At 29.5% G+C, this 124,747-nt stretch overlaps 14 protein-coding genes and 2 long non-coding RNA genes across 29 annotated transcripts in view; 6 read left to right on the plus strand and 10 right to left on the minus strand.

The window, feature by feature from the left end:
• LOC126847963 (cytochrome P450 4C1-like) overlaps positions 1 to 13,162 on the minus strand; it is a 15,965-nt gene extending 2,803 nt beyond the window's left edge. The window contains exons 1-5 of the mRNA XM_050588422.1: positions 13,019 to 13,162; positions 11,144 to 11,367; positions 10,837 to 11,031; positions 10,303 to 10,552; positions 9,814 to 10,099 (exon numbers count right to left, since the gene is read on the minus strand). Of these exons, the coding sequence (XP_050444379.1) occupies positions 9,814 to 10,099; positions 10,303 to 10,552; positions 10,837 to 11,031; positions 11,144 to 11,367; positions 13,019 to 13,051 (988 nt within the window). The 5' untranslated portion in view covers positions 13,052 to 13,162. The remainder of the gene's footprint in view (positions 1 to 9,813; positions 10,100 to 10,302; positions 10,553 to 10,836; positions 11,032 to 11,143; positions 11,368 to 13,018) is intronic.
• The window catches only part of LOC126847962 (cytochrome P450 4C1-like), a 41,357-nt gene extending 5,494 nt beyond the window's left edge, over positions 1 to 35,863 (minus strand). The window contains exons 1-9 of one of the 4 annotated variants that reach the window (XM_050588420.1): positions 35,745 to 35,863; positions 34,372 to 34,489; positions 33,870 to 34,093; positions 33,563 to 33,757; positions 33,029 to 33,278; positions 32,540 to 32,825; positions 31,974 to 32,050; positions 31,678 to 31,867; positions 30,904 to 31,589 (exon numbers count right to left, since the gene is read on the minus strand). In XM_050588420.1, the coding sequence (XP_050444377.1) occupies positions 31,261 to 31,589; positions 31,678 to 31,867; positions 31,974 to 32,050; positions 32,540 to 32,825; positions 33,029 to 33,278; positions 33,563 to 33,757; positions 33,870 to 34,093; positions 34,372 to 34,389 (1,569 nt within the window). In that variant the 5' untranslated portion in view covers positions 34,390 to 34,489; positions 35,745 to 35,863 and the 3' untranslated portion in view covers positions 30,904 to 31,260. Of the gene's footprint in view, positions 1 to 30,903; positions 31,590 to 31,677; positions 31,868 to 31,973; positions 32,051 to 32,539; positions 32,826 to 33,028; positions 33,279 to 33,562; positions 33,758 to 33,869; positions 34,094 to 34,371; positions 34,490 to 35,744 lie in introns of those variants that run through there. The other 3 variants (XR_007687172.1, XM_050588421.1, XM_050588419.1) reach the window with 3 other exon arrangements.
• Positions 20,968 to 25,384, plus strand: LOC126847944 (cytochrome P450 4C1-like). The gene is made up of 7 exons (XM_050588387.1): positions 20,968 to 21,101; positions 21,898 to 22,092; positions 22,335 to 22,584; positions 23,999 to 24,284; positions 24,604 to 24,680; positions 24,779 to 24,968; positions 25,056 to 25,384. The coding sequence occupies exons 1-7, from the start codon at positions 21,037 to 21,039 to the stop codon at positions 25,382 to 25,384; spliced, it is 1,392 nt and encodes a 463-aa protein (XP_050444344.1). The 5' UTR covers positions 20,968 to 21,036.
• Positions 35,864 to 44,698: 8,835 nt separating the features above from the next.
• LOC126847980 (cytochrome P450 4C1-like) lies at positions 44,699 to 46,791 on the plus strand. Its single transcript, XM_050588457.1, has 5 exons — positions 44,699 to 44,803; positions 45,145 to 45,430; positions 45,925 to 46,001; positions 46,106 to 46,295; positions 46,383 to 46,791. The coding sequence occupies exons 1-5, from the start codon at positions 44,699 to 44,701 to the stop codon at positions 46,709 to 46,711; spliced, it is 987 nt and encodes a 328-aa protein (XP_050444414.1). The 3' UTR covers positions 46,712 to 46,791.
• A 3,304-nt stretch (positions 46,792 to 50,095) lies between these two features.
• On the minus strand, positions 50,096 to 54,877 carry LOC126847945 (cytochrome P450 4C1-like). The gene is made up of 5 exons (XM_050588388.1): positions 54,521 to 54,877; positions 51,391 to 51,606; positions 50,991 to 51,279; positions 50,416 to 50,492; positions 50,096 to 50,311 (listed from the first exon to the last, which is right to left on the minus strand). The coding sequence occupies exons 1-5, from the start codon at positions 54,875 to 54,877 to the stop codon at positions 50,096 to 50,098; spliced, it is 1,155 nt and encodes a 384-aa protein (XP_050444345.1).
• Positions 54,878 to 57,531: 2,654 nt separating this feature from the next.
• Positions 57,532 to 61,512, minus strand: LOC126847949 (MARVEL domain-containing protein 1-like). Its single transcript, XM_050588393.1, has 5 exons — positions 61,112 to 61,512; positions 59,582 to 59,727; positions 59,319 to 59,492; positions 59,151 to 59,249; positions 57,532 to 59,063 (listed from the first exon to the last, which is right to left on the minus strand). The coding sequence occupies exons 2-5, from the start codon at positions 59,711 to 59,713 to the stop codon at positions 58,932 to 58,934; spliced, it is 537 nt and encodes a 178-aa protein (XP_050444350.1). The 5' UTR covers positions 59,714 to 59,727; positions 61,112 to 61,512; the 3' UTR covers positions 57,532 to 58,931.
• Positions 61,513 to 62,875: 1,363 nt separating this feature from the next.
• Positions 62,876 to 64,441, minus strand: LOC126847954 (signal recognition particle 9 kDa protein). The gene is made up of 3 exons (XM_050588402.1): positions 64,135 to 64,441; positions 63,724 to 63,792; positions 62,876 to 63,145 (listed from the first exon to the last, which is right to left on the minus strand). Exons 1-3 carry the CDS (start codon positions 64,201 to 64,203, stop codon positions 63,050 to 63,052), a joined length of 234 nt encoding a protein of 77 aa, XP_050444359.1. The 5' UTR covers positions 64,204 to 64,441; the 3' UTR covers positions 62,876 to 63,049.
• A 614-nt stretch (positions 64,442 to 65,055) lies between these two features.
• LOC126848002 (uncharacterized) lies at positions 65,056 to 68,066 on the minus strand. Of its 2 annotated transcripts, none has more exons than XR_007687189.1 (3): positions 67,821 to 68,066; positions 65,245 to 65,512; positions 65,056 to 65,174 (listed from the first exon to the last, which is right to left on the minus strand). It is a non-coding gene; the product is annotated as an uncharacterized LOC126848002 (long non-coding RNA). The 2 variants fall into 2 exon arrangements; XR_007687188.1 differs by lacking the exon at positions 67,821 to 68,066 and adding an exon at positions 66,109 to 66,329.
• A 661-nt stretch (positions 68,067 to 68,727) lies between these two features.
• LOC126848001 (phospholipid-transporting ATPase IA-like) lies at positions 68,728 to 75,874 on the plus strand. 4 transcript variants are annotated; one of them, XM_050588495.1, is made up of 21 exons: positions 68,734 to 68,773; positions 68,860 to 68,900; positions 69,296 to 69,492; positions 70,440 to 70,538; positions 70,897 to 71,057; positions 71,142 to 71,342; positions 71,724 to 72,001; positions 72,090 to 72,199; positions 72,287 to 72,382; positions 72,531 to 72,647; positions 72,970 to 73,096; positions 73,174 to 73,370; positions 73,466 to 73,750; positions 73,829 to 73,981; positions 74,082 to 74,282; positions 74,409 to 74,567; positions 74,637 to 74,822; positions 74,920 to 75,177; positions 75,270 to 75,388; positions 75,476 to 75,613; positions 75,707 to 75,874. In XM_050588495.1, exons 3-21 carry the CDS (start codon positions 69,436 to 69,438, stop codon positions 75,798 to 75,800), a joined length of 3,036 nt encoding a protein of 1,011 aa, XP_050444452.1. In that variant the 5' UTR covers positions 68,734 to 68,773; positions 68,860 to 68,900; positions 69,296 to 69,435; the 3' UTR covers positions 75,801 to 75,874. The 4 variants fall into 4 exon arrangements, with proteins under 4 accessions (XP_050444451.1, XP_050444454.1, XP_050444452.1 ...); XM_050588494.1 differs by having other exon boundaries at positions 68,728 to 68,900; XM_050588496.1 differs by lacking the exons at positions 68,734 to 68,773; positions 68,860 to 68,900; positions 69,296 to 69,492 and having other exon boundaries at positions 70,486 to 70,538; positions 70,877 to 71,057.
• Positions 75,875 to 76,521: 647 nt separating this feature from the next.
• On the minus strand, positions 76,522 to 86,444 carry LOC126848004 (single-stranded DNA-binding protein 3-like). Of its 6 annotated transcripts, none has more exons than XM_050588500.1 (15): positions 85,719 to 86,442; positions 84,901 to 84,973; positions 83,657 to 83,718; positions 83,093 to 83,177; positions 82,961 to 83,002; positions 82,808 to 82,894; positions 82,221 to 82,286; positions 82,066 to 82,143; positions 81,930 to 81,975; positions 81,238 to 81,267; positions 79,049 to 79,236; positions 78,941 to 78,982; positions 78,001 to 78,061; positions 77,842 to 77,912; positions 76,552 to 77,740 (listed from the first exon to the last, which is right to left on the minus strand). In XM_050588500.1, exons 1-15 carry the CDS (start codon positions 85,772 to 85,774, stop codon positions 77,522 to 77,524), a joined length of 1,206 nt encoding a protein of 401 aa, XP_050444457.1. In that variant the 5' UTR covers positions 85,775 to 86,442; the 3' UTR covers positions 76,552 to 77,521. The 6 variants fall into 6 exon arrangements, with proteins under 6 accessions (XP_050444461.1, XP_050444457.1, XP_050444456.1 ...); XM_050588499.1 differs by having other exon boundaries at positions 79,049 to 79,242; XM_050588504.1 differs by lacking the exon at positions 82,808 to 82,894 and having other exon boundaries at positions 76,522 to 77,740; positions 79,049 to 79,242; positions 85,719 to 86,444.
• Positions 85,188 to 97,949, plus strand: LOC126848008 (uncharacterized). The gene is made up of 3 exons (XR_007687190.1): positions 85,188 to 85,396; positions 96,890 to 97,055; positions 97,806 to 97,949. It is a non-coding gene; the product is annotated as an uncharacterized LOC126848008 (long non-coding RNA).
• LOC126848006 (uncharacterized) lies at positions 91,565 to 92,481 on the minus strand. The gene is made up of 3 exons (XM_050588508.1): positions 92,162 to 92,481; positions 92,040 to 92,082; positions 91,565 to 91,974 (listed from the first exon to the last, which is right to left on the minus strand). The coding sequence occupies exons 1-3, from the start codon at positions 92,319 to 92,321 to the stop codon at positions 91,830 to 91,832; spliced, it is 348 nt and encodes a 115-aa protein (XP_050444465.1). The 5' UTR covers positions 92,322 to 92,481; the 3' UTR covers positions 91,565 to 91,829.
• LOC126848005 (polycystic kidney disease 2-like 1 protein) lies at positions 92,599 to 99,520 on the minus strand. Of its 2 annotated transcripts, XM_050588506.1 has the most exons (6): positions 99,238 to 99,520; positions 97,586 to 97,699; positions 96,622 to 97,028; positions 93,576 to 93,665; positions 93,346 to 93,498; positions 92,617 to 92,964 (listed from the first exon to the last, which is right to left on the minus strand). In XM_050588506.1, the coding sequence occupies exons 3-6, from the start codon at positions 96,772 to 96,774 to the stop codon at positions 92,773 to 92,775; spliced, it is 588 nt and encodes a 195-aa protein (XP_050444463.1). In that variant the 5' UTR covers positions 96,775 to 97,028; positions 97,586 to 97,699; positions 99,238 to 99,520; the 3' UTR covers positions 92,617 to 92,772. The 2 variants fall into 2 exon arrangements, with proteins under 2 accessions (XP_050444464.1, XP_050444463.1); XM_050588507.1 differs by lacking the exons at positions 96,622 to 97,028; positions 97,586 to 97,699; positions 99,238 to 99,520 and adding an exon at positions 94,050 to 94,228 and having other exon boundaries at positions 92,599 to 92,964.
• A 101-nt stretch (positions 99,521 to 99,621) lies between these two features.
• LOC126848007 (NADH dehydrogenase [ubiquinone] 1 alpha subcomplex subunit 7-like) lies at positions 99,622 to 101,765 on the minus strand. The gene is made up of 3 exons (XM_050588509.1): positions 101,585 to 101,765; positions 100,528 to 100,715; positions 99,622 to 99,839 (listed from the first exon to the last, which is right to left on the minus strand). Exons 1-3 carry the CDS (start codon positions 101,663 to 101,665, stop codon positions 99,770 to 99,772), a joined length of 339 nt encoding a protein of 112 aa, XP_050444466.1. The 5' UTR covers positions 101,666 to 101,765; the 3' UTR covers positions 99,622 to 99,769.
• A 346-nt stretch (positions 101,766 to 102,111) lies between these two features.
• On the plus strand, positions 102,112 to 107,308 carry LOC126848003 (breast carcinoma-amplified sequence 3 homolog). The gene is made up of 13 exons (XM_050588498.1): positions 102,112 to 102,576; positions 102,639 to 102,803; positions 103,283 to 103,501; positions 103,572 to 103,753; positions 103,822 to 104,077; positions 104,160 to 104,374; positions 104,442 to 104,609; positions 104,747 to 105,117; positions 105,220 to 105,446; positions 105,511 to 105,599; positions 105,670 to 105,803; positions 106,567 to 106,704; positions 106,861 to 107,308. The coding sequence occupies exons 1-13, from the start codon at positions 102,451 to 102,453 to the stop codon at positions 106,956 to 106,958; spliced, it is 2,388 nt and encodes a 795-aa protein (XP_050444455.1). The 5' UTR covers positions 102,112 to 102,450; the 3' UTR covers positions 106,959 to 107,308.
• Positions 107,309 to 108,783: 1,475 nt separating this feature from the next.
• Positions 108,784 to 109,645, plus strand: LOC126847946 (Golgi-associated plant pathogenesis-related protein 1-like). Its single transcript, XM_050588389.1, has 3 exons — positions 108,784 to 108,891; positions 109,141 to 109,366; positions 109,488 to 109,645. The coding sequence occupies exons 1-3, from the start codon at positions 108,784 to 108,786 to the stop codon at positions 109,643 to 109,645; spliced, it is 492 nt and encodes a 163-aa protein (XP_050444346.1).
• The last annotated feature ends 15,102 nt before the right edge of the window (positions 109,646 to 124,747 follow it).

Consider the following 124,747-nt stretch of genomic DNA (forward strand, 5'->3'; position numbering starts at 1 on the left):
TTATATTATTGATCACAGGAGATCACACTAAAAAAGCTTACCTGTTATTTTTCCATTCGTCAAACACCCTGTTTGTAAATAATCCATCGCCCATAATTGATTCGCTAGCAACATTATAAAGTTTAGCTTTGTTGAACATACTAGGATTGGTAAGAATCGCTTCTATTTCTTCGGGGTTTCCTGGAAATACGTATAATTGATCCAAAATCCAAGCTTTGAATAAAGTATTCTCAAACCTATACCACAAAGACAACAAAACTAATTACTGTTGCTCTGAAATTACTAGAAATTGAGAATACCAAAAGAGTAATAATATGTAATAGTTAGACATGAACACAGCATAGTTACTTTCTGCCAACTTTTAATATATTCTTCAATAGTTTTTCAGGTCCTCCAAGTAAAACAGGTAGCATTCCCACAAAAAAGAAACCATCTGGACCTGGTATTCGTTTTGCTAATGATATCTTTCTTCGGCTTACTATTTTATAATACACAACTACTAAAAATAATATTACCGCTGTAAGTATAACGATAATGTTATTAAGGCTTGTATCATTTATTATGTCCGACACCTGAAAATATTGTGTCCATTAATTAATATTTTTTTATATCATAGTATTCTTTTTGTTAAATGTAATTTAGTGCTATACTAAACAATTTTATGTTGTAGCTAAAATATTAGTACAAACATTACAATTTTAGATAAAAGACAATTTAGAGGGATCTGAATAAAGGATAGTATAGTGTTATCATTTGACCATTGAAAAGGGTTTTTTTTTTAAATTTACATGGGTTTATTATTACTTGAACCCCTCGCCATAATAATAATTGAAATGTTGAGTTAATGATTTTTTTACCTGATGAGACGAAACCATTTCATTAAATTTCATTTTCTATAAGACGATGATTATCTGAGCAGTTATACACAACGAGTAATTGATTTTTTAATTATTCTTAACATTTATATTCTCATGCCTACGAACATTCAAAACGAATAAATAAACGATTATAAATAATATTATGATTTTAAATAAACGTTATTACAATTTACGTTCACATACATAATCGATGTGAAACTTGCATTTGAATAAAAATATGAATTCTATTGATGTGTTATAACGTATAATAAGTATAATCTACTATTGCATATTCAATAAGGTCATTGTATACAATTTCAATATCTACAATATCACTATTATAGTATTATATTTACGCATTAATAAAATGAATATCGTAACTAAAATGCTTCACATAGCTTAATGTATGTGAACTTGAATATAAATAACACATATTTAACATTTAATATTATTTGTTTGTTCTGAACACTCGCAGGAGTGTGTATGGCATAAGAGTGTAAGTGTTAAGAATATACAAACAAATTGAATTAGTCATTATGTATATCTGCTAAGAAAATTTCAGAAACCACGGGTTTGTTATTCGGTACTCAAAAACCTACAAAAACAAATTTGTTTTACAAAAGGCTGTCATACTAGCTCAAAAATATCTTCGGCATAGAATATTTTAGTTACAAAGTATGCCAGGAATAGTGATAATTTGTTTACACTACAGGTCGTATTAATAGGGACCGAGGAAGGCTAAGGCCCCGGGACCCACATCGAACCACAGCCCTAAAGATGTAACGTGCAAGTGTTTATTTTATTTGTTTATTTATTGTCAATAAAATTCTTTATTAATTGATTTAATTGATTACAGTTATGATGAATTTCCGAAGATACGAGACCTTCTTGTATATAATATTATTTAGGATTAAAAAATTGGTAAGTATGTTTTTACCAAAAAAACGGCCTAAAACACTTATTGGATTTTGATATAAATGTCTTTTGGTTATCGAAATATGTTGTTTAAAAAAATGTGATATTTATGTTATATACAAAAGTGAAAATTTATTTTAAACAATTTTTTTGGATAGAATTGGTGGCATTAGAGTTGGTCTTTGAAAAAGTCTTTGAGAGAATTGGTGGCGTGTGTATTATAGTTGGTCTTTTTAAGATTTAGTTTGTACTTTTATATACTTATAACAGTGTTTAAACGTTTGAAAAAAGTGAAAAATCTAGGGCGGGGATTGAACTCAATTATTTATTTATGTTGTTAATCGTGAATAGAAAACCCGATTATTAATTTGATCCAATGCCGTAAATTCAACTCAAATAAAACACAATTGACCACGTTCAATTCCCTAACAAATAAACAATGTGTACATATTAAAGCATTATGACTATTTTTTTAAATTTGGTTTTAGGGGGTCATGACACGACAGCTTTTACGAATGCATGTGCAATATTTATGTTGGCTCATCATCAGGATGTACAAAATAAAGTAAACTTTAATTCGTATTGTTTTATGAATTTCAAAATTAAATATTATAAATATTCTCGGTAACTAAAAAATGATATATTTTGTATTTCTGCTTATAAATAGGCGTTGGAAGAATTATTGGCAATATTTTCTGCTGGCGACCCAGATCGACAACCTACCTATGAGGATTTACAGAAGATGGATTACTTGGAACGTGTAATCAAAGAAACTCTGAGACTATATACCGTTACTCCCTTGTTGGGCAGAAAAGTCGAAAAGGAAACAATGATTGGAGGCTATTTAATCCCGGAAGGTACGGCCGTAGACAAATTTGTTTGATAGGTTGCCACATTTGGTGCTTAAATTTACTAATGCAATTTATTTTTAAAAATATCTACAGGGTCAACGTTTATAATTTGCACTCAGCTTTTACACTTAAATGCAAATTTATACCCGGAACCAGAAAAGTTTAATCCAGACAACTTCTTGCCCGAAGCATGTCGCAGTCGCCATCCGTATTCGTTCATTGCCTTTAGTGGCGGTTACAGGAATTGCGTTGGTAGCAAATATGCAATGCTTCAAATGAAAACTGTAATCTCAACATTGGTCAGGTCTTATCGTTTTTATCCGTCGGATAAGTGTCCTAAGCCAGAAAATCTTCGTTTAATGTTTGCGATAACACAAAAATTTGTCGACGGGTGTTACGTTAAAATAGAAGCGAGAACATAATCGATTACTGTAGCAGGGTTTTGGACACGAATTATTTACATATTTGGATATGGTTATTTGATTAGTTATGTAATCTTATGGGTTAAGGTTTCGTTCTTTTTATAGGTTTTAGATACATCGGAGCTAATTATATGATTACTTATTATTCAAATAAGGGTTTCATCTGGATAATTGTGTTATCATATTTTTTGGATTTTAGATACATCGGTGTTGGTTAACAAAAATAATATCTATATTTAATAACTAATGACAAATTGTTGGTGATATCGCGTCTCAATATATTTTCTACAAACTGTTTAAGCTGTCTATATAAATGTTTCCTTCGTTTTTAGTCATAATTTATCCGTTCAATTAATAAATTCTTTATATAAACATCTTTATTTAGTATAAGTAGAGTAGTATAAGTGAATAGAAAGTAGTACTCTTTGAAATATTAAAAATATCATGGTACTTTTGTATGACTAATAATAATTATTATTATAAATTATAAGGCATGTGATGTTACGTGTAGATGACTTTATCTGTATTTGTATAAGTACATTAGTAGATGGAAAAACCGTGGTTCTTTTAGCTTCCATGCAAAGCGAGAAGGTATTGGTTTTACTCTGATGTGTGTTTTTTTTTATCTGTATACACTGTAACTTCTTTAATACTGGACCAATTCTTTCGAATAGCAACTCTATAAATCGCAATTTTCATCTAGTTGGTACTTTGGGTGGGTAAAAGTTGAAAAAGTTTAATTCTTCACAGACGAAAGTTGAAAAAAACAAAAAAAAAACCGTACGAGTTTTTAAGTTAGAACTTTTACTGGCTATAATTTCGAGAAAAAGAGTCGGATCGAGTTGAAATGTATAAGAAATAATTATTTGGTATGCCCGCACACGTCAGTTGTGTCAAACTTAAACTATACCCATTTCCCACCCCCCTAGGGGGGGTAAAAATTTTTTGGTTTTTCCGGGTTTTTAGCGGTAATTTTAAAAATTTTGGGTTGAAAATTTGGCAGTAGTTGGAACTCATATGTACCCATAACATATTAAACGGGAAAAAAATTCGGCACTACAGTTTTTTTTTAATTGCCGGGAAACTGTGTTTTCGCAGATTTCGTATATTTTAACAAAAACACCTTAAATCTTTAAAAAAAATTGATCAAATCATTAAAACAATTTTATTTATATCTATGCAGAATGATACTATTAGGTTTTGTGCTCAAGTACCACTTTTGACTTTAAGTCTACACAAATTCAATTTTTTTTTTTTTACCTAAAAACCCTGTGTACCAGATGTGAGAAACGAACAGACACTAAAAACTATCAGTTGGTAACGTCTATCCGTGTTAGATTAGGTTAGGGCCCAATATTCGGTATCATAATATTGTGTTTATTACATGATATCACAGGCGACAAAAATCGTGTAACTGATTATAGTAGACACTTGATTTATTGGGGAAAAAACCTATCCGTGTACTTATTAAGACACTTAATGATTCTGATACGACAAAACCACTGTCGTTATCTCGTTATTTTATAGCCTGCGTTATATAACCTTACCGAAGGCCAACTATGAGTATATAAGGTCCAACTACCTGCAAATTATGAAGAGGACTGTTGTTTTTTGGATTCAAATTAAGTGTTGGTTTTTATGCAGTATACCGCCTCAAAATGTTTTTTTTATTACACAATTTTTTTAAAGGAAAACTAATGTTTTGCATATTGTTATACTGTTATTCATTTAAAGAGATTCACGCTTGATTATTTAAATTGTCTAATATTAGATAATCTGCTTCGTGCTAATTTTAATTTTTTAGTTTATCAACTTGTAGCTCTAATTTTGTCTAAAATATTTCATTATTTTATTACTATGTACAGATTAAGATAAATTTTAATAATAATTAAGTCATAAATGATAATACTTTATTTTATGACTAGATCAAATCTCGTGAACATTTAACATCATGATACTGCTCCTATGATATTATTAAAAAAACACAATTTTTAAAATCTCCATAAAAGGTTATTGTTAAATAACAGGCAACAGCCGACCGCTAGTTGCTATACACGTTAGTAATATTTAACTAATAACTAATATATGTAGGTACAATTTATTGTTTTCTCCATCACAGTACCAGTATACGATTTATTTTAATTTATATGTAAGAAAATCGATTTTTCTTTAGAAAATAACGAGAAATTAATATACAGGATGAGGCAGTAAAACGGCGATTTTCTAATGTATTTAAATGGTAAAACCCGTTTCACTATCCCACCCTTTACATTTTAAAAATCTATGAAAAGGTTATTTTAGTTGCATTTTATTTTGTACATTGTCAATCTAGTAAAATTGAATTATAAAATAGCTTTGAAATAATATAATCTGTGAAGTATAAATAGTTTGTGTGAGATTGCTTTAATGGAAGTATATAATACATAAATATTAATTTTATTGAGAATAAGCGATTATAATTTAAACTATGGAGTACAAACGATTGAAACATGAATCGTCGACCATTCCAACAAAATATAACAAGACATTGTATATGTGTTATTTGGTCCAATAAGTTTTTGCAAAAAAAAAAAAACCAGTACAGTGGGGTCGGTGCATAGTGGGGACGGAGCATAGTTGGGTCGGGGCATATTGGGGACGGGGAGGTCACAGGTTTACAGGAATTTTTAAATCTGAAAGTGATAAAATCACTTTCGAAAAAACGCTTCGATGCAAATCGGTAGTTAGTATTTTCAAGCCAGTACAGTCCAAACCAAGCGCAGTATAAACCAGCAAAGTTAAAAAGTTTTAAATGAAGGTTCTGTATTTACAAATGAGCATCAAAGCGTTAATTTGAAAGTGATTTTATCCGAGAGGACTAGTACAGTAGAGTATAGGCATAATATAATCAAAGCAATGAGGAAACGGAGAGGTCACAGGTCTACAAGAATTATTATAAATAAAAGTGATAAAATTGAATAAAATCGCTTTCAAATTAACGCTTTGATGCTCATTTGTAAATACAGAACCTTCATTTAAAACTTTCTAACTTTGCTGGTTTATACTGCGCTTGGTTTGGACTGTACTGGCTTGAAAATACTAACTACCGATTTGCATCGAAGCGTTTTTTCGAAAGTGATTTTATCACTTTCAGATTTAAAAATTCCTGTAAACCTGTAACCTCCCCGTCCCCAATATGCCCCGACCCAACTATACTCCGTCCCCACTATGCACCGACCCCACTGTACTGGTTTTTTGTTGAAATGATAATTCTGCTATGCATAACCCTAACGTTAAAATGTATTGTGATTGTGTAGTGTGTATTGTGTAGTTTTCGTGGAATAAAACAAACATATTGGTGTACCTCTGTCTGCTCTTTAAAACTGTCCAAGCTCATTTTTAAATATGTTGTATTATTTATTTTCGTTAACTTTCAAGAAAAAAAGTGTATCCTCAAAATATAATTTTTTCAACATTTTGTTGACGTTCAAGTGCCAATTTGGCGTATTTATAAGTATAGTTCTATTGTGGACAAACAATTTTATATTTTCATCTATTTTGATTTTAAAGATATATATTTTTTTCCCATAAAAGCATAAAAAATAACTTTGCCTTCAAAGTTAAAGTATGAAATTAGTTTAGTACTAGTTAAGTAAAATGAAGTTTAGGTTAAAACTATTTAAACCTTAGAGGTGAAATAACTTTGAAAGTGGATAAATCAATAAAAAGGATATCTTTCTATGGATATTTTTTAAAGATGTCAGTACAGCATAAAATATAATATAATAAAAGAAACGAGATTTTAGGTTGTTGGTTTACCTAAATATCAATACAACCAACTGTTTCGAAGCAGAAAATTACTTATTTATTAATGTATATTTAAATACCGTTAAAATTGAACATTACCTGATCTTTTATTGTTTTCATAAAACCTATATGTAAATGCCACAAAAGCTCAAAAATGTTTTGGTATGTAAAATTTACAGTTACATAATTTTCAGCAATGTCCATATAGATTTATTCAATTATACATTATTAAATTATGTATATTTTTGGGATAATAGTTATAATAAATGTAAAATTTAAAAAAACGTTAAAATATCTCACAATCTATTGCTATACCTTAGGAATACTAATAGCTAAGAGACATGTTAATCTAGTTCTAAAGGTATAAATACTATTTAACCCTACACAATTTATCAATAGAACTATTTTTCTTACACAAATACTAGTGCATGCGACTTATGAATAAGTTTCTTGATATCAAATACTTATTCTTGAAAAACGTATTACCTTATATATAAAAATTTCAGTTAATTAATGTCAATATCTGCGAGGAAAAATCAGTGCAACATTAATTTATGCCGTACTTGGAAAGCTCAAAAATGTTTTAGTTATATAGCTTTTAATTATACCACTAAACTTCCATTTGACTACCAATTTATTGGCTTTGTAAGTTGAAATGGGATATTAGGCGGTTTATATATTGATGTGACCGTACAATTTGTAACTTCTACTGTGAGAATTTCTATGTTGTTGATTTCTGTATGACTTGTTGAGAGGATCTTTAGATTATAATTAACAAATATCATACTTCCATACTTCTTAGGTGGTCTCTCAATTGCCAGCTTCATTCCCCTTATCTTCGAACGAATGTTTGATGAAAAAATATATTATAAATATTTACAAGTAAGTTTTAAGTGGTCGGCATTGAAGAACAAGGGCTTAGATTGAGAGTGAAAAAGAGTTTACAAAAATCCAAAAAATGTAGACACCCTCCAAAGTGTTGTTCAAAGTAGGCCACTGAAAATGCATGTATCTTATATACCTATTTTATACTAGTTTTCAGAAATGTTTTGGAATGATACGTCCAACTGGGCCAACGTTTTTTCCATATATACTGTATACTTGTATTTAGTGTTAAAGCCTCCGAAATCTGGAAACTGTTCGATTCTGGAAGTTTATGTATTTTCTTAACCAATATAATAAAGAAACTATGCGTAACAGCAGTATTATGACTACACCGTCGTTTTAGGACAAAAAAATACATAACCTGTTTATCTATAACCATGATTATATGGTATATGTGTAATCAGTAAAAAAAACATTGGTAAAATATAAAGATGAATAAGCCAAAATAAAAACTAAGCCTAATGACAAATAGCGCAAAACACTTCAAGTCCAAGTATGGGTTTTTTGAGATATTTATGTACAATGCAACTGTATACCATATGCTATACCTCCTCAAATCCAATTATGTTAAAAATCGTTTCAAAGAGTGATTTTAAATTATAATTAAGTCCGTTATGTAATATCTCAAAGTTTGTACAATCTTAAAAAGCTCATTCTCAAAACACCCATTTTTGGACATCATGTGTTTTGCGTAAACGGGAACGATATGTGTTATTAGATATAAGTATTACCTCGGTTAACTAAATCAACATAATTACGCGAACAACCTTAACCAAATATGTAAATAATTCTGGTATAAAATCCTAATTCAATAATTGATCACATTCTCTCTTCTATTTTAACGTAACACCCGTCGACAAACGCTTGTGTCCCAGCATACGTTAAACGAAGATTATCTGGTTTTGGACACTTGTCCGACGGACTGAAACGATAAGATCTGACCAATGTTGAGACGACAGATTTCATTTGGAGCATTGCATATTTCATACCAATGCAATTTCTGTAACCACCGCTAAAAGGAAGGAACGAATACGGATGGCGACTGCGACATGCTTTGGGCAAGAAGTGGTCCGGATTGAACTTTTCTGGTTCCGGATAAAGGTTTGCATTAAAGTGTATGCGATCAGAGCAAAATATGACCGATGAACCTGTGGATATTTTTTTATAATTACCTAAATTAGTAATTTCAAACACCGAATGTAGCAATTTACCAAACAAATTTGTCTACGGCCGTACCTGCAGGGATTAAGTAGCCTCCGATAACAGTTTCTTTTTCAACGTTTCTGCCAAACAAGGGAAAAGGGGGAAAATGTCTTAGAGTTTCTTTGATTACACGTTCCAAGTATTCCATCTTTTGTAAATCCTCGTAGGTAGGTGGTCGATCCGGATCGCCAGTAGAAAATATTGTCAATAACTCTTCCAATACCTATTAAGAGTGATAATTAAAATTTATCATGTTTTTGTCACTAAGCATACCTATAATGGGTATTTAATTTAAAAGTTCATAATACTGAATACGTAAAATAGTATACTTTATTTTGTATATCCTGATGATGAGCCAACATAAATATTGAACACGCTATCGCCAAAGCTGTAGTATCTTGACCCCTAAAACCAAATATTAAGGATAGAATTAAAGGAAATACAGCGCTTTAACGATTTGATATGTCATAGGTAACGCATTTTGTATTTGTTAGAGAATTGAATGTTATCAAATTTACAACCTGTTTTGATATTCACGAATAAGAACACAAATATATAGTTGATATTATTTATCAAAATAAAGTATACCGCTAATAAATGTTAAAAAAAAATATATATATATTAGAGTAATTCAACAAATAAGATCATTTTTTTAATTTAAATAATGACGCAATAAAAAATTATGAAATTGTTTTGACCGGTTATTATAACATTTTGTCTAGACCATTCGATCAATTTGAGTAATCATCGATTTTATGATAATTGAAAAGTACCACTTTATCCACTTTATTAGCAAATAACGTACCAACTGTGTCTTAACATTTTTTAAGGTCAACTATAATACACATGCCAACAATTATTTCTTAATATAATGTTTAAAAAAAAAAAATGTACCAATTATAGTAGTTATTATTTCATCCCGTAATTGATTAAATGACATCTGATGTTCATTCTCGAGCAGTATTTCAATAAAAGATTTACATTTAAGGCCCATACACTCTTCGTTATGTTCTCCTTGACTGTTTATCCTATTTCTCAATTCTTTTTTTTTTCTCTGGACTAAATCTTCGATGAAACGGTAAATTATACTTTGGCTAATGTCATGTTTACGTTTATACGTCGACAACTGAAACAGACTCCTGTTCAGAAACCATGGGTGTGTTACTCGGTATTCTACAGCCTACAAAAACAAATTTTTATTACTAACAGCTGACATGCCAGCTCAAAAAAAAACATCAGTCAAGTACGTTTAAGTGTATAAAGTATGGCTAGTGATATTGAAAACTCTTTTACACTGCAGGCCCGGATTAATGGACCCCATTCTAGGGTCTCCATAAACTACCAAAATAAAATAATTTTTGTTTATTAAAAATGCGAACAAACCTTTTGGATGAAATGTAAGTTCTCCAAAAATTCGTGTTTGGCGTTTTTCTGTGTATTAAATTTTACACCTAAAGCGGTTCTTCCGATCATCTCCATTGTCGCCATCTCGATTGCACAGCTTATTTCGCATTCATTTGTATTGCTATCCCGTTTCTCGTACAATACTTGGCTCAGGAATTTGGCTTCCTCGTAAAATATCGGTATGAACGATTTTAGCATCGAAAATTTAAACCCCGCGGCTACCAATTTTCTATAATTATCGAAACAAATTGAAACTGATATTTGATAATCGGTAACTTCGAAAAAGTGACATTGTAATAATTGGTGATAGAAATTAAAAACTAATTACATTCCGTAATCGATTGCAAAGGGATTACAGGTTACACGTAATTCACGATTAATATTAAAATTGGATCAAATTAATTTCCAAAATCCTAAATTTTTGGATTAAGGATTATATTTAATCTTTAGTTTACGGATAACAGTTTATGGTTAATATTATTGATCACAGGAGATCACACTAAAAAAGCTCACCTGTTATTTTTCCATTCGTCAAACACCCTGTTTGTAAATAATCCGTCGCCCATAATTGATTCGCTAGCAACATTATAAAGTTTAGCTTTGTTGAACATATTAGGATTGGTAAGAATCGCTTCTATTTCTTCGGGGTTTCCAGGAAATACGTATAATTGATCCAAAATCCAAGCTTTGAATAAAGTATTCTCGAATCTATACCACAAAGACAACAAAACTAATTACTGTTGCTCTGAAATAACTAGAAATTGAGAATACCAAAAGAGTAATAATATGTAATAGTTAGACATGAACACAGCATAGTTACTTTCTGCCAATTTTTAATATATTCTTCAATAGTTTTTCAGGTCCTCCAAGTAAAACAGGTAGCATTCCCACAAAAAAGAAACCATCTGGACCTGGTATTCGTTTTGCTAATGATATCTTTCTTCGGCTTACAATTTTATAATACACAACTACTAAAAATAATATTACCGCTGTATGTATAACGATAATGTTATTAAGGCTTGTATCATTTATTATGTCCGACACCTGAAAATATTGTGTCCATTAATTAATATTTTTTTATATCATAGTATTCTTTTTGTTTAATTTAGTGCTATACTAAACAATTTTATGTTTGAGCTAAAATATTAGTACAAACTTTACAATTTTAGATAAAAGACAATTTAGAGGGATCTGAATAGAAGATAGTATAGTGTTATCATTTGACCATTGAAAAGGGTTTTTCTTTAATTTAAATGGGTTTATTATTACTTGAACCCCTAGCCATTATAATAATTGAAATGTTGAGTTAATGATTTTTTTACCTGATGAGACGAAACCATTTCATTAAATTTAATTTTCTATAAGACGATGATTATCTGAGCAGTTATACACAACGAGTAATTGATTTTTTAATTATTCTTAACATTTATATTCTCATGCCTACGAACATTCAAAACGAATAAATAAACGATTATAAATAATATTAATGATTTTAAATAAACGTTATTACAATTTACGTTCACATACATAATCGATGTGAAACTTGCATTTGAATAAAAATATGAATTCTATTGATGTGTTATAACGTATAATAAGTATAATCTACTATTGCATATTCAATAAGGTCATTGTATACAATTTCAATATCTACAATATCACTATTATAGTATTATATTTACGCATTAATAAAAAGAATATCGTAACTAAAATGCTTCACATAGCTTAATGTATGTGAACTTGAATATAAATAACACATATTTAACATTTAATATTATTTGTTTGTTCTGAACACTCGCAGGAGTGTGTATGGCATAAGAGTGTAAGTGTTAAGAATGTACAAACAAATTGAATTAGTCATTATGTATATCTGCTAAGAAAATTTCAGAAACCACGGGTTTATTATTCGGTACTCAAAAACCTACAAAAACAAATTTGTTTTACAAAAGGCTGTCATACTAGCTCAAAAATATCTTCGGCATAGAATATTTTAGTTACAAAGTATGCCAGGAATAGTGATAATTTGTTTACACTACAGGTCGTATTAATAGGGACCGAGGAAGGCTATGGCCCCGGGACCCACATCGAACCACAGCCCTAAAGATGTAACGTGCAAGTGTTTATTTTATTTGTTTATTTATTGTCAATAAAATTCTTTATTAATTGATTTAATTGATTACAGTTATGATGAATTTCCGAAGATACGAGACCTCCTTGTATATAATATTATTTAGGATTAAAAAATTGGCAAGTATGTTTTTACCAAAAAAACCGGCCTAAAACACTTATTGGATTTTGATATAAATGTCTTTTGGTTATCGAAATATGTTGTTTAAAAAATGTGATATTTATGTTGTATACAAAAGTGAAAATGATTTAATGATGATAAAAATTATTTTTAGTAATTACTAATGGTAAGGTTAAGTTAGGTTAATAACAATTAATATTGCCTAGTAGAACTTTAACTAGTTTGTAAGGCGAAAAAATGTAATTAAATGTAGAAAGGGTGTGTGGAACCAAATGATAATTAATTTATCTTACACTATACTAAGTAAGCAACTTAAGAAACACCATGGAGCATACACAAAAATAAAAACATTAATGTGAAAACAATACCTTTGCAACTAAGTATTGAAGCTAAAATGTTTAACGATTAGGTTATTAGTAAATTACTAAGAACATTAAAAATTATTTTTACCTGCCAAAACGAAACCATTTCGTTTAATTGCATTTTCTATAGGATGAATATATGAAATACTAATACTACAACCAACTTTTAGTAACTATACAGTACGACTAACTAGGTTTTTCATTATTCTAAAATGTATAATCTCATGCGCACTCTTACTAGTACTTAGAACAAATAAATAGTATGAAGTTTACAAAAGAACATCGTTGTAACTAATAATTACGTTCATAAGCTATGGGAAACTCATATTTTAATTAAAATATAATTTTTTAATATTTATACTTTAAGCTACTATTCAATATTTTTATAGCGTTGAATTAATAATATTTTACCTACTAAAAAGAAACAATTTCATTTAATTAAATTTAAGTAGGAAGTACGATTATTCAGTAATTATTCAATATTTTGCATTATATGAAATGAAGCCCGCATAATTAGGTCGTAATAATAAGGGTGTTACTGCATATATATATATATATATATATATATATATATATATATATATATATATATATATATATACAAATCAATGTAAAGACAATAATGTGGTTAAAATTGCATTATTTGGGGTTATGTAACCTACCCGACATAATTTATTTATTATTTATTTTGGTATAATAATAACCTAGGGATTGCATTACCTTATAATTTAATAAAATTTAGTTTTAGCATCCTATAATTTCTATGGTGGAATACGAGATTTAAAAATATAGCTATATACATGTGAAACATTTTTTTTATAACAATACCGCTTTTTATAAAAGTTAATTATTTTACCAACGTTTCTATGACCCATGCAGATTTTTTTGTAGAAATATAGCATAATACATGTATATTTTTAATATTCTGCAGAATTATTGCTTTTATAATCATTTTCTAGTGAATAAAAAAATAATTGTTCTCGGGTCCATATGAAAAAGCGTTAAATTGGTGTTTTATTTTGCATGATTTCAAGTTCACAGGTGTGTTTTTTTTTATTATTAACTTGCTAATACTTTTATGATATATAGAGGGACCATACGAGTAAATCGGTTAGGGAATTTTTTATTCTAAAATATCACTTTTTCAGGTTGGCCTAAAATTTAAAAAAAAAGTATAGTATTACATTTTTTATATTATATTTTTCAAATGAACTTTCAGTTGATTTATGATTATCTTACTGGATGTAAACTTAACCGAAATTAGCGTAAAATGTAAATAATATTAAATCTTTCTAAATTTTAAGCCGTCTTAGACCCGGCCGGTGAAAATAACGAACGTTTGACCTAAAAGAAATAAAACACCCTGACTTTAAAATCCTAAATTATTGGAATTTGTTTTCAAGTTTTAATAAATGAGTAATCATTAAAAAAAAAACATTTTAAACTTTATTCCTTTATCGTATTCCTATTCATGCTGTGTACTGATATTTTTAATTGTCCATGGAAAGGTATAATATTTAAAGGAAGGCTATGGCCGGGACCCACATAGAACCACAGCCCTAAAGATGTAATGTGCAAGTGTTTCGAAACGTTGGCGAACTAGTCTCTTGACTAGTTCGCCTTTGACTAGATCCCACTTAGATGTCTTCTTCCAAGTTGGAGTAACCTCAAGTCATGTAAATAGAGTAAATATTCTCGAATGTTTCTGAAAGTAAAATTTTTGAACAAAACATCAATATAAGATAATAGTAAGTACCGCAAAGAGATACGAAGAATTTACACAATGTTGTCGTATAGCTATGAAAAATATATTTGAGTCTACCAAAAAAGCTGTTGTTCAGAAAAAAGACACTTCATAATTACCTCACACTAAAAACAAACGTACGTAATCTGGAAAACTTCAAATACTTGATCATATTATTTTTTAGAAATAAAAAAAAATTTTTATTGTATTTAAAATTTAATTTTAAAATAACTCACTCTAAGCATTTGCAAGTAATAAAGCAGAAAAAAAAAAGTAAAAGGATAAATTAAACATATGTAATTTGTAAGTCTACCAAAAAGCAGTTGTCTCGAAAAAAGCCATATCAATGTGATCTCACATATAAAACAAACATAGATAATCTGGAAAATTTCATATACTTGACCATATTATTATTTGAGAAATTAAAATTAAATTTAAAATACAATAAACTGTGATAACTAACTTCAAACATTTGCAAGTTATAAAGCAGGGAAAAGAAAGTAAAAGAGGATACAAAAACATATGTATGTTTTTTAATAAAACATATTTTTTTTAAAATAGTGTACCAAAAAGTGATACCAATTTTAAAAAAAAAATATTTTATTGTTAAAGTTGGTTCCTGGAATTTTGTTTCCTCGTAAAATATTGGTACGAACGATTTAAGCATCGAAGGTTTAAACGCTGCAGCTACCATTTTCTATACATTTTATAATACCAAATTAAAATTATATTTGATATTAGGAAAATTTGAAGGAAATATTATAATTATTGGCGAGAAACTGAAATCCTAGAATTTAAAATTTAAGTATTAATAGTTTACATTATATTTTAAAATGTGTTATACATATTGACGCTATATTATTTTTGTTATAATTATAATGATAAATAAATATAAAATAACTCTGAAAATTTTACCTGTTTTTTTTCTATTCATAAAACTTCTTGTTTAAAAATAATCCATTGCCCAAAATTGATTCGCTAAACACATTATATTCTTTAGACTTGTTAAGCAGATTAGGATTGGTAAGAAATGCTTCTACAACCTCAGGTGTTTTAGAAAAAATGTACAATCGATTAAAAACCCAAGCTTTGAATAAAGTGTTCTCGTAACTGTATTACAAAGACAACGAACAAATTATTGTTGCTCTTAAATAAGTAAAAAATAAGAATATCAAAAAAAATATATAAATATATATTAGATAAACGTGAATATATGTAATTACGTTCTGAAAATATTAATCATATTCAATTATAGTTTTTCAGGTCCTCCGATTAAAACGGGCAACATTCCCACTAAAAAGAATCCATCTGGGCCGGGTATTCGATTTGCCAATGACGTTTTTCTCCGGTTTGCTATTTTATAGTATAGAACTACCAAAAACAATATTACCGCTATAAGTATAACGATAATGTTATTTAGGCTTGTACCATTTATTATGCGTGACACCTGAAAATATTATATCCATAAATTCTTATTTTTGTTAAATATAATCTAGTTCTATCAAGATTATATACTCAAAACATTGTTGAAAAAAAATAATCAATATGAAGTAATATTTAGTTTAAAATAATGACTCTATTCCAAGAATAGACGAAGTTGAAGATGGATTTTGAAAGCCAGGCAAAGTGACTAATTCATCATCAACTACATTATTATTATTACTTATTGTTCATTAAAATATTTGGAAGTTATAACCTATTACGATCATAAAACATTTTGACAAAAAAAGAATTAGTATATTTGACAAAATTTAAATATTTTATCTACTTTAATTAGCCTAATCTTATTCCCCTAGCCATAAATAGTTTTTCAGTTCCCGTCAATACCTAGTAATAAGATGATTAGTGGTTGATCCTTAAAGTTAAAAGGTACAACTAAAACAGCAACGGAGTAGAAGATGAAGTCGTGGCTAAAACAGAAGTAGTGATGAAAATAGAACTTGTAACGACAGAGCTAATGTGATATGAGATACGCATAAAATAAAATATTAATAAGAAAAATAAAGACGGTAATGCATATTGGAGTTAGACTATAACAGGCTTGGAGGGGCTCACCACAATAAAATAACTATATATTTTTTCTTAGTTATCTCATTTTCCAGTTATCTGCAATTTACAAGTACAATGATGATTTGATAATATTGATTATCATATTAGAAACTTAGTTTTGTTTCTTAGGAAAAAAAAAATAAAACAACCTTGTTAGTAGTTCATTGTTATTTTGTTGATAAACTTCTAAAAAACTAAACGTCACTTAAGAAACAGTGTAGTCTTATAACCTTTATTGTCTATAGCGCTGTTACGCAACTAAAGTTTTTTTTATTTTTTCTGTAAACTAACACTTTATAAAATTACGTATAAAATACCAAAACATCAATAGCAATGGAAACTGAAATGTTAATACTTTCCTAGCACAATCAGTCAAATATTAAGCGAGTTAAAATATACTCTTTTTTTATTTTAGATATAATTTTTATTTTTCATAAATATTTATTTCCATAACAATGCACAAGGTTGTTTGGTTTTTTTTCCCAAGAGATAAAATTAATATTCTATTATGTTAATAAATATTATTATTATAGCATTGTTCTTATTTTCGCAAGTGTGTGTATTTTGCATGCCCTATAGTAAACAGTAATGTTAAATAGTGATAATGATAAATAATATATGCATGCCTGATGCCTTTTTAGCTTATTGTTCTGAATTAAACTGTACTGACATTTTAATCGTCCATTGAAATATTAATTTTTCCTGATTTTACTAATCTGAACAGTATGGAATTAGTTCTATAACAGGTATTAGTAAAAGTTGTTTCATTTCTTTTAGGTCTAACGTTCGTTATTTCCACCGGCCGGGTCTAAGACTGCTTAGAATTTAGAAAGATTTAATATTATTTACATTTTACGCTAATTTTGGTTAAGTTTACATCCAGTAAGATAATCATGAATCAACTGAAAGTTTATTTGAAAAATATAATATAAAAAATGTAATACAATACATTTTTCTTTTATTTTAGAGTTAATTCTTCAGTACATATTTAACTTCGAGGCCAATCTGAAAAGGTGATATTTTAGAATGAAAAATTCCCTAACCGATTTACTCGTTTGGTCCCTCTATACATCATAAAAATATGAGCAAGTTAATAATAAAAAAAAACATACCTGTGCACTTGAAATCGGGCAAAATAAAACACCAATTTAACGCTTTTTCGATTTTTAATATTGACCTGAGAACAATTATTTTTTTTATTCGCTAGAAAATGATAATAAAAGCAATAATTCTGCAGAATATTAAAAACATACATGTATTATGCTATATTTCTACAAAAAAATCTGCATGGGTCACAGGAACGTTGGTAAAATAATTATTATTGTTTTAAAAATATTTTTTCATATGTATATAGTTAAATTTTTAAATATCGTTTTCCACCATAGAAATTATAGGTTTGTTAAAACTAAATTTTATTAAATTATAAGGTATGAATTCCCTAGGTTATTATTATACCAAAATAAATAATAAATAAAGTATGTCGGGTAGGTTACACAACCCCGAATAATGCAATTTGAACCACATTATTGTCTTTACATTGATTTGCTTATATATATATATATATGCAGTAACACCCTTATTATTACGACCTAATTATGCGGGCTTTATTTCATATAATGCAAAATATTGAATAATTAAAAAGTATTTTTTTTCTCGTAAAACGTGTAATGACCTTGTTAAGTATTCAACAAATTATGTAAACGTAAATAATTTATAATTAATATAATTTAATTGTTCTTAATTCCCGCGGGAGTGCGTATGACATGAGATTATAAATGTTAAAATTAATTAGAAACCAAAATAGTCATTGTGTATAATTGCTAAAAATTAATTATTCAACTTTTGAACTTCTAGGTTCCATCTTATGGAAAAGTCAATTAAATGAAATGGCTTCGTTTCAGTAGGTAAAATATTATTAACTCAACACTTCAGTTATTATGGCTAGGGATTTAAGTAAAAAAAATCCACATACATTTTTAAAATCATTTATATTGGTTAAATGATAACACTATAATTAATCTATCTTCTTCAGATCTCGCCAAATTGTCTTTTATTTTTTATCTAAAATTTAAGAGTTTAAATTAACATTCGTAAAACTAAAACATTTCTTTAATTTTTCATTAAAAATGGCCATAACTAGTTTAATAAATAAATTACATAGATAAAATTTGAACGAAATCTTTTTTTCTGAAATAAAAATTACCCCTAAACTTAAAAATCGTAGATTTTACCTTTTCTTGTGTACTAACTAATTTTTGTGTGACCCAAAAAAATTGTTATATAACATAAATTTCACATTTCCCAATCGTCCAGTCAACATGATCAGTTGATAATTCCCAAATAGTAGAGTTTAAAAAATACGTCCTTTTACCAATAAAAAAAAAAAGAAAGTATTATTTAGTATTAAAAATTTAATATGATCTTTATAAACGGTAAGCCGAAAATTAAAAGACTCAAAAACGTATTGGATTATAATATAAGTAGCATATTGTTGTTTAAAAAAAATTGTTCACCGAAAAGTAAGTCGACTCATTTTTGTTTATTAAAAAAATTAACGTAATATTTTGCAATTAAAAATATTAAATAGTAGTTTAACATATATATAATAAACATTTTAAAATAATTAGAAACCGAATTAGTCATTGTGTATAATTCCTAAAAGTTTATTATTCAAGTTCCCATCATATGGATAATTTAATTAAGTGAAATGGTTTCGTTTTAGCAGGTAAAATATTATTAATTCAACGCTAAAAAATTATTAAATAGTAGCTTAAAGTATGAGTAGTAAGTAAAATATGAGTTTCCCATAGCATATGAACGTAATTATTAATTACAACGATGTTGTTTTGTAAACTTAATACTATTTATTTGTTCTAAATACTAGTAAGAGTGCGCGTGAGATTATACATTTTAGAATAATGAAAAACCTAGTTAGTCGTACTGTATAGTTACTAAAAGTTGGTTTTAGTATTAGTATTTCATGTATTCATCCTATAGAAAATGCAATTAAACGAAATGGTCTCGTTTTGGCAGGTAAAAATAATTTTTAATGTTCTTAGTAATTTACTAATAACCCAATCGTTAAACATTTTAGCCTCAATACTTAGTTGCAAAGGTATTGTTTTCACATTAATGTTTTTATTTTTGTGTATGCTCCATGGTGTTTCTTAAGTTGCTTACTAAGTATAGTGTAAGATAAATTAATTATCATTTGGTTCCACACACCCTTTCTACATTTAATTACATATTTTCGCCTTACAAACTAGTTAAAGTTCTACTAGGCAATATTAATTGTTATTAACCTAACTTAACCTTACCATTAGTAAATACTAAAAATAATTTTTATCATCATTAAATCATTTTCACTTTTGTATACAACATAAATATCACATTTTTTAAACAACATATTTCGATAACCAAAAGACATTTATATCAAAATCCAATAAGTGTTTTAGGCCGGTTTTTTTGGTAAAAACATACTTGCCAATTTTTTAATCCTAAATAATATTATATACAAGGAGGTCTCGTATCTTCGGAAATTCATCATAACTGTAATCAATTAAATCAATTAATAAAGAATTTTATTGACAATAAATGGGCTGTTAATCGGTTAATTTTATATTTCTTCAAACGAATGGTAAAGGTACGTATTTTATAAACTTTTCTACTTGGGATTAATGAATTAAAAATTTGAAGTGGTCGATTGGGAAATGGGAAATTTATAATGTATACATAATATGTAAAAATTATTTAATAATCAAAAATATACTTTTTTGTAGTATAATTCATAGTCATAATTTGGAGAGGCTAGAGAATAAGATTAGGCTAATTGATGTAGATAAAATCTTAAAACTTTGTCATATATACTAAGCCTTTTTTTTTGCCAAAATGTATTATGACCGTAATAGGTTATAACTTCCAAATATTTTAATGAACAATAAGTAATAATAATAATGTAGTTGATGAATTAGTCACTTTGCCTGGCTTTCAAAATCCATCTTCAACTTCGTCTATTCTTGGAATAGAGTCATTATTTTAAACTAAATATTACTTCATATTGATTATTTTTTTTCAACAATGTTTTGAGTATATAATCTTGATAGAACTAGATTATATTTAACAAAAATAAGAATTTATGGATATAATATTTTCAGGTGTCACGCATAATAAATGGTACAAGCCTAAATAACATTATCGTTATACTTATAGCGGTAATATTGTTTTTGGTAGTTATATATTATAAAATAGCAAACCGGAGAAAGACGTCATTGGCAAATCGAATACCCGGTCCAGATGGATTCTTTTTAGTAGGAATGTTACCCGTTTTACTTGGAGGACCTGAAAAATTATTGATAAATATTTTAAACATGGCCAGAAAGTAATTACATATATATTAACGAATTTCTATTACATTGTGTTACTATATTAACTATTTCATGTCTTAGCTCTGGCACATAACCGAAAAAAGTGTTACCAAAAATTAATAACGAAAAAAGTTTTTCAGCCCAGTCTGCATCCACGAAAGAGCATTTTCATGTCTCGTTGAATTACCAAATAAATTTAGATTAGTGGTGGAATTATAGATAATGAAATAGTATATGAACTAGCTAGTATCTAAGGTGGCTAGTAAACGTATCAAGTTTCTGGCTAATATTTTAGTGTTATCATAATAACTGGTTTTAAACAATTCATAGGAAATATGATGACCTGTTTATTTATTGAATTTGTATTCACTTATAATTTGATCTTTGTGATTACAACATATCTATTATCTCTAATCTCTCTCAGATAATAGCGTTACGTGCCAAGGCAAACGATCCCCATTCCCATCCCCATTACCACTCCCAACCCCATTACCACCCCAACCCCATTTATGCCAGATATTTAACACTACATAATTAGGCAGAAATTGATGTTTTAATATACTAGCTTGTTACTGCTTCTTAATATACTACATCATCATCTATAATTCCACCACTACTCTAAATTTATTCGGTGCTTCAACGAAACATGAAAAAGCTCATTCGTGGTTGCAGACTCGGCTAAAAAACTTTTTCTATTAATTTGAGAGCAACAATAACTACATAGTGTCTTTGTGATATAGATACGAGAATACTTTAATTAAATGGTGATTTTTAGATAGCAATAATTTGTTCTTTGTCTTTGTAATACAGTTATGATCACACTTTATTCAAAGCATGGGTTTTTAATCAATTGTACATATTTTCTAAAACACCTGAAGTCGTAGAAGCAGTTCTTACCAATCCTAACCTGTTCAGCAAATCTAAAGAATATAAGGTGTTAAACGAATCAATTCCGGGCAATGGAATTTTAACTAACAATATGTTCCATGAATGGAAAAAGAACAGGTGAACTTTTTTTGTATTATCTTATATTTATATATTATTATAGAAAAACAATTCTTCAAAATTCGTAAAAAAGAAACAATATAGCGTCAATATGTATACCACATTCTAAAAAATAATGTACACTGTTAATACTTGACTTTTAAATTCTAGGAATACAGTTTTTTTACCAATAATTATAATGTTTTCTTTAAAAGTTACCTAATGTCAAATATAATTTTAATTTGGTATGATAAAATGTATAGAAAAATGGTAGCTGCGGGGTTTAAATTTTCAATGCTTAAATCGTTCGTACCAATATTTTACGAGGAAGCAAAATTCTTGGGCAAAATATTGTACGAAAAAAGAGAAATCAATTCAAATGAATGTGAAATAAGCTCTGCAATCGGTATGGCGACTTTGGAGATGATCGGAAGAACCGCTTTCGGTGTAAAATTAAATGCACAAAAAAACGGAAATCATGAGTTTTCTGAGAATTTACAAGTCGTCCTAAAGGTATGCTTACTACTTTCAGTGTTTCTTAACCATATTATTTTTAAACCAGGTGAGGAACACTAAAATTTAAGATCCAGAGCCAGAAAATTTCTCCGTGCCCCTAGAGAACTTATCAGTAAGAACCAACATTAACACGTTGAGTGCCAATGGTTTTTCTACATAGTGATTAAAATTTGCCATGATACCCAAAATTGAGTCTCACCAAAATACAAAAAAATACGCAGTGAGACCCAAAATTAGGTCTCATCATATATATGTTTTTAAAAGGTGATACCCAGAAACGGGTCTCATTTATCAATATTTTATTGTCGGAATCGAATTCTACAGTGTTGCCACTTCATATTGGTTTTTGTAGAAACTAAATAGCTTATTAACTTTTTTTGCTATGAATTTTTTGATTTAACAAAAGTTTTAAGTACGTTCTCAAACATAACCAACTTAAATGTATGGTATTGTTTTTTCACGTACATAATTCATACATTTTATCAATAATATGTAAAATATATTTTATTAAAAAAAATTACATATGTTTAATTTATCCTTTTACTTTTTTTTTCTGCTTTATTACTTGCAAATGCTTGGAGTGAGTTATTATAAAATTAAATTTTAAATACAATAAAAATTTCTTTTTATTTCTAAAAAATAATATGATCAAGTATTTGAAGTTTTCCAAATTACGTACGTTTGTTTTTAGTGTTAGGTAATTTTGAAGTGGCTTTTTTCTGAACAACAGCTTTTTTGGTAGACTCAAATATATTTTTCATAGCTTAAAGACAACATTGTGTAAAATCTTCATACAACTTTATGGTACTTAGTATCATCTTATATTAGTGTTATGTTCAGGAATTTTACTTTCAGAATCATTCGAAAATATTTACACTATTTACATGACTTGAGGTTACTCCTACTTGGATGTCTTGACTAGTTTGCCAACGTTTCGGAACACTTGCACGTTACATCTTCAGGGCTGTGGTTTGATGTTGCTCGTACCGCGCTTTCCTGCTGGCTGACTGATTCACTTCCGTGGGTGTAGCTTATATACCATACCCCCACCGCATTCTCCGCTTCCTCTTGCCGCTGCCAGCTGTTTTCTACGGCCATGCCCTTTCGCCTTGGCCGGCTACCACATGACTGATTTTCATTACCGTTATCAATAGTTTCTTGCTGTATTTCCGGCTCTCTTTGTCCCGTTTGGTCTCCGGTTTCCATTCGAAAATAGTTTTTCTTTTGGTAGTCCATTGGGATAAAGAAACGGAGAGCCGGGGCCATACCCCTCCTTGGTTCCCATTAATTTGGTCCTGCAGTGTAAACAAATTATCATTATTCCTAACATACTTTGTAACTAAAATATTCTATGCAGAAGATGTTTTTGAGCTGGCATGTCAACCTTTTGTAATAAAAATTTGTTTTTTAGGCTTGGGAACACCGAATCACATACCCTTGGTTTATGAACAAGAGTCTATTTCAGTTGTCGACGTTTAAACGTAAACAAGACATAAGTCAAAGAAAAATTTACAACTACATCGATGATTTAGTTCAGAGAATAAATACTGAATTGAAAAATAATAAAAACAGTCAAGGAGAACATAACGAAGAGTGTATGGGCTTTAAATCTAAATCTTTTATTGAAATACTGCTCGAGAATGAACATCAGATGACATTTAACCAAATACGAGATGAAATAATAACTATTATAAGTGGTACGTTTTTAATGAAAAATTGTATTTGAAGAAAATTGGTGACGTGTGTATTATAGTTGGTCTTTTTAAGATTTAGTTCGTACTTTTATTACTTATAACAGTGTTTAAACGTTTGAAAAAAGTGAAAAATCTAGGGCGGGGATTGAACTCAATTATTTATTTATGTTGTTAATCGTGCATAGAAAACCCGATTATTAATTTGATCCAATGCCGTAAATTCAACTCAAATAAAACACAATTGACCACGTTCAATTCCCTAACAAATAAACAATGTGTACATATTAAAGCATTATGACAATTTTTTTAAATTTGGTTTTAGCGGGTCATGACACGACAGCTACAACGAATGCATGTACAATATTTATGTTGGCTACTCATCAAGATGTACAAAATAAAGTAAATTATAATTCGTATTTAGTTTTATTAATTATGCAAAATAAAACATTTTATATATTCATGGTAATTATATATTTTTTATTTCTGCTTATAAATAGGTGTGGGAAGAATTATTGGCAATATTTTCTTCTGGCGACCCAGATCGACAACCTACCTATGAGGATTTACAAAAGATGGATTACTTGGAACGTGTAATCAAAGAAACTCTGAGACTCTATAGCGTTAGTCCCTTGTTTGGCAGAAAAGTCGAAAAGGAAACAATGATTGGAGGCTATTTAATCCCGGAAGGTACGGCCGTAGACAAACTTGTTTGATAGGTTGCCACATTTGGTGCTTAAATTTACTAATACAATTTATTTTTAAAAATATCTACAGGGTCAACGTTCATGATATGCACTGAGCTTTTACACTTAAATGCAAATTTTTACCCGGAACCAGAAAAGTTTAATCCAGACAACTTCTTGCCCGAAGCATGTCGCAGTCGCCATCCGTATTCGTTCATTGCCTTTAGTGGCGGTTGCAGGAATTGCGTTGGTAGCAAATATGCAATGCTTCAAATAAAAACTGTCATCTCAACACTGGTCAGGTCTTATCGTTTTTACCCGTCGGATAAGTGTCCCAAGCCAGAAAATCTTCGTTTAATGTTTGCGATAACACAGAAATTTGTCGACGGGTGTTACGTTAAAATAGAAGCGAGAACATAATCGATTACTGTAGCAGGGTTTTGGACACGAATTATTTACATATTTGGATATGGTTATTTGATTAGTTATGTAATCTTATGGGTTAAGGTTTCGTTCTTTTTATAGGTTTTAGATACATCGGAGCTAATTATATGATTACTTATTATTCAAATAAGGGTTTCATCTGGATAATTGTGTTATCATATTTTTTGGATTTTAGATACATCGGTGTTGGTTAACAAAAATAATATCTATATTTAATAACTAATGACAAATTGTTGGTGTTATCGCGTCTCAATATATTTTCTACAAACTGTTTAAGCTGTCTATATAAATGTTTCCTTCGTTTTTAGTCATAATTTATCCGTTCAATTAATAAATTCTTTATATAAACATCTTTATTTAGTATAAGTAGAGTAGTATAAGTGAATAGAAAGTAGTACTCTTTGAAATATTAAAAATATCATGGTACTTTTGTATGACTAATAATAATTATTATTATAAATTATAAGGCATGTGATGTTACGTGTAGATGACTTTATCTGTATTTGTATAAGTACATTAGTAGATGGAAAAACCGTGGTTCTTTTAGCTTCCATGCAAAGCGAGAAGGTATTGGTTTTACTCTGATGTGTGTTTTTTTTTATCTGTATACACTGTAACTTCTTTAATACTGGACCAATTCTTTCGAATAGCAACTCTATAAATCGCAATTTTCATCTAGTTGGTACTTTGGGTGGGTAAAAGTTGAAAAAGTTTAATTCTTCACAGACGAAAGTTGAAAAAACAAAAAAAAAAACCGTACGAGTTTTTAAGTTAGAACTTTTACTGGCTATAATTTCGAGAAAAAGAGTCGGATCGAGTTGAAATGTATAAGAAATAATTATTTGGTATGCCCGCACACGTCAGTTGTGTCAAACTTAAACTATACCCATTTCCCACCCCCCTAGGGGGGGTAAAAATTTTTTGGTTTTTCCGGGTTTTTAGCGGTAATTTTAAAAATTTTGGGTTGAAAATTTGGCAGTAGTTGGAACTCATATGTACCCATAACATATTAAACGGGAAAAAAATTCGGCACTACAGTTTTTTTTTAATTGCCGGGAAACTGTGTTTTCGCAGATTTCGTATATTTTAACAAAAACACCTTAAATCTTTAAAAAAAATTGATCAAATCATTAAAACAATTTTATTTATATCTATGCAGAATGATACTATTAGGTTTTGTGCTCAAGTACCACTTTTGACTTTAAGTCTACACAAATTCAATTTTTTTTTTTTTACCTAAAAACCCTGTGTACCAGATGTGAGAAACGAACAGACACTAAAAACTATCAGTTGGTAACGTCTATCCGTGTTAGATTAGGTTAGGGCCCAATATTCGGTATCATAATATTGTGTTTATTACATGATATCACAGGCGACAAAAATCGTGTAACTGATTATAGTAGACACTTGATTTATTGGGGAAAAAACCTATCCGTGTACTTATTAAGACACTTAATGATTCTGATACGACAAAACCACTGTCGTTATCTCGTTATTTTATAGCCTGCGTTATATAACCTTACCGAAGGCCAACTATGAGTATATAAGGTCCAACTACCTGCAAATTATGAAGAGGACTGTTGTTTTTTGGATTCAAATTAAGTGTTGGTTTTTATGCAGTATACCGCCTCAAAATGTTTTTTTTATTACACAATTTTTTTAAAGGAAAACTAATGTTTTGCATATTGTTATACTGTTATTCATTTAAAGAGATTCACGCTTGATTATTTAAATTGTCTAATATTAGATAATCTGCTTCGTGCTAATTTTAATTTTTTAGTTTATCAACTTGTAGCTCTAATTTTGTCTAAAATATTTCATTATTTTATTACTATGTACAGATTAAGATAAATTTTAATAATAATTAAGTCATAAATGATAATACTTTATTTTATGACTAGATCAAATCTCGTGAACATTTAACATCATGATACTGCTCCTATGATATTATTAAAAAAACACAATTTTTAAAATCTCCATAAAAGGTTATTGTTAAATAACAGGCAACAGCCGACCGCTAGTTGCTATACACGTTAGTAATATTTAACTAATAACTAATATATGTAGGTACAATTTATTGTTTTCTCCATCACAGTACCAGTATACGATTTATTTTAATTTATATGTAAGAAAATCGATTTTTCTTTAGAAAATAACGAGAAATTAATATACAGGATGAGGCAGTAAAACGGCGATTTTCTAATGTATTTAAATGGTAAAACCCGTTTCACTATCCCACCCTTTACATTTTAAAAATCTATGAAAAGGTTATTTTAGTTGCATTTTATTTTGTACATTGTCAATCTAGTAAAATAGAATTATAAAATAGCTTTGAAATAATATAATCTGTGAAGTATAAATAGTTTGTGTGAGATTGCTTTAATGGAAGTATATAATACATAAATATTAATTTTATTGAGAATAAGCGATTATAATTTAAACTATGGAGTACAAACGATTGAAACATGAATCGTCGACCATTCCAACAAAATATAACAAGACATTGTATATGTGTTATTTGGTCCAATAAGTTTTTGCAAAAAAAAAAAAACCAGTACAGTGGGGTCGGTGCATAGTGGGGACGGAGCATAGTTGGGTCGGGGCATATTGGGGACGGGGAGGTCACAGGTTTACAGGAATTTTTAAATCTGAAAGTGATAAAATCACTTTCGAAAAAACGCTTCGATGCAAATCGGTAGTTAGTATTTTCAAGCCAGTACAGTCCAAACCAAGCGCAGTATAAACCAGCAAAGTTAAAAAGTTTTAAATGAAGGTTCTGTATTTACAAATGAGCATCAAAGCGTTAATTTGAAAGTGATTTTATCCGAGAGGACTAGTACAGTAGAGTATAGGCATAATATAATCAAAGCAATGAGGAAACGGAGAGGTCACAGGTCTACAAGAATTATTATAAATAAAAGTGATAAAATTGAATAAAATCGCTTTCAAATTAACGCTTTGATGCTCATTTGTAAATACAGAACCTTCATTTAAAACTTTCTAACTTTGCTGGTTTATACTGCGCTTGGTTTGGACTGTACTGGCTTGAAAATACTAACTACCGATTTGCATCGAAGCGTTTTTTCGAAAGTGATTTTATCACTTTCAGATTTAAAAATTCCTGTAAACCTGTAACCTCCCCGTCCCCAATATGCCCCGACCCAACTATACTCCGTCCCCACTATGCACCGACCCCACTGTACTGGTTTTTTGTTGAAATGATAATTCTGCTATGCATAGCCCTAACGTTAAAAAGTGATTGTGTGTGTGATTGTGTAGTTTTCGTGGAATAAAACAAACATATCGGTGTACCTCTGTCTGCTCTTTAAAACTGTCCAAGCTCATTTTTAAATATGTTGTATTATTTATTTTCGTTAACTTTCAAGAAAAAAAGTGTATCCTCAAAATATAATTTTTTCAACATTTTGTTGACGTTCAAGTGCCAATTTGGCGTATTTATAAGTATAGTTCTATTGTGGACAAACAATTTTATATTTTCATCTATTTTGATTTTAAAGATATATATTTTTTTCCCATAAAAGCATAAAAAATAACTTTGCCTTCAAAGTTATAGTATGAAATTAGTTTAGTACTAGTTAAGTAAAATGAAGTTAAGGTTAAAACTATTTAAACCTTAGAGGTGAAATAACTTTGAAAGTGGATAAATCAATAAAAAGGATATCTTTCTATGGATATTTTTTAAAGATGTCAGTACAGCATAAAATATAATATAATAAAAGAAACGAGATTTGAGGTTGTTGGTTTACCTAAATATCAATACAACCAACTGTTTCGAAGCAGAAAATGACTTATTTATTAATGTATATTTAAATACTGTTAAAATTGAACATTACCTGATCTTTTATTGTTTTCATAAAACCTATATGTAAATGCCACAAAAGCTCAAAAATGTTTTGGTATGTAAAATTTACAGTTACATAATTTTCAGCAATGTCCATATAGATTTATTCAATTATACATTATTAAATTATGTATATTTTTGGGATAATAGTTATAATAAATGTAAAATTTAAAAAAACGTTAAAATATCTCACAATCTATTGCTATACCTTAGGAATACTAATAGCTAAGAGACATGTTAATCTAGTTCTAAAGGTATAAATACTATTTAACCCTACACAATTTATCAATAGAACTATTTTTCTTACACAAATACTAGTGCATGCGACTTATGAATAAGTTTCTTGATATCAAATACTTATTCTTGAAAAACGTATTACCTTATATATACAAATTTCAGTTAATTAATGTCAATATCTGCGAGGAAAAATCAGTGCAACATTAATTTATGCCGTACTTGGAAAGCTCAAAAATGTTTTAGTTATATAGCTTTTAATTATACCACTAAACTTCCATTTGACTACCAATTTATTGGCTTTGTAAGTTGAAATGGGATATTAGGCGGTTTATATATTGATGTGACCGTACAATTTGTAACTTCTACTGTGAGAATTTCTATGTTGTTGATTTCTGTATGACTTGTTGAGAGGATCTTTAGATTATAACTAACAAATATCATACTTCCATACTTCTTATGTGGTCTCTCAATTGCCAGCTTCATTCCCCTTATCTTCGGACGAATGTTTGATGAAAAATTATATTATAAATATTTACAAGTAAGTTTAAGTGGTCGGCATTGAAGAACAAGGGCTTAGATTGAGAGTGAAAAAGAGTTTACAAAAATCCAAAAAATGTAGACACCCTCCAAAGTGTTGTTCAAAGTAGGCCACTGAAAGTGCATGTATCTTATATACCTATTTTATACTAGTTTTCAGAAATGTTTTGGAATGATACGTCCAACTGGGCCAACGTTTTTCCATATATACTGTATACTTGTATTCAGTGTTAAAGCCTCCGAAATCTGGAAACTGTTCGATTCTGGAAGTTTATGTATTTTCTTAACCAATATAATAAAGAAACTATGCGTAACAGCAGTATTATGACTACACCGTCGTTTTAGGACAAAAAAATACATAACCTGTTTATCTATAACCATGACTGTAGGTATATGTGTAATCAGTAAAAAAAACATTGGTAAAATATTAAGATGAATAATTGTAATTTAATAACATGTTTAAATGGCCGACACAATAAACGCGGAGAGAAATTTTCAAATTTTCATCAATTTCAAGTGAGTATAACTTTTTAATGTAAGAATAAAAATACAAATTTTTTCACCAATTCTTTTTTAAAAACTCTTCTAAATAAATAGGCTATTTTGAAAAAAAAAATATATATATATAAAATTAAAACAAGTAAGTGCAACAAGAAACATGGTACTTATAGCGCGAATGAGTATAATTTAATTAAACAAAAAAAAACCTTAAAAATATTCACTAAAACAAAAGTTATCTCATTTGTCGAATCATTGTGGAACACCCTGTACAGACAGCTTAAATAGTTTATAGAAGATATATTTGGAAAGAAATGATAACACCAACAAATTGGTAAGCTAAAATAATAACTAAGCCTAATGACAAATAGCGCAAAACACTTCAAGTCCAAGTATGGGTTTTTTGAGATATTTATGTACAATGCAACTGTATACCATATGCTATACCTCCTCAAATCCAATTATGTTAAAAATCGTTTTAAAGAGTGATTTTAAATTATATTTAAGTCCGTTATGTAATATCTCAAAGTTTGTACAATTTTAAAAAGCTCATTCTTAAAACACCCATTTTTGGACTTCATGTGTTTTGCGTGAACGGGAACGATATGTGTTATTAGATATAAGTATTACCTCGGTTAACTAAATCAACATAATTACGCGAACAACCTTAACCAAATATGTAAATAATTCTGGTTTAAAATCCTAATTCAATAATTGATCACACTCTCTCTTCTATTTTAACGTAACACCCGTCGACAAACGCTTGTGTCCCAGCATACGTTAAACGAAGATTTTCTGGTTTTGGACACTTGTCCGACGGACTGAAACGATAAGATCTGACCAATGTTGAGACGACAGATTTCATTTGGAGCATTGCATATTTCATACCAATGCAATTTCTGTAACCACCGCTAAAGGGAAGGAACGAATACGGATGGCGACTGCGACATGCTTCGGGCAAGAAGTGGTCCGGATTGAATTTTTCTGGTTCCGGATAAAGGTTTGCATTAAAGTGTATGCGACCAGAGCAAAATATGACCGATGAACCTGTGGATATTTTTTTATAATTACCTAAATTAGTAGTTTCAAACACCGAATGTAGCAATTTATCAAACAAATTTGTCTACGGCCGTACCTGCAGGGATTAAGTAGCCTCCGATAACAGTTTCTTTTTCAACGTTTCTGCCAAACAAGGGAAAAGGGGGAAAATGTCTTAGAGTTTCTTTGATTACACGTTCCAAGTAATCCATCTTTTGTAAATCCTCGTAGGTAGGTGGTCGATCCGGATCGCCAGTAGAAAATATTGTCAATAACTCTTCCAATACCTATTAAGAGTGATAATTAAAATTTATCATGTTTTTGTCACTAAGCATACCTATAATGGGTATTTAATTTAAAAGTTCATAATACTGAATACGTAAAATAGTATACTTTATTTTGTATATCCTGATGATGAGCCAACATAAATATTGAACACGCTATCGCCAAAGCTGTAGTATCTTGACCCCCTAAAACCAAATATTAAGGATAGAATTAAAGGAAATACAGCGCTTTAACGATTTGATATGTCATAGGTAACGCATTGTGTATTTGTTAGAGAATTGAATGTTATCAAATTTACAACCTGTTTTGATATTCACGAATAAGAACACAAATATATAGTTGATATTATTTATCAAAATAAAGTATACCGCTAATAAATGTTAAAAAAAATATATATATATATTAGAGTAATTCAACAAATAAGATCATTTTTTTAATTTAAATAATGACGCAATAAAAAATTATGAAATTGTTTTGACCGGTTATTATAACATTTTGTCTAGACCATTCGATCAATTTGAGTAATCATAGATTTTATGATAATTGAAAAGTACCACTTTAACCACTTTATTAGCATATAACGTACCAACTGTGTCTTAACATTTTTTAAGGTCAACTATAATACACATGCCAACAATTATTTCATAATATAATGTTTAAAAAAAAAAATGTACCAATTATAGTAGTTATTATTTCATCCCGTAATTGATTAAATGACATCTGATGTTCATTCTCGAGCAGTATTTCAATAAAAGATTTACATTTAAGGCCCATACACTCTTCGTTATGTTCTCCTTGACTGTTTATCCTATTTTTCAATTCTGTTTTTTTTCTCTGGACTAAATCTTCGATGAAACGGTAAATTATACTTTGGCTAATGTCATGTTTACGTTTATACGTCGACAACTGAAACAGACTCCTGTTCAGAAACCATGGGTGTGTTACTCGGTATTCTACAGCCTACAAAAACAAATTTTTATTACTAACAGCTGACATGCCAGCTCAAAAAAAAACATCAGTCAAGTACGTTTAAGTGTATAAAGTATGGCTAGTGATATTGAAAACTCTTTTACACTGCAGGCCCGGATTAATGGACCCCATTCTAGGGTCTCCATAAACTACCAAAATAAAATAATTTTTGTTTATTAAAAATGCGAACAAACCTTTTGGATGAAATGTAAGTTCTCCAAAAATTCGTGTTTGGCGTTTTTCTGTGTATTAAATTTTACACCCAAAGCGGTTCTTCCGATCATCTCCATTGTCGCCATCCCGATTGCACAGCTTATTTCGCATTCATTTGTATTGCTATCCCGTTTCTCGTACAATACTTGGCTCAGGAATTTGGCTTCCTCGTAAAATATCGGTATGAACGATTTTAGCATCGAAAATTTAAACCCCGCGGCTACCAATTTTCTATAATTATCGAAACAAATTGAAACTGATATTTGATAATCGGTAACTTCGAAAAAGTGACATTGTAATAATTGGTGATAGAAATTAAAAACTAATTACATTCCGTAATCGATTGCAAAGGGATTACAGGTTACACGTAATTCACGATTAATATTAAAATTGGATCAAATTAATTTCCAAAATCCTAAATTTTTGGATTAAGGATTATATTTAATCTTTAGTTTACGGATAACAGTTTATGGTTTATATTATTGATCACAGGAGATCACACTAAAAAAGCTCACCTGTTATTTTTCCATTCGTCAAACACCCTGTTTGTAAATAATCCGTCGCCCATAATTGATTCGCTAGCAACATTATAAAGTTTAGCTTTGTTGAACATATTAGGATTGGTAAGAATCGCTTCTATTTCTTCGGGGTTTCCAGGAAATACGTATAATTGATCCAAAATCCAAGCTTTGAATAAAGTATTCTCGAATCTATACCACAAAGACAACAAAACTAATTACTGTTGCTCTGAAATTACTAGAAATTGAGAATACCAAAAGAGTAATAATATGTAATAGTTAGACATGAACACAGCATAGTTACTTTCTGCCAATTTTTAATATATTCTTCAATAGTTTTTCAGGTCCTCCAAGTAAAACAGGTAGCATTCCCACAAAAAAGAAACCATCTGGACCTGGTATTCGTTTTGCTAATGATATCTTTCTTCGGCTTACTATTTTATAATACACAACTACTAAAAATAATATTACCGCTGTATGTATAACGATAATGTTATTAAGGCTTGTATCATTTATTATGTCCGACACCTGAAAATATTGTGTCCATTAATTAATATTTTTTTATATCATAGTATTCTTTTTGTTTAATTTAGTGCTATACTAAACAATTTTATGTTTGAGCTAAAATATTAGTACAAACTTTACAATTTTAGATAAAAGACAATTTAGAGGGATCTGAATAGAAGATAGTATAGTGTTATCATTTGACCATTGAAAAGGGTTTTTCTTTAATTTAAATGGGTTTATTATTACTTGAACCCCTAGCCATTATAATAATTGAAATGTTGAGTTAATGATTTTTTTACCTGATGAGACGAAACCATTTCATTAAATTTAATTTTCTATAAGACGATGATTATCTGAGCAGTTATACACAACGAGTAATTGATTTTTTAATTATTCTTAACATTTATATTCTCATGCCTACGAACATTCAAAACGAATAAATAAACGATTATAAATAATATTAATGATTTTAAATAAACGTTATTACAATTTACGTTCACATACATAATCGATGTGAAACTTGCATTTGAATAAAAATATGAATTCTATTGATGTGTTATAACGTATAATAAGTATAATCTACTATTGCATATTCAATAAGGTCATTGTATACAATTTCAATATCTACAATATCACTATTATAGTATTATATTTACGCATTAATAAAATGAATATCGTAACTAAAATGCTTCACATAGCTTAATGTATGTGAACTTGAATATAAATAACACATATTTAACATTTAATATTATTTGTTTGTTCTGAACACTCGCAGGAGTGTGTATGGCATAAGAGTGTAAGTGTTAAGAATATACAAACAAATTGAATTAGTCATTATGTATATCTGCTAAGAAAATTTCAGAAACCACGGGTTTGTTATTCGGTACTCAAAAACCTACAAAAACAAATTTGTTTTACAAAAGGCTGTCATACTAGCTCAAAAATATCTTCGGCATAGAATATTTTAGTTACAAAGTATGCCAGGAATAGTGATAATTTGTTTACACTACAGGTCGTATTAATAGGGACCGAGGAAGGCTATGGCCCCGGGACCCACATCGAACCACAGCCCTAAAGATGTAACGTGCAAGTGTTTATTTTATTTGTTTATTTATTGTCAATAAAATTCTTTATTAATTGATTTAATTGATTACAGTTATGATGAATTTCCGAAGATACGAGACCTTCTTGTATATAATATTATTTAGGATTAAAAAATTGGTAAGTATGTTTTTACCAAAAAAACGGGCCTAAAACACTTAATGGATTTTGATATAAATGTCTTTTGGTTATCGAAATATGTTGTTTAAAAAATGTGATATTTATGTTATATACAAAAGTGAAAATGATTTAATGATGATAAAAATTATTTTTAGTAATTACTAATGGTAAGGTTAAGTTAGGTTAATAACAATTAATATTGCCTAGTAGAACTTTAACTAGTTTGTAAGGCGAAAATATGTAATTAAATGTAGAAAGGGTGTGTGGAACCAAATGATAATTAATTTATCTTACACTATACTAAGTAAGCAACTTAAGAAACACCATGGAGCATACACAAAAATAAAAACATTAATGTGAAAACAATACCTTTGCAACTAAGTATTGAAGCTAAAATGTTTAACGATTAGGTTATTAGTAAATTACTAAGAACATTAAAAATTATTTTTACCTGCCAAAACGAAACCATTTCGTTTAATTGCATTTTCTATAGGATGAATACATGAAATACTAATACTACAACCAACTTTTAGTAACTATACAGTACGACTAACTAGGTTTTTCATTATTCTAAAATTTATAATCTCACGCGCACTCTTACTAGTACTTAGAACAAATAAATAGTATGAAGTTTACAAAAGAACATCGTTGTAATTCATAATTACGTTCTTAAGCTATGGGAAACTCATATTTTAATTAAAATATAATTTTTTAATATATATACTTTAAGCTACTATTTAATATTTTTATAGCGTTGAATTAATAATATTTTACCTACTAAAAAGAAACAATTTCATTTAATTAAATTTAATTAGGAAGTACGATTATTCAATAATTATTCAATATTTTGCATTATATGAAATAAAGCCCGCTTAATTAGGTCGTAATAATAAGGGTGTTACTGCATATCTATATATATATATACAAATCAATGTAAAGACAATAATGTGGTTAAAATTGCAATATTCGGGGTTATGTAACCTACTCGACATAATTTATTTATTATTTATTTTGGTATAATAATAACCTAGGGATTGCATACCTTATAATTTAATAAAATTTAGTTTTAACAAACCTATAATTTCTATGGTGGAATACGAGATTTAAAAATATAGCTATATACATATGAAACATTTTTTTTATAACAATATCGCTTTTTATAAAAGTTAATTATTTTACCAACGTTTCTATGACCCATGCAGATTTTTTTGTAGAAATATAGCATAATACATGTATATTTTTAATATTCTGCAGAATTGTTGCTTTTATAATCATTTTCTAGTGAATAAAAAAATAATTGTTCTCGGGTCCATATGAAAAAGCGTTAAATTGGTGTTTTATTTTGCATGATTTCAAGTGCACAGGTGAGTTTTTTTTTATTATTAACTTGCTAATATTTTTATGATATAAAGAGGGACCATACGAGTAAATCGGTTAGGGAATTTTTTATTCTAAAATATCACTTTTTCAGGTTGGCCTAAAATTAAAAAAAAAAGTATAGTATTACATTTTTTATATTATATTTTTCAAATGAACTTTCAGTTGATTTATGATTATCTTACTGGATGTAAACTTAACCGAAATTAGCGTAAAATGTAAATAATATTAAATCTTTCTAAATTTTAAGCCGTCTTAGACCCGGCCGGTGAAAATAACGAACGTTTGACCTAAAAGAAATAAAACACCCTGACTTTAAAATCCTAAATTATTGGAATTTGTTTTCAAGTTTTAATAAATGAGTAATCATTAAAAAAAAAACATTTTAAACTTTATTCCTTTATCGTATTCCTATTCATGCTGTGTACTGATATTTTTAATTGTCCATGGAAAGGTATAATATTTAAAGGAAGGCTATGGCCCCGGGACCCACATCGAACCACAGCCCTAAAGATGTAATGTGCAAGTGTTTCGAAACGTTGGCGAACTAGTCTCTTGACTAGTTCGCCTTTGACTAGATCCCACTTAGATGTCTTCATCCAAGTGGGAGTAACCTCAAGTCATGTAAATAGAGTAAATATTCTCGAATGTTTCTGAAAGTAAAATTTTTGAACAAAACATCAATATAAGATAATAGTAAGTACCACAAAGAGATATGAAGAATTTACACAATGTTGTCGTATAGCTATGAAAAATATATTTGAGTCTACCAAAAAAGCTGTTGTTCAGAAAAAAGACACTTCATAATTACCTCACACTAAAAACCAACGTACGTAATCTGGAAAACTTCAAATACTTGATCATATTATTTTTTAGAAATAAAAAGAAATTTTTATTGTATTTAAAATTTAATTTTAAAATAACTCACTCCAAGCATTTGCAAGTAATAAAGCAGAAAAAAAAAGTAAAAGGATAAATTAAATATATGTAATTTGTAAGTCTACCAAAAAGCAGTTGTCTCGAAAAAAGCCATATCAATGTGATCTCACATATAAAACAAACATAGATAATCTGGAAAATTTCATATACTTGACCATATTATTATTTGAGAAATTAAAATTAAATTTAAAATACAATAAACTGTGATAACTAACTTCAAACATTTGCAAGTTATAAAGCAGGGAAAAGAAAGTAAAAGAGGATACAAAAACATTTGTATGTTTTTTAATAAAACATATGTTTTTTTTTTAAAATGATGTACCAAAAAGTGATTTTAAAAAAAATATTTTATTATTAAAGTTGGTTCTTATTAATAAGTCCTCTAGGGACACCGATATATTATCTGGCTCTGGATCTTAAATTTAAGTGTTCCGCACCTGGTTTAAAAATAATATGGTTAAGAAACACTGAAAGTAGTAAGTATACCTTTAGGACAACTTGTAAATTCTCCAAAAACTCATGATATTCGCTTTTCTGTGCATTCAACTTTACACTGAAAGCAGTTCTTCCAAACATCTCCAAAGTCGCCATACCGACAGCAAAGCTTATTTCATATTCATTTTTATTGATTTCCCTTTTTTTGTACAATATTTTACCGAAGAATTTTGTTTCCTCGTAAAATATTGGTACGAACGATTTAAGCATCGAAGGTTTAAACGCTGCAGCTACCATTTTTCTATACATTTTATCATACCAAATTAAAATTATATTTGATATTAGGAAAATTTGAAGGAAATATTATAATTATTGGCGAGAAACTGAAATCCTAGAATTTAAAATTTAAGTATTAATAGCTTACATTATATTTTAAAATGTGTTATACATATTGACGCTATATTATTTTTGTTATAATTATAATGATAAATAAATATAAAATAACTCTGAAAATTTTACCTGTTTTTTTTCCATTCATGAAACTTCTTGTTTAAAAATAATCCATTGCCCATAATTGATTCGCTAAACACATTATATTCTTTAAATTTGTTAAACAGATTAGGATTGGTAAGAGCTGCTTCTACAACCTCAGGTGTTTTAGAAATTATGTACAATCGATTAAAAACCCACGCTTTGAATAAAGTGTTCTCGTAACTGTATTACAAAGACAACGAACAAATTATTGTTGCTCTTAAATAAGTAAAAAATTAGAATATCAAAAAAAATATATAAATATGTATTAGATAAACGTGAATATATGTAATTACGTTCTGAAAATATTAATCATATTCAATTATAGTTTTTCAGGTCCTCCGATTAAAACGGGCAACATTCCCACTAAAAAGAATCCATCTGGGCCGGGTATTCGATTTGCCAATGACGTTTTTCTCCGGTTTGCTATTTTATAATATATAACTACCAAAAACAATATTACCGCTATAAGTATAACGACAATGTTATTTAGGCTTGTACCATTTATTATGCGTGACACCTGAAAATATTATATCCATAAATTCTTATTTTTGTTAAATATAATCTAGTTCTATCAAGATTATATACTCAAAACATTGTTGAAAAAAAATAATCAATATGAAGTAATATTTAGTTTAAAATAATGACTCTATTCCAAGAATAGACGAAGTTAAAGATGGATTTTGAAAGCCAGGCAAAGTGACTAAATCATCAACTACATTATTATTATTACTTATTGTTCATTAAAATATTTGGAAGTTATAACCTATTACGGTCATAAAACATTTTGACAAAAAAAAGAATTAGTATATTTGACAAAATTTAAATATTTTATCTACATTAATTAGCCTAATCTTATTCCCCTAGCCATTAATAGTTTTTCAGTTCCCGTCAATACCTAGTAATAAGATGATTAGTGGTTGATCCTTAAAGTTAAAAGGTACAACTAAAACAGCAACGGAGTAGAAGATGAAGTCGTGTAGTTTTGTTTCTTAGAAAAAAAAAATTTAACAACCTTGTTAGTAGTTCATTGTTATTTTGTTGATAAACTTCTAAAAAACTAAACGTCACTTAAGAAACAGTGTAGTCTTATAACCTTTATTGTCTATAGCGCTGTTACGCAACTAAAGTTTTTTTTATTTTTTCTGTAAACTAACACTTTATAAAATTACGTATAAAATACCAAAACATCAATAGCAATGGAAACTGAAATGTTAATACTTTCCAACACCTAGCACAATCAGTCAAATATTAAGCGAGTTAAAATATACTCTTTTTTTATTTTAGATATAATTTTTATTTTTCATAAATATTTAGTACCATAACAATGCACAAGGTTGTTTGATTTTTTTTCCCAAGAGATAAAATTAATATTCTATTATGTTAATAAATACTATTATTATAGCATTGTTCTTATTTTCGCAAGTGTGTGTATTTTGCATGCCCTATAGTTAACAGTAATGTTAAATAGTGATAATGATAAATAATATATGCATACCTGATGCCTTTTTAGCTTATTGTTCTGAATTAAACTGTACTGACAATTTTAATCGTCCATTGTAATATTAATTTTTGCTGATTTTACTAATCTGAACAGTATGCAATTAGTTCTATAACAGGTATTAGTAAAAGTTATAACTAATTTAAACTTTGAAGGTCTAATAATTTTGAAGTGGTAAAATCAGTAAATATTATACCTTTCTATGGACAATTAAAAATGTCAGTACAGCATGAATACCATAAAGGAATAAAGTTAAAAAAAATTTTTTTAAATTGATTACTCATTTATTAAAACTTGAAAACAAATTCCAATAATTTAGGATTTTAAAGTCAGGGTGTTTTATTTCTTTTAGGTCTAACGTTCGTTATTTCCACCGGCCGGGTCTAAGACTGCTTAGAATTTAGAAAGATTTAATATTATTTACATTTTACGCTAATTTTGGTTAAGTTTACATCCAGTAAGATAATCATGAATCAACTGAAAGTTCATTTGAAAAATCACACCTATGCACTTGAAATCGGGCAAAATAAAACACCAATTTAACGCTTTTTCGATTTTTAATATTGACCTGTGAATAATTATTTTTTTATTCACTAGAAAATGATAATAAAAGCAATAATTCTGCAGAATATTAAAAATATACATGTATTATGCTATATTTCTACAAAAAAATCTGCATGGGTCATAGAAACGTTGGTAAAATAATTAACTTTTATAAAAAGCGGTATTGTTATAAAAAAAATGTTTCATATGTATATAGCTATATTTTAAATCTCGTAATCCACCATAGAAATTATAGGTTTGTTAAAACTAAAATTTATTAAATTATAAGGTATGCAATCCCTAGGTTATTATTATACCAAAATAAATAATAAATAAATTATGTCGGGTAGGTTACATAACCCCGAATAATGCAATTTTAACCACATTATTGTCTTTACATTGATTGTATATATGTATATATATATATATATATATATGCAGTAACACCCTTATTATTACGACCTTATTATGCGGGCTTTATTTCATATAATGCAAAATATTGAATAATTAAAAAGTATTTTTTTTTTCGAAAAACGTGTAATGACCGATCTACTAATACTGATCAACAAATTATGTAAACGTAAATAATTTATAATTAATATAATTTAATTGTTCTTAATTCCCGCGGGAGTGCGTATGACATGAGATTATAAATGTTAAAAACAATTAGAAACCAAAATAGTCATTGTGTATAATTGCTAAAAGTTGATTATTCAACTTTTGAACTTCAAGTTTCCATCTTATGGAAAATTCAATTAAATGAAATGGTTTCGTTTCAGCAAGTAAAATATTATTAACTCAACACTTCAGTATTTATGGCTAGGGATTTAAGTAAAAAAATTCACATACATTTTTAAAATCATTTATATTGGTTAAATGATAACACTATAATTAATCTATCTTCTTCAGATCTCGCCAAATTGTCTTTTATTTTATATCTAAAATTTAAGAGTTATTATTAACATTCGTAAAACATGAGAATGTCTTTTATTTTTCATTAAAAATGGTCATAACTAGTTTAATAAATAAATTACATTGAAAAAATTTAAACGAAATATTTTTTTCTGAAATTAAAAACCCCTAAACTTAAAAATCGTAGATTTTACCTTTTCTTGTGTACTAACTAATTTTTGTGTGACCCAAAAAAATTGTTATGTAACATAAATTTCACATTTCCCAATCGTCCAGTCAACATGATCAGTTGATAATTCCCAAATAGTAGAGTTTAAAAAATACGTCCTTTTACCAATAAAAAAAAAAAGAAAGTATTATTTAGTATTAAAAATTTAATATGATCTTTATAAACGGAAAGCCGAAAATTAAAAGACTCAAAAACGTATTGGATTATAATATAAGTAGCATATTGTTGTTTAAAAAAAATTGTTCACCGAAAAGTAAGTCGACTCATTTTTTTTAGTATTACGTTATTATGTAATTAATGTGGGTAAAAACTGGGTTAGTAATTATTTGTTCATATAATTTGTTTATTAAAAAAATTAACGTAATATTTTGTAATTAAAAATATTAAATAGTAGTTTAACGTATATAAAATAAAAATTTTAAAATAATTAGAAACTAAATTAGTCATTGTGTATAATTGCTAAAAGTTTATTATTCAAGTTCCCATTTTATTGATAATTTAATTAAATGAAATGGTTTTGTTTTTTTAGGTAAAATATTATTAATTCAACGCTATAAAAATACTAAATAGTAGCTTAAAGTATATATATATTAAAAATTATATTTTAATTAACATATGAGTTTCCCATAGCTTATGAACGTAATTATTAGTTACAAGATGTTCTTTTGTAAAGTACTATTTATTTGTTTTCAATACTAGTAAGAGTGCGCGTGAGATAATAAATTTTAGAATAATGAAAAACCTAGTTAGTCGTTCTGTATAGTTTCTAAAAGTTGGTTGTAGTATGAGTATGTCAAGTATTCGTCCCATAGAAAATGCAATTAAACGAAATGGTTTCGTTTTGGCAGGTAAAAATAATTTTTAATGTTCTTAGTAATTTACTAATAACCCAATCGTTAAACATTTTAGCTTCAATACTTAGTTGCAAAGGTATTGTTTTCACATTAATGTTTTTATTTTTGTGTATGCTCCATGGTGTTTCTTAAGTTGCTTACTTAGTATAGTGTAAGATAAATTAATTATCATTTGGTTCCACACACCCTTTTTACATTTAATTACATATTTTCGCCTTACAAACTAGTTAAAGTTCTACTAGGCAATATTAATTGTTATTAACCTAACTTAACCTTACCATTAGTAAATACTAAAAATAATTTTTATCATCATTAAATCATTTTCACTTTTGTATACAACATAAATATCACATTTTTTAAACAACATATTTCGATAACCAAAAGTCATTTATATCAAAATTCAATAAGTGTTTTAGCCTGTTTTTTTGGTAAAAACATACTTACCAATTTTTTAATACTAAATAATATTATATACAAGGAGGTCTCGTATCTTCGGAAATTCATCATAACTGTAATCAATTAAATCAATTAATAAAGAATTTTATTGACAATAAATGGGCTGATAATCGGATAATTTATTTTTTGTTCTAAAGAATAGTAAAGGTACGTATTTTATGAACTTTTCTACTTGGGATTAATGAATTAAAAATTTGAAGTGGTCGATTGAGAAATGGGAAATTTATAATGTATACATAATATGTAAAAATGATTTAATAATCAAAAAAAATATTTTTTTTAGTAGAATAATACATAGGCATAATTTAAAGATGCTAGGGGAACAAGATTGGACCAATTAATGTAGATAAAATCTTAAAATTTTGTCAAATATACTAAGCCTTTTTTTTTTTGCCAAAATGTATAATGACCGTAATAGGTTATAATTTCCAAATATTTTAATGAACAATAAGTAATATTAATAATGTAGTTGATGAATTAGTCACTCTGTCTGGCTTTCAAAATCCATCTTCAACTTCGTCTATTCTTGGAATAGAGTCATTATTTTAAACTATATATTAGTACATATTGATTATTCATACACAAAGGTATACATGTGATACTTTCATAAAGATGACCTATTTTTTTCAACAATGTTATGAGTATATAATATTTATAGAACTAGATTATATTTAACAAAAATAAGAATTTATGGACATAATATTTTCAGGTGTCACGCATAATAAATGGTACAAGCCTAAATAACATTATCGTTATACTTATAGCGGTAATATTGTTTTTGGTAGTTCTATACTATAAAACAGTAAACCGAAGAAAAACGTCATTGGCAAATCGAATACCCGGCCCAGATGGATTCTTTTTAGTGGGAATGTTGCCCGTTTTACTTGGAGGACCTGAAAAACTATTAATGAATATTTTTAATATTTTAAGAACGTAATTATATATATTCACGTTTATCTACTACATATTATTATTTTTTTTTTATATTCTAATTTTTTACCTATATAAGAGCAACAATAATTTGTTCGTTGTCTTTGTAATACAGTTACGAGAACACTTTATTCAAAGCATGGGTTTTTAATCGATTGTACATTTTTTCTAAAACACCTGAGGTTGTAGAAGCATTTCTTACCAATCCTAATCTGTTCAAGAAGTCTAAAGAATATAATGTGTTTAGCGAATCAATTATAGGCAATGGAATATTTTCAAACAATAAGTTTCATGGATGGAAAAAGAACAGGTGAACTTTTTTAGTTTACTCTCATATTTTTATATTATTATAATTATAGAAAAAACAAAACTTTAAAATTTGTAAATAAAAATAATATAGCGTCAATATGTATAACACATTCTAAAATATATTGTCAACTATTAATACTTGACTTTTAAATTCTAGGAATTTAGTTATTCACTAATATTTATAATATTTCCTTCAAAGCTACCTACTATCAAATATCATTGTAATATGTTTTTATGCTTATAGAAAATTGGTAGCTGCGGGTTTTAAGTTTTCGATGCTTAAATCGTTCGTACCAATATTTTACGAGGAAGCAAAATTCTTGTGCAAAGTATTGTACAAAACAAGGGAAATAAATTCAAATGAATGTGAAATAAGCCCTGCAATCGGTATGGCGACTATGGAGATGATCGGAAGAACCGCTTTCGGTGTAAAATTAAATGCACAGAAAAACGACAAACACGTATTTGTGGAGAATTCACGTATCATCTTGAAGGTTTTAATATTTAATAATGTCATTACTGCAAACCAGACCCAGAATAATACAATTTAAGACTCAGGGCCAGATATTTTTTGGGGGTCAATAGATAGTCAACAAAAAAAAAGTGCCACACCTTTTTAATTATAATCTAAACTTAATTTATAAAAAATCTAAAAATAATAGGAATCGCTTTTTCGTAAATTACTTAAAAGAAAAAATTACATATTTTATTGAATACAATTGCATAAGTAAATTGTTTAACTTCCGTTCCTCTTTTTTTCCCTGCTCTATTTTCCAAACATGCAAGTGTTGTGACATGGCATGTCAGCCTTTTGTAATAAAAATTTGTTTTTTAGATTTATGAATACCGAGTATCACACCCGTGGTTTCTGAACAGGAGTCTGTTTCAGTTGTCGACGTATAAACGTAAACATGACATTAGCCAAAGTATAATTTACCGTTTCATCGAAGATTTAGTCCAGAGAAAAAAAACAGAATTGAAAAATAAGATAAACAGTCAAGGAGAACATAACGAAGAGTGTATGGGATTTAAATCTAAATCTTTTATTGAAATACTGCTCGAGAATGAACATCAGATGTCATTTAACCAAATACGGGATGAAATAACAACTATTATAAGTGGTACGTTTTTATTGAAAAATTTTATTTGGAGAGAATTGGTGTAAGCTATTAAAAATATTCAGACTAGGTTCGTACTTTTATACACTTATAACAAGGCTAAAGGGTTTTTTTTTTTTTAATTTTTCATTATCATAAAATGTATGATAAGTCAAACTGATTGAATGGTCTAGATAAAATTTGATAATATTCGGTCGAAAAAAGTGCAAAAATTGAAAATTAAGGGCCGGGGATTGAAATTAATTATTTATTTATGTTGAGAATCGCCATTCGTGAATATTAAAACATGTTGTTAATTTGAACCAGTGCCATAAATTCAACTCAAAATTAAGTTTCAAAACAAAATTGACAACATTCAATTCCCTAACAGTTAAACAATGTGCACTTGTGACATATAAAAGCATTATGACGCCTAAATCATTAAATAATTCCAAAAAAAACAAGCGTATAAAAATGGCTGTATGTTTTTAATTCTATGTTTTAAAATCTGATTTTAGCGGGTCAAGACACGACAGCTTTTACGAATGCATGTGCAATATTTATGTTGGCTCATCATCAGGATGTACAAAATAAAGTAAACTTTAATTCGTATTCAGTTTTATGAATTCCAAAATTAAATATTATAAATATTCTCGGTAACTAAAAAATGATATATTTTGTATTTCTGCTTATAAATAGGTATTGGAAGAGTTATCAACAATATTTTCTTCTGGCGATCCAGATCGACAACCTACCTATGAGGATTTACAAAAGATGCAATACTTGGAACGTGTAATCAAAGAAACTCTGAGACTATATACCGTTACTCCCTTGTTTGCCAGAAAAGTCGAAAAGGAAACAATGATTGAAGGCTATTTAATCCCTGAAGGTACGGCCGTAGACAAATTCGTTTGATAGATTGCCACATTTGGTGCTTAAATTTACTAATAAAATTTATTTTTAAAAATATCTACAGGGTCAACGTTCGTAATTTGCACTCAGCTTTTACACTTAAATGCAAAATTTTACCCGGAACCAGAAAAGTTTAATCCAGACAACTTCTTGCCCGAAGCATGTCGCAGTCGCCATCCGTATTCGTTCATTCCTTTTAGTGGCGGTTACAGGAATTGCATTGGTATGAAATATGCAATGCTTCAAATAAAAACTGTAATCTCAACATTGGTCAGGTCTTATCGTTTTTATCCGTCGGATAAGTGTCCTAAGCCAGAAAATCTTCGTTTAATGTTTGCGATAACACAAAAATTTGTCGACGGGTGTTACGTTAAAATAGAAGCGAGAACATAATCAATTATTGTAGCATGGTTTTGGACACGAATTATTTACATATTTGGATATGGTTATTTGATTAGATATGTAATCTTATGGGTTAAGGTTTCGTTCTTTTTATAGGTTTTAGATACATCGGAGCTAGTTATATGATTACTTATTATTCAAATAAGGGTTTCATCTGGATAATTGTGTTATCATATTTTTTGGATTTTAGATACATCGGTGTTGGTTAACAAAAATAATATCTATATTTAATAACTAATGACAAATTGTTGGTGTTACCAGAAAATCTTCGTTTAATGTTTGCGATAACACAAAAATTTGTCGACGGGTGTTACGTTAAAATAGAAGCGAGAACATAATCGATTACTGTAGCAGGGTTTTAAATCAATATGGTTACATAAATTTAGGGCAAACCCTTATTTGGTTATTTTTTGGATTTTAGGTTCATCGGTTTTGGTTAACAACAAATTATGCCAATTTGATTGTACTGTCTCATCTTTCAATATATTTTCTAAAAACTGTTTAAGCTGTCTATATACATTTTTTTTAGTTCACTAAATAACCGGGCTTTACTTGTTTGGAAAATGATATCAAGTGTTTTAAATAATTATTTAAAAAATTGTATTATTAATTATAAATGATAATTTATGTTTTTAAAAATACATTTTTCTTACTTATGTATAGAATTTTGCAAGGCATTTTTTATTAATTAACAAAGTATAGAATTGTTGTTCTTTGTACCACAAGTATTAACTGTGCTCATTGACTTTTTGTACGTCAATTTATAAAATAAAATAAAACGATTTGTTCACTATTACTAACAGATTTAACTTGCCATTACTATTACTGCACCATCATGACTATAGTCGTTAAATTCAAACATTTTTTAAAAACCAAAAAAAGTGAAATTTATCGGTCAAGAAATTGTATTGCTTGTTTTGTTGTGCAAATAACATTGTTGGATTACAATACTTAGTGGTTAGAGTAGCAGAAGTCAGCAATCGATATGGCTCGACTCTAAATACAATAATAGTTGGTAGTATCAAATAATCATAACTTAGAAGGGCATTTAATAATTAAAAATCAACGTATAGACAGGTGTAACAATTAAGTTACCTCGGAACAACAACAAATGAAGATTCACTACATTAATTAGATATAAAATGCAATTTGAAAAGGGCTTCGAAATAATGTTGAAAGACTTCAAGTGTGACGGTCTGTCTTTTAGTATAGAAATTATACTATTATGATGTTATTTGTTTTCTGTATTACTCTATGAAGTTGAATCCTGTACACTAACAGAGTTAACGTGTAAAAAAAAATTGAATTTCAATGAAAAGTCACACAACAATTCCTTAATAAATAAATATATGTATGTATATTTTTAAGTAAAGAAATTTAAAAAAATACATGAAAATATTGACTGTTTATTGGCAATGTATCCTTGGAGATACAGCAACTATAATATCAGTTCTTGTCAAACACAAAACAATTCATAACTTTGAACTTTAAAGTCCAGTATTTATTTTTTTTATCGCATTTTTTGGGTTCAGTGACCTCAAATTAGTCATTACATTTTGTACAGTTCTATTTAAGCTGATTAAGAATGATAAATTGGAATCACTCAACTTTTATTACCAATCGAAACAACAGGGATTAATATATACATTTTTTTTAGAGGTTTATACTTTATACCTTGATATAGGTATTTTGTTTTAATCTAATGGTTAGCTAAACAGTTTCTCAGTACACACATTTACGATATAAAGAACAAACAGAGGTAAGAAAAATGTGGTTAACAATAAAATATATAACAGTAAGATCATATTATGAGAACTTATCTTATATATGATGTTGGTTACTAATATTATCAATACTAGGTCTCAAGCGAAAAAAGTGTAAAAATAAAAACAAATACTGGACTGTCAGTATGCTGTTTAATAATAATAGGTACCTACAATGAAACAAACCTACTTGGCTGATAGCATTTCTTGTAGACAGTAGTCTGTCTACCTCTACAATTACATTTTCAGACGCTGTCGACATCACCAAACTTGACGTTTATCTAAATTTTGATTTGTAATGACCAATGTATAACATTTATTTTTTACTAAAATTAAATACATATACCACGCTCTCTAAACTCTAATCTCATGTCTCCAATATATTATCTCTTATTCATAATCTCTCATCTCGTGTCTCTAATGTCTTATGTCTTATCTCTAACAGAAAGTGAATGTGTAACGCAAAAATGGGGACAATATGAAATTTCTCGTTAAAATGTTTAGTATTAAGAATGATGGGGAAATAAAATAGTTGGGCTAAAGGGCTAGTCTTGTTTAAACGCCTATAAAAAGTTGAAAAAATTACAATTTGGACATATTTTATAGTAGTACATATTATATAATAGATAGACCCAAAAACATTTTTTTTTTATTTTCTTATTTGGATTTATTTAACCAGGCTTCAAAAACTAGGTCATTAGTCTATGTATAAGATACAATGTGCAATGTGATTGATTATTACTACGAATTCTATGTTATATTAATATTCAGTTTTATACATATCAAAAACTGTATAAATTTGTGTACATTATTTTCTTCGAGTGCATCTTTTAGTCAGTTTGGGATGTTATGTTGAATACTGGCAGACGTGTATTCTAGGCAGTCTCGTATGAGGGTATGATGATGCTTAGGGTGGCATTGCAAGTCTGGTAGAAAGGGTGGAGAAGGAGGATAGCTGAAGATTTTGATTTAGGAATGGGGCTAAGACCCCATAAGAAATTAAAAAATAATGAAACCTTTAACTAAAAAACAAATATGTTTTTGAGCTTCTATACTATACCTATGTAGTACATGCAATTTTAGAGAATAGTTTTAATTTTTTCCTAACATGTGTTTTTATGCGTTTAGCAGTTATTTATATCAAAAGATTTACTTGCCATGTTTTTGGCAAAAAAATAAAATCCGTTCAATTCACTTTTACACAATATCCCTATTTGGCTCTAAAAAACATTTTTAAACAATGCCATTGATATAAAGAACTTATATAAAACTAACAAATAAACAATGTTTTAAAAATGGTGGAATATATATTTAATTTGACAGCTTAAACATATTATGGAAAATATATTGAAAGACATGACAGCACCAACTAATTGGTATATGTTATTAGGTATAGTTATTATTTTGGTGAAACCTATACAACTAAAATCTAAAAAACAACGAAACCCTAACCAATGTGTGATTACACAGTTATCCATAAAACCCCTATCCAAATGTGTAAATAATTCTGGTTCAAAACCCTGTTTCAATAATTGATTACGTTCTCGCTTCTATTTTAACGTAACACCCATAAATTTTATTAGTAAATTTAAGCACCAAATGTGGCAATCTATCAAACGAATTTGTCTACGGCCGTACCTTCAGGGATTAAATAGCCTTCAATCATTGTTTCCTTTTCGACTTTTCTGGCAAACAAGGGAGTAACGGTATATAGTCTCAGAGTTTCTTTGATTACACGTTCCAAGTATTGCATCTTCTGTAAATCCTCATAGGTAGGTTGTCGATCTGGGTCGCCAGCAGAAAATATTGCCAATAATTCTTCCAACACCTATTTATAAGCAGAAATACAAAATATATCATTTTTTAGTTACCGAGAATATTTATAATATTTAATTTTGGAATTCATAAAACTGAATACGAATTAAAGTTTACTTTATTTTGTACATCCTGATGATGAGCCAACATAAATATTGCACATGCATTCGTAAAAGCTGTCGTGTCTTGACCCGCTAAAATCAAATTTTAAAAGACAGAATTTAAAAAATACAGCCCTTGTTTTTTTGGAATTATTTAATGATATTGGCGTTATAATGCTTTTATATGTCACAGGTACATATTGTTTAATTATTTTGTTGTCAATTTTGTTTTGAAACTTAATTTTGAATTGAATTTATGGCAATGGACCAAATTAACAATCGTGTTCTCTATTCTCGAACAACAACATAAAAGAATAATTGAGTTAACTACCGTTAATTAATGTTAAAATGCATATTTACATATAGTCATTCAACAAATTGTTTCGACCGATTATTATCAAATTTTATCTTGACCATTTAATCAATTTGACTAATCATAGAATTTATGTTAGTTAAAAAATATTTTTAAAAAAACACTTTAACCTTGTTATAAGTATATGAAAGTACAAACTGAGTCTTAACATTTTCAAAGACCAACTCTAATGCCACCAATTCTATCCCAAAAAAATTGTTTAAAACAAAAATGTGTACCAAATATAACAGTTATTATTTCATCCCGTAGTTGCTTAAATGTCATCTGATGTCCATTTTCGAGCAGTATCTCAATAAACGATTTAGATTTAAGGTCAATACACTCTTCGTCATGTTCTCCTTGGTTGTGTGTATTATTGTTTATCCATTCTGTATTTAATCTCTCGGCTAAATCTTCGATAAAATTGTAGATTTTACTTTGACTAATGTCATGTTTGCGTTTAAACGTCGACAACTGAAACAGACTGTTATTCAGAAACCACGGGTGTGTTACACGGTATTCACAAATCTAAAAAACACAATGTTTATTACAAAGAGCTGTCATGTCGGCTCAAAATATCGTCGGTAAAGTACTTTTAAGTTATTAAGTATACCTAGTAATATTGATAATTGCGGATACCTTTTGGATGACATGTAAATTCTCCGCAAATACGTGTTTGGCGTTTTTTTGTGCATTAAATTTTACACCCAAAGCGGTTCTTCCGATCATCTCCATAGTCGCCATATCTATTGCACAGCTTATTTCACAATCATTTGATTTGATTTCCCTTTTCTCGTACAATTCACCTGTTCTTTTTCCATTAATGAAACATCCTGTTTGAAAATATTCCATTGCCTATAATTGATTCGTTTAACACATTATATTCTTTAGATTTGTTAAACAGATTAGGGTTGGTAAGAACTGCTTCTACAACTTCAGGTTTTTTCGAAAATATGTACAAGCGATTAAAAACCCAAGCTTTGAATAAAGTGTTCTCGTAACTGTATTACAAAGACAACGAACAAATTACTGTTGCTCTTAAATGACTAGAAAATTAGAATTAAAAAATAATAATAATATGTAACAGATAGACGTGAATATATGTAATTACTCTCTGGAAATGTTTAGAATATTCATCAATAATTTTTCAGGTCCTTCAAGTAAAACGGGTAACATTCCCACTAAAAATAATCCATCTGGACCTGGTATTCGATTTGCCAATGCTATGTTTCTACGGTTTACTATTTTACAATACACAACTACTAAAAATAATATCACAGCTGTAAGTATAACAATAATGTTATTTAGACTTGTATCATTTATTGTGCCGAGCACCTGAAAATATTGAGTCCATAAATTATTATTTTTATTTATCATGGTGTTAGTTTTGTTTAATATAATTTAGTGCTATAACTAAAATCGATTTAGGAATAATAAGGTGAACATTTCGAGTGTTCGATTGGGCACATTCGTAATAATATGTAAAAATGATTTAATGATCATAAAAAACGATTTTTTTTTTTAGTGATATAATACATAGGCATAATCTGGAGGGGCGAGGGGAATAAGTTTAGGTTAGGTTAAGTTGTAGAAGATAGTATAATTGTAGTGCAATCGTTTAACCAATACAAACTATTTTAAAAATATAAGTTGATTTTTTTTTTACTTAAATCCCTAGTCATAATAATTGAAATGTTGAGTTATTAATTTTTTACCTGCTGAGACGAAACCATTTCAATTAATTGAATTAAAAACTTGAAATTCTCTTTGCAGTTATACACAAGGACTAAATCGGTTTTTTGATCATTCTTTACATTTATACTCTTATGCCATACACACTCCTACAAGTATTCAGCACAAACATAATAATAATAATAATACATTTCGAATAGGTGTTATTTATACTTACGTCCACATACATTAACTCATATTTGAATTAAAATATGCATAATATTAACGTGTTAATGTAATTAGGTGCTATTTGTTACTATTGAATATTCAACAATGTCAACAAAAAAGCCAGCATAATTGGGTCGAGGTCTATTTAGGGATACAAATAATTGTACCTAAAGACAATGCCGTAGTTAAAATTGTATTATTCGACTAAGTGTGCCCGATAATCTTCATTTATTATTTATTGTGTTAGTCCAGATAAACTTTATTTAAATGTCGATTAGTAATGATTCATTTTTAGTTTATATTAATTAGCGAATTAAAATTAATATTTGCTACTATCTTCTTCTTCTTCTATCGAAGGTTGGAAATTATCATGGCTATATGGTATTTGTCCTTGGCTGCACTGAACAGTGCCTTAGTGTTGTATTGTAACCACTCTCTTAGATTTTGCAGCCAGCTCGTTCTAGGTCTTCTCCTGCTCCTCTTCCTGCAAATTTTTCCTTGTATTATGAAATACAAGAGCTGATATTTTTAATCCCTCTGGTTCTGTGCCTATAATTCTTAAAACATAAAATGGATTGGTCGAGCAAGTGAATAACGACAAGAACTGTGACAAGGTCAGGACCACAACAGCTGTGTAGCTAAAGTTCTTCAATGAATTCTTAGAGCGAACAAGAAACTGCAGAAAACGAGTTAGTAGAGAATGCCGGGAAAAGATTGATAACAGAGACGAGTTGAGTGAAATATAAGTTTGTATAAAATTGTAAAAATGGACATAAACATTAAGTGTAGACTTTAATTGTCGTTTGTTTTCAGGTAAGAGTTTTTACATAGTAAAAAATAATAAAATAAATAATTTGTTTTCAGAGCAACACAGTTTGTTTATCTTTTTGACAATTTTCCTTTATAAAATTGAATATAGTATAACGACCCATTATAAATATAATTATAAACAAATAAGGAATATATATTTTTTATCTGTTAATTTCTTTGAACAATATATCTTGTAAAAAAAAATAATATACAACATTACATTGGGACTACTGTGCTACGTTATTTTTTTGCCAGCAGCTGTGATTCTTTGCAGTATTTGGCGACACAATTGCAACTATTTGAAAACATCGCCGTTGTGTGTTCACAATCGTCGTTCTTGCACATTGATCGGCCACGACAACAGTAAGGATAAATAATCAAGATCGTCGCCACCAGAAGTAGAGGAAGGTAGCTTATCCACGTGCTTGTTCGGCTGGTGTCACATTCGTCGGGCTTTCCATCGCAACTGTAACACATGGACATGAAGAAGTACTTAAAAACAAAAAAATACAAAAGAAACTTTTCGAAAAACGTCTAAGCACGTGACAATGGTTTTTTTTTAAATTTAAATGAGTGCAAACCCACGTCATGACCAAGAAACGAGATGGTCTCAAAATGATCAATCCAGTGTTATCCATACATCTAACTTAGTTAGAATAAAATATACTGATCGCCGGTCCCTTATAACCTCGCTTATCACTAATCCTTTATCAGCAGCCCCTTATCAGTGATAACAGACATGAGCGTTACCAGCCAAGGTGGATTAATCCATCTTAAAATCACACACCACCACCACCTAACCTAAACACGTCAGGCAATGTCGATTGTTGGAACCACTGGCTGGTTTTATTTTAGTGAAACGATATCTGATTCTGATATATATTACACATGACATATTATAAATTTAACGATATGATTTCATCGTTAAATAGTCAAAAAAGAGATGCAATTTTTTCCTGACCATTGTGAGGACTGTCAACTTCACCTAAGACATTGACGACGACATTGCCTATTTGTCAACATTGTCGGTAATATATATATATATATATAAATCAAGAACTCGTGTTTCATACTTGTCTTGGTTTCGGCAACTATCATAATAGTCCAATGCCTCTGTGGAGACTTGTGAGCAGCTGATCTTGCAGTGATCGTCACAGCGATGAGGTTTTCTGGTGGTGGCACGACCGGTTGACAGTATTTTGTTCATGAGTTTTTTGGACAACGAATTATCAGTTGTCGCTGGTGGAGAAGAATGTTCTTTTTGCAGAGGTAAAGCGGTGCTCTGTACAGGTACTTCTGGCATGAGAGTTGTAATTACTTCTGGTAACAGACTGCTTGTGGTATCCGATTCGTCGTGGGATTGTTCAGCAGCACTAAGGTGGTAACCCACAGGCCGCGCTGATATGAAACAAATCATCAATTGCAGCTGTACTAGAAAGGCACACAGAAATCGCCAAGGCGGCATTTTGTATAGTTTGCCAGTACAATGGCATGTACACTTGGATGCAAATGTTTCGAAAATGATAATAACAATCATTTCCCGCGACAAGTTTGATTGCAAAACCGTTACTATAGCGCAGCACAGTTATTCTTCGACCAGCGACAAAAAAAATATAAATTGAAAATGGATAACTATTGACTATGTCAATACGTTTTTATAGACAGACGATCAACCCTAGTCGTATCCATCCTAATATTAAAAATACGATTTTAATCACATGTCACTGTACTCGTTCGGTAAATACCTAACCTAACCTAACCTAACCTAACAAAAACTTGGTATAACCAAGATAACCATAAATTTAGTCTATTCTGTGGTATCGCAAAGCTAAACCTAACCTAACCTAACCTATTCAACAGTTGTTCATTTTATGTTTCAATAACCATAACAAGTAATTCTACAAATTGAATGTATATGGTACATAGAGGTTAGGTTAATGGTGACTGTTTCAACAATTTTCAACATTAAAGTCTAAGAAGAATACCTAGGCTTTTTTTTAGGAATTAAAAAATTTGTTTATAATTATAGTAATTTCCTCAGAGAGAACAATATTCGCATGTCTAATTATTGGGTTTTGCCTCTTGGATTAACCATTCGTATGAATGTGTAGGTTAGATGTTAATGATTAACTTATCCATGGACTAAAAGACCAAAGTAGATAGATAGATAATTAACTTTTAGGTTCCTTGAACGCTTTAGCATTAATGACCATAGAGAGATCTCTACTAAACGAAATAAATACAGATGATATTATTGTAGAGTTCCAAAAAGAGAAGAGAAAATAATATAATTAGGTTAGTTTTAAAATATTATATTTTTATTTTGTCATTTAAATAACAATATTGTATATTTGTATGTAACGAAAATTGACTAATTTTTAAGATTTGATCATACGAAAGCGATATGACTTCTTCGTTGATGTCAAACGTCTAAAAATTGAGTAAAAATTACAGCTGGGTTTGAACAAGCAAGAATTAATTAGTAAAAAATCGTATTGCCTTCTTGATTTTTAAAAAATCAAGTAAGTATGGTAATTAAATTGAAAAAAATGGAGACTGTAACATTAAGAGCTTGCTGTGAATAGGAATAAAAAAACAAAATGCTACACACAAAAAATGAGATGATTTATATTTAAATTACCCAAAACGACCAATTAATAATGCTGGCCAATAATAATACAAGCTTACTTAGCAAAGATTCTCGTTTCACAGGTAACAACATAACAACAACTGTTTTTTGTGCATTTACTCTTGTTTAATATTTTAAAAGTCATAAATCATAAATCGATGCGATAAGTTTTGACCGACAAGTTCAGGGTTAATGACAGGTCAATGGAAGACGAGCAATGGACATATCAGTTCTCTCTCCAACCAACCAATGGAAGTCGAGGAATACACGATTTGACGTTAATATAAATTTCGCTTCATTGTCTATTTTAATGATCAATGTGTAACATGTATATGCTTTATTTTATTAAAATTATGTACAGATGTATAATTTAAATATAATATATGACATCTAAAACTTGCCTAGCTGTAATGAGTTGTCTTTATGGATCGGATCAATGTAATTTTTATTAATAAATATTCAAACGAATAAAATCACTTTCAAGTAAACGCTTTGATTCAATGCTTATTTGTATATTTATATTTATACAGATACAGTAAGGTGCAAAAGTGAGTTAACAGTATGGGTTCTTTTTATTTTTATGCCCGTCAAACAAAAAATGTGTATTTAATAAAAAAATGTAAATTTAGAAATTAAATTAATTAACAATTAAATGAATATAAATAAAACATATATTTTTGCAGGAGATATCATTCATATTATAATAATTTGTTCAGTTTTGCTCCATATTTTTGAAAAATGTTTACCTTTTTCACCGCCCAGATAAACGTGAATAATATACTTAATTTTTTTATTATTGCTATTTAAACATAATAACTGGGCTAAATTCCAGAATGTGGTGTCTGAGGCGTAGCTGCTGCAGTTATTTTGGTACCTCAATATATAGGCCACCAGTATAATGTTCAAAAGCGATGCATTACCTACCGTACTTTTAAATGGAATGTTTATATTAAATCTAGTATATATAGAAGGGGAGTCGATATTTGAGAACTTACATCTGCAATTCTTCACCAAAAATTGGATTTTAATTTTCACCAACATATTTGTTTGTACACGGAGAAGACTTACACACATTTAAGATTTATACAGCAATAAAATATCTTCTAGGTATTACGCATCGAAGCTAAAATTAGTACAGAGCATTAGGCTTGTTGATTACTAAACTGCAACTATAAAAATTAAAATACAAGTAGAACACTTGAGACTATTTAAAGCCCTTATCGAGAAGTATGCCAATTTTTTTAAACTAAATTTTACTGCGTTTAACGATACAGTTTACTTAAAGTGAATTCCATGCATTACACATCTTCGGTTTAAATAATTAACAAAATTGTATTATGTTTTTATTTTGTACCGTGTATTATTTATTACAAGTAAAATATGATAATATGATATAGCTGCGTGAATAAATAAACAATAATTAAACAATAATAATATTATAACATTACTTTTTCAAATTTAAATTGACACATCGTAATCGGATACATAACACAAATTGTTAAAAATTATATAATAAATAATAATATATACTTTTGATTATCATTCATATATTATATATGTAATAATTATTAACCAACAATAAAATATATAGGAGTTTAAAAAAATTAAATAATTTAATCAGAGTTAAAAACGCGTGCACCGTGTTACCATTAGAATATAATATTATCGTTATATTGATTTGTTATAAAAAAAATAGTATATTAAATTATAAAAACACAAAGTTATTACTATTAAATATATATTAAGTAGGTTCATGCTTAAAATTTAACGTTAAAATGATGATCAAATCAACAAATTGTACAAATCCAATAATAAACCGTGACAACAATCGGCGATAAACTTAATTGCATGAAATAACCTTTCGGTTTCTAAAATATATGAATTTCTTTAATTCCATAGATATAATTATACTATAATTTCATGAAACAACTTTTTATTTGTGTGAATAAAAATGAATATTAAATAATACTCAATTTCTTTGGTTTGAATAAAATCGGTGGAAAAACTGGTCGAAAACAAAATTACATTTCAGCGATCTTTTAAAATGACTAGTAAAGAGTAATAACATAATATACCTTAAAAAATTAAAATATTTATAACCATAATCAATTGTATGAAACGTTAAGTAACAGCGAACATTTGCACTAAAAGTATTGAATTTTAAGTACTTATTTCATGACATTTGCAAGTTCACATTGTGTGATTAGTATTTATCGAATTGAAATAATATAGTCCGGTAAATACTAGACACATAAATACTAAGCAAATTGAAGTAAGTAATATTTAAGTCCGTCAACGTTTAAATCTTAAGCAGTAATTTGTGGTTCGATATACAACGATCGTTATCATAAATATTAAATAATTCTATTACAATATAATAACAAGTTATAAAATATTTAAAAAAAAAAAAACATAATTCGATTCAATGTGTAAAAATATGGTGTTAGCTTGTTAAATAGGTAACTATTACTCTTAATGATTGTGTACATAATTGTTTTGACAATTAAGTGCGAATGATCGAAACAGAGCAAGTATTTTTATTTATTTAGAAACCTATTCACCTCATGGTGGCAGCGTTGGATCTTCAAGACCCGTTAAGCTCACACGATGACGATGAAGATTTCTACTTATTTTCATATTAAATTTATACCATAATTAGTACTAAAATTTACGTGATCAAAACATTGAAAAATATTAATTATTGTGATGCTTCAACAATAATGAATTAAATATAAATAATTATTAATATAAAAATTCAGTGTTGTTAGTGATGCGTTAAAAAAACTTTGGTGCATTATTTACGTAGAAGTACGTCAATTATTATTGACGACTACGTTTTGGTTTAGTACGTGGCTGTTGTCGATGTTTGTTTGTGCACAACGTTATTGCCCTGCGCTAATTCTCCGCGTTGTAAAGCCTGATACTTCAAAAGTGCGTCATATCCGTAAGCAAACATAGCGGCAAATCCAAAGAACTAAACAGATAATAATACAACAATTGTATCATTTAACATTAAATAGTCTATTCGATTTTGTATTAATAAAATACCGTTTTTACTTACCAAACTCAAGGTATAGCTAAAATTTAAACCCGTTTGTCCAGCAGCTACTGCAGCAGATATTATATACAATATTGGCCAACAGGCGTTAAAGATCATTTCCTAAAATTTCAAAATAAATGTAACGTAACGTTTCTTTTGAATCGACAACACAACAAGATTGCGACTTACGATTTTCAGCCATGGTATTTTATAGAAGCTTTCGACCACATGGAACAAGTAGAATACCAACATGAACAACGAAAACCAGAAACCAAACATGGATATTGACGTCACAGCACTATTTTGGTACCACATGTTGTAAGTGGAAAATGAAATGGCTATAAGACTGAGAATTACACAAGCCTAAAAAAAAAAAACATTAAGTAATAAATACTTTAATTGTAAATAAAAATGTTCATCATCAAGCCAAATTACATCAATGTTACACTTACGATTTGGGCAATTTTCAATTTTCCCTCAAGCGTGTATAAGTACGTATTATCATATCTAAGATTTGTAATAACTTCCGTATTTGTAACCGTTGTAGTGGTTGTGTGTTGATTTGGAAAACCTGGATCGGCCATTCTGTCGATTCGTACTAAACATAAATGTTAAAATTAAGAAATACACAAGAAGAATCATAAACAATTAAAATAGTATAAATATTATTTTTCAAAATCAATCAAAAATGTGTTGTACATTTTTTGGTTTTTTGATAAAAGAATAAAGTACAAAATTTGACTTAGTTTTTTTTAAATATACAATACTATTTCCAGATCATAAATATAAAAATTAAGTCTTAAAGAAAATCAAAGGAAAGCTCATTATAAAGTAAAGAATTATTATTTCCACATTGTCCAACTAAAGTTTAATACATTTATATTCAAAGAATACCTCAAAACAAATAATTGACTTATTTAAATATATATCTGAAAGTTAGTATGCTTTTTTTTTTAATTGAAAATAATATACATTTAAAGTGTGTTTTTTTTTGTTTTTAATTTTGAATTGGAAGGTGTGTACTTATTTAACTTATAGTCGTCAGTATTTTTTACCTAAGGTATTCGATGGCAAGTATATATTTGTAGAAACAAGAATTTGTTTGTTCTACATGAAATATTCATCAAACAATACTGTTTAATGTTGTTAGCATACAAATTGTATAAAATAATTTAAAAAATAATATTTTATTATTTTAAACGAATGTAAAACAATATTTTTATTTAAAGGAAATGTTGATTAAATCTTTAAAAGAGCATAATAAAAATAAATATAAATTGAAAACACCTGTACGTTATAATAAAATATAATATTCTGTTATTTAATAAATACATAAAGTGTATGGCTCATTCATAAAAATCTGCTTTAGAGTTTAAGTACGATTCAATAAGTACTAATTAGTGAAATCTTGTAACAAATTTGGTGTATTTAAAATAACAAATAGAAAATACATCTCCGATGACTATTAAAAATGTATTATGTAAAATAGTTAGGTTACACTATTTAAACATGAAATAGAAAATAATTGTTGAAATAGTTGTACCACCTTATCAATGGATATAAATTACAATTATTGGTAAAATAAAATTATAAGTAAAAAAAACTAAATAATTAACGTTACTTTTATTAAAAAATTGTTTAGTTAGTTTTAAAAGGTCGTATGCACCCGAATTTCTGACGTACAAAACTGACTACGCAGAATGTTTAATAATTGCTCCACGGTGGATTTAAAGCAAAAACGCCTACCAATAAATCAAAATTTCTAGTATACATAAGTATTAAAAATATCAAAAACTAGCTTTGATTTGTGTGTATAAGATACAAAATAGATATAAAAAAAAAACATTTTATACCTTATTAAATACTTAATTAAAATTTGTCCATTACTGGTCATTAGGTACCATCAATTACTCATCTGCGCTCCCAACATATTTTGTTACCAAATATGGCAAAACGCGATAACGTAATAATTTGCTACTTACTTATACTTGCTTAGATTTTTGTTATAATTCCGAAAACAACAATACGACGTTGAACGTAAAAAGAGGCAACAAGTGAACTTTTAAACACTACAAAAAAAACACTTTTATCACTGGATTGCAGTTAAGACCCTATGTATTATAATATTATTACACGAACACGTCTGGACGGTGTACACAGCTATAATATTAATATAATATACTGTTGGTTTTTTTTTTTTCTATACGTTTGTTGTTGCCACTATCAATATTATTTCGATTTTCCACCGACGAGCTGGATCACTATCAAAACAGTATGATAGCTTGGTTTTTTTTTTTTGCTTAAGTACATACTGGGCAATGGCCTTTGTCGCCTGGTTATTGGTCAGTCGACACAGTAGCAACTATAGCAACAGTATAATATTATTATTGTGTAATCTCAAGAGTGGGTGTACAACAAAACAGCTCCCTTCCACCACAACAAGGCAATACAGTTTTACATAGTAACTAAAATACAAAACAGCAACAGCTGCCTGCTGCACTATCTAGTGTCTACAATCTATACAGTACACATCTTGGCGGCGTATACACTGTAATAACAGCTAATACACTACTCAAAATTCAAAACATACAGTACACCTATTTAATTAACGCATAACTAAACCACGACAGTACCAGCACAATCACTGTGTAATATAATAATTAGCAGCTGTGCCTGAGACTTCCAAATTAAAGGGGCCTCAGTTCGATTACACACACTCTTTTATACGAATATAATCTATATATTTTACTTATCTCTGAAAACTGTGGCGCTTCATTTGTAGGTGTACACAATTTTCAATGAAAATTACACATTGGTTTTTGTATTAGTAAGAGCAAACACAAATGAGTGAGCAATGTTGCTCATCGGTTATTGTTTTTAATGACTAACAAAAAGTATAGTATTTATTCTTTATCTGAAAAAAATATTTTATTTTAATGTAGGTAGGCATTAGGTTCTAGCTTTCCTACCGAATGTCTATACACATATTATGTTGTATTTAATTTTAGTATAAAAATGAATGTGTTTACCACGAGTTTAGAATAATTGTAATTTTTGTATACGTACTAGTACAGTTTTGTGGTAGAATTGCAAAAGTTGATATTATATCACTTTGCCTAACTTTTGAGAAAATACAAGTTACTTCACACTTAAGTTCTAAAATGATTTAGTTAATTCTATAAATATTAAAATATATTTCATTACGATACCAGCAATTATATTTTGTAGTATGCTTAAAGTGTCGCATGTGCCGCGTGAAAGCCTGACAAATTTTTATAATAGTAGTTCCGTTGTACCGACACAAAACATAACAACCACTGGACTGTAATTGTTTCTAAGGAATAACAAATTTAACAAATTTCTTCATTTGGTCGTATTTGGTCACACTTTACTGTCCTCTCGTTTATTTAAGCTGTCTTTAACGATTCTTCGCTTTGCACACAACACATCGGTCCAACCATTTGTGACTTTAACCATAAATTCTATAACTGATCTATTTCATAAAATTCTATTTCCATGTCTTTAAACATCCCCTTGAACATTCAATCAATACTCTTTTTCAAAATTGTCCTGATAATATTACATTAACGTTGAGACTAATTGTATCGACAAAAACAAAAAATGAACTAAAGTTAATCGAAAAAGAAAACAAATCAAGTTAAATATTATTAAATAAGGGTCATTTGCTAAAACTGAAATTATTATTTAGCACAATAAACATTCTATTAAAAAACAAGAAGAGCAAATCAGTTAGATATCTGAAATTTATATTACATAAATATTTGGAATGTGTTCAAATTGCAATATTTAAAAAACCGTATATTACATTGACTTACATTAGTTTTATATTAAATACATAATATTTAACATGATCAAAAATAAACATACATCATATTGCTTAGATACTGTCGGTTGTATTTTCATAGCTCAGATGATGTTATTTGTCGCATAATAGTCGAATAGAACACTTCAATTTTTTTAACGTATTGAATGTCCGATGTTTTAAACTGCAAACACTGGAAAAAAATTGAGAAAAAAATGTAGTAAATAAACAAAAATAAATATTGAGCTTTTATTATTTTGAATCTAAATTTTTTATGTGTAAAAAAAATCTAAACACAAGCAGTCTAAATAAACACAGCCTCAACTCTGTTAAGTTAGAGAGCAAGCACAGTTTAAGACACAAATCATTTTGTGATTTAGTTATTAGTTAAAATTTATTAGAAAACTTATAATCAAGTAAAAATACAAATGCGCATATGCACACAAATTAAAATAATAATAAATAAAAATCAGCCTTTTAATATTCAACACTTAACAGGAGATGTTAAGACATCAATTAAAACATATTTTGTTTTTTTAAATGTGTTTAGTACGCATATTGGGAAGTGACTTTGCATTTTAACCTCAATTTTTATGAAATTTGACTCTTTGTATATTTCTTATGATGTTAAACGAGTTTAATTAATACATACTATAATGTTAGGGCAATGTTACATAATTGAGGCAAAATAAGACCCTCGTTTTTTTAGTAACAATTACTTTATTATCCATTTAAAATAAGTAGTTTTCATATGACAAAGTTGTATATTACCGTAATATCGTCTGTTACTTTAAGCGATACAGTCGATTCTTTGTGACCATACTTCATAGTGCATCTAACCTAAAATATTAAAATGTATCGATTAACTTCCTTAATATACTAATGTAAAAGTAAATTGTACACAGTTGTAAGCTTAAATAAATTAAACGATATGTGATAACAAAACAATTAATAATAATGTGTGTGAAAAAGTAAACGTATTTACAGTAATACATTCTCTACTGAGTGATCAAATTAAACATAAGACATTAATTTTCTTTGAAATCACTGGCAATTTCGTAGTATATATTTTCAAATAAATGTTAGTATTTAAATGTTAGATTTGACTACCTTGTATATATAAATAGATTTATTTAAGCAATTTCAGGTCTAATATATTAAACTTGAATTATTTAAAATTACCCTTGTCGGATCTCTGAGAATTAAGTTGTACGATGCACTCTCAAATTCCTTCCACGTCTTAAGATACATCTTTTAACAGATGAATTCTACTTTAAACTTTAACTATCACTGGGGATTAATCAAAAATAATAATATGCCTATAAAACTTGGGTTTTATGACGATTTAATAAATAAATAGAAAAAGTCAGTTTAAACACAATAATAAATAACAACTATAGTTTGTTATTGTTAATCCCGAATCCGTTAATTTATATGTAAAAATGTAAGTCACGTCACTCCACACAACAATTATTTAGAAGACATGTCGGCTATCACCTTTTAGGCTGATGATTGATAACAGAACCGACAACCAGATAACTGATAACAGCACTTATCACAACCTCCAAATAAACATACAATAATATTGTCACTATAGTCATGACCTAACTGACTGTAAAAATTGTTTTTCAAAATATTTTAACAATAAATTATAATAAATGTGAATTTATTAACAAAGTACTAAGAATTAATATTAATGAATAAAACAATTTAAATACAATAATTCTGTTGTTAAATTTTATTATTACGTAGGTTTTATATTAAAAAAAATTATAATATTACTCTATAAAGTAATAATAATTATTAACATTATAGTACATGCTAACTATTTTGCATACATTTCTTGATCTCTTTATCGTAATAAATAAGCCCTTTTTTCATTGATTAATAAACATTACAATCTCGATTTTATTCAGCGATCAAAAAATGGTTACCAAGCTAAAATTTATATTGTTATAACTACAACAAATGCTGTTATAGACTATTATTATTATTATGATATTCTGAGAGCTTAACTCAGTTTGAACTTGTAGAAAAAAGAAAACACAACTAACGTTTTAATGTTATACCTTTTAAAACAATGTTTTAAAGAAGAAGAAGAATGGAAGTAATAGTAAATTTGTATTAATCATTCAGGCCAGCTTTTTTTCACAGTGTTAGTGTCAAATGTTTTTAGACAAATGCAACTGTTATTGCTTAGTGCTTAAGTATTGATGATGATTCTAAAAACAAACAACAAGAAAAAATATTACTAATAATTCTCAATTATATTATTACTACTAATAATCATACATTTGAAGGTGTGCAAATAATTATGGTTAACCCTTCTGCTGTGCTAAATACGTTGCTGACCAGGTGTTCCATATCTGGTCAATGCAGCCGATTCTCGGCAAGGCCAAATACTATATGCCCAGGTCAACAACTAAATATTTCTAAAAGCTCCTTCCATTGCCTCTAGTGTTGGCTTTTGGAAGCTTCTGGCTTTAGTTACTAGGTAGAAGATGTGTTGGCCAGTAACTAAACGTTGGTCCAACAAAGAACGACACACCCATATCTTCTTCTGTAAAATATTTAAAATAAACAAACCAATTTAATTTTAATAGGATTTAAAATCGTATACACATAATTTTAATAAATTAGACATAATTTGTAAGGCCTATCTGTAAGGTCTACCTGTTATCATCCTATGACAGAATCAATTTAACTTACGACACACATTTAATATGTTTTAGGATATAATATGTTTAATATGGTAGTTTACAAAAATATTAAATAATAGTTTTTCCCAGAGCTTTAAAGTTTTATTTATTTACGTTTTAAAAGCCGATAAAAGCTCTAGAGAATATTAAAAAGACTTAAATATTTAGTAGCTTAATGTTATTGTAGAAAAACATATACAATTTTTCAAAAGAAAATCAACAATATTACAAAAAAAAGGTACAAAAAATGATCTAATTAAATAAAAACTAAATGCCACAGCCACTGCCAAAAGAAAATCCATTGTCTCATTTACCACTATTGTCGGGACAAAATGCGTTTTGTATTATCTTTGTAGGTAATTGTGCGATTTTATTGTTTGATGCACGAAAAGGTAAATCATTTTTCCATGAACATTATACCATAAAAAAACAATTTTTTTATAAAAAGTGGAGATACCTGGTTCTTGCTCTGGACCCATAAATTTTTCGGGATGGCCAAATGTCGAAAATTAGTCAACTTCAAAAAGATTTAATTATCCATCGCATTGTAATATGATCTCTTCAGCCCGGAAAAGTCCCCCAAAAAAAGCTGCCGGTAAAAGACACGGGTGAGAAAAATGTTCAATAATTACACATTTTTTAGGACAATTTTTATTAATTTAAATTGTCATAATTTCCCATCACTACATTCCAAACAGAAAATACCATTACTAATTTATAAAAAAAAAATTTGCTGTTGTTTACTCATAGAGATGATGAGATGATCAACGGGATTAACGTTAAACATGAATTTGATGAAATGAAAGATTATTGCTTTGAATCGTTGATACAAGTTGATAAAACGACGCCTATCAACATGCAAGTAACAAACAACTTGGTAGTCAAAAAATGTGAATTGTGTTTAGAATCGTTTACATCAGAAAAGCAATTGAAACATCACATCACTTCATCGCACAATGGTGTTTCTAAGATCGATGAAATTCCAATTAAAAAAAAGTCGATAATGGTTTCGAGTAAGTCAATTTTAAATCTCAAAATACCAAAATAGTCTTTTTCTAACAAATCAAACAAATAGCAACTTACACGTATAATTCTGTTCCTTAGAGGTCAGATAATAAACTCATTGATTTTACTACTACAAAATAAATCTTTATTAATACTTACATAACACAAAATGTATAACTAATGACAAATAGACTAACACATACCTACAAAATAAAATCAATTTCTTATAGCGTATTATCTAATATTGAAGGTATAAAAATTACACAAAAGTCTACAAATAATAACATAGTTTTCATAAATTGTAATGCATAATATATATATATATATATACAGGGTGTTCCAGCATGAAAGGTAAGTAATAGGTGATTGAACATCTGGGGGACCCTTAAATAAGCCCTCCAATTTTATTTTTTCGATAAGTAAAAAATTGAAGATTTCGAAAGATAAGTAAAAAAATAATGACTTAAAAATAAAAAAAATTATTCTCTGTTATTCAGTGCAAAAAGCTCACCTTAAAAGAGGGGTCACATCATTTTTAGTCTTTTTCAGCCCCTAACTCTTTTCTTATCACGCATCTTATCATTTTTTTCTTACCTCTAGTCTCTAATCATTTATCTCTTATCACTAATATCTTATTATTTATTTCTTATCTCTTGTTTCTTATTATTTATCTCTAATCTCTTATCATTTAGCACGTACCTCTTACCATTTATCTCTAATCTCTCATAATTTATCTCTTACCAATTATCTCTTTTCTTTTATCTCATATCAATTATGTCTTAGCATTTATCTTTTATCACTTATTATTTATTTTTGGTCTCTAATCATTTTTCTCTTATCATTTTTTGAGTTAGGGGCCGAAAGGGACTGAAAATGATGTGACCCCTCTTTTAAGGTGAGCTTTTTGCACTGAATAACAGGGAATAATTTTTTTTATTTTTAAGTCATTATTTTTTTTAAATAAAATAAAAACGGAGGGCTTATTTGGGGGTCCCCCAGATGTTCAATCACCTATTACTTACCTTTCATGCTGGAACACCCTGTATAACTATATGCATTAAGAATTTAAAAAAAAGAAAACTTAAATTAATTCTAGGCAATAATAAAGTGTTGACTGTTGAATGTAATTATAAGTGTAAATTCACGAGGTAGTGCAAGAAATACCTGAAAAGGAGGACATTGTGACCGGTGGTGATATGAATGAACATTTAAGGAGTGATTGGACTGGCTATGAAAGAGTACACGGAGGTTATGATTTTGGAGAGAGACACATTATATGGGAGAGAGTGTACTTGATTCTGCGCAGGCGTGTAAGTTGGAAGTTGTAAATACATTTTATAGGAACAGGGAAGAGCATTATATGACTTTCAAGAGTGGAGGAAATAGATCATGAAATTATTGTTTAAGGCGGAGAAGAGAGAGTGTAATGATTGTACAGTGTACATTCCAGGTCAGTCTCAGATTTCTGGTATGAAGGAAAGAGCTTATCAATAAAGTGCTAAAAATTAAGTGGTGGAAGTTAACGAGTATACTCACGGGTATCTTCTAAAATTATTCAGTTTTTGTTATTGTGTCCATTTAAAATATGAACGTTATATCTCTTTGTTTGTTTATTCATTTGAGTTAATTTTCTTTTACTTAATTTAAAAGTGTTACCTTTTCTCACGTCTCCTTTAAGATAATAACAACTAAGTGTCTTTAAACCGGATTAATAAATTAACAATAATGTTGGCCAACACAATTATTTATTGATTAAAGCTTAAAACCCGTTTAAGGGCAAAAAAGAACATTTCAAAGCTTTAATTAAAATACTTAAAAATAAAGTATTAAAAATGCCCATAAAAAATATATACCTACTTAATTTTGTTCGCTTTTATCTGGAAAGGACAATGTGAAGTTTTAGTTTGATAAATTATGGTGACACTTACTATTCAAACAATACCTAGTATTTAAACAATTTCAAGTGTTTTCTAATTTTTTTGACACAAATATTAAATATATTAAGATAAGATAAGGTTCAGCACTTAAATTGTATTGTAATCGTACGAGACGCACAATATTTTTTCCACTATTGAAACACTTTTCTTTTTGTATTAATTATTATGAAGCTAACATAAGTATTTATTTATTTTTGTCACTTAAATAAATGAAATTAGTGTTTAATATTTAATGTGAATAATATCTAGTCGATAATGTTTTTCAGAAAAAAGAAAATATCATCAAACTTGCAACAAAAATATAACGGTAAAAATATTTTATCTGCCCTAGATTATTAAAATGTCACTTTTAAAACAATTTCTGTGATTTACATTTAATAACAGTGATTAAGTAGATTTTTTGGTGTCATATACCTTTAATACAATAATATTTTCTTTTCCTATGTATTGTATTGTATTTTTTGTTTTTGTGTATAATAATTAAAAGAATGACTGAGCCAACCGAATTAACATAATATATATATATATGATTTAAAAATTATAATTACAAGTTCACTGTTGAGATATCAATAAATTAAATAATATGACATAAAATATAAGAGTAATGCATTTTGTATAAGATAATTAAGTTGTTTAAAAGAAAATTTAAGATCCTAACGTCCTAACCTAAGTAAAATACCTGTTGTATATAAATAATTTCAGATTATTACACAACAGATATCAACGGAGTAAAAAACTGCAGAGTTATTCGTTTTAACGATAAAGAACAACCCAAAGATAATAATTCAAACCGTATTATTACTGCCAAGTATGGAATATTAACGTTTGTTCCTTTAATATTTATGGAACAAATGCAGCAATTTTCTAATCGATTTTTTTTATTCATGTCTTTACTGCAGGTTAGTAATTTATAAATTATATATTATTTATTTAATAAGAGTACCTACGTTACTGTATGTGCATCTAAAGGGTTGTAGGTTAGTGCTCTGTCCAGTGACTAATCAATCTACCTATATGCAAACTCTAACCAAAGTTTTTTTTTACACATATAAATTACTCATCGTTTAATGTATAATGTACCTAATTGTTTGTGTATATTAGGAAACGAGATAATCTTTAGGCACAACCTATACAAGTAATTTAGTCGTTTAATTAAGGTGCTACCAAAAATTCGGTGACCACAGCAATGTAATATTTACAAAATATATGATTTCATATAGGAACAAATATTGGATAAACATACACACTATGATACAAATTAATTACACGCCAATAAAGGCTTTTTATTGATATAATAAATATTAAATGTGTTACTAATTTTAAGATTGGTTGAAAAGTTTTCACCATCTACCTATTCCCTTAGATTGATTTGTGCAGGTTGTACCTAAAGATTTTTATTTAAAAAAACATTACCAAATAACCCTAACGTATATAGGTTCTAAAAATTAGTATGTATTCATTGTAATTACTATTTCTTCGGTGCTTATTCAAAAAAAGGTTTAAGTCAATGCAAATTAATTTTTTTTTCAAGTTCAACGAGTTTGAAATTCCAATATTTGAAGTACTTTTATGATTTTAGTGTATTTGACTCATTCCGATTTGCTAAACAGTGACTTAAACTTTTTTTGTATTGACTTAAGTCCTTATTATTTTAAAATCAATCTGTCCGGATCAAAGTGAGTTGAAATTTCATTTTTGGAAAAAGCCTGACAACTGATCATTCAGACCAAGAGCCGAAGATTTGTTTTTAAAAAATACTCCATTTAATTTAATTAGTTAAACATATATATATATATATAAATATGTATAGAAATTATAATAAATACATGTCAAAAATATGTTTTAGCAATTTCCTGGCGTTTCTCCGTTGGGCCGTTATACAACAATAATACCCTTAAGCTTTATCATGACTTTGTCTGGAATTAAATCGATTTATGACGATAAGGTAGGAATTAAGAAAAAATTCTTGTAGTTTTAATTACCACCAGGCAATAATAATATAAGGTATTAACAATAAAAACGTGTTGAATAATATTATTACCTAATAATAGCCAACAGTTTTTTTTATCTTACGGCTTATACACTGTAAACAAAATTTCAAACCAATGTAATAATTAAATGCACTTGACTTCGCGCTAAACTTTTCAAGTTTATTAACTGATTATCGATTCTGTAATTTTGATGTTTAATGTTTACACAAGAAATTATATCCCCAAACAAATCTAATATGTTGCCAAAATTAAAAACGTATGTACCCCAAAACTTCTACTTAAAATTAAATAGGTATACTTACCATTAAATAGAAAAGATGCGCCGATGACAATGAAATAAACCATAGATGTGTAGAAGTATTGAGAAACGGTTTACTGGTTCGGGAAAAATGGGATGCGATAGGAGTTGGGGACATTTTAAAAATAAATAACGACTCCATATTCCCAGCAGATATGATACTGATTTCTTCCAGGTAAATGCAAAAAAAAAAAAAGCTAATAATAATTTGCCGTTTTATGCAACGGAAACGGAAAATAAGTGCCTATGATAATTTTAGTGAGCTCCACGGTATATGTTACATTGAAACAATGGATTTGGACGGCGAAACCAATTTCAAAACAAGACAAAGTCTCGACGAGACGGCACAGCGCAAAGAATTGAACGAATTAAGACGTTTCAACGGTGTGATCGAATGCGAACTCCCAAACAAACAGCTGTACGAATTCGTGGGAAGCATCAAGATACAATCGAATCAAGAGTGAGACACCTATAATAACTCTTAAAAAAAAAATATCTTGTAAAATTACCCATATTTAACCAACTAACCTAACCTAACCTAACTTTTTTTTTTTTGTATCTAAATTTTCTGCAAAACCAGAGAAGACAATGTTGTTCAAACCTAACCTAACCTTTTTGTTCCCTTCGCATGCACCCTTTGCGTTCCGGGGGAAAACTTGCCTGATGGGGGCCATTATTACTTTCCCCCAACCTAACCTAACCTAACCTCACCTAACCTAACCTAACCTAACCTAACCTAACCTAACCTAACCTAACCTAACCTAACCTAACCTAACCTATTAATTATAGTATTAGTACATTATCCATCATCTACATGTGTTGTAATCTAAGTCGTTTGAAGTGCTTTACCTCTAGGTCCCAAACAGTTGTTACTAAGAGGAGCTGTTTTGCGCAATGTAAAATGGATATACGGTGTAGTGATATATACAGGCCACGAAACGAAAACTATGCTCAACCAGATTAAAACAACTGTGAAACAATCGAAGGTGGACGCATTTTTGAATTGTCAAATGAAAATCATGTTTCAATGCATTTTCTTAGCATGTTTACTGTGCACTGTATGTTGCGCACTGTGGTCGAAAAAAATGAGTGGCCAACACTGGTACTTGAATCTCTCTGGTAATGATTATAGAACTTAGATTGAACGATTTTTTATTATAATATTTATCAATAGTGTAATTGTCAATTTATTTTTTTTATAAAAAAGGATTTTCATTTAGTGGATTTCTACTACAAATTGTAACATTTTTCATTCTCTTCCACAACGCGATTCCTATATCTTTACAAGTGTACGTTGAAAGTGTTCGCTGGATCGAGGTAATTTAAACATTGTTATTTTAATATAGATAAAAAGTGGTCGTTATTTGGGCAAATGTTGCAAAAATACTTTTGGTTTTTTTTTAGGCATGGTTTATTAACAATGACATTGATATGTACCACAAAGAAAGTAATACACCTGCTGTAGCTAAATCGCCAAATTTAAATGAAGAATTAGGACAGGTATACAATATCAAAGAACATATAAAAAAATTATTTAACAGTTGAAATATTTAAGTGTATGACTTAATATTTGTCACCTTTTCCATTGACACTAATTTCTAACAATCGGTTAAAACCCTAAAATAATTAAATTCAATCGTGTTTACAGGTTAAGTTTATTTTTTCTGATAAAACTGGCACTTTAACCAGGAATATAATGGAATTAAAACATTGTTCCATTGCCGGCGAACTTTATTTAGAAGGATCCCAAGACATTCTAAAAAAGGTAATCAGGTAATTATATTATTTCAATAATGAATAAACTTTTACAAGACTTGTAGTCGGATGATGTCCAACTTTGTCTACAACATAGAGATATCTTATTAGGTTTTATTAATTGTATTTAACAAATATACTGTGTTTTAATGGTAACTCGAAAATTGGGTAACATACATTTATTGTGTGTATAATTAATAAAAAATAACGGTTGTTCTCTCTTTGAGCTATTTTTCATTTCCCCCCGTATTGCATGTCTGTGCCAAAATCTGCCAATGCAGTATCTAACGGGTATTGGGATTACTAATAATTTATTGATACTGAAATTTCAGAACACAACAGGCCATTCGACCAGAGTGTATATTAGGGAATTTTTAAGAACATTAACGGTTTGTCACACTGCGATTCCCGAACAGACAGGAAACGACGGCACAATCGTGTATAAAGCTTCATCTCCCGGTAATCGAATAATAATTGACTGAGAAAATTGTATTATACTATACATAACCAATAACAGCTGTACTCTATTGGAATAGACGAGTTGGCGTTATTAAACGGGTCGCAGAAACTTGGTTTCGTGTTTCACACTCGATTGCCAAAGTCGGTTTCAATAGCAGCGTTGGGCGTGGACGAAAATTATGAAATTTTAAATATATTGGAATTTACCAGCGCCAGAAAGAGAATGTCGGTGATCGTCCGTACCCCTGACTCGAAAATAAGACTTTATTGCAAGGTCGGTGCTTAGAGAACTATTTATATAAATATATAACCGAGATCCGGTCAGTACACTTGGTCATCCCAAATTGTACCCATTGTTTTATTTTCCAGGGAGCCGACACTGCAATTTTTCAACGTTTGTCCAAAACGGGCAAAAAATATGCGAAACAAACGACGGTCCATTTGAATACATTCGCCAATGAAGGATTACGGACGTTATGTTATGCATATGTGGATGTATCCGAAAGTTTCTACGCGTCTTGGAAATCCAACTATCTGAAAGCGTCCACTGTCTTACAAAATCGAGACGCGGCCAAAGACAGAGTGGCGGGAGAAATTGAAAAAGACATGATATTAACGGGAGCTACGGCTATTGAAGATAAACTACAAAACAATGTTGGTGAAATTTTGTGTCTCAAAAATAATGGCGGGCTTTCACAAACGGCTGATTTTGTCTGTGGCTTTTTTTTTAAGGTACCCGAAACCATCCGAGCACTGCTAAACGCAAATATAAACATATGGATGCTGACCGGAGACAAACAAGAGACTGCCGTTAACATTGGAACGTCTACGAACTTAATAAAAAAAGGAACACCTTTGATAATTATAAATGAACCAGAATACACAGTAAGTGTCCCCACATATGTAGAACGAATATATTACCACTAAACGACGAGTGTGTCGTTAAAGTATATACCTATAATTAGCAATTAACCAATGCCGTTAGGACTGCAAGAAAACCATTTACAAACACATAAGACAGTTGGGCCGAGATATGGAAAACCCTAGTAATTCTCGTACGTTAGTCATCGACGGCCAATCGTTAAAACATGCTTTGTCGTATGACATAAAAAAGGATTTTCTCGAGTTATGCATTAGCTTCAAGACGTTGATTTGCTGTAGACTGACGCCGTTGCAAAAAGCCGAGGTGGGCATTTGAATTATTATAACAGCTAATTATGTGTGTGGTGTGTGTCTATTAATAGATAGTTGTGTATTCAACATATGTTTGGCAAATTAAAAACAATTTAAATAACTCTGTTGTCCTCGGCAGGTGGTCGAATTGGTAACTAAGCATACGAATGACGTTACTCTGGCCATAGGAGACGGCGCCAACGATGTACCTATGATAAAAAAAGCAAATATTGGTATAGGAATATCCGGTTTGGAAGGACTACAAGCAGCCTGCGCTGCTGATTACTCAATAGCTCAAGTGAATCGACTAAAGATAACTGGATAAAAATTACAATAACTAACCGCACGTATAATATGCATTTTCCAGTTTGAATATTTATCAAAGTTATTGTTCGTGCACGGAGCGTGGAATCACGATAGAGTTTCGAAAATGATTTATTACTGTTATTACAAAAACATATGTTTCTACATATTACAACTTTGGTTTGCAATGTATTCCGGATGGTCCGGTAAAATATTGTTTGACAGATGGATTATTTGCTCTTATAACGTGGTAAGTGCGGCGCACACCTGTATAATATCGTTAATAAATAATGGTAATTTTTTAAAAAAAAAAACTATATAGTGTTGATTTATTTCACGTTTCTTAGTTCTTTACAGCTGCACCGCCACTGGCGTTGGGCATATTCTCTACAAAGTGTTCAGCCAAAACCCGAATGAAGTACCCGGACATGTATTCACAGTCTGTCAGCAAATTAAACGCCAAAACATTTTGGACGTGGGTGTTCAACGGAATGGCCCATTCGTTTTTAATATTTTGGTCTTGCGTTTTTATGATGGGACATGAAACTGTTTGGATTAACGGGAAAATCGGCGATTATTCTGTACTGGGAAACACTGTGTACACGGTAGGTAGTGCAAGAAAAAAAAATTCACTTTGACAATTCCAACACTCTTTGTGTAGCAGACGATATTATAAATAACATAAACTACATTTTAGTGTGTTCTGGTAGTTGCATGCTTAAAGGCCGGACTTCACGTTCAGTCTTGGACTTACATTGTGCACTTGACTATATGGCCGTCAATTTTGTCTTGGTTCGTTTTTATAATAATTTACAGGCGAGTTGTGCATTGAAATTTGTCAATAATCACATTATACGTTATCCTAATATTTTAATTTTTATTCAACATAATATGTTTATATAGTCGGTTGGCACCAACGTTGTATCACTTTGGTGTAACTACACATTTGAATGATGCCATAATTCTGAGAGCACCCACGTTTTGGACCACTTTAGTATTTTTCACAGTTTTTCCTTTACTGTTCGATGCGACCGTCATCATGTGAGTATCTATTCGAGTGTATTCGTTAAAGACTTCATTTTTTTAGTACTTAGTTTGAAAACAACAGGTACAAAATTTGTATAATGCTTTCAGAATAACTCGTGTCGTTTATAAGTCAATCACTCAGAGTTTGGGAGAAACAGATGTAAAAATTCACAAGTTGAAAAAAAATAACACTCTGTGCTAGAACGCTGTAACAAGGCTTATTCTTGTGAAATATTAAAAAAAAAATACAATGCAAATTGAAAATAAACAAATATCCAGTCGTTATTGTTTTGTATTTTTCTCATTTAATAAGGCCTCGACTATTAGGTATAGTGGTGCCGTGACCTTCTCTCCCCTTAAGTAAGAATCAACACCCAAAAGAGTGTCATCAATAGGTGCTTCTCATTCTCATATATATATATAACTTATTGTACTAAACTTGTACAGGTTGTAAATTTCAATTGAAGGACAAAAAAAAACTTGGTACACAACTTCTAAATGTTTTCCGGAGTTGTTTTTGTGGTAATACAAATATGTAATGTTTTTAAGACAACATTTTTTAAATAAAACTTGTGTCATTTTATAAGCTACTATTATGATGGTTAAATTTAAAACTCTAAGTATTGCCAATCAAACATGAGACAAAATGTTTGCTTTCAATATCAAATACATATAGAAACAATTAAATGAGAATTGGTAATTCAATTTTCGTTTTTACCAAAGGCACATAATAATGGATGTGAATTAGACATTCTCAAAACAAGATATAATAATAAACATCAATATAGTTGAATCACAATCCAGAGTACAAAATAATGTTTTGATGCCATGCAGAGTCCATTGAATAAATAAACAAAAAATTATGTTCCTATATATTTTAACGATTTTTAAACATATTACATATAATCGTGCGACCTCATAAAAATCATTTAAACAAATTATGTATACATAATATATATATATATATATTATAACGATACTCAACAGATTACATTTTTGTGTGGCCTTATAAAAATAATTGTAACTAGAGACGCAAAACAATAATACATAAACATTGGTGTATTTAATGGTAATTTCTTCTAAAATCGAAATTAAAAACCAACGACAGTCGGATGTAATTACCTTGTCTGAAAATGAAAACACTTTTACATAAAATGTTTAATACAAATTTGTGGATGGCTTTGAAATTCCTTTGGGTGTTTTAGAGAAGTTAACATATTGTTTTTAACACAAGAGGGGGTTGGTGACCCCTGGTACTTAAAGTTTCATATTAAATTACAGGTTTTTTTTTTATATTACTCAAATAAATGGAAAGTAAAATGGACCTACCAATTTATAGGATCCCAGCAGCACAACTAAGCCCTGCACTATTTTTGCCATTGAATGAGAACCAAATAGTTTAGGTTAATCGGTTAATGCCGTTTATCAGATATACAACAAAAATACCATCTCTAGTTTTATCGTTAATAGACCATAAACATCAAATGTATAGGGTTATTTATTATGACAAAGAAAAAACGATAATGGTTTGCGTTCGGCTTTCGCAGTTGTGAAACGGCAAAAGTTTAAGGAATATTCGATAAATATAACAACGACACACTTGGAACAAACAAAATTACATAAATATATATTTGTATTATTTGTTTTAAATTTTGAAGAAAAAAAAAACTGGAATATGATGCGCCGTTAGATCATATGAAAACTATTAAGAGTAATTTTTGAATAACCGTTTTTTTAATTGTAACTGAATTTTTTTTTTTAACACTACAAACAGTAAAAAAAAAAAAATAGACTAAATTTAAAATATATGAATGGGAATTTTTTGTATGCATCAATTATGTGCACGAACGGTCTTTTACAAAAAAACAATGTGTCGTAGTCAAACCATAATTGCTATGTTTAAAAATTGTTGGTCTTGCACGCCTAATACAGGTCCAGGCCGATGACGTTTTCTCCAGTTCCACCGAAACCCCCGAGATTGTAGTCACCCATGCCGCTGCCACTGTCCTCCCTCGGCGTTCCAGGCGGCGCAGGAGAATTCTTCATGCCGTCAAGTCCATCGCCGTTCAAAACAGAATTCATTGTGTTCGGACCCATCGGTCCCAGCGGTCCATTGTCGGGAGCGTTGTTCATTGGAAAATCCTTAGAATACCCCAACAAATTAATATAAGTACATTTTTGTCACACCCAAAATAAGCCTACACCACAGAGGAAGTCACAAAATAAAAACCGTAAGAACTTACACCAGGCATGCTCCCTCCGGTAACTGGTTTCATCATAGTGTACATATTCTCACCTCCAGAGTTGGAAGAATCTTGAACAGTGGTATACATGTCCCAAATTAATTAACCACGCCAACAATAAAATAGCTATAGAATTTTTTTTTTTTTTTTTTAGTTTACCTTGAGGACTTTGCATTATGGGGGTGCCAGGTCCGGGAGGGCCGCCTGATCCAGAAGGTCCCTAAATAACATTTGATAGTTGTGCAATATCTACTGTCTGATGTACTATTTAAATTAATTTGATTTTTTTGTTTTTTTAAAGTCCCTTTCTATTTGTGTTATAGAATTTTTTTTTTTTATTAACAACTTTTGTCAGTGTAATACCCTCAGAAGAAAAAATGATTTCAACAATGAAAATGTATACAACCTAATTCACGTACCTACTCTATGAATAATAATACTAAGGACCATTCTCACGATGTACCCAAAGTGTCAGTAAAAGTGGTTACGTTTAGTCGGTTTTAGCAATCTGTTCTTACAACCATCGTATAACTAACGCTCAGTTCTATTGAACTATTTATTACGCAGTTTTATTTACTATACAATTAGCTATATAGCTTTATAGTTATATAAAAATGTACACATATTTTAAATACAATTAATCGTAACATTGTTTTAGCTTTGTACTCTATTTTTGTGAAAAAAAAATGTAAATATATATTATATATATATAAAAAACTGTCATTTCGCTTTCAAAATCCGAGAAATCACTTTCTTTGCAGAAAAAAAAAATTGTGCACACCTTAAGACACCATTTGAAAAAAACAATATTTTGTTCAAAAAACAAAAAATTATAAAGTACTGATAAGCTTATGCAAATAACCGAAAGACTGTAGTTAAACGGTATAATTATGAATAGTTTCATTATCCAGTTTAAAAAAAATTTTTACTTAACCGATGTATGTAAGAAAAGACTGTCCGTAAATATTGTAACTAACACTTTACGGGACATTATAAGAACGGTCTTAATATATAATATATAAATAACTTCATTTTGACCACGAATCAAAATAAATTTAACTAAATAAAAAGTTTTTATAATTGGCTAATACAAACTCACCCCGTATGCACCAGGAGACGACGATGACGAATAACCCATAGGCTAAACAACAAAACATTTTTTTTTTTTTTTAATTGTCTTTCCACAGTAAGCGCAATATTAACTTACAGTATTTACATTCGGCTGCCAGTGTGGTGGTCTTCCACTAGGTCCACCTCCCATAGATAATGGCGGTATGCTGCTCGGCCCCAAAGTAGCGTTAGGCGGAGGACCGCGCATGCTGGGGCCTCCGTACGATCCCAACGGACCCATACTTCGAGGAGGATTCATCCGTGGATTCATTGGGCCCATGCCACCTGCTCCTTGATAACACATTAGCCATTTTCAGAATTGTCAAATTGCATTTATTAAAACAATGATACTGTTATTAAAACACCGCATTCACATACAAAGCAACAATAATCAGCAAATAGACACAAAATATATGATAGGGTTTAAAATGGATTGTATTATGTGTGCATTATAGGTTGGAAGTAAATTAGTAAAAGGAAAAAGGCGGAATGATTATTAATGACATATCGTGTATTTCAATGATTTTTTTTTCAACAAATATATTATGAATGAAGTAAATAGTTATATTTAAGATAGAAGTCCTTTGATAGTTTTAACAAAATGAAATCCAAAAATGTGGGTAAAATAGTATAGCCAGTTGTCACATTAGCGTTACTTACTATAGTTTTTGGTTTCATTATTAGGTCTCTAGAGTATTAAAAGTATCGTAGAGTAAGTAATTATAAAATGCCTAACACTTTAGAAACTCTATGATTAAAAGTCTTTTCAAAACATGTAGGTGGAACTACGGAGCGGCCGACTTGTTTAAACTACTGAACTGATGAATAACCAATCGTGCACTGCATCTGACAAATTTTATCGAGCCAATGTTGTTTGTAACTTTATTTTATCCATTTAACGATGACATTCAACGGTAGATTAAATCGGCTATACTGTAGCTTCATGTCCGTGTCCACTTTTGTGATAGTAGTCTGATTTTAAACAGTGTTGCCTTCCACAAAGTATTCTAATTATTAGGTATTTTAATCGTACCTTATAGTCTAACATTGCAACACAAGTGGTTATGTTATTACTAACTGGGTCAAAAAAAAAAAAAAAAATTAAATTAATACACACTTCATCGACACTGATGACTGTACGAATAAACTCTATTTAAATTTACTATTGTCGTTATTTAATTTTCATTTAACTCGACGCAGAAAAACATGTTATCTACATTACAATGCTTCCGAAATTCGCACAAAAGCAATTAACCCATTTAGTTTTAAAATACTATTACAAATGAATGTGTTTAAGTTGCAACAACCGCGTACACTTAAGCCATTTGCTTTGATTTATAAAATAGTAAAAAAATATAAATAATGAAAAGGGGCTCCGCTACTATGAGGTAGGAATTTGAAATCTGTAGAAATACTCCCTAAAATGATCTTTTTTTTAATTCAGTACTCCAATTGTAACTATTAAATTCATTGTTTAAAACTATACAAATCACCAATGCAATATAAAATACATTTCAAATGAGTTTCATAAAAAATTCATATAATCAATAAATAGATTTCGTTTTTTTGCTCTCCAAAAGTAAATTTAAACATACTTTTTTAATACTGATAAAATTGTTAAATATTATGTTCAGTGATTCGGTTTTAACTTATTAAACATACGTAGGATATGCTTTTGAATGATAAACTAATAAAAACGGTTAAAAAGAATTTTTAAAAACAATCAGCAAAATAACTTAAAACGAAATTTAGTTACAGAGCACAAATTAAAAATATACCTTATGGGTGAACAGTTAAAAAAAAACACCACTGTTACTAAATTACATCATAACTAAATTATGTATATTTTCTTAGGTTTACGTCTCGTGAAATTTCAGAAATAAATACAAAATTACATATTATATAACTGCATAATATTTTTTTTGTCAATGTTATGCTTAAGACCTTAAAATGTTCTTATGAAATATTAAGAGTTTTGCACATATAAATTAAGGTATTTCAAGCTTAATAATGACATTCAAAAGTCAACATGCTCCGTAAACTACAAGTTATGATAAGCCCGAATGACATTTTCTCATACGACGATTCCAAATGAAAAAAGTGAACCAATATGTGCATAAATAAAATTGCAAGGTGCGATATATAAAACAATGTGGGTAATACGCATGTTGGGATATGTTAGTAAAATAATAATTGTTTTCAGTCATAGGAAAAAAAAATAGAAATATGTTCAGGCAAACCACCATAGGTGTATAATGTGCATAAGAAAATAATAATGTCATATACCTTGCCAACCTAAAAAATCTCCGGCTTCACCTACACGATAGACAAAAATTATTAAGTAAATAAAAAAACATAGATTTCAATAATATAAATATCATTGCATATCTCTCTTAACATGTAACAAACTCCTAACAGTAAATATATATATGCATTTATAATAAATCGTTTTACGGTAAAAAAAAAAAAACACGCTGCTGTAATTATCAAATATTAATTTAAGCAGAGCCCAAAGTAAGTATATGGGACGATATCTAACTATATAAAGTGATTACTTCAGACGAACCCTTAACAGTATACAGGTTTTCACTTATTAAACTAACTAGTCAAGGCTAATATTAAGTTCACTATTCTATATCACTTTTACCTTGCCAATTTTTTTTTTATTTTCAAATGATAATCTTGATATTTTTTCCAAAACGGTGATTAAATGATTAAACTAAAAATAATAACTAGTCAATAACCAGTTTTGAATATGATATTCTAATAGTATAATACATTAGAGAAGAAGCGATTTCTCTAGCGCTTCAATCGAACTACACTACAAGTACCAAGATATAACACAAAGTGAAATTCATGTTAAAAGTTCAATACTGTTACGATTGTTTTAGAAATACAACTGATGGTGAACAATTCAAATTTTTCTGAAATAACCACTGTAACTTAATGGAAAACGGATAACAGTATAACAATCTCACCTTGTCGTAATGGATCCATACCGGGCATCATTGGTTGGCCAGTCGGCTGAAAATGAAATATGTTAACTTAATAAATATTACATCATAGGTGAAATCATTGTAGAAAAAAGTAATTAATGTTATTTTGACCACTCACTGAAGAAAACTCATTTCCAAGAGGGGACATACGAATTCCTGGTCTTGGGCCCCCAGGATAACGAGGACCCATGAAGGGCTGTCGAAAAAAAAAATATTAATTTTAATCAAGATAAATTATATTTAAGAATATCTTTAAATTACTAATCTAAATACCTGGTTAGATAAAATCTGCGAGGGAGCTTGAGATTGTTGAGGAGGAGATGGTCTCATGGAGGCGTTCTAAAAATAAAATAAATTTATAACGATCTTTCTTAAATCAACGCTCATAATACATATTTTAAAGTTTTTTAATAAAAATAGTTCTAACAATTAACATGTAACTGTCGAAACTTAATATATTTCTACCTCTATAAAAAATAATAATTTTTTCTCCAAATAAATGCTATACATAAAAAATTGTAAATGAATAAGTATTTTATAAATGTGTCGTTTTAATGTAACTCAATATTTAACTTTTTTATTATGAAATAAGTAAACTCAATAAGTTATGTTGTTTAAAATATGTTATTTGTAAAAAAAAAAAACTTAATTTAGCTATTTATATTTGTCAAAAATAAATTTTAAATTAATATGAACATTTAAAATTTGTTTTAAAATATGTTCACAGTCATCCACAGAATTCAACTAAAGAATTTGTTTTATTTTACACATATTTAATTCCTAAACATCTAAAGTTATTGGCTTGTCTATCATTTTATATTAATCATAATTATTTTATATCAAACATCAAAAATAGGTACCGGGAAAAATCCACCTGGTAGTGGTCCACCAGGCATTCCATCATTAGGTGGAATTTGTCCAAGAGGACTAGGCGAAGGTCCAGAGTTCTAAAAAAATAATCAGTTATAAAGTTTCCCTACGTTTAAACAAAATCGTAAAAATGCAATACTTACATGAGCTATACCATTCACTCCATAACCTGAATTCACAAAGCCCTATAAAAAAAAAAAAAATAGTAAATTTATTCTAAAATCATTACACAAGCATTACACAGTGTAACTATGAGTACATGAATAATTTCTTACATAATCGTGGAAAGCTTTAGCCTCACTTGAATGTTCACAAGTATCACGTCGTTCCGGAGCAGCACAGTATAAATCCCAGAACACACTAAAATAAAATTTAATTATGAATAAACAAATAATAGAAAACAACAATTCCAGCACAGTGGGTCGGAGCAGTCACAGGTTAATAGGGCTTATTGTTACTGAGCTCTGTGAAAAATATTTAGATGCAATTGATTTTCATTTTTTTTTTTTTTATCAACTTTTATACTTTCTTTTAGGTTTTTCTTTTTAAATGACATTTGAACTATCGACAAATAAGATGGAACAAAGTCTGTGTATGCTTAAGACAATTGTTTGCAATAAAATCGAAAACCACAATAAAATGTCGATATAATTGTGTTTTTTTATGACAACTCTTTAATGAATTAAATAACCTTAAATTCATTATCATTTGTCTATAGATTTTTAAAGGATCAGCATTTTGAAATATCTTTGAGATTCGGTAGTCCATCTGCTCCGAAGAAATTTGATGCCAGTGGCGCCATGCCATAGGTAATGTATTAATAATATTATAATACTCACCACCACCAAGAATGCAAAAATCCTGGAGGTTCGCCTAATGTAATGTTTTTTTCCCATCTAATCTAAAACACAATGATTAAAAACCAATTATATAACGTTTTCCTAAAATATTGTGTTACATAACATATAGTTGTACATACTATTTTGTGCTAGTTAATTAATTTATTCTACACAGAATTTTCTCTAAAACCATAAATTGTATTTTTAATATTTTTTTAATTCATCACGTCATGTCATTGTCTATTGCGTTGTTGTCTTGATTAAATGTATTAAGAAAAACTCATTAATAAATTATATCAATGCATAAACCAAATATTACTTTATACTCAAATTGGTTACTAGTTTCTATACAGAGACAGAGCTACGAGGTGTGCTAGATGTGCAATTGAACTAAATTTTAAATTCTAAATTTTGTTAAATTAGTTTTATAACAAATAATAATTAAAAATATTTATATTACTTCAAACAAATGATATTATCTATTGAAATTTTGAAAAATTATAGATTACTATAATTTTTGAGAACTTATTACAAAAATTAAAATATATATCTATAACCCATTATTATTAACCAATAATTAGTTAAAACAATTTTGTATTTAATTAAAAACAGTAAATGATGTGTAGACAAAATTTTGGGATCAAACACTTATTTCACTTATGGTCGAGTAGTGTGCTCAGAAAAATATAACAATACACTACGACATAACCATTTTCTTTAACGTTTTAGTGCTAAGAAAGTTATATACAACTGCTATTTTTCAAATAATACTTACAATAGATGAACTTCATTTAAATACAGTTAACAAATATTATATGTGTAGTCATACACAATTCAAATATTGATGATTATTAGTTTAAAAAGGGTTAGTTAATATTAAGCAAATTATTAAAACACTACAATCACTTATTTTTAGTTAGTAGTTCGTATTTTAACTAAAAACAAACGAAACCATTTTGTAAAAAATTGATTTTGGATACTTGTTAATTTTTATAAGATAATTAGCTATTATTAATACTAAGTTTTTTTAAAATATTTATTACCTTCTATCTTTAATTAAAACTATAATTATTAGCAGTGAGAAATTGATTGTACAAATTAAACATTTGTAATAAACTAGAAAAACCAAGCATTGATTAAACTTTTTCAAATTTAAAAAAGCTTTAAAAAGTGAACAATTGATAGTGTTATAGAAAACTATGTAGAACATATAATATAATAGGCACATTTTACATACTGCTTACTTCATTTAAAAACGTCTGAGCTGCTTTTTGGGCGCCGATATGTAGTAAGTATTCATAAACATACAATGCTAATCTGAAAATAAAAATACCAACATTACTACCGTGTAATAATATGCATAGCATAAGCACATAACGCTTATTTGTTATTTATTATTGTCATTGAATACAAGTTAAGATTAAATATAAAGTATGTAATTAGTAAAACGAGATAACATAAAGCCCCGTCCACACTAAGTGACAACATTTAGCAACTGTGCACAGTTACTAAGTTGCAACACTTACTGTGTTGCAACATGTTGCTTTTTACTTGTTTCCATCTTTTGATTAAAAGTGAAACATGTGGCAACTAACGATTGTTGCCTTATCGTTATTTCGGCTAAAAGTTTTGATATTTGTAATAAATACAACAACGTTCGAAAATCGATATAATAATAATAACTTGCAATAAAGAAATACTGGTGAAATAACAATTAAAATCTATGCAAAATAACGTTAAGTAAGTAAATAATGAAATATAACAAACTGAGAACATTCATTGATACTACCAAATTGCGCTAATATCGAAAAGTGTACCATTTTTTGTGGGGAATGGAATACTTTGTTACTGAACTATAATAATATAGTATTACAGGTACTTTACAAGTTTTGCTTGGATTATTTCTGGAAGACAAATACTTAATTTTTATGTATTCGTAATTGACAGTCGAGTAGTGAAATTATAAACGTTATAACTGTACGAACTATAGCTAGGGTCTGTCTGTCGCCGAGTCACTACCGATTGTCGCTAAACAAACACCGCCGACGACAGGGTTACTCACTTTTCTCTAGCCTGAGCATCGGAGGGCACGGTCGCGCCCTTTCCTTTAGTGTACATTACTTTGATTGTGCACTCGACCCGGAGACGTGGGGTAAACTTGAATAATATGACACTGCTAGAATGTTATGATATGACACTGCAATCACGTCGTTTAATTAATTCGACGTTGTCGGAGTCATCGTTTTTTCTTTAAAAAGGGCGCGGGCGGGCTCGGGGTGATCCGTCTTTGTCGGCGGGATAATTGAAAATTATTGTTCCAATAAAAACCGAGATAATACACGTTTACTGTGGCGAAACGCACGGTCGACTACGCTTTGGCTGAGCAAAACCCGTCGGACGGACATGTGAAAAAAAAACCACTGGCAACCGGGTCGGTCCGGTCTATGTCCTTCGCCGTGTGTGTGTGTGTGTGTGTTGCGCCTTGCTAATATCGCGCGTCGTAGCTACGTTAAACACTGAGGATAATCGACTGCGGCGGCGGCGGCGGCGGCTACGACAGGTAGTCGGCAGTGTTGTTAATGATAATAATATTCGAGTGGAACGCGCGGTTTGGCCGGCGCGAGGTTGAATCTCCAACCGAACACTAAACGACAATTATTCACGTTTTTTTTTTTTCTCTACGACAATTTCGAAGGCGTAAAATCTCGCGAACGGCGTACTCGTGGAAATCGATGAAAACTGGAAAGCAATGATGATTACATTACACACATACACGACGGTCGTCGTATATAGAGAGAGGAGAGGTACGTTGTGTTATAACAACAACGGATGCGCGGCGAAACGGTGCGCAGCGTTGCGCGGTGCGGAGTCGTCTTGCCGAAAACGACGGCTGATAACAACAGCTGATAACAGCACAATATACGCACAACATATTATTAAACGACCCACGTACCCAGCTAATCGACCACCGCGGTCGTTCGTTTTGAGCGATCCAATCGCAGCTGCTGTAGGTACGACGCTATCATATTATTATACCTACCGCACAAACGAAAATTCGGTTTGTTGTGTGGCCGGCATCGCATATTATTAAGGAGTAAATAGTAATGACCCATCTCATTTGACCATATTGATTTTTAAAAATTAATCATCAAATTTAATGACGATAGTAGATACTGCCTACTAATGTAAACTCAACATTGTAAAAACGAATTATAATATTGTATTTATTCAATTATAATATTACATTTTTTAGATACCTAAATTTAAAAAACAAAAATGATAGAATTATTTGTTTTATGTAGAGAACGATTTTTTTTATTATGAACCACTTAACATCTCGATGGGTTTAATTAATCATTGGACTTTTTTTTTTCTCAATGTTTTAATATAATCACAGAATAAATAATGATCAAATATTTTTCAAATATATTTGTTTTCTGATATAATGTTATCTCAATTTTCCACAAATTTACATGTAGATTTCCTTTATCTAAAGACTAAAACATAAACTTGGTTGATTTTCAATAATTTGAGAATAAACATTAAACTAATCGAACTGATAATTAGTACCTTTAAACAATTGCATGCCAATTCGGAATTCCTGATACAGATTTCTTGTCAGCAGTCCAGCAAAGAAATGTAATTAGGGTTCCATTCGAATTCCCTATACCGGTAGTCCCTCAAAAATTGCATTAGGGGTTGCATTATAGTAGATTCCACCTATTATATGTCCTATAGGTATATTATATTAATCAAGAGTCATAAGTATTTTTTGGGAGTCACCAGTCCCCCAAAAAATTTGGGCTATTTGCACCTATGTATAATGTCAAAATTCCATATTATGTATATATGTATATATATATATATATATATATATATATATATAACGACGGAAGTACAGAGATGGAATGGATTGTTCGTTATGTGAGATATATGTGTGTGTATTATTAATTTATCCTGACTTCTCCTAATTCTATTATCGCTCTAAAGTTATTAATATATAATATTTCCGCGTACCTACCTTGTTCTGGTTCAGCGACGATGTAGAAGTTGTAGCTGACGTCAAGGATGTTGATTTAATTTAAAACCTTTTACTACTCGTTTAAGAATAATATGTTGTTGTACGATTCTACACTTATCGTCTATTTAATGTAACGGTATATTTCACCAATAGATATGATTTATCTGTACTTATGCAAATTGATCTAACTTAATTGTGATCATATCGATCAGTATTATTAAATTGACAATTTTTATTTGCTATAGTATCTAGGACTTAACGGCCCACACAGTCCATAGTGGTCAAGACTGTACAGTCATCACTCATCAGGTAAAATCTATATAATCTATATAATCTAAAAAAAAAATGTTTCAAAATATTCATATTTCGGGAGAAAATAGGTGTTTTACATCAATTGGATGGCCCTGTATAAAAATTAGTAAAAAACGTTAAATAAAAAAAATGTTTAAAATGTTTTATTGTTTTGCAACATAGTAGAAACAGCGCAGGATAAAAATTTATTAAAATACCGTGAACAATTGTTCGCTATTATTTCAAATTAAGAACTATATGTATATAAACTATAAATCAATTTGTTGTCCTTTAAATTATGTGTTTTCTATTATTGATAGTGTGTAAGGTTTTCTAATTTATATAGTCTACTAAATATTTATAGCTAATCGATTGCGTGGCATAAACAGTAACATCTAAACTTCCCATGGACGTAAGACATCTAAAAAAAAAATGCTACAACCAAGTTGTTCGCCAGTACTGCTAATGATGCCGATTTTCATTTTATACTCACCGTAGAAAAATACTTTTGGAAAATTTAACTTTTCATTTAACGTTTCCATGGGGATATCAGACGACACATAAACTCCCTGTGTATGGAAAAGTATAAAATAATATTAATAACTATAGGTACACCACGTTTAAATTCCACTTGAAATTTATACTATTTCAATTATAATTTCAATTATCTGTAGAGTGTTGAACATTACCGGTTTTATTGGGCAACTAGTCCAATTAAATTGTTTGCTTAATATAGCAAATGTATTTCCCATTATCCAATTAAATTTCGTACAAGCTTGAGGCGTCGAGTAAACGTAATAATTTTCAGCCCAACCTCCAATAGAACCTCTTTTAGCAAAATAAAAGAAAAGCTGTAAAGTATAAACAGCTTTAAAATATATATTTTAGAAAAAACTAGTATATTTAGGTAGGACAGGAAGTTTACAGGTCTGAATGTTATATAAAATCACTTTCAAAAAACGCTTAGAGGCGAATTTATAGTGTAAAATATAAACTCTTTAAATTTCAATTAAAATGATAGCAATAGTGTTATTATTTACAGTCACTTTTTAGAATGGACGTAATGAATTACTACATTTATTATGTGTCAAAAGTATTGAGCATTATAAAAGAACTTGTAATTTTAGATAGAAAAAGGAACAAAAACGATACCCATCGAAGCCAAAAAGTTTGGTTATACAAAATATAAATTTAAAAAAATATAATTAATAATTTTAAGTAAAAAATAAATGTACTTACGGACATCGAATCGTCAAATGGAATCAAATATGTAAAATTGCCCTTTAAGACATATGAAGTAGCACTTGCCTTACGTACGCAGAAGTTTATCTGCAACTTACCATGTTCAAAGTGCTCACATTGACTGGTAGCCTTTATTTTAAATTTAAATTCTCCCTAAAACGATTTCGGACATGGTTATTTTCCATTGGTGTTTTACAGGATGATCCATTAAGGAGAATGCATTAATTTACTCTTAAAAAATTGCAATTGTGAAGTTTTTCGTTTTGGAGACGATTTAGTTTATGTTATTTTACAATATTAGGCAGTATTCAAAATTTACCTCTTTTATTTTCTTTTAGAGCTTTATCAACTTTTTAAATTAAAAATCACTCTGTATTTCGTCCATTCATCTTTTCTTTGGTCTTCCTCTTCCTCTTTTTCCCTCTACATTCATCTTCATAACACCTCTCACCACCTCTGCCTCATCTCTTCTCATAGCATGACCGAACTATCTCAGCCTATTATCCACAATTGATACAGCTCCTCATATTTTTATAATATTGAAAACTAACATATACAAAAATGTTTCAAAAAAAGACACTGGAAAATTGTAATTTATTTTAGACATACTGATTGTGAGTGTCTTATCCTAAATGAATTACCCTGTCAATCATAAAACGGAATTACCATTGGGAGAGTTGGATAGTACGTTGGTGGTTTTTTCGCTGGTGCCGTTACCATTTCAATACAAATCAATATTATGATACTGTGTCGAAGCATCTTGCTGGTTGTATGTATTACTCACAGTGTTAAGCTAATCGGGTCGATCGGCGGTATATCGAACGTGGAATTCCAACGTTGGAACTTGGACAAAACCAATTGCCATTTACAAATTTTTAATAAGCCACAGCCAATTGACCATCAGCTACCTCTAATAGTTTTATAGTCGATCACTTCAAGATCAATATCTACAGTACCAAATTGCTGGTACCAAATTTCGTATAACTGTGATCATATCTTACGTGCTAGTCATCAAATCAAGGATTTCGGAAACATAAATGCAAATAAAACACATAACCGTGACTGCGGTAGCAATGACAATAGGAATATCAGTTAGCGTTTGTTTTCGTGTCGTTCAGTTTTATAGATCTTCCCGTAATAATGCCCGCTAAACGGAGTAATAATATGAAGGTTAATTGAAGGGGTCAGTGGATAAAGATTTTAACTGACATTTTTGAAATTGTTCAGGAACGCCACTTTAGTAACTAAATATTACACGAAAGCTATGGAACTTTTGTATATTCAATAGATGAAATAACTTATAAGAGGAAAAATATCGGTCTAGAGATCCTCTATACCATACTATAACACTATAACCCTTTTATTCATGTAATAAAATGCATGTTCGAAAAAATATTAGTTAACACCTTTATCCATTGACCCCTTCAATTGTAGGTTATTGTAGGATATTATACAGCTAAGGTGTAAGTGATTCAAAACGTGTTGTCGCCATTTTTGAAAATAAAAAAAATTGTATAGTAAAACAATGTACGGTCACAAAACTGCTTAAAACAGACAGCAATCCCTTAAAATCAATAGTAAGTATAAAAACCCTCTAATGCTATCGTAATTTTTACAAAATGTCACTATAATTTTAAAACTAAATTACTACTGTAATATTTTTAAAAGTTTCAAAAATGTTGTTACCTACTGTGTAGTCGTTAAAGTCATAAATGTATATGTTAACTCTTAAACTAAAACTAAAAACAAGAAGATTTTTATATAGTATTTACTATTTAATAATTATTATATAATATTTATATATTATTACATAGATGTGACAAATCGAATTAACAAAGTTTTAGACCCGTTTGCAGAACAAAATAGGCGCATCTATAACTCTTGTATAAAATACCTGTAAATTGCAATATTGTATTAATTTTTGTTATAAAATTAAAATAATAAACTAAAGTGTTAGACGTTAAATTATTATGCAATATTCTTGTTAAAAAAAACTATTAACTTCATTAATTAAAATTAAAATTTAAATACCTACCTGTAAAATTCAGAGTTTAAGCATCTTCAGCATTTTTTTCAACCGTTACAAAAGTAATTTTTAACTTTTACGATCTCAGCTGACCAATAACAGCACATACGTTTAAATTTCAACTCGAAACATTTTTTTTTTAAAAAACACAAAATCCATAAAATAGTTTTGTTAAATGTGAATAGCCTACCTGTCTGAAAGAAGGCAAATTTGTAATTAAACTAAAGATCTTCCAAACAACTTACGACAAAAATTGAAATCGAGCCTTATTCAATTATAATATAATAAATATTGAGTCAACTACACAACTAGTTTCTTCTTTCGCCTCAAAATAAATCCTGATTTACATAGAGTAATAATTTGTAAAACGAGCATTCGATAGTTAGAAGTTTGAGTGTTTATTGGCTTTTCATAAAACGTTTTTCTATTCATCGCAGGTGTTTATTGTTATCGTTGCATACTAAATATTATACTAATAAATGTCAATATAGTTGATAAATTTGTCGAATAAAGGACCAGCAAAGAAAACAATAATTAAACAAGAAACGTTTGCTGAACAAACGGTTAAACACAATGTTCATTCAATGATTTCATCAGGTTGAACGATTATCTTGATATTTCGAAGAAGAGTCTGTTCGCAAAACGCTACGCAACAAGTATAAACGCGATATGACGACAGTGATGTTTTCGATTGCTTTGTCCAGCTGTTTTTCTAACGAACCCATTCGTTGGACTATCCTGTAAAGCATAGTGCAATGTATGATAATGTTGACCCGACCGTCATATTTAAATACTATCTTTACTTATCGGTGTCTACGGTGGTTTTGTTCGCTCCAACATACACTTCTTTATTGAAAAAAAAAAAAAAAAAGAACAGGTTTAGGATTCAAGTCGACTCTGTAATTAGAGAGGATTGTGTTCCTACCTGACGGGCTGGGTTTCGTTAACAAGTCGTCGAATAGCTGTTTGACTTGGTTTTCGTGGACGACCCCGTGAGGTTCGATGTTATTCCTCCCTAAAGTATTTTCCGTTTCCTCTTTCGTAAGATTACAACTGAATATCATAGGATAAACATCAATCGACATTATCGTTTACCAATGAAATACAACGTAGTAATAACATTCAGACCGGGGTTTTCAACCCAACTTATTCATTTGGGTTCTTAGGTGGACTTGATTATTGGGGGGTGGCCTATAACTATTGATATAATATTCATATTCACAAATTAAGGATACTGGATACTATAGAAAAAGGTAAAGGAATTTGTCATAAGTATTAAACATTAATTTAGTTTTTAATATTTAAAGAGTACCTGCGTTTTTCATACTTTTACTTTTTTTTTTTTTTTTGAAGGAGGGCTATAGTCTCTGTAATATCAAAATGTTATGGCTGAGAAGGAGATTTCACACAACTCAAGCTCATATTCGTGGGCTTATGTTTCGTATGCTTCACCTTAAGTCCACCTGGCACTTATGATTTGGGTTTGGGTTATTCGGATGATAAATGAAAAGTAGAAATCATTCATTTCTGAGCTAGTTACCGCCTCAATAGTTTATAGACGTCTTCATAGCTCATATATTCTAGTTCGGTTTTTGCCATGTCTCTGCGTTTGAATAACCTATTGAAAAACGCTACAACCTTGTCCCAAACATAATGTTTCCGGTCGCCAATCAGTTCTTCAATGTCCACGTCAAAGTATGCGTGAAACGCTATTGCCACTAGCATGGTCTGAAACGGTAACATACTTTCAATTATCTATTTAATTACGCTTTAAGTTGAGAAATAATTATCGAATACAGATGAGAAAAGAAGAGTGCAAGAAATGTCAAGGAGAAACTTAGAAAATCATGAATATTTTTTTTGGCAATGACATCCACTTGCTCCTAATTTTTACTGAACATTACATAATGTAAATGACGATTCATCTGATGGTCTATAATAAAAACGAGTGATAAGAGACACGTTATAGGTCAACAATGCCCAATGGGGAAGATTTGATCTTGTTAAAAAGTGTTACCTACGCAAATGTCTAACTGTCTCTCTGCCGTAAAACATATTAACGAATGTCGACTACATGGTTGGATAAATTTTAAAAAAATTTATACTTACCAAAAAAACGAAAACTACTACACACGTGTACATGTTGAAAAATATCGTGGTCAGCGTTTGATCGACGTGCTCGATGGAACGGTAATCGAAATCCCTCACCAGTATTCTCATGGCGGACATCAACGAATTTCCAACAGTGGAAAACCCTTCGACCTAAGCGAGTAAATTGTTTTTGTTACATGTCGGCCATTAGGTAAATTTCAATGTCAATTACACATAAGTGTAATTACCTGTGTGCCGAAAGCGCAATATCCGAGCACGGCGAACGAAAACACAACAATCATAATAACCACCAAGTATTTTGTCACAGCGCTGAAACACTGTTTAAAAAAAAAAAACACTTAAAGTTGATCGCGTCCACTAATTCTTCAATTTTTGTTTGCTATTTATGAACTTTTAGTTGGCCATTATGTAATATGTTTCATAAGAATGTAAGTAACTCGTATGGTACGACTAAATAAATCGTTAAAAATAAGACTGATTTAATCTATACAAATATTGTACTTTAATAGTTAAATTATTGATGTTTACGTCTAAAAAATTTGGTTTGATTTATTGAGTTTGTTTTTGTGGATAAAAACATAATATGTTATGGTTTTTTTTAAGTAGATGCCTGAATCACCTAACCTAACCATTTCGTTCTCTCTACAAATTGTTTTGTTTTATCGGTTATAAAAACCAAAGAATTCTTGACTGTTACATACCCTATCAATGCTTAAGTATATGATCGTCATGGTTTTGGTCACGTCGAAATACTTTATGGTCTTGATGCAAGCCACGAACAGCAAGACCGCAGCCATTAAATTCAGACTCTCGTGCCTGGACACCAAGCTGTCAAAGAACTTGTGACCCTGGCCGGATTCCAGAGAGTCTTCAATTTCTGATGGTGGTTCCGCTTTTACCATCAACGCTATCATTGTGGCACAAGCCCAAACGAGCTTTAAATATTACAAAATAATATTAGGCGATAGTCAAGGGCCATTACTCTGCCCCTTTATCAGTTATTGTAGACTGTACAATATGCATACAGGGTATTTCGTGGCAAACCCGATTTTTTGACGATACGTTAAAATTATGAAAAATTTACATACCTATGTAAACCTTTTTGGTTTTTTTATCAAACAATAGTTTAAAAGTATTATAAATTTAAAAGTACAATTTTATCAATCGGACCACAGCTTACAATCACTATGCAGAAGTCGATCATGTTCCAAAAAATGGTAAAGTAACGAAGCTTGAAGTATGATGCTTCAAACAACTCCTCGATTGTGTAGTAGAACATCACAATTGCGAAAACGGTTATGCCGCAGATCAAACCTAGCTTCGAGTCGGTCACGAAGTACTCGTGTATTTGTGCTGTTCGAATATTATAAGAAGGTATGATTCCACCTGATTCCGGGAACTCAAACACTAGTCTGTGAAAAATAATTAGTGAAAAAGAGGGAACACTGCTTGTTAGAAACATTTGGCGAATAAAACAAAGATTTGTTTCGTGCGTCGAAATCAACAATATTGGAGAATTTCGGATAAATTTTGTATTTTTTAATACTATGCATATATTTTTGCTAACATACTGAAATCATAATCCTATATTTCTCACTTCACAACGCAGATTGTATTGGCATTGCCATTATAAATAGCGAAATCCACAAAAACCGCCCGGGTGCCTCGATTAAGCCACGTGTCGTGTTCGAGTTCTTTTATTTGTGTTAAACACTCGGCACTGGTTTTTGGAAAATCAAAAAAATACCCGCCGGCTCCATAATAGGCTAGTCTGCCGCTGTAGTACAATCCCTGAGTTTTATCCGCATTGGAATAAATCCACCTGTAATGAAACCAACGGTTTCTTTATAATGTATTTATATTGGAGTATCTAGTGTAAAACAAAAAGGGGAGGACATTGGTTATCAACTGGAAGTACCGAAGACATATTCATATTGAAAAATATGAATATATTACAGACTATTTTCATAATGTCTATGGTCATATATTTGATAAATCATAGACAAAACAATAAATATCATAGACAAAACAATAACTGTTCACAAAATGGTAGAATAAAATTATCGATTAAATTATTAAATAAGTATTATTATACATTTTTTTTGTTAAAAAATTGGTATATTTCATTGAGTGTTTTCAACAAGTACCTAAAATGTACGATTTCTGGTCTATATAGTTAAAAGAACATTGTATTTTATATAAAGTACTTATTTTACACTAAAAATTTCAGCAAGATTGGTTTTATAATTTTATCGCAAAACATTTCCAAAATTAACTTCACTTTAAGCTTGTCACATCAGGTACCGCTCTTAAATGCATTATCATTTTCAAAAAACACTTACTTATTTCTAACAATTCATATACCACTATTACAAAATAACGAAGTAGACAAAACCGTTTTACAAGTTTAGAGATCAGAATTGAGTATGGATGAAACTACTTATGAGTATTAATTTTATATGCATTAACTTTTTCGTTGTGCTAAATGGTTAATATATTATACTGACGAAGCATACAATGTGCCTAGTATTATATTAGGTGCCCAAATAATACTAGACTAACTAAATATGTTAATAATATTATTTATCCGAGTAATAAAAATACCGTTTCTTAACTGTTAGATTAAACTTACTGCGTTCCGTTTCCAGGTCCAAAAGGTCTTTTATCTTCATATTTAAGTTTATAAGGTACATAACATTCTTTGAACAACCCTTTAAACTGATTTCTTATATTGCAATGCCCTTCTTCGACTCTAACCTAATTGACAAATTTAAACCTGTCGAATGACGGAGTCTAAGGGACCGTTAGGTTAGGTTACATTTAAGTTATTCATAACCTATATTTTTCTTAGATAGTAAAATATCAATGAGGTTACAAAGTTATTACTCGATAGTTATAAGAAAAAATGTGTATACAGGATGATCCATCTGATGTAAGACATTAATTTTCTCGGTAAATATGAATATACCTACCTAAAAAGGTTATAGACTAAAAAAAAAGTATAATAAATAATTTTTTTTTGTTGCATTATGTCCAGTAAGTCGTCTGGAGAAATAGGTATATTTGTCATTTTATAGGTAATATTATGGCATGTCCAAAACTAATCTTGTCATAAACTTTCTATTGCCAATTTTGGGTGCTTTTGCCAGTTTTCAGCCGCTCATTTTCTAAGTAGGAGCACTTATGCCGGTTCTCTGGGAAATATATACTTTCCCAGACGACGTATTGGGCATAATGATTCCAAAAAAAAATCCACTATAAGAACAAACGTACCTGTCTGGATCTGGGTCGATACAACAGTTTATTCTCGTAATTAATAACGTCCGATTCATTGGTGCTGAAAAGGGTGGTAGGAGTGATGGTGTTGTTGTTTGTTTTGGTGGTGTTTGTGCTGTTGATGTTATTGGGGATCATTTCTTTGGCCATTGGATGTTCGTTGATACCGTACAGTTTTTCGCAAAGGACGTCCTTGCAATACTAAAACGAGTACACTGCATCAAGTAGTAGTATGGGATTGAAAACTGCATTACTTGCTTTCCAGAAGTGTTCCATGGTGTATATGTTGCGGTACTTGATGAAAAATGTGTAGGCAAAAGTGTCCTCGAAACTAGCGTCCAAGAACAACGAGGCCATTTTTTGGTTGACTTCATACATGTCGTACGAATAAATGTCTGAACAAGCTTTGGCAAACGATAATATAAAAAACGGTTAGTGCATAATATAGTAAATCATTTTTTTTCACAAGGAACAAGTATTTTATAATTTTAACTTATGTAGATAGGTAAATTTTTTTTTATATATTTCACATTCACCATGAATATTTAATACATTTTTTAACGTTTAAATTTAAATCATAAGTTGAAATTTAGCATTGGTGCGTATTGTTTTGGCAATGATGTGTGCATCAATTTAAATTTTTTCGTTTGGACCCACAATATTTTTCAAACCGCTAAACCGATAACTTCGTGTAGCAAGTATATAAATACCAGATTTATACAGTACTTTATTGGATCAATAATTTTAAAAAATGCACGCCTTTAAAACGAAAACAGTAAGTTTTTTCGGTTGGTATTATCGTTTTCCCAAACGCCATAGTGTTTATTTTTTAAAGGGTGTTTTTTTAAAAATACATTTACAAATAGAAAATACAATTTTAAATTATCCATGATGAAAAAAAGCTGTTAACTTTTATTTAGAAAATTATTTATTATTCGATTTAGGTTAAATTGTGACTTACATATCACGAGCAACGCGAAGAAAACAGCGTACAGTAGCATTTCTCGAATGGAACATTTAACGTACAGATCTCTGTCGCCAAGGTCGACGGCAATTTGACGGGTGGCCAATATCACTGAAAATTGTAAAAATTATGTAAATTGTGAAATTATTTAGGTGTTCATTTATTGGGCAAATAACATAATAGCATAATACATCTTTGGGCGGTAGGCCTGTTGCAGATATGTACCAATGTACAATGTAAAACTGATTTTACTTATGCAAGACAACTTAAGAGTCGAAGGAGATAGTAGACGTGGTAAGCAGAATTTAACATGTCGTTGGATTAAGTGGAAAAAGTAGTAGAGTAATGGTGTTTTTTAGATAGAAGGGATTTTCTACATTTTAAGATCAAAAATAAGTGTAGGAAATATTTAGAATTATAATATTAGTGTATTATCTATATAAATTTTATGACTAACAAAATAATTTTTTCAGTAAGTAATCAAGTATACAAATATAATAGTTTACTAGCAAATAATAATTTAAATATCATAAAATAAATTTCTAGGTACTCATTTAATTAGCTGGACAAATTTTCTTGACCCGAGTATCTATACTAGCTATATTAAATTATAATTAAATAACTATTTAGCTATTCATAAATCATCCAATTATTACATTTTTGAATTGTTAAAACAAAAAACAGATTTTGACATAGTAAATATTAATACAAAAGTATAAAACAATTAAAATTTGTTGAACAATAATATGTAGGCTTATTAAATTGGTAGATTTTTAGTTAATGTTATTTTATAATTTATAGTACCTACCTATTAAACAACATTGAAATTTGGTAAAATCTATTTAAAATATATATCTAGGTGTCTTATTTAATGAAAAATAATTTACTGAAAATATTAGCTAGTTGATAACCAGTTTTTAATAATTGTTTGTTAAAGTTTAAAACTTAAGACGTGAGACTTAGTTAAAAAATAAGTATTCAAAAGTATGCCAACCAGTGAAAATTTGCAGCAAATTATTCTTAATTTAAAAAGTTAATTAAAATATATATATATATGTAACCATTTAAGTTTCAAACCGACAGAGCTTTAAAAAAATACTATCTTTTACTTTTATAATACCTACTGTAAAATATTTATAACATAATAAAACATTTTTTTGTTTCAAAATAAAACTACAAAATTACAATTATTTTAAGAGATAATAATAGTGTCCCACGTTGAATTGATCACCCTATATATAGCTCGGCTTATTAAGGATAAGATACCCATTTTCTCTTAAAATACAGACAGTTTAGTTTATGTTATTCTGCAACAATTATTGTTTTTCATTCAGAGCTCTTAGACGACTTAGAGAATTTAGATGGCGGTAACGTATATTATTCAAATTCTATAAGGTTTTTGAGTTACTTAAGAATAATCTGTAAAGTACAAAGTTTAATACCCTTAGGACGGAAATTGATTCATGTAAGTTTTCAAAAGGAAAAACTACAAAATTGTCATTTTTTTTTTAGGAAAAAATTAGTGTCTTCTCCTTTATGAATCCCCTTGTAATGCCTATTATTATTATTATTAAAAATAGGGTTATTATCGAGGTTGCGAATAACAATTGGAAAAATCCAATATATTATTATTGTCTTAGCGTAGGTACCTTTCGGCTTTTCGGTGGTTACGTCATTATTCAAAGGTGGATCTTGGCGGTGATGACGACGATGATGTCGATGGTGGTGGCGACGGTGTTTAATTTCATAGGCCATACCAATATTTTATCCTACTCTCTACCCCCACAAAAAAAAAACAAAAAGCACAATCGAATAAATTATTGCGATCATGTTTAAATATGACACACAACTTGCGAGGCAACGTTTGTTATTAACCGCCAAACTGTTGCCACACGACCTTCTATCAGATGTTAATTTTGTACAATAAACATTATACCAGTGAGCATTTTTTTAACTGCAATGTGTAGATGAGAAGATATTGGTTTTTTTTTTTTTACAACGATGTGTTTTAAAAGGCAATTAGTTAAAACACATTGTACATTACAATAATTGTATACACATTTTATTAGTGAGTAGGTAATTCATCACATTAAACATATCTATACTTCTACATCTTTACAAGATCAAAACAAATTGAAAACACTTTTAATTATGTACGTTAATTGAACTAAAACGTCATGTTCAATCCCAGTGGTATACTTTTCCCGGGAGAGGCAGTTGAGTCGTTTTGACGGATTCTCCAGCTGGTATCCTAAAAAAAATTAACAATATGTCATAAACTTACATCATAAGTTATATACACGGTATGTTATATCAAGAATATACTGTATATATATTTTTCTTTTGTAAAATACAGTTAAGATAGATGGATAGATTTATTATATTTTAATTTTATAAGATCAATATACTAATATTACATTATACTATGCAAAATATAATATAAACAATATACTATAATGATTGTCTCTGTAAGTGAAGCTTGTTATGGAGACAAGTGTTCTTTCTTTTACTAAAATGTATATATATATATATTAGTTTGAAAACAATATAATAATAATTTTGTAAAAAAGGAATTTTGAAAAAAAAATAAGCTTTAGCACTTTTTAGTAGGAACCATTTTGTAAATCATTCCAAAATATTTTATATAGTCCAATCAGTCATAATAATAGTCACTGCTTTAAAAATAGTGACATAACTCAACATTTTGTAACTTCACTTAAACTGGTCTAAAACCTACAATATGTCATTATTCTTGTTTGAGGTCTTTACTATTTTCGAACACAAATCAAAAGTAAATTCAATTTATAGGATACATTTATAACTTTAAAACGTTGATTACTGAAATTAGAGATTTTTGAGTTGTGTCACTATTCTTAATGCAGTGTGAATTATTGAACACAATACATTCAGTATTTTTAAAAATATTATTCTATAGTTACTTTGCATTTTCAATATATTGAGTAGATTGCTCCACAACAACTATTGGCGGAGTTACTTCATGGCGTGCGTCCCGAACACAATAATAATTGTTGTTTACTTTATGATGGGGTCCGCCCGGAACGTTTGGAGGTGGTTGAGTAGCAGCAGACACTTCATTGGCCATTCTCACATTGGGTTTGAATTTACGCTACAAATATGTTAATATACATTTTAAATATTACTTAATAATATTATTGTATAAAATCACTTTCAAATAAACACATTAATGCGTATCTGTAGATATATGAGCATTGTTAATAATGTGTTTAAAACTGTATTTTTAGTATTAGAGTGGATATGATTAGCGTTGGTTGTCTGTCTATATTAATTTGTTGCTGTTGTTATCCATATATCGTAATTAATAATATAATAAAAATATTTTTTTAGAAATCTATTGACTGTTGATTCAATTTATTCATAAATTATAGGTGTTATTTTAAGTTGGGGACTAAACCTATCCAATCCCACCAAGCAAGGTGGGTTGTTATAAGTGAAGCAACACATATAACAAGTGCCTATAGCCATAAAAATGATAAATCCGCCTCCGACCTTATTATATAATTAGATCCGCATGTATAACAAAATAATGCTAACGGTTGATGTACGTAGTTTTTTACAGTTATCAGTCCAAAATGTGTAGAATGATAACTGATCACGAGTCGGAATTTATAGGGAAAATAATCTGTAATAACATCTTCAAATGGTGAACAGACGGGTACTTTGATGGTAATAATCCAACTATATTATTTTTGAATATATTAGTAAATAAAGATGGAAGCTCACATGGAATTATACTCAAATCAATATAACAAACATTCAACATATTTGCGTTTATTTTATATTTACTTTTTAGTTTGGGTTAGTTAATAATTTTAAGAGTGTTGTGTTTTTAGTACTTTTTTTTTTTTAAATCAAATATGTATAATTCGGATAACGATGCAGTCGTTGATACGACCGTTTCCAATGTCAAGATAAAAGTGATTAGTTACAATATTTATATTTTATTTAGTCACTTACTCCGCCTAAGAACGTTCTCAGAGCCGATATGAAACCGGATGGTTGAAACTGTGAAGGAATTTTATAGACCCAATTTGCCATTTTTCAGTATTTTAAATAAGTTTACTGCCAATTAACAAAAAAAAAAAAAAGAGTTTGAAAATCTACCTAGAGAATTTCTTTTAAATTAATTTCTTATCGGATTTATCAAATATGCAGCTGCTGTTATCAATTAAAATATATTCTATTGAAAAATATTATAATCAGATTACCAGCAGCTGTTGCCAAGGTTTATACCTACCGTTCTAGTGTATTATATAATAACAGCTGCTCAGTAATAATTTTTAATTGGACAACTAACCATTAAACAATTATGGTATGCCTTATGCAGCTATTTAATACAAAGCAAGTAGCAACGTTTATTTTATTATTCATATTATATAATATCACGTCTTCAATAAGACAATATTGTCAATAATTATGAAATGCTGTAAAGGAACAGCTGACGTCCTTGATAACAACAACAATAACATTGATAATATAATATAAACGTCGTAGTAGAATTACATTATACTATAATATTAAAATGTCAAGTATAACATAAATTCTACTGCAGTAGTTGTCTGTGTAGATTGTTGTTATTGTTTTGCTACTATGTTTAGTCAAAACAACGACAATGGTATTTTTTTCACATTTATTTTGCCGAAGTCTTAAAAATGACCCCTTATTCCGATTTATGATGCGCGTTATATTATAACAGCTATCGTGTCGACTAAATTCAAAAAATTTTTTGTTGACAAATCAAAAAAAAAAAAAAAATGCCATTGCCCTGTATTGGACACTCATAAAGTTACCTACATTAAATCGGGCGTTTGAATAATTGTACAATGTCTGCCGATTCTCCTTGTAAAGCGTCCAAACATGTTATTGGAAAAACCGTTTTGCCAGGACCCATCGTTGACCGATCGATCATTAACAGTGTCACCGGCTTCATTCAAGACGTAGTTCCTCATGTGAGTATAAATGCATCTCTTTCATATGGGTGATGTGTATTTATGTAAATTTCCACTTTCAGGGTTATTCTACCGTGGTCAATGTCGATAACAGAGAAAAAATACTTTGGACACAATTCGAGACTTTAGATCCCAATGAATTTGCCTTCAACTATGAAAACGATGAGACGCTCATGTCTGGCGTCTCGCCTATACTTCTTGTCTTGGGTTATGGATTTGGTGTCCAGGTAAATAACCATAATATAGTGTATTGAGAACATAATTTAATTATTAATAATATTTTAGCAATATTATGTAAAAACTAAAAAACAAAAAAGTATCGTTAAAAAAAATATTGGTCAGTGGCCAGTTGCAGAAGATAAAATATAAATGCTTATAGATTATTTGGAACTTTTTTATTTTATTTATTTAAAATTGTAAATAGACTAATTAATATATATTTGAGAATCTGTTTGATTTAAATTTTTGCTGTAGACAATAAGTAGGGTTATCATAATATTATCTTTAATATACGCTATTTAGGGTAGGTTAGGTTAGGTAGCCGTATATACTCTAATTGTGTACTTATTTAAACTTGTATAACCTATGACTGCTATGTACATAGGTTTCTGTAAATGAAAAAAAAAGAAATAATTAATTGAATTTTCAAATACAGAACTTAATAATTTTGTTTAATATTTTTATTACAATGCATATTATGTTATAGGTATGGTATATTGGTGCCAACGGTGAAGCTTATGAAGTTTTATCATGGTCCCAGGGTATCGTTAGAGTCTTAAGATTTATGCCTTCCCATCATCCAGATTTAAAGTTCCGACAAGATCCGTTTGCTCATAAACGACCTTTGATTGCTTTATGCGATAGCTCAGGTGCTGGACCACAATTTTGTTCCGTTAGTTTTATATCGTTGACTTGCGGAGATGTGGTATGTGAAACGTTTAAATCATTTGTATTACAGGATAGTGCCCACTTTATCTCGATTATTATTTGTTTAGGTGAAAACAATCAAATTTAAAAACCCTGTAGTAGACATAATTGTGAATCGATTTGCTGTAGCAGTTGTATTCCTGGAAAGAATTGCTGTATTTGACGCATTAACAGTTGAAGACATAACGACGATCACTACATGTTATCCGAGTCCTGGTATTAAACAAAATCCTATAGCGCTAGGAACCAGGTATTTTATTTGAAATAAAAAACAACATTATTAGAATTCATCTAACCAATCTGTATACTACCCCACAGATGGTTGGCTTATGCAGATCAGAAGTTGGTTTCGTGGAGTCGATCCATCGGAGGTTACGAAGGCGAAAACGGACATTCATATACGGCTACGGTTCTACATGCAGCGAAAACATTAAGTCAAAGTTTGCGTGACTTGAGTGGATCTGTGGCTAATAGCATAACTGGGGTTCATAATTCAAATTCGACACATAATATGTCAGTCATAAATGATGCCAATCAAATGAATCCGGGCATAATCACAATTGTTGACATTAAAGTATGTACATACACAATTGTTGTGTTCCCATATTAACTCTTTTTTTTTTTTTTTAATTTATTTTTATTATTATTTATTTTAGAATAAAGTATTAAAAGAAACCACTTCCCATGGGCCTGACATCGTGGCTCATTTTGCTGCTCATTGTGAAGCTATTGTAGCACTAAATTTCGATCAGTCGGGATTGATGTTGATCACTGCCGATAAGAATGGCCATAGGTTTAACGTGTTCAAAATACATCCAAACGTGTTGGGTTCATCATTTGCATCAGTACACCATTTATATACATTACACCGGTATAGTTTTCTTTTTATTTATTTACTTAAGACAGTTTTCTTTTTTAATCAATTTTTATTACTGTAGGGGTGATACAACTGCCAAAATTCAAGACATACAGTTCTCGAGCGATTCAAGATGGGTAGCTGTAAGTTCATTGAGAGGGACAACTCATTTATTTCCAATCACACCCTACGGAGGACCCATTGGCCTGCGAACTCACTCAACTCCACATATTGTAAATAAATTATCCAGGTAAATAAAAAATATGAATAATTATATTAACTTATTAAAGTGTTAACTTTAGTTATTAACTAAAGCTTAATACTTTAGTTTCCATGTGGTAATAATTTAACTAAACATTGTAATTAATATGATTATTTTTGCACTAGATTTCACCGCAGTGCAGGATTAATATCGGATGGCAGAAATAGTCCAGTGATGACAGAGTCATTTCAAGGGTCTCAAATTATTTTACCATATTCTAATCCGTGTGTAATTCCAGTTCCACATCCAATAGTTGTACATTCATTGTGTCAAATACGATCGCAGCATAATAAAATAACGCCAGACGAAGTTGGTATATCTACTAGTATACGACTGTCCACTTGTTTCGGTCATGGCCGAGTTCTAGATACGATTATGATTAGAGATCTGTCAAAAGTGTCGTATAATCCCAAGAAAAACGTTGCCGATTCTTTATATATCATGACGAGTAATGGTATCTTAACTCAATACGATATGTTCCCAGTACATTCAAACTGTAAGTAAAATAATTCACTTTTGTATAGTGCCCTAATTAAAATATCCAATTAGTTTGCTTAACACCATTATTGACAATTGTCTTGTTGATAACATATTTTAGCTATATCCAAAGAAAAATTATTCGATGACGCAATGATTGAATTAAATATTGATCCGAAAACTGAATGGAACTTATACAAACCTCCTCTTCACGCATCAACAGTCAACCCTCCGCTAAATAGGGGCAACCCGCTATTGGATCTGTTTGTGCATTTTCCGGTTTCGAATATGACAAATAGTACTGAAAAAAAATCTTTGGAAAATATAGACGAACGTTGGTTGTCTCAAGTAATGATAAAATTTGTCATAACAAATTACATATTTTGTTAACGTGTGTTATTTTGTATTACAGGTTGAAATCAGCACGCATGCTGGTCCACATCGCCGTCTTTGGATGGGACCACAATTTGTGTTTAAAACTTGTAATTCTACAATAATAAGGTAACGCTTAATACAACGCTCAAAAATTAATTGTGAGTTTATGCATAATGACAATTTTATTCTTTCAAAGGTCTGAATCTGATACTCAGTTAAATGATAACGAAAATGGTCCTCGGCTATTAAAATCAAACCCAGTCAGTGTTCCCCAAACGGGTAGTAATTACAGGCAAAGCACTCCAGTATTTATTGAATGTGGCTCAAATAGTAAGTATAAACATTAAACAATTGTTATGATTATATTTGATATTACTTTTTCATCATGTTTTAACATTTTCAAAAGTGACATGAGTCTATTGAACCTACTTTACTGCTAAAAAGGCCAATAGGATATTGTTTAAAATATTATGCTTAAGCGACAATATTTATTCATTCGCTAATCACTAATAAGCTAAATATGTGTATTTTACTAGATTAAAAACAAATGGGTAAAAAGTTTTAGATTTATAGATTTTATTTATTGTTTTGTAGTACATTAATTGAATTTCCCCGTAAGGACTTGCTAGTCTTAAGTAATATTTAAAAAATAAATAACTAATGTAATTTTTTGCTGAGATATTGTTTGAAAACATACAAAAATTTGTTGTTACTAATTTAAAAGATACACATTAATTTATATATAACCGCTAAATAGACTAAATTATTAAAATTAAAAATACATTAATTGAGTATAATTTATTTCCAATAGGTAGATACAAAAAATATCCATAATTTTTGTTCACTTTTAAAATTATGTAATTTCCTGTTGCACGTTGTCTCATTATAAAAGAAAGCAGTTCCAAGCGTCGTTACTTTTTGAATTAGTTTCTTTCCAACACTGCTAAATTTATTACTACCGTTTGGTAAAATGTCTTTTTTTTCAATTAAGCTAAAATAAATAAATGTTGTATATTATAGTAGTTATGTAAATTTATCAGTCAAACAAAATTGGACGCGTTATTAATTTGTATTACATTTATTTTGTTTTCAGGTAGTTTCGATTATTCGCCAAAGTTTCTAGACATCAACCAAGGAGACTCATCAGATGTATCGTCAGATCAAGGCGATAGCAAGATACTCGAAGACTTGGCAGAAGCCATGAACGATAACCTTCAAATCGAAAAAACTGGTAATAACAGTATGATCAATTAATTAATAATAATTATAAAAAAAAAAAAAAAAATAGAAACGAATGGTTCATATCGTTTACGCTCGTATCAATAACATGATTAAACCTTTGAAACAACTAACATTTCAGTATAAAGTAATTGGGTTTTTCTTTCAGACCTTTCAGAAACGGAGATGGCCGACGAAAGCCCGTATACCATACAAACTGTTACGACCAAACGGTGTAAAAAAGCGAAAAAAAGAAAAAATAAGTAAACGTAGGTGTTTAATCAAAATTGTATTAGGTAATTTATATTGTTAGTCAATAATATTATATTTATTATAATTATCGCAAAAGAAACCATTGTTGTGCACAATTTCGATTTAATTGTTCCAAGTGAAATTTGAATGTAAATTTTTTTTTTTTTTTTTTGTTATTATTATTTAAAAATTGCATGTAAATAGATACCAAACATCAAGTGGATACAACAGTACGTCGTCGTGTTTATTCTAACCGAATCCATTAGTTTTAGAATATTTATAAAATCTATATTTATTCATTGACTCTGTTTAATTGTTGTTAGATTTAACGGTGTAATATAAACGATCAATTAGTATGCATTTTATTAAGCTTTGTAAAACTTGTTGTCATTTGGTTATCGTCGTGGTTTGTATGTGCTCGATTATTTGTAAAGTATCGTTTGAATACCATTGGGCGTGTGCCGCGCAAAATCAGGTTGGCTGCGGCGGTTCGGTGAGTATTGTCTTGGGATTTACCTACAATAATAATAATAATAATATGCCGAGCTAAATATTACAAAGGTTCACACGTCATGTGTGTGTGTGTGTGTGTTGTTGGTAAGCTATCGCGATATTTCATTTATAGCCAAATGCTGCTACGAAAACAGACGAGGCGCCTCGTTTGAAGTCGCCAATCGATTTTGTCGTACAGTACGGCTACTGTTATGTCATGTTCATGGTAGCCATTTATTTACATTGCTTGTATACGTCGTTTGACCGATCCGCTGTGGTCGTTGTTGGAGAAAATAGCGACACGGAAGACAGTGTTAGTGTGCCAACTGTACTATCTGTCAACGAGGACCTCGACGCATTAGCCGACGACGACGGTGGCCCTTCGATTGTTTTGTTCAGCACCCAATCATTCGAACGCCGGACATGGAGCGGTGATTGGAATAAACATTTCAACGACAAGGATGATTATTGAATTTACACGGTGAAAACATTAAAAACGACGTAAGGACACAACGAAAAGTTTTAAGTAACGTTTTTTTTCTAGTTGAATTTCTAGTGTTGTTTGTTGAGAATCCAGTGAACGTTTTTTTTTTTGGGGGAGGGGGGGCTACTAATTTTCACATAAACTCGAGTCACGTGGAACTAACGATTGTTCTCTAAACTTAGTGAAGGAAACTAAATAAAAAAAAAAAAAATTACAATTTGTACATTTTTTTTTGTTGCATTTATTACACTAATAACAAATAATCTGTTGAGCACACTCCATTCTTTTGTTAAATATTATCCAAATGTCTAATAAGCAATGCTACTATAAAATGTGTAAAAAATAAAACATTAAATAACACTTTCTTGCACGAAAAACCTTCCAAAGCATAACCTTAACAACTCGTTGTTCATTTTGAATGGCCAAGAGAGGTGACACAGTCAATTTACACAAAAACGTTAAGTTCAGAAATACACAATATACTACTCTTCAAGTCTTGACTAGGAAAATTCACCTGCATGGTAGTTACTATACGAAAAACTACAATGGTAACCTAACCTAATCGTTTTGAAAATAATTTAGTAACCTAACCTAACACCAATAACATTATAACTAATTGTTTATCAGAGGTGCTGCTAGTTAGGCTACAACTTTATCAGAACACCAAAAACTTTACAAATAATTTTTTCATTAAACTTATACTATTTCTATAGATTATATTCTTAGGTTTAATAGTTGGCTTGAATGTCGTTGCTCGTGACATTTATACTATTTTACAAGTAAACTAATTGAGCATACATTTAAGTAACAAAATTATAAAAAAGGCTTTCAACAACGAACACAAAAAATTAACTCAATATTAGCATGACATCGCAGGACGATGAAATAAAGAAATGTATAAATGTCTCTTTGACCAGGCACAACTTTTATAGGAAAAAACACCAAGTACCGCCATTACAAATCAGCGATAAGGTACCTATAGACATGTAAAGCTGCTTAAAACCATGACGAAAATTTTGTATTTATTTTTAACATAATTAACGATAAATTTAGGTCGTTATTTACAATTTCTATAAAATACACACAAGGACTTACAACAAATTCAGTGCCTACAAAATTCATAAAATTCACTGAATTATGTTATGATATTCTAAAGAAAATGATAAAAATCCATTCGGAACTTTTTTGATATTTAAATAATTTATTTTCCATTGGCCACAGCTTAACGCCATTAGTCAAGAGTGGGCCAACCATTTGGCCAAGGAAGACAAATGTTATCACAGACCCAACAGCTCATATGGCGAAAATATATTCTGTTATTTTAATTCAGAAGGCAGCGATACTTTACAAGACCTCAGTCAAACAGCGGTTGATAGTTGGTACGATGAAATAAAATATTTTAAGTTTGACTGGAAAGAAAAAGATATGGGCGATGCTAACAAATCTCGTAAGTAAATACAAATATTCATGTTCACTTGTTTAACCTAAAATTCACATAAAAATATTTGGTGATGCTACCGCACAATCTACCTGCCTAAATATTTTAATCCGTAATTGTATTTATCTAGATCATTTCACTCAGACAATTTGGAAAGCCAGTAAAGAATTAGGAACAGGAGCAGCTAAGAGTGAAAAAGGAGTTGTGTATTTTGTGTGCAATTATAACCCAGCAGGAAATGTTTTAGGACAGTTTGCAGAGAATATCAACAATTCATCTGAAAAATAACAGACATATTTAAGCTAATTAGTTTATCAAATAGTTAATAAATAGTTGTATGTCCTTATTACTGAAGCAAGAACTCAAATGTTCCAGGGCCGAATGTCTTAATATATAAGAACAACATAATTTGTATGGATAGCGTTGTGTACAAATAACTAGATAATTAGTGCTCACACTATAGACCTTCAGACAACGCATAGAAGGAGTTTTAAACCAACTGAAAACCCGTAATAAAATTATATAATCAAAGCTAGAGACGTCACGCAAGAGTAATACTTATGGTTGTCAGCTTTAACAGCATTTTTACACCAGAATAATTTGGTTTTCATTTCATCAAAATCGGTACAGTAGTTAAAAGCGGAAAAAGGGAATGAACAAACATACAGCGTATCACACTTCTTTTTGGCGCAGCCGGGTAACTATTTGGGTAACACCGTTGTTATATTATACTGCTAATAAATTCTCGCCAAGGGATCTTAAAAACTCTTTTAATTGTGTCGAAGTGATTTTGGAAAACAATTTTAGAATAATAGATATTTTTGATGTAGGGCGATAGTTGGTAATTAAGTTCTTATTATCTTTTTAAAGGCAGGGTTAATAAATGTAAATTTCCATAATGTGGAAAAATAACCATTATTTAGTGAAAAAATAAAAAGATATTGAATTGGGCGAGAGATCTACAGCTATACAAAAAAGTCGAGGATAAGCCGTCGGGCCCAACTGCAATTATATTATTACAGAGGAAAAATATAGACTAAAAAAGTCAACTATGCTTTGAGGATTGTCGGCTACATTGCCAATGAATGAAAAAGAGTTAGGGAAACTTGGAGATGACCTAATATTTTTTTATAAAATACCAAAATCTATTTGGGTTGGATTTTAAGAAGTGTTGAGTGAAATTTATATAATTTGAATAATTGATTTTACTTTAATTTTTGCATTGTGTACGAAGTGATAAAAATTAAAAATAACCATAATGATCGTTAGATTTTTTATAGAGTGCGTGTGCAATATTTTTGTTTTTAATTAAAAGTTTTAATTTGTTTGAGAACCAATTGGGAAATTTGTTACTGAATATTTTTCTTTTTGAAACGTACGAGTTGATGGTAAAGAATAGAATAGAGTAAAATTGTTCAACATTTACATCAATATCATTACTTGAATGAAATATATCTGTCCAATCTACGGAGCCGAGAAACAAATAAATAGAATTATAATCGCCATTTCAATCAAATGAAGCCTCTGGAACTGGGAAATGTAAATTGTTAGTGAGTAATGTATAAGTTAATTTTAATGGAGGATGATAATTATCAATAGGAACTATGGAATCGGAAAGACAACTAATATGATCTGAAAAAGAATGTGTTAAAAACGAGATCAGTCATTGTATTTTTTATGATTTGAAATGGAATTTATTTGAAGTAGATTTAATAAACATAATTTTTCAAGAAAAATATTTACAGAGAAGGTAAAATTAAAATCTAATGAATTCTTATTTAGAGTTAGTAAGTTAAAATCACCAAATAGTAATACATCTATATCAGGATAGGTTGAAATAAAATGTTTAACAACATTGAAATATTCTATATATAAATTTGAATTAGAGCCCGGGGGGAAGTAGACAGAACCTATTGTAAGTTTTTTTGAGTTATTTAATTTAACTAGAATAAAACATTATTCTAAAGAATTAATAAAAATATCTAATTTAGAAGATACATATTTACCACTCGTAGAAATTAGAACACCACCACCCCTAGAAAATGAACTAGTTAAGTGGAGATTTGTCGCATTTAAAGATAGAGAAATTGTGAAATCCGAGTTCAGAAGAATTAACATTATTATTATAGACTCCATATAACAGAGGTTGATCTATTAGATAATCTATAATGTAGGGCCATGTTTTAGTAAAAATAAATGCATCAACACGTGGTATATGAGTTTTCGTATATCAATTTTTGTATTAAGGCCTCTGACATTCTGATAGTAACATTTAAAAGAAGAAGAACAAATAGAGTTAGTCAGTTTTTTGGATTAGATATTATAGGAGTACCATTATAATATTTTATAATTAAATCAGGTTCACCATTCGATCTTCGACGAACATTGAACATATGATCTCGCTGAATTTTTGTGCGGTTGGAGGAAAATCGCAAGTGTTTCCATTCGGCACTGGATTTTAGTTTGATTTGAAATGAAAAAATAGAGTAGATAAGGCGGCTTTGATTAGAAAAAAACATAATTTAATTGTTCTCGGTTTACTGGAGGTCTTTGGTACAAGACCTGGGCGGGAAATATGTGTAGGTTGAGCTTGGAGTCCCAGATGGTCAAGAATGTCTTGAACAGATGTATTATCGTCGGAAGGGTTGGTAATAGATTCGGGTGGATTAAATAGCAAAACATTTTTTAATCTGGATTGTCGATCCATCATTTCTTCACTAACGTTATTTACCGCCTTGTTTTGATCTAATGATTTTAAATTAGTTTCAGTGTCAGTAACACGTACCTACAAACACTCGTTATCAACTGATTATCACTGTCGAGGCGAATTATAAGGTCGTCCACACGAGTTGTGAGTTTAGATCATTTTTCGGACTGGGAATTAACCAGAGCAATGAGTTTATTTTGCGACAATTTTATTTCATTGACACTTTTGATTAGATCATTTAATTTACATAGTGAAATATGTGTGTAAGATTACAGAGAAAAGTAACAAGTAACTATTTTCCATCGAGGTGACGGGTAAATCTATCACACTATTGCAATAACTGGTTTAGCGCACAATGTTGCATGTATTAATAGTTAAATAATAAAATATTGACTGACGAATGTGTACCGAATAAATTTGTTTAAATTTTAAAAGTTATGTATACCATCTTTATGTGCATTGTTTACTATTGAATTTCGTGTTGAACGGTGTGTTTTCGTATCGGTTTCCATTAGACCTTTTCATAAGCCAATTGCTTTAGCTTTCTTATGGTTATACGCGAACAAGAGCCATACTGTCATTTGAAAATAAATAACTAAAATATTATAAAACAAAATTAGTACAATACATAATGGGTCTGAGAAAATCACAGGGTTATATATACATAAAATCGGGTATAGTTACTATAACTATTTTTTTTTGTTACCTAGCACTTCGCAATTTTTTATTATTTTAAAAAACGTGAGTACGCCAAGTTAAGCTGGAAACACTAATCATAAAGTCCAAATGGCTATACAAATTTTGTCGGATCATTTTATTGGAATCTATATAAAAAATCAAAATAATATTTTGTTTAGTTCATGGTTTAAACGAAAAATATTGAGGTTCAAGGGACATCAAAAATATGAAATGTCTATTTTTATAATTCATAAAAATGGAAAAATAAAAAAAAATAACTTAATTAGCCTAAAGTATTAAATAGAAATTATTCACACGCCTATTCCTGGGAATTGACAATTTATGTTTTTAACACAAATTACCAAAAAAATTGCTTACTTACAAATTGCTACTTTAGAATAAAAGAGGAAATTTTGAGGGGAAACCCGACTATAAATAAAAATGTTTGCGTGTAATCGATTATTTTATAATAAATCCTATTATTTTAATTAAAAATTAAGTGATATCAAGTTGGGCAAAAAAAAAAGTTAAAATAAGGACAACTCTGACGTAGAGTATACAAAAAATTGCTTTTATAAAGTAGTAATTTTAAAATGGTGGTTAACGTACGCAATCCGATAATAAATGCATAGATCGATCTCCAATATTTGTCGGTTTGAATAACTACTATGATGATAGTCGCCAGATATAATGCTGCGAAGATGTACTGAAATATTATGTATTCTACAAGGCAAACCTTAATTACACCTGTGTCTATGTTCGTTCCTAATATATTTGCACCCTATAAAAAAAATACACTTGATTAGGCCAATTAAAAAGGGTATTAGTAAATTTTACACTGTTTTACAAGAGAGCTATATGAAATTTGTTTTTCCCTGCCATTGAAGTCCATTTATCCTTCAATATTATGTATTTTGAAACATTTTTGTATTATGTTAAAATCAACACAGATAATTAACACATTGCCAAATATTGTATAAATATGAACATATACCCTTTTGGATCTAATTATTTCATTAAATTTTTTATACATACGTGAGTTAAATTTAAAATTTAAATTCTTATGAGTGTACTTACTTCGAGAAAATAATTTTTTGTTACAAAGCATAGAGAGAAGATGAGGATACAAATATTTATGCATATGGCATACGTATACGGCGTTTCCTCTGTTGTATCTGTAATATAGTATGTTAAAATAAATATTAAAATTGTGAAGAAAATTGCTGAACTTAAGTTCAACTTACTATGTTGTAAATATGAGTAAGCTGACATCAATTGTATTAAGTCAAATAACGTGTAAATCTAAAAAACTTGATTGTATTTTGGTTACAGTGTTTGTTAAAGGGTTTCCATTAAAAATAATAGGCTTACCCAAAAAAAAAGCATGGTATAGTAGACCCATTTTTTATTTGCCATTCCACAGTGTGAGTCATCTCTACAACAAGGAACACAATTATATAGGTTGGCGTATATAAATATATCTAAGCATATAACACCGGTGCACATTTTAATTATTAAGCGGTAGTCGTTTCTATAATAAAATAAGAGTTTCACTATATAGATCAAATTAAACTGTCAAACGGCAACAACACGTTGCTACCGTGTAAATCGTAGATTCATTTTCATGTTATGGCCAGCATAGCATAATATGATAATATTGAAACGGTAACAATATAAAATATATGATTAAATGTAATTGTTACTTTATTTTGTATGGTGGTAACAGGTAACACTGTACCACACCATTTAGTTGTAATATTGTACACCTATCTGTTAATAAAACCTGTTCGGTTAGTCCACGCTAAACAGTCATACGCGTTGCTTCTTTTGCTCCCTCGCTTATTTTCTCTCTAGCACTAAACACCTTTAGTAATTTATTTTTCGACTATAAGTGTGGTAACGAAACGTCGCCCCTTTTAGTCGAATTTTCACGGTTCAATATTGTTATCATATAAAGTAATAGAGATGATTATGCGATTTAATAGTTAAATGTTACATATACTTTGAAATATCTGTAGTCTGTAGCAAACATGGACTTTTCCAAAAACCGACACAAAGAAATTTCGTATTTTTAAATCAAAAACATTGCCTTAAGTTAGGTTCTTATCTTGTACATTTTTAGAATTTGTATGACCCCCAGTCATGGGACATATCCATGTCAATATAAAGCATTACAAAAATCGGCAAAAAAAAATAATAAGTTGTGTACTAGTCAAGAACATATTTATGTTAAAATTAGTAAAGCTAAATTTAACGTAATCTTTGCCATTTGCCAAGGTCCTCAGTTGTGAACATGATGTGACATCTATGAGTTTCTTCAGATCTTGAAAGTATAAAGTTCTTGTTACTTCTTCTCCTCAGGATCTTCCCTCCAAGATGTTTCTAATGAAAGTGTTATGTCTAATCAAATGTCCTGTAAGTTTCGTTTTCTTCTTCAGTATGTGTGTTATTACATTCCTTTGTCGTATGACTTATGGCAAAAGATGCATGAGCCCATATTGTCGATTGGAAAACACCGTTGATATACAGGGTGTATCAAAAAGAATGGCGGGGTTTCAAACGGCTGTAGGTTGTGAAGTATTGGGCGTACAGCGCCTCCGGTAGGGCTTGAATGAAAGAGGGAGTTGTCAAGTTTTGAATGACTGTCACTAGATGTCTCTCCACGTTCCCGTTTGTGTCGCCAGCCTTCATTGTTCAGTTTGCCAAGATGACGTCCTCACAAGAGAAGTGATCGAGTTCACGAAGCGTAATTCAGTTACCACTATGAAACATCTAGTGACAGTCATTCGAAACTAGACAACTCCCTCTTTCATTCAAGTCCTACCAGAGCGCCGTAGGTCCAATAATTCACAACCTACAGCCATTTGAAATCCCACCATTCTTTTTGATACACCCTGTATTATACTGCAAACAAGTTCTCGCCAAACTCTCGCTAAAAACGATTTTGATTTTGCTGAAGTGATAGTATAGAGCTAACGAAAGTGGTGTACTTGAAAATATTACTTTTTAGCGAGATGTAATAACAGCGCACAATGTTGCATGTATATCAATACGCTATTTAACTATTAAGTTAAACAATAAAATAATCACTGACGAATGTGTACCGAATAAATTTGTTTATTTTTAAAAATTATACATAGCATCATTATGTGCATTGTTTACTATTGAATTTTGTGTTGAACCGTGCGTATTCGTATCCGGTTGATTCCTTTAAACCTAATTGGTTAGGATTGAGATAGTTGATAGTTCAACGCGTAATAGAGCCATGTTAACATATGCAAACTATGAACTAAAATATTATAAAACATAAAGTTAGTGCAAGACATAACGGGTTTGAGAAGATCAAAGGTATATAGAGGAGAATCGTGAGTCGGGTATTTTAACTTTTTTTTTCTTAGCACGCTCTCAATTTTTTTATTATTTTTAAAAACGTGAGTATGCTATGTTTAAACTGAGTTGAACGACAAAACCACGTGTTGCAAAGCTTTCGAAATACTAATCATAATGCCCAAATGACTTTTAATACAAATATGAAAATCAATAATTTTAATTAAAAAGTTGTTGGTTTGTATCATTAGAATATGTATAAAAGGTCAAAATAATATTTTCTATAGTTCATGGTTGGAACTAAAAATAATGATGTTTATAAGACATCAAAAATATGAAAAAACTATTTTTGTAATAAATTATATTTTTATAAATAAAAATAAAAATTGAGTAATTCTAAAAAATAAATCTTAATACCTCAAAGTACTAAACAGAAATTATTCACATATCTATAACTGGAACTTGACATTAAAATATGTTTTTGACACAAATTACTATAGAATCCATCAACTGACATTTTGAGGGATAACCCTAATATAAATAAAATATTTGCTTGTAATCGAGTATTATAATAAATCCAACCAGTAGTTCTTAATTGGGCAAAAAAAATTAAGTTATAGAAGGACTACACTAGTATAGAGAGTACACAACATATTGAATTATTTACTAATAAAACTGTAATCGTGTAGACATTTTAAAATAGTTGTTAACGTACTGATTCCGAAAATAAAAAGATCCAATCCCCAATAAGTGTGAAACTCAAAAATTAGACCCTTGACCATCACTACATATATTATCATGAAGATGTAATGAAATATGATGTATGCTATAAGGCAAGACTGAATTGCATCTGTCCCTATGTTCGCTCCTGTTATACTTGTACCCTATAAAAAAATTACACATGATTAGTCATGTTATACCTCTTCAAGTGAGAATCAAAAGGGTATTAGTAACTTAAAATTTAATTTTTATACTTACTTTAGTTAAATTAAAAATTGTAATTCTTATGAGTGTACTTACTTTAAGATAGTAATTCTTTGCCAAGAAGCATGAAGTGAAGATGATGTTAAACACATTTAAGCATATAGGCAAGATAATCATTCCTTTTATGTCGGGTTCTGTTACCGAAGACATGAACATTAGCAATGATTCCAACAAGTCAAATATCATGTAAATCTAAAAACCTTTATTTTAATTACTCAAATTGGTTACAACGTTTGTTAAAGTGTTTCCATTAAAAATAATAGGCTTACTAAAAAAATAAGCATGGTATAGTAGACCCACTTTTTAACCGACATTCCACAGTGTGAGTGTTCTTTACAAGAAGGAAAAAGCTTATATAGGTTACCTATTATAAGTAAATCTAAGCAACAACAACCGGTTAGGCACATCTTATTTATTAAGTAGTAGCTTTTTTTATAATAAAATAAGAGTTTGATAAAATATATAGATAAAATTATATAAAATTCAACTGTTAAATGTCAACAACACGTTGCTACTGTGTAAATCGTAGATTCATTTTCATGTTATGGCCAACATAACATATTATCATATAAAATAAAAGAGATGATTATGCATTATAACAATTAAATGTTACATATACTTTGAAATATCTGTAGTCTGTAGCCAACATGGACTTTACCAAAAACCGCCAAAAAGAAATTTTGTATTTTAAAACCAAAAACATTACCTTAAGTTAGGTTCATATCTTTCTTTTTGAAGTTTATGAAGTTTATCTAGAAAAAACCTATGGTTATATTTACAATAAATGAATATTAAAAAACCCTTTACCATAAAATAATACACTCTTCCGCATGTACGACGTATTTCGGCGAAAATGTTGTCAACACGTTTTATACATTTTAATAAAATATTTTGTAATGGATTAAGTCTCAGTTTTACAAATTGTTTTTATTTTTCAACATTTCTATTGCCTTCCTAATATTAGGTTTTTTACATTTTGTAGTAATTTTGCAGATTTGATACTATTATTAGTATTCAATAAATGTTCCAGAACAGGAGATTTGTGTACTTCTTGGTTTTTAATGTTCCTTATGTGTTCTTTAAACCTATCCTCAATATTTCGTTTTCTCTGACCTACATAGCATTTATCATATTCTTCACATTATATATTATAAATCCCGGATTTTTCCTCTTCCCTTATTTTATCTTTGATCCTATCTAACAGAGATTTTAAGTTCTTACTTTTTGATGCGACTAGAGTTATACCGTGATTTTTTATAAATGTTTGTTACCTATTATGTGGATTACCCCTTGAAATACCTGAAAAATAAACTATACCTGATTTTTTTATTTTTTCATTGTCCCTCCTAAGCGTGCTGGCTATTCCAACTTCTCTTGACCATTTACGTTTATTAACTAATCTAAAAATTGTGTTATGTGTAAAGAGTTTTTTCATTTCAATCGTGCTGGTCTTAGAGAAGTAAATTTTAGAAAATTGACTAAAGCTTCGAAGGAAAATAGGTCTTGTTCAAATTGCAAAACGAAGAAAAAAACATGTCTATTTTTTTTAATACTGCTACTTTTAAATTACCTTAGTAAAATTTACCCGTTATAATAGTTTAATAGTATGATCAATACTTCAATTTTTATCATTAATCAAGAAAGGATTAAACAACGTTTTTCTTTTACAAGATTAGTCTTATTATTTTAGAATCGTTTATGCTATTAATTTTCCAGATATTAAATATAAAATAATTAGGGAATAAAATTAAAAAAATAACAATGAGAAATTACTGATAATGAGATAAAAATAAATAGATTCAGCTGTTCCTAATTAACTTCCTAAATTAAAAAGTTTGAATTTTAATTTTTTTATTATAAAGGCTTTATAATCACCCTTATTTTAACATCATAATATGTCTTATAAGCTATAACAATAGTGAATAAGTGCTAATAAAATGTTTAGAAATATATAAATTATTTATATTTAATAGTTATTAATAAAATAAAACATTCATCTTCTGATATTTCAATTTTTGTGAGACACAAGCTGTCATTTTATTTCCGAGTACAAAACGCAAGTAAGATTGAGTAACAATGTGTGATTTAGAGTAATTGAGTAACAAATGATTGGTCCATGTTCTTATGAACAGAATCTCAATGATAAGAAATAACTATTTAAAATAAAGATAAATTGCCAACGTTGTTGAAAAATTTACCGTTACAGAAACATCAAGTATTTTTTGTAAGCAGGATATTAGATGAGAGACCAGAAAACAACGTAAATTTCTACGAACCACCTATCGGAGCTACCGACTAAAATTAAGTTGATAATTACTAAAAGTTCTGGTATCCATTATAACTAACAAGATTACCAAATTTAACTGTGATGAATTTTTTCTGAGATTCTTTATAATGTAGTTTACAAATATCTATAGTCTTTAGGTAACTCAATCGTATGCGCAAACTACATAACGTCAAACTTTAGTTTTGGGCTTAAAATTTGCATTAAGTTTCACTTAATAACATTCAAATGTCAAAATTTACAAAAAATCAAAAGCGGCTCTGAAAATCAAAGGGTTCCAAAGTTTTTGAACAACCTGAATATATGTATAGATATGTTATGCTGGCCATAACAAGGAAAAATTTGTACGATTTACACGGTAGCAACGTGTGTTGAATTTTACAGTTAAATTTAGCATTTTAGTATTTTTGTACTAATTAAGTCAGACATTTATTTTAAAACAACTGCTACTCAATAAATAACCATGTGCTATCCATTTTGTGAGTGTTGTAACCTCAGCTCACATTTAGGAATACCGGTTCAGAGATGGGTTTACTACAGTGTGTTACTCTACTTTGTGAGTCTTCTATTTGGAATGGAAACACTTAACCAATATTTTAAACCAAATCGATTAAAATGTTTTTTTTAGATATACATAATATTTAACCTGACGGCGGCGTCGTCATGCTATATGAAAAAAGGTAAGTTGTAATTAAGTCTATTCAAATTCTTCAAAATTTCACTGCCTACTTGTTTTTACATGTCATTTTATAGAAAGTAATTACACAAAAGCTTATGAACAAAAAGAATTTTTAATAGCAGCAGTAAAAAAAGAATTCGAAAGAATAACAAAACCAAGAAATCCTAGCGAAGAAATAATATTAGATGTCACAGGAATACAGAGTGAAATAGATAAAAAAAAAGAGGAAGCATGTAAAATAATAGAAGCTCCATATAAGTCTTCCCCGAATAAAAACAAAGAGTATACGATTACCATGCTAGGGTTAAACCTTGTTAACGTGGTCTTAACCCTATGCTTTTTGTGTGGAAATTACTATGTTAAAGTAACTATGCTCATAATGATTATAATTTTGAATTTAAGTCACGTATTTATATAAATAAAATAAAATTATATGTCCCAATAATGTATTGATTTTACCACCGTTCAGTCATTTTTCGAAGGACAAACAAATTGTACTAGTTAAATAGTAAAAAGTTTGAATTAATACCAATTTTAACTTTGCTCTCTTGTAAAACTTTATAATAGTATTAAACTGTATTTTTTTTTTGAATGAGGTTACATGCATCTTTATAGCCCTGTTTGCGGTTTGAAAGTCTTTTACGTCACATTTGATTGGTCATTCGTAAATTGGCCAACTCCTGTACGTAAGCGATTTAGTGTTCTCCAGACCATCTATTTGTTGCTACGTCCCAGGGTAACTTCTCTTCGATTTGTTGCTCGCTCCCTACCTCTCATAATTTTAATCTTGCTGTCTGTGGGTTTTCTTCTAATTTCTTCATGCATTTTAGGAAGCTCTTTCTTGATTTTAGTTGGAAAGCAATTTTTCTACGTATATGTGGTGGCCTTATTTCTGCTAGAGGATATAGTTTGTCTACTGGTGTTGGCTCAGTCATTTAACGCAGTATCAATTTGTTTAGTATATGTTAATCTACCCCACACCGGACATGCATATTAAGCCACCGAGAACCATAGATCTAGTTCAGAGATTCTAACGGTTTCAGGGTGGGTTCCTCACTTTGAACTGACCAATTTTCGCAATAGAGTGTTTCTAGCGCATATTTTCCTTAAAAAACCGGACCGGACACGATAAGAAAGAAGACTACAGTGATATATTTTTTTTTGAAACCGTTTTCAATAAACTGGGTCATATTTAGTACCTGCCTTGTGCATGATTTCCTTTTCCTGAAGCCTGCTTGCTCTTGTATCAGTTTTTGTCAGTATATATTACTCTACGGTTATGAACCATTCGTTCAAAGGCTTTATATAAAGGCCCTAATACTGTATACAATTAACACCCTTTTGATTCTCGCTAGAAGTCGTACTGCCTATTCATTGTATTTTTTTTACAGGGTGCAGATATATTTGGAACGACCATAGGCACGAACTTTGCATTTAACACTTGCTTTGATTTATTTATGATATTTCAACACATATTCGACCCGATAAAAGTGATATTAGGTTTCATAATGATGGACAATGAATTGACCTATGCCGATATGTTAAGCACGTCCGGATGTTGCGATTGGACTAGTTATTATTACCATATCGGAAACGGTAGATTTCCTCCATTTTAAAACTACAACTTTAATAGGATTTCAATTGTAAGCACTACAAAATTTATTTCGTTTCAGTAATTCAAATGTTTATGATCATATGGCTCTGGTTTGGGCTTAACAAGAGGCTTCAAACAGCATATTAAGCATAATCATGAAACTGCTTAATATAATACTAAGCAAAAACACAACAACACGCGGAAATAAATTGTAATTGATGTACAATAAATACATTTTAAAAGTCTCAATTTTCTATGATTTATTTATAGTTTGTCATTTTATGTAGCAGCCATATTTGTTGTAAGTGAAAAATGCAAAATTGGGCGTGAACAATTTTAGCTTCAATGTAGAGCGGCGAAGGTATTGGTTTTACTCTGATGTGGGCTTTTTTTTTTATCTGTATACAATGAGGGGGTGGGGTAAAAGTTGTAAAAGTTTACTTCTTCACAGTCGAAATTTGAAAAAACAAAAAAAAATCGTACGAGTTTTTAAGATAGAACTTTTACTGGCTATAGTTTTGAGAAAAAGAGTCGGATCGAGTTGAAATCTATTAGGAATATTTATTTGGTATGCCCACACATGTCAGTTGTATTAAATTTAAATTATACCCATTTCCCACCCCCAAGGAGGGGGGGGGTAAATTTTTTGGGGTTTTAGCTGTAATTTTAAGACCTTTATGTTGAAGATTTGTCAGTAGTTAGAACTGATATGTATTCATAACATATAAAACGGAAAAAAAATTCGGCACAACTTTTTGCTTTCAACATAACAAGAGCAATATCAATTTTCTCTTCAGTCAGAGTAATTCTCTCCTCTTCCGTTGTCACCTATTACCAGATCATCTGGTGGGGCGGTTGCAGCCACCACCCAACGACACAGTGACTATCAGCTAAGGGAAGCAGCCGTCAGACAGCACCGTTATCACATAGACGGGTATTTACTAATTAGTATTCCTGCTTCATGCACTGTAATTCGTGATATGTAAATATATTATTTTTATTTGATTACATTTTTTTGGGGTATTTCAAATGTCTGCTTTCAGTTAAAATCGTTATAAGAAATGACTATTTCTTATAACGATTTTAACCAAATTATGTGTATTTAACATACATTACGGAAATTCGAACATAAAGTTTTAGCTATAACTGAACACAATTATTGGATATCATGGATATATTTATTAACAATACAATTATTTTGTCTTTAAAACGTTGTAATGATATTAATTTGTATTTAATGAATTCAACAAATCAAGTAAATAATTTTTTTTGAACTGTTCGTATTTGAAATTTATTGATACAATTATTATTATTCTATGTGTTATAAATATATAAATTGTGTAAAGTACAAACTGTTAAATATTAATGAAAATAGTTTTTGTTCTCTCTTTAAATGTAGGAAATTGTACGCCTTTCAGCAAATTTCTATTTACCATCTAGTATAATTTTCAAATATGTAAACTACTTATTTTATCTTCGATGCGGAGCTAAGAAGGTATTGTTTTTACAATGATGTGTTTTCATTTATTTATTTTTTTTTTTTGTGTCTGGACCCACGATATCTAGTATACCGCTGAACCGATTTCTTCGTGTAGCAACTCTATAGATCAGAAACCATACCTGAAAGGTACCTCATCTGGCCAAAAATTTTAAAAAGTCACCCCTTCCCCATCAAAATTGCGAAAAACAGTTTAAAATTACAATGCTTTATAACTTTTTGTAAAAATAGTCGAAAAAGTTCCAAATTTATATGAATTGTTCTTCAAACATAGTACTATCGATAAACATTAACAAAACAAAAAATATCATAAGCCCTTTCCCCTAAAAGGGATTTATTTATTTTATTTATTTATTAAAGTTTAAACAGGCCAAGCCCAATTACATAAAAAGAATAAAATACAGTATTTCGTGGTTCATAAACAAATAGTATGATACAATAAGAATACGCTAAGTGTGATACAATATAATGAGAATTATTAACTAGAATTGTTAAGTATTAAATTACATAAGTTTTAAACGAGTGAAAGTTGGGTGAGATGAACATACCAATTTTTTAAATTTATGGTTTTCATTAATCTATTGCTTGGGGTATTACTTGCATAATTATTTACTTTTATGTTTAGATAAAATATATTTTTAGACCGAGTACTTAGAGTAGCAACGAGGAAAGAATAACGACTTAAAAATTCAGGACAATCAATAATGCCGACAAAAAGCTTTTATGAAAAATATAAATCTAAACGAAAACGACGTTGTACCATTGTTTCGAGGTTGAGAAGAGACAAAAGTGGAGAGTAAGAAGAATGAGGTTCCCTGGGTATTGAACATTTAAATGAAAGGAAGCACAAGAATTTTTGTTGAACTTTTTCTAATTTGCATTTAAGACCTAATTTGTAAGGAGACCATATTACTGATCCACATTCACAAATAGAACGTATCAAAGAGCAATATAAGGATTTTAAGGCACGTTTACCAGGAAAAATACCAGTGGAGAGATAGATTAAACAAGTATAATAAAGGTGGAGAAAGAACATAGTTACAATTTTTTAGGAATATACAAGGAATTAAATCAGGACCGAAGAGGAGTTTAAAGTTAAAGAGCTAAGAGATTGGAATACCTCAATTAAATCAATAGAACAAGAGTGTATAGGGGAAGAAAGAACTTTAGGAGGGTTATGTAGTGGATTAATATTAACACAGTCATAGTTTTCATAAACACTAGAAAAATAGTTTGCAAAAGCATTAACAACTTCATTAGGAGTGTTAAACTCTTCATTACTTAAATACATGTTTTTTGGTAATAAATTATTTTTACGTTTATCATTGATGAATTTCCAAAACTGACTTGGTCGGACTTTTACATTTTTTTGGATTTTATGTTATGTAATTTTGATAATCTTTTTTTGATAAAAATTTACATTTAGCACGAAGATTAGAAAAAATAATATAATCACTCACCAAACCAGAACTCTTATACAATTTATGTGCAACTTTTTTCTTAAATATTAAATCTTTTAGATTTTTACTATATTATAAAGGGTAGTTTGATTGATTTTTAATTAGCTTAGGTACAAATATATCAATAATTTCATAAATTATAGAATAAAATAAAGTAACAGCTTGATTTATATCAAGAC

Source organism: Adelges cooleyi, unplaced genomic scaffold, assembly GCF_023614345.1.
Source record: "Adelges cooleyi isolate 19-005CV unplaced genomic scaffold, UGA_ACOO_1.1 ACOO_flye_CR_arks_rails_tigmint_CR_PRNA_14, whole genome shotgun sequence".
Classification (NCBI taxonomy): domain Eukaryota; kingdom Metazoa; phylum Arthropoda; class Insecta; order Hemiptera; family Adelgidae; genus Adelges; species Adelges cooleyi.

Coding starts and splice junctions, on each gene's coding strand:
- LOC126848007 (XM_050588509.1), bottom strand. CDS start 101,665: ATGGCAAATTGGGTCTATAAAATTCCTTCACAGTTTCAACCATCCGGT. Junction 100,716..101,584: donor TGAGAACGTTCTTAGGCGGA/GTAAGTGACTAA, acceptor ACATATTTGTAG/CGTAAATTCAAACCCAATGT. Junction 99,840..100,527: donor CAATATATTGAAAATGCAAA/GTAACTATAGAA, acceptor AATTTTTTTTAG/GATACCAGCTGGAGAATCCG.
- LOC126847944 (XM_050588387.1), top strand. CDS start 21,037: ATGTTACCCGTTTTACTTGGAGGACCTGAAAAATTATTGATAAATATT. Junction 21,102..21,897: donor ATTTTAAACATGGCCAGAAA/GTAATTACATAT, acceptor TTTGTAATACAG/TTATGATCACACTTTATTCA. Junction 24,285..24,603: donor AATAATAACTATTATAAGTG/GTACGTTTTTAA, acceptor ATTTGGTTTTAG/CGGGTCATGACACGACAGCT.
- LOC126848001 (XM_050588494.1), top strand. CDS start 68,849: ATGTTTTTCAGAAAAAAGAAAATATCATCAAACTTGCAACAAAAATAT. Junction 72,002..72,089: donor CTGGTACTTGAATCTCTCTG/GTAATGATTATA, acceptor TTTATAAAAAAG/GATTTTCATTTAGTGGATTT. Junction 73,097..73,173: donor GTATAAAGCTTCATCTCCCG/GTAATCGAATAA, acceptor CTATTGGAATAG/ACGAGTTGGCGTTATTAAAC.
- LOC126848003 (XM_050588498.1), top strand. CDS start 102,451: ATGTCTGCCGATTCTCCTTGTAAAGCGTCCAAACATGTTATTGGAAAA. Junction 102,577..102,638: donor TTCAAGACGTAGTTCCTCAT/GTGAGTATAAAT, acceptor TTCCACTTTCAG/GGTTATTCTACCGTGGTCAA. Junction 104,375..104,441: donor CATTTATATACATTACACCG/GTATAGTTTTCT, acceptor TTATTACTGTAG/GGGTGATACAACTGCCAAAA.
- LOC126848004 (XM_050588499.1), bottom strand. CDS start 85,774: ATGTACACTAAAGGAAAGGGCGCGACCGTGCCCTCCGATGCTCAGGCT. Junction 83,003..83,092: donor CTAAAGCTTTCCACGATTAT/GTAAGAAATTAT, acceptor TTTTTTTTATAG/GGCTTTGTGAATTCAGGTTA. Junction 77,913..78,000: donor CATAATGCAAAGTCCTCAAG/GTAAACTAAAAA, acceptor CCACTGTTCAAG/ATTCTTCCAACTCTGGAGGT.
- LOC126847946 (XM_050588389.1), top strand. CDS start 108,784: ATGACATCGCAGGACGATGAAATAAAGAAATGTATAAATGTCTCTTTG. Junction 108,892..109,140: donor CATTACAAATCAGCGATAAG/GTACCTATAGAC, acceptor CATTGGCCACAG/CTTAACGCCATTAGTCAAGA. Junction 109,367..109,487: donor GGGCGATGCTAACAAATCTC/GTAAGTAAATAC, acceptor GTATTTATCTAG/ATCATTTCACTCAGACAATT.
- LOC126847949 (XM_050588393.1), bottom strand. CDS start 59,713: ATGGCCGATCCAGGTTTTCCAAATCAACACACAACCACTACAACGGTT. Junction 59,493..59,581: donor AATTGAAAATTGCCCAAATC/GTAAGTGTAACA, acceptor TTTTTTTTTTAG/GCTTGTGTAATTCTCAGTCT. Junction 59,250..59,318: donor AAATACCATGGCTGAAAATC/GTAAGTCGCAAT, acceptor TTGAAATTTTAG/GAAATGATCTTTAACGCCTG.
- LOC126847945 (XM_050588388.1), bottom strand. CDS start 54,877: ATGATTTGTTTCATATCAGCGCGGCCTGTGGGTTACCACCTTAGTGCT. Junction 51,607..54,520: donor AAGACAAGTATGAAACACGA/GTTCTTGATTTA, acceptor AATCAATTATAG/GCAATGGAATATTTTCAAAC. Junction 50,493..50,990: donor AATAATAACTGTTATATTTG/GTACACATTTTT, acceptor ATTTGATTTTAG/CGGGTCAAGACACGACAGCT.
- LOC126848006 (XM_050588508.1), bottom strand. CDS start 92,321: ATGTCGATTGATGTTTATCCTATGATATTCAGTTGTAATCTTACGAAA. Junction 92,083..92,161: donor AACGAAACCCAGCCCGTCAG/GTAGGAACACAA, acceptor TTTTCAATAAAG/AAGTGTATGTTGGAGCGAAC. Junction 91,975..92,039: donor ACCACCGTAGACACCGATAA/GTAAAGATAGTA, acceptor TATGCTTTACAG/GATAGTCCAACGAATGGGTT.
- LOC126847954 (XM_050588402.1), bottom strand. CDS start 64,203: ATGTATCTTAAGACGTGGAAGGAATTTGAGAGTGCATCGTACAACTTA. Junction 63,793..64,134: donor TTCTCAGAGATCCGACAAGG/GTAATTTTAAAT, acceptor TTAATATTTTAG/GTTAGATGCACTATGAAGTA. Junction 63,146..63,723: donor AAGTAACAGACGATATTACG/GTAATATACAAC, acceptor ATTTTTTTCCAG/TGTTTGCAGTTTAAAACATC.
- LOC126847980 (XM_050588457.1), top strand. CDS start 44,699: ATGGCGACTATGGAGATGATCGGAAGAACCGCTTTCGGTGTAAAATTA. Junction 44,804..45,144: donor ATTCACGTATCATCTTGAAG/GTTTTAATATTT, acceptor TTTGTTTTTTAG/ATTTATGAATACCGAGTATC. Junction 46,002..46,105: donor ATCAGGATGTACAAAATAAA/GTAAACTTTAAT, acceptor GCTTATAAATAG/GTATTGGAAGAGTTATCAAC.
- LOC126848005 (XM_050588506.1), bottom strand. CDS start 96,774: ATGGCCAAAGAAATGATCCCCAATAACATCAACAGCACAAACACCACC. Junction 93,666..96,621: donor ATCGACCCAGATCCAGACAG/GTACGTTTGTTC, acceptor TTTTTTAAACAG/TGTTTCAGCGCTGTGACAAA. Junction 92,965..93,345: donor TAGTAGTTTTCGTTTTTTTG/GTAAGTATAAAT, acceptor TTACCGTTTCAG/ACCATGCTAGTGGCAATAGC.